Source organism: Cupressus sempervirens, chromosome 2, assembly GCF_028749045.1.
Source record: "Cupressus sempervirens isolate cs-2001-9-10 chromosome 2, ASM2874904v1, whole genome shotgun sequence".
Classification (NCBI taxonomy): Eukaryota; Viridiplantae; Streptophyta; class Pinopsida; order Cupressales; family Cupressaceae; genus Cupressus; species Cupressus sempervirens.
The window spans coordinates 96516675-96660853 of NC_143119.1; the positions used below are offsets into that span (position 1 = coordinate 96516675).

The following is a 144179-nucleotide window of genomic DNA, read 5'->3' on the forward strand; positions in this document are numbered from 1 at the left end:
AATTACTCACTTTATTCCCCCGTAAATGTACTAATATATTTTTAATATTCTCCAAAATGCCTAAGCTATCCAAGGGGGGATGACCATCCCATGAATCTTCCCAAAATAGGGCTTCTTCTCCCCTTCTTGTATCCCAAGTATTGTATTTACTTATCAATGCTCTACATTTAGTAATGAAATTCTAGTGCACAGATCCTTTGGGTAAATGTTGCATCCTAAAGAGGGAATTAGGATCAAGTACATTTAAATATTTATTATATAGGATCTTAGCCCATTTTTGTTCTTTTTCATTATAAATTCTCTAAACCAATTTGGCACCTAAGGCTTCATTCTAGCAATACAAATTTTTGATTCCTAAGCCTCCTAGTTCCTTAGGTTTGCTTATGTTTTCCCATTTTATTAACGTCGTCTTCTTGTGTTCCTCTATATCATTCTAGAAGAAGTTTCTAAGTTTTGCTTCTTCTTTTTTGTTAGTTGTTTGGTTTAGGGGTAGGCAAGACAATTGATATGTAGGAAGAGCTGAAAGTATAGCTTTAATCTTTGTTAATTTTCCCACTTTTGTTAACCACTTCCCTTTCCAACTTCCTATTTTCTTATCCATTCTTTCTAAAATGTTGTTTCAGCCTTTATTATTACCCAAGCCTTTCTTTAGTTCTTGTTGGAAATATAGATGGAGTAATTAAGAGGGGGGGTGAATCAGTTACCACAAAAACAAATCCACAGATCCCTTAGATGTCTTATAAAACTAGTTACTATTGTCACTCGGTAGCCACACAAAAAAATGTTGTAACTCGGTAGATGTACTGTGTATTAACTTATTACTAATCTTTAAGCATTCACAAAGATTTAACATGCATGCATAAAAGAAATAACATTAACACAAGAGACACCAGATTTAACGTGGAAACCTAATATGAGAAAAACCACCAAGTAACTAGCTACTGATTTTCACTCTTCTAAAGTGAGCACTGTTAGGAGCCAACCTTGTTAAAGGTTACAAAACACACTATTAGGTGTGACCTTGTTAGAGGAATTGATCACCCTGCTACGAGTGGCCTTGCTAGAGGACTTATAGAACAATTCAATAGAACTATCCACCTTATTAGAGGATTTAAAAAATGGTTGTTAAACCAACTTTGTTAATAGATTTAGGAATTACTGCTACAATGGTGAGAAAGTAACAATAAAGTGACCTGAATGAGATGCAACTGAACTTTGTTGTTACAAATCTATGTTCTGCTTCACTAGATCCTCTCTGATCAAATACAACTTTGTTGCTCCTCAAGGATATCTTATCCTTCTTCAAAATTCACTCACACTTTCCTCTTCACACAATCAACTCACTTGCATGCTTGTTGATTCATTACTTAGAATTCACAACTTGACCTTTTATTTATACCTTGCAAATTGTCAAGTCAGCTCATTTACAAGTTACATTTACCAATAATCATTACATCAGTTAGCTACAATCATTACATGAAATAATTAAACTTAATTTTCCAAAACAATGAAGTCCATTGGCCGACCCAACTCGGTAAACACTGCTCCAAAAATGATTTCCAGTGTTGACCAACTAAAGCTCGATAAACACTACGAACTCTACAAAATCCTTTGGAGACCGAGTGAACTTGGTAGACACTAACTTTCCTTTGCTAACCTTGTGAAGTTGGTAGACTATGTCTGATAACTAATATGACATTTGTGTAACATCAAAGACAACACACAATTGATCAATTGTATCCAAAAATCTCCCTCTTTGGCATTGATGGCAACACAACATGTCATAGCAGATGAAATTTGAGAACAAGTCTTTTTCTAACAGAACATTTCTCCCTCTTAGATTTTATGCCAAAAACTTCTCTAATACAATAGTCTCTCTCTGTGAAGGAATTACATAGCTTCTTATCAAACAATTTCAAATTTCAAAAAGATATGACTTTATACTCTCCCTCTTTGACAACACATGGAAAAGACAACACATACCAAATGAGTAACAATGTACCTTAAGTACTAATTCATATGAAATGTTCTCTTGACTATGCTGCATCAACTGAAAAATCTTCAACTTAGTTCCTGTTGATGCATCAGTAAAACTTCATTTCAGTGAGCTTCAGATAGGGGAATGACCCCTAACTTACCTCTTAGATAAAAGAATTCATCCTTAGGTAATGACTTGGTGAATATGTTAACAATTTGTTCTTTTGTATGGACATATTCCAATCTAATCTCCTTATCCTACACTAATTCTCTGACAAAGTGATACTTTATTGCAATGTGCTTGGTTTTTGAATACATCACATAATTTTTAGATATGTTGATTCCACTTGTATTGTCACAAAACATGACAACTGGTTCTTTGATCTCAACCTTCATGCCTTCCAACAACTGTTTAAACCAAACAATATTAAAATAGTTCACTGCTGCTGCAACATACTCTGCTTCTGTTGTAGATTGGGATGTGTAATTTTTCTTTTTACTTGTCCAAGAAACTAACCTCTTTCCAAGAAAGAATGCTCCACCACTTGTAATCTTTCTATCATCCATGTTTCTTCCCCAATCAGCATCAGTGAACACTTTCAAGTCCAGATTACCTCCAAATTTGTACCACAATCCATAATATTTAGTGCCTTTCAAGTATCTCAAGATCCTTTTGATTGCCATCATATGATTTTCTCTTGGCTTTGTTGAAAATCTTGCAAGTATACCAACTGCAAGAGCAATATCAGGCCTTGTATAAACTACATACTATAGTTTTTCAATCATTGATCTATATAATGTCTGATCTACCTCCTTTGATTCATCATCTTTGATAAGTTCTAGTCCAGTACATATGGGAGTCCCAACTGGTTTACAATCTTCCATGCCAAACTTTTTGAGTATCTCCTTGATGTATTTAGATTGAGTGATGTAGATACCATTCTTACTTTACTGAATTTGAAGACCAACAAAGAATTTGATCTCACCAAACATAGACATCTCAAATTCCTTGTTCATTTGCTCTATAAAAAATTTGCACAGATCATCATTCCCTGTAAATAAAGTATCATCCATAAATATTTATGCCAAAAAAATCTTGTTATCTGGTCCTTCCTTGATCTACAAGCTATTGTTATCATTAGTTCTCTAAAAACCAATCTGAATAAGATAGTTATGTAATCTTTCATACCATGCTCTAGGGGCTTGTTTCAAACCATACAATGCTTTGTGTAATTTGCAGACCATGTCCTTCTTTTCTGGATCAACAAAACTTTCAGGCTACTCAATGTAGACTTCTTCATCTAGAATACCATTGAGAAATGCTTATTTGACATCCATCTGATAAACCTTAAATCCTTTGTGTGCAGCATATGCAAGTAAGGCCCTGACACCTTCCAGTCTTGCAACAGGAGCAAAAGTCTCTCCATAGTCTATTCCTTCTTCTTGAGAGTACCTTTTACATACCAATCTAGCATTGTTTCTTGATATCTTACCATCTTCATTCAACTTATTTATGAATACCCACTTAGTTCCAATCACATTTTTATCTTTAGGCCTAGGTACAAGAGTCCATGTTTTGTTCTTCTCTATTTACTCTATCTCTTCATTCATAGCCTCAATCCAACTTTCATTTTCTAATGCATCTTTAACATTTCTAGGTTCAAAATTAGCAAGTAAACAAGTACCTTTTAGTTTACTTCTTGTCATAGTACCTTCAGATTTGTCTCCAATAATCTGATCTGGTGCATGATGTCTCCTGACATACTTGGATAATACAGGTTCCTAACCTTTTCAATGAATTACATTGACATCCTCGTCAACTTTGGGTTCTAGTTGTTCTGTTTACTGCTCGGGTCCTTCAGACTCGGTAGCATCTGAATGTGACTCAGGTTCCTACAACTCAATTTGAACTTTTTGCAACTTGGTGACTGAAGACTCGGGAGTGGAAGATCCTTGTTTGACGGATGTATCTGGCACTATATCAGGTTCAATGAAAACAAATCTTTTGTAATCTTCTGGTTCCTTTTTGCTTTCTTCTTCAGTCCTTTTTGCAAACTCATCAACTTTCACATGTGCACTTTCTATGACTTTGTGAGTAGAAAAATTCAAACATCTATATGTCTTACTCTTGCAAGAATATCCCAAAAATATGCCTTCATCACCCTTCGCATCAAATTTACCTTTTCTAGATTTTTTCAAAATATAACATTTACTTCCAAATACTTTTAGGTAACTTACATTAGGTTTATAGCCATACCATAAATCATAAGGGGTTTTGAATGAGTCCTTCTTTAGCTATATTCGATTCAAGGTATGAACTATAGTGTTGATAGCTTCCTTCCAGTATTTGATAGCAATGTTCTTTTCAATCATTAAAGTTCTTGCACAGTCCATGATAGATCTGTTCCTCCCTTCAGCTACTCTATTATGCTCGGGAGTTCCAGGTGCTGATACTTGTCTTTTGATTCCTCTTTTAATGCAAAAGTTATTGAACTCATGGGAGATGAATTCACCACCTAAATTTGACCTTAAGCATTTCAGTCTTTTCCTTGTTTCCTTCTCTACTCTGGCCAAATACCATTTGAACTTCTCAAATGCTTCTGATTTCTCTCTCAAATACATGATAGCCATCATTCTTGAGTAATCATCAACAAAAAGAATGAAGAACTTTTCTCCAGTATAGCTCTCAATTCTAATAGGTCCACACAAATCAATATGCATGATTTCCAAAATTTCTTCAAACTAATAGTTCTTACTTTTAAAGCTAGTCTTTCCCATCTTACCAATCTAGCAATTCTTGCATAGACCAACATCAAGTTCCTTTATACTAGGAATGCCTCTTACTTTTCTGAATTTGCTTATTTTCACCAGGTTATCAAAATTCGCATGACATAACCTTATATGCAATAACCAACTTTCTTCAATTTGAGCAATAAAACATGAACATTCACCAAGTTCAAGATAGAACAAGTTACCTTTTATTTGTATGCCAGATCCAATCAACTTTCCTTTGTCATCCAATAGTCTTGCTTTTCCATGCATGAATTCCACCTTGAATCCAATATTGATTAGCTGTGCCACACTCAACAGATTGTGTTTTAGTCCTTCAACCCAATAGGCATTATCACATACAATCTCTTTGGTTAGCGAGATTCTTCCTCTTCCTTTTATGCAACAAGGCTCATTATTACCAAACCTCACACTACCACCATCATAGTCTTCAAAATATTCAAACTTTGTTTTATCACCAATCATATGATGTGAGCAACCATTATCTATGATCCATGTATCATTTTTTCTCACATGAGAGATAAGTTCCATTTTATCTTTCTCGTCATTATCAAATTCATCTTTTACAGCAATGTAAACAATTTCATCTTCATCGTCATCAAAATCATTAGAATCCTTAGCCATGAAACATGTTTTCTTACCTTTGTCCTTGAATGATTTGAAATCTTTCTTGCCATTGCACTTGTGACCTTTCTTCTCATCCTTATTTTGCTTGTTTGGGCACCTAGCAACAATATGACCAATTTCCTCACATGACAAATAGATTAGAGGAACCTTACCTTTGTATTTCCCTTTGCCTCTAGAATATTTCCTTGCAAGTAGAGCTTCAACCACCTCAAGATCACTGTCAGAACTCTATTTTGATTCTTCTTCACTTTCTTACTAAGAATCTTTTATCTTCTTGCCCTTCTCTTTGAGTGAAAGCTTGGCTTCAAATGCTGATTCAATGTTCTTGGAAGCCGGAACATAGTTCTCATAGTTATCTAGCTCAAATGTAGTCAATCTTCCTAGTATGGCCTCTAAATTTATCTTATGATTTGCTTCACATCTTCTTTCTTGAATTGTAGAAAATCTAATTGCATAAATGGGAAGTAATGTTCTAAGAACTTTACTTACAACTATTTCCTCCTCGATATCTCCTCCAGAAGCTTTGATAGTACTAATGACTACTTTGACTCTTTCAACATATTTGGCAATGTTTTCATCCTCTCTCATCCTCATCTGATCAAATTATCCTCTTAAACTTTTTTCTTTGCCTCTTCTCACATTGTCATCACCTCCATATATATCTTTCAGCTTGTTCCACATTTCAAAGGCAGTTTTGCAGTCTTTGACATCATCAAATTCTTCATAGCTTAGGGCTGATCAATGTTTATCATCATGGTGTTATGAGTCTTCTTCTCAGCAATATCATTAGCAAATAGTGTACCGGAAGGAGTTACATATGCTTCATCAAGATATTTCAATCATGTATCTCCAATGGAAGCTAGATGGAGTCTCATGAGACCTTGCCATGCTGAAAAGTTATCCCTGTTAAGCCTTGAAATTTCCCTCTTGTAAGACATCCTGATCTTTAGCTTAGATCCTTGAAATCTTTCTTATAAGCACCAAAAACTCTGATACCAATTGTTGGAAATATAGATGGAGTAATTGAGAGGAGGGGTGAATCAATTACCACAAAAACAAATCCACATATCCCTTAGATGTCTTATAAAACTAATTACTATTGTTGTAGACACCTAAATTTGATTACACCGCTTTAGTAATCCTATTTAGTTATCTCTAAAGGCATCATTAATTAAATTTCTATTTAATTAATCCTTTTGCCATCCCCTAGCTGATTAATTTAATTAATCATCTATAGTCCTAATTGATAAATCAAATAACCTATTATTTATCAATTAAATCTTTTTCTCCTATCTAATTCCAAAAATCCCCATTTATTAAATAAATCTATTTAATAAATAAAATCCTCAAATCTAAAAACCCCTAACTTATCCCTAATCCTCCATTTAGCCTAATCCACCCCATCCACCCATACTAACCTAGCTTAGCCACTAACTCACCCACCCTCATTAATGCCATCCACTTGCACATCTCTAACATCCCTAATCTAATCCTAAACCCAAGCCTAATCCACCTCCTAATGTTGTCACATTCCCTAAGCAAATTTAAGACTTTCCTAAACCAAATCAAAGTCTCCCCTCAAAAAACCCAACCACCAAGTCATGAGTGCTCTTACAAAACATAAAAGACTCTTACAAGCCCACTCATGACTCTTACATCCATCTTCCACACTCTTCCCTCTTCCACACTCATTCCTCTTACATCTCTCTTACATACTCAACCCCACTCATCATGCCTTTAACCAACCCTTTACCCTACCCTCTCACACTCATCCTCCTTGTGACAAGTGTCACCTTCCCATTGGTGCTAAAAAAGCACAATCCATGTGCTCTCCTTTGAGTGCATCCTAGCCCTCCTTAAGCCTTCATCTCTCCTTGCATCTTAGCCCTCCATCCCTCAAGCTCTTAGCCTATAAATTGGATCCCCTCCCAAGCCATTTCAACAACAATCTTTGAGCTAAAGTTACCATGCCCTTTTGAGAGCCAAAATCCATACTCATACCCTTATAATGCCAAATTGAGAGCTCACAAGGCTACCAATTTGCCATTACCCATCTCCACCATTGAAGCAATTGAGCATACATCCACATCAAAGGACACATCTACAAAATCAAGGAAGCATGGAGTGTTTTCTATTTTGAGGTTTTCATTTTTTGTTTGCTTTCTTTGTCTAAACATATATGTGAATATAGTTTTAGTTTGTGAATGTTTCTCTTATTGTTAATGTTCTTTGCACACTAAATCTTGTTCTACAGCTGTCACTTGCTAGCCACACAAATAAATTTTGTAACTTGGTAGATGTACTGTGTATTAACTTATTACTGATCTTTAAGCATTCACAAAGATTTAACATGCATGCATAAAAGAAATAACATGAACACAAGAGACACCAGATTTAACATGGAAACCCAATATGGGAAAAACCACCAAGTAACTAGCTACTGATTTTCACTTTTCTAAAGTGAGCCCTGTTAAGAGCCAACCCTGTTAAAGGTTACAAAACAAACTATTAGGTGTGATCTTGTTAGAGGATTTGATCACCCTTCTAGGAGTGGTCTTGCTAGAGGACTTTTATAACAATTCAATAGAGCTGTCCACCTTGTTAGAGGATTTACAAAATGGCTATTAAACTAGCTCTATTAAGAGATTTAGGAATTACTACTACAATCGTGAGAAAGTAACAATAAAGTGACCTGAATGAGATGCAACTAAGATTTGCTATTACAGATCTCTGTTTTGATTCACTAGATCCTCTTTGATCAAATACAACTTTGCTGCTCCTCAAGGATATATGATCCTTCTTCAAAATTTGCTCACACTTTCCTCTTCACACAATCAACTCACTTGCATGCTCACTCATTCATTACTTGGAATTCACAACTTGACCTTTTATTTATACCTTACAAATTGTGAAGTCAACTCATTTACAAGTTACATTTACCAATAATCATTACATCAGTCGGCTATAACCATTACATGAAATAATTAAACTTAATTTCTCAAAATAATGAAATCCTTCATTGACTGATCCAACTTGGTAAACATTGCTCCAGAAATGATTTCCAGCGTTGACCAACTAAAGCTCGATAAACACTGTGAACTCTACAAAACCCTTTGGAGACCAAGTGAACTCGGTAGACACTAACTTTCCTTTGCTGACCTTGTGAGCTTGGTAGACTCTGTCTGATAACTAATATGACATTTGTATAACATCTTTGAGTTCACTTTCTGACCTGATGCTTCTGTGTATAACTGAATTACACTTTTAAAGTTTTGAGCTTCTTCCATTGTGTCCCCTAGCAAATGGGGTTGCAAGCTTTGGGTTTAACTATGGAGGAAACTTTGTAGTTAAGTGCGCTCAGGCTAGAGTAATACTGGGATGGGTGACCTCTCGAGAAGTCCCGGTGCTTCACCCCTATGAGCATCACCTAGATCCAATGAGTGCTAAGTGTTTCATTTATTCTCATGAGAGATGGATTCATGTTGAATCACTACTCATGAAACATGGGTCATCGAGTTTGACTCAAAATCACACAGTTAAATCCTGATATTCACATCACAATTTGACTAGCTGTGGAAATCATGTCCTACTTATCAATATAGTGTTATCTGCAAATTGTTGATGGTTGATGTTTGGGATATTGCCAGTAATTATTATTCCTTTAATATTGCCTTTAGTTTGAGCTTTTTTAATATACCTCCCAAAAGCTTCTGCCATAATTATGAACAAAAAAGGAGATAACGGATCTCCTTGCCTCATACCCCTAGAAATGTTGAAGAAACCTTCAAGGGACTCGTTGATAAGAAGTGAGATTTTGGGAAAAGAGATGCATTTGAAAATAAAATTAATCCATTGGTGGGAAAAACCAAAGGCTTCTAATGTTTTACATAGGAATCTCCAATCCACCATTTCATATGCTTTTTGTATATCCAATTTCATAAACATACTAGCCTCTTTGTTTTTGCTAGTTAAGTGCATTATTTCTTGTATAATTATGATTCTATCTAGAATAGATCTACTAGGGACAAATCCTATTTGTTCCTCCGAGATTAATTTGGGAAGAATCAATTTAAGCCTCCTGGCTAGTATTTTTGACATAATTTTGTAAATAGTGTTACAAAGAGCTATAGGTTTAAAGTCCCCAGGGTTTACAACTTCCAATTTTTTTATGAGTGTTGAGAAAGTATGGTTGATTTTTGTAAATAAGGATCTTCCATTCCTATATGCTTTTATAGCTCTCCATAAGTCTATCCCAATGATATCCCAACATTTTTTATAAAAGAAAGCTTGGAATTCATTTGGCCTTGAAGACTTATCTAAGTTCATACTAAATAGTGTTGATTTAACTTCTTCTAAGGTCAAGGGTTTGTTTAGCAATTTGTTATCTTCTATAGGCACTAGTTTTGGGATGGACTCTAACATTTAATTTGTGCTAATATGTTTGAACTATCATTATTATTAAGAAATTTTTTATAATAATCTATGAATATTTTTGCTATATCTGAGGGATTTTCATATTCAATCCCTATGGAGTCTTTGACTCTAGAAATCTTATTCCTAGATCTATTGAACATAGTACTGTTATGAAAGAATTTTGTATTTCAGTCTCTTTCTATTAGCCACTTTTCTCTCAATTTTTGTCTCCAAAGTGTTTCTTCTTTTTCCAATATGTCTTCTTGTTTTGCTGGCAACTCTTTTTCTTTTAGGCAATCTTCATTGTTCATTCCGTTTTTTATAATTTCTTCATTTAGTTTCTTTAGATTTTCTTTGTTATCTATTTTTTTCTTTAAATATATTGTCAAAGTGTGTTTTATTTCATTTAAGAATATTCTCTTTTAACATTTTCATTTTCACCACAAAATAAAACATTTTGGATCCTTCAAAGTTGCCTTGCGTCCACCATAATTTTCTCTAATCCATAAAGTTATTATTAAGGAACCACATTTTTTCACATTTAAATGGATTCCTATGAGGTTTTATAGGTTCAATTAGTTTGATTCTTATCAAATAATGGTTTGATCCAACTATAGGCAAGATGGTTGATTGAAGATTCCTATCTATGTTCCTTAATTCTCCTTTAAGGAAGAATCTATCTAGTTTTTCTATGATATAGGTGAAGTTTTTCCTTCTATTATTCCAAGTGTATGTTCCATTATTAGTTGGGATATCTAATAATTCATTAGTATCTATCCAGTTTTTGAAATTAGTGGAGGCTTGTGAGGCATGTTGCATGCCTCCAAATTTTTCTTTTAGGTTTAAGATTACATTAAAGTCTCCTCCTAATATTATAGATTCATTACTATAATCTCCCATAAAAAGACTTATTTCTTCCCATGTTTTTTTTTTTTGTCTGTTGTTGGAGTTGGGCCATATATGTTAATAAGAATTATTTCTAAATCATTTCTTAGACTTTTAACTTTACAGCTCGTCCAGTTTTGATTCAAATTAATTAAATATATATTTATTTTCCTTGCGTTCCATATTATTCCTAACCCTCCAGATGCACCTCTAGATTCTTGTAGGATTATGTTCCAGCTTTCTAGCTTCTTTTCTAATTTAAGACCTTCTTCTTTGTTTAGTTTGGTTTCTTTTAATAATATAATTTATTATTCAACTTGAGTTAAGTTTCTTTTATTAATATTTTTTTGTTTGGAGCACTAAGACCCCTCCCATTCCAAGTTGTCATTCTCATATTGACATGAGAAGGTTCTTCCTCTTCCCTACCTTAAGAATCTGACTGATCTTTTTTTGTTCTTTTGACTGGCCATCTACCTATCTTAGTTCTTTAAGGAATTTCCTTTCTCACTTCATCTTCTATTTACCACATCTGGGAGTCTTCATACCTTCTTGTTTGATAGAAATGCCTAGGTGCTCTAGATTTGCTTGAACATTGCTAATATTGTATATTTGCTTTCCTTCTTCCTCCTCATCTTTTTCACTTTCCAGTTCTTTTACAATTGTTTTTGCTAAATCCAATTGCTCTTTATTTTAGATCCTTTATTCTTCATTTTTCCCATTTTCCTCATTATTTGATTCCTCTATTTCTCTCTATTATGCTTCTATAAGTATACCTTGTTTTTCCCATTCCTACCATAGAATTTCCTCCTTTTCTTCATCTATGCTCTAATCTTTTCTTTGTACTATGAACTCTATATCATTCATTTTAATACTCTGGTCTTTTGATTTATCTACTATTGTTTCTTCCTTGTCTAAGCTTGTATTATTTTGTACTTTAAAAGGATCTATTCCATTCTTTGGAGTTTTCCAGAATTTATGGCTTCTTTTCTTGGCTCTTTTTCTGATGGTAACATTGCACCATTGATTTGAGGTTAATGGAGGAATAGTTTCTTGCCTATTCCATTCTCCAAAAGATTCTCTAGTTGCTTTAATTACTTCTTCCATTGCTATTTTTGCTATAAGTTATGTAGATCCACTTCTGTCTAGTTTCATGGGTGTCCCGAAAAGCCAAAAATTCTCCATATCATCTATACTCTAATTGTGTTGTTGTCCCTGCTTGTCATCAGATTCCAGATGCCTTATCAGAGTTGAGTTTCTTTTTCTTTATTTTGTAGGTTCCTATTCCTTTTTTCTTCTCTATAATTTGATGAAGTGTTGTCTTCTTTTTTTTCCTATTGATGTCCTCATAATTTCCATTTGATCTATGACATCATTAATCTTTAATGTTATTTCTTCATTCATTTTTTTTATTTCTTTGATATTCTCCTCCATATCAAATATTTATGACTCTGAATGCTCTGGATCTTCTTTTAAACTTTCAACTTTTTCCTTTAATGTATTTAGTAATTGGATTCCTTTTTTTTATTGGTAATATTGTTTATATTGATATTAAAAAAGAGAGTACATTATATCAGTATGGCATGAATCCTTGCATTTAAAGCTACTCATCCCTCTACATATACCATTGGGTTAAGATAACCTAAAAATGAGTATTAACACTCCATTAAAACACAAACACTCACCCATGCATTAACAAGACATTAACCAAAAAAGTAGTGCCACCACCTCCATCATCAGCTACACCTTAAACTAGTTGGTCGCTTCCTCCCAAGTAAAAGTTGGGGTGGTACGATCATCCATGATCATCCTCTACCGAGAGTCCCTACCCCAACCTATGACACTTTCCCTTGCCTTCTCCCTTCTCTAGCAGCAAGGAAGCATCAACCCACATCCCCTCTGCAATTGAAACCCCATCTTTCAGCTGAGGTTTCTTCACAATCTGGTGGCAATTTTTTTGTCCAAGTGCCAAGTTACTTTTCTTGTTGTCGCCTTTATAAAACCATGCCCCTCCTCCTTCGGCTCCTAGATGTTCTCAACCATATATTCCAGTATCAATTTCCATCCCTTGACAACTTTTTGGATATGCACTCCCTATGGGTTTGAAGATGGCCAAACGACCAATGGTTGGATAGAGCAATCCCCTCTGCCAATCAAATGCCAGGGTTCAATGCCCATTTTGGTTTCCACCCCCAAAATTGCTCATTCAATGATTTCATCCAAAACCAACAGCCATTGCCTATCAACACTGGCAGTAACCACCCTTTGAACTTCATCTTTTGATTCCCCCACTAGTAGAGCAAGTGTGACAAATAGAGAGGCCACGTCTAGATTGGACTGCCTCTTCCAAAAAATTTCCAAATACTTTGGCCCAAATAGCAGTTGAACACCTTTCATATAGCTTGGATCCTCAATGACGAAAATGTGTTTTAGTTGTGGTGCAGTGTAAGGCAGGAGTATCCCCAAAGGAGATGTCCTAGCCCCCAAAAATATAACCACACAGGGGAAACACAATAACAATGCAAGATCTGATACCAAATTATAGTAATATATTCATAAAATATAACGGATTACATACAATGTGTCTGGCTGTAAGGCCTTCCTAGTTACAGCCAAATACAAAGCAATTACAATAATAGTTCTACAAAATCCCTCAAGATCCAACCTATACACTAGCTATTCTAGATCCACACTCTGGTAGAAACCCCCAAGGAAGATCTCAACTTGTGCTTGCAAGCCCACCAAGCAATCTCCTTGTTTTCCAAGCCCTAACTACTAGCTCTTCTCCAAATTCACTCCTCTACCACCTCCTCTTCTCCACAATTGGTGAATAATGACTGAAGACTTTCCCACAACCCCTACTTATACCAATCTAAGCCACAAGTTAGCCTAGAACACAAATTAAATACAAATACATAAATTAAATGCCGCAAGTCAGTCTACAACAACAATTAAATGCCCAAAATTGATATCAAGGTAAAATTGTGATATCTCCTAGCTCTGATAGAATTAGAACTCGCACTTCAAACCATAGTTAGTACTCAGGTCCTCTTCAACCCCTAAAATTTGCATCCTCTAACTCATTGTGGAAAATTAGTTACATGGCCTACAATAGGCACCAAAAAACATACCTCCAAAAGCAAGGTAACTAGACCACGCCGAGCAACCAAAGACCATGATGAGTTCCCAAAGCATGCCAAGCAACCAATCCTTCTTCAAATGAGTATCAATCCAAGCACCCTCCAAAGCAACTATCGAGCCTCCTCCCATGAATTCCAAAGTAGTCACTAGCAAACCCAAGATGCTCCTGCATCAAACTCCCCAAGTAAATAGAAAAGTGTGTCCCACACTTTGATGCCCAAAGAAATGTCAACAACCAACATAACTTCATCTTTACCAAAGGCTTCCACTCCAATAGGGACAAGAAAACCAATTTGCACATCATCCACACCTATATCATTATGTCAAACACCAAAATCTCAACCATCCCATCAGCATGCTCACACCCAAGAACAAACTAAACATAATGCTTCAATAGCAAACCTTCATCCACATTAGCAACTAGTGAATCCATACTAGCAGCAACAAACTCCACATCAGTAGCAACATGTAGATCTCCATCAACACATGCCAAAATCACAACACCAACAATATCATTACTTACAACAAGATGCTCTACAATACATAACTCACCACCAATAGCAACCGATCATCCATGACCTAGTGCTCTGTAATTTCTATGTCAGATCTAACTAACTAATCATGAAAACCAATGTCTATCCCCGCATCAACAAGATCATTAATTTCTCTGGGGTCCAATCTTCTTGGAAGCATCTTCCAAATTTTAGCAAACCCTAAGCAACAAATCCACCAATCTAGAAGATCAATCACCCACAAGATGAACCTTCTTTGCAAATCTTGGTGTAAACTATCTCAGCTTCGGTGATCTAGTCAACACATTCAAGAACAACCTTGGCTCTAATACCACCTGGTGCAGTGCAAGGCAGGAGTATCCCCAAAGGAGATGTCTTAGCCCCCAGCAATATAACCACACAATGGAAACACAATAACAATGCAATATTTGATACCAAATTACAATAATATATTCATAAAATATAACTAATTACATGCAATGTGTCGAGTTGTAAGGCCTTCTTAGTTACGACCAAATGCAAACCAGTTACAATAACAGTTCTACAAGATCTCTCAATATCCAACCTATACACTAGCTAGTTCAGATCCACACCCTAGTAGAAATCTCCAAGGAAGATCTCAACTTGTGCTTACAAGCCCACCAAGTAATCTCCTTGTTTTGCAAGCCACAGCTACTAGCTCTTCTCCAAATTCACTCCTCTGCCACCTCCTCTTCTCCACGATGGATGAATAATTACTAAAGACTTCCTGACAACCCCTACTTATACCAATCCAAGCCACAAGTCATCCCAAAACACAATTTAAAAAAAAAAAAAACATAAATTAAATGTTACAAGTCGGCCTGCAACAACAATTAAATGCCCAAAATTGATATTAGAGTAAAATCACAATATCTCCTAACTTTGATTGAATTATAACTTGTTCTTCGAACCGTAGCTAGTAATCTAGATCCTCTTCAATCCCTAAAATTTTTATCCTCTAACTCATTGTGGAAAATTAGTTGCATGGCCTGCAACAGGCACCAAAAAACATATCTCCAAAATCAAGGTAACTAGACCATGTCGAGCAACCAAAGACCATGCCAAGTTCCTAAAGCATGTTGAGCAACCAATCCTTCTTTGACCGAGTACCAATCCAAGCACCTTCTAAAGAAACTACCAAGCCTCCTCCCATGAACTCCAAAGTAGTCACCAAGAAAACCCAAGATGCTCTTGCATCAAGTTGCCACAGAGAAATTTGTCCTTCATAAGTCTGAATTTGTGAATCCAAGCCAAGAGAAAAATTTGCCTCCATTCTTGTCTCTGTGAAAAACAATGTTCTTACCTTATCTTCTACCTAGATATATTACCCTAAAAACTCTCTAAAAATCTCTCAAAATTGTAAAAAATGTACTAAAGCCAACCACACACATTTTTGCCACACGTAAGGGATGCTTTGATATCATGATCGATTTTTCTTTCCTTGGATTGATTAATGTCCTTGTAAGTCTAAAACATAATGTTTCAAACATCCAAAATGCAATACCATGAGTGGTATATTTGCTCTAATGGTCATCTATTTTTGTTTCTTAATTTACTCTCCAAGGTGGCAGAAGTCCTCACAAATTATTTATTGAGGACCTAATGTTGAATTGGCACCTAAGTTGGCTAGTCAATCCACCACGTTATTTGCTTCCCTATGACGGTGAGAAAATTTAAAGTCCTCAAAGTCTAGTAGCAACTTCTTTATTTGTTGAATGCTTTGATCCAAATGTCATGCTTCCATCTTTTCTTTGATGATGATTTCTGAATCACCTTCCAAATGTATTCATTGACCTCCAATTTTTACTCCTAATTAGAAAGCTTCATTGGTAGCTAAACATTCTACAATATTATTTGTTCTATCTGGAAATCTTTTGGCTGTAAATGCAATGATATTGCCTTTATGATCTCTTGCCACACATCCACATCCTGATACACCTGGGTTGCCCCTTGCAGCCCCATCAAAATTAATTTTGATCCATCCTTCCTCTAGAGGTATCCATAACGCCTTTTCCCTTTTTGAGGTTGGATTAACCCCAACACACCCATGAATGGGTCAGTACTTAATAAGTGGGAAACCAAATTGTAAATAAGCATCATGTCTAGTGTAAACTAAGAGTTTGGCATTGTGTGTTGCTGTTGTAGAGGATATTACCTCTGCAATCATCCTTTCTAACCTTTCTCCAAACCTTGGCCATGCTTCTTCCTTCTCCGAAAAGATCCTCCTGTTCCTCTCTTTCCACAGTTTTGATAAGGTTGTGGAAGGAATAACTATCCATGCAGACCTAAATACTTGTCTATTCTTCTTTTTTGGCCATGCTTCCAGTCATCCTAGTAAGGTGGATGATACTAGACTTGCCCACCCCAATTTGGATTTTACCATAACCCAAGCCTTCCGTGCAAAGCTGTAATGGACAAGAAGATGGTCTATAATTTCTTCCTCACTTTTACACACATGACATCAAGATGGACCATGGAAGCCCATTTTTAGCAATCTCTCCCTTGAGAGGATCTTTCCATTTCCTACTAGCCATTTGAAAGCTCCTACCTTGGGAAGACATGCACTATCCCAACATAAATTTTGTTCCCAAGGTATGTGGTTCTGATTCCCTTCAAGAATCTGATATCCTAATTTGACTATGTATTTGCCACTTTTCAAGATACTCCAAATTAATTGATCCCTACTTCTAGACAGATCTGACATTCTTTCCATGAAAATCTATTGCAAGCTAAGTTTGTCTATTGGATTCAAATTTAATGTGGACACCTCTTTCCATTTTCCTTGTGACTCTTTACCATTTACCAGAATCTCAACAAAATTTTCAACTTTAAGTCCCCACTGCTACCTAGTAGTATCTAACGACTATTCTAAGACTCTTGAATTCTCTAGTTGAGGACCCCCATCCCATGAATCCTTCCAAAAATTCGCCTATCTCCCATCCCCGATTTTCCATGTTAAGTGGTTTGTAATTAAAAATCTACACTCCAACAGAAAATTCCACATAGTCGAGCCTCTTGGGGGATCTTCCATTGTCAAAATGTGATTTTCTTCCATGCTATCAAGGTATTTAAATCTAAGAAGCTTTACCCATCTTTGATTTCCTTCATTATAAATCTACCATACTAATTTAGTTCCGAGAGCCACATTAAGGAGGGATTAGTCCCTGAGCCCTGCACCTCTCTACCCTTTGGTCTACAAACTTTTGACCATGCCATAATGGGAACCCTCTCACCTTCCTTGGCCCCATTCCAAAGGAATTTTCTCATACTTTACACAGTTGATGAAAAAAAATTGCTTAGGGATCTTAAAGCAAACCATTGAGTATATCAGTACTACTGAAATTATTGTTTTTAACATTATGATTCTTCCTAGCAGAGTTAACCATTGTCCCTTCTAGCTTTCCATCTTCTTTCTACAATCTTTAGTCAGTTTGTCCCAAATGTGCCCTATACCTACCCTACCAAATAGAGGTGTACCTAAGAATATACCTGGTAATGTGCCAATTCTGACTCCAAGAAGTTCTATAATTGCCCTTTGTGATCCCACTTTTGTGTTGAAAAAGTATATTTTTGATTTCTCCCAATTTACTAATTGCCCTAAACCCATGTTGTATTTAGTTAAAACTTGTTGCATACACTTAGCCGCTACCATGGATGCAACCCCAAAAAAGTATCATTAGTGAACTAGGAATGGGTGGTTGCCTTTATTCCCTGGGTAATCAAAATGCCTGTCCACGATCCTTGAACTCTTTTCCTTGTGATAGATTTTCCCAAGGCTTCTGCAAGGCTGATAAAAAGGAAAGGTGATAATGAATTTCCCTGTCGAATACCTATACTAGTCCTGAAAAAACATTGTTGGCTTCCATTCACTAACATTGAAGCTCTAAAATCTGAGATCATACTCTCGATCCATTGCAGCCATTTTTCTTCAAAGCTAAAACTCCTTAACACTTTCAAATGAAAATCCCTATCCACCCTATCATACACTTTCCTAATGTCCAATTCAAGCATCATTTTTCTATCCTTACATTTCTTTGTTGTATGTATTGCCTCATGGGAAACTATGATACTATCCACAATGCTCCTATTCAGGGTGAAACCACTTTGTTTTAGGGAAATAATATAATCTAACACCAACTTTAACCTATTTGGAGCAATTTTGGTAATAATTTTATAAATTGTATTACAAAGCGAAATAGGTCAGAATTCCTCATACTTGGACAGATGTGATTTCTTTGGAATGAGAGCAATTAGCATATTATTGAAATCTTGCAAAATGAAACCTGCACTTCTTGATTCCTCCACCACTTCTAGTAAATCATCCCTCAAATACTCCCAAAAATTTTGATAAAAGAAGGCTTAGAAAGCATCTAGACTTGGAGCCTATTGGAATCTGATTGAAAAGCTCATTGTTGAAGATCAAAAAGGGAGATTGTTGCAAAGAAGGAATATTGTTGTTTTCAATCATTATTTTGTCATTGATGTCAAACTTGTTATTTGTAGGAATGGCATTTTCTTATAAGATCCAAGTACTATCACTTAGTTGATTGATGAAGAGGATTTGATCAACAAGATGTAATAAGAGTACCTAAGGGAAAGGTTGAGTTATGATGTTGTAATGAAGTGCAAGGATCAGTTAAGAGAATGGCTAAATAATTTATTGATAACATACTCAAGGATAAAGAGGTTGGTCATCCTTAGAAACATTGGAGGAAGAAGTTGTAACAAGGTTGACTGCAAAGCTTAAACTAAGATTATTAGTGGGTGCCGAGCAAGTTAGTTGAAGTCAAGAAAATTCTCAGTTGGAGCTAAGTAACAGAAAATTCTAGTGTATGCCGAGTGATCTTCAGGTGTCGAGTGAAGATCCGGTGCCGAGCATCATAAAATCTTTGTTGGTGTTGAGTGATCTTCAGGTGTCGAGCATTAGGAAAAACACAGTTGATGCCAAGTAACACAGTATGTGCTGAGCACTAGTATTTCAATAGTGCAGAGCTGCTACATTATTTTAAATGACGAAGATTCGCCAAATCTGAGCTGACAAAGTGGTTGCCTTGAATTTTGTAAATGAGTTGGAAGATAAGGATGATGAGCTAATGGCACAGAATCCTATGTAAACTATTTTAGGCAAATTCAAGAGGATTATTCAAGAAGTTTTTAGAGGAAACAAAATAAGGGGTAGATGCAATGAATCCTACCTAATCCATACAAATTGAAATTAAAGAATGGAAGAATTGAGTGGGAAAGGAACTCCAAGACTTCTATTTAAGGAGTCATAGACCAAGAAGTAGAGAGCTATTGATACTGTTGTTGCTGAAGAGCCAAATCTACAAATTGGTTGGAAGGGTGTCAAGGAGAAGACATCTAGAGAAGGAATAGCACATAGGCTCTACTTCTATGAGTGGTCATGAAGAGATGATTGCATTGGTACATTGAGAATGGAGACTCAAGGAGACTAAGCTTAAAAGAAGGGCAAGCTATCAGAGTTGTAGAGATTGAAGGCCAGGCAAGGGTATGAGCTGAGAAGTGATCTAAGATCTACAAGATAAGTTGTATGTTGTAGTCAAGTCAAATATTTTCTAATACTCTCTAGCAATTGTATTAGATATGAAAATCCTATGGACTTAGGTTGGCCTAACAACCATTTGTAAATCCTTTAATAGGGTGACATTTGAAGTGAATGTTCTAAAGTCCTCTAACCAGGCCCACTTCTAATAGGGTGGTTAAATCCTCTAACAAGGTCACATTTAACAATCTGTTGTAAGCCTTTAACAGGGCAGGTCTTTCACATGGCATCACTTTGAAAGAGTGAGAATTGAGTAGAATGTTACTGGTGGTTTTTCTCAAATTAGGTTTCCACGTAAATCACTGTGTTATGTGTTGATTTCTTATGTGTTATGCTTGCATGTTGATTTGTACAGTAACTTTCTGATTAGAAATATTGAAGCTTGGATGAATGAATAGTTGAATGGGCTCACTACACTTAGTGAAAAGTTTGAATAGGACATTTGAACCTTGAATAACTGATTCAACCCCCCCCCCTCCCCCAAAGTTATTCTAAAGCATTTCTAGCAATCGGTATCAGAGCCATCTGCTAATTTAGTTTCAAGGTACTAGAAGCAAGAAGATCAAGATGTCCAAGAGAAAAGTTCTGAAGCTCAATAAAGACAACTTTGCTGCATGTTAGAGTCTAATGAAATTGCACCCTGGATCAATAGGTGACTATGCACAAACCTCAATTGGAACAAAACATGTAAATCCAACAAGAGCCCTTACTGTAGACGATTTGAATAAAAAGAAGGAACACAATCAAGCAATACCAGAGATTGCCTCTGCACTTTATTATGTAGAATATGATGACATCAAAGACTATGACACTGCATTCAAGATGTGGAAAGCCCTATCAAATATCTATGGAGGAGATCAGAATGTCTAGAGAGCAAAGAGAGAAAGCCTAAGAGGAAAGTTTGATGACATGAAAATGGAGGAAGGTGGAAATGTTGCTCAATATGCTGCAAGAATGAAAGAAGTGGTAAGTGCAATAAGAAGTCTAGGTGGTCAATTGGAAGAAGAAACTGTCATTAGCAAATACTTAAGACCTCTACTCCCTATCTATGTTATTAGAGTTTCAACCATCTAAGAGCTAAGGTGTGTACAAGGAAACACACTAACCTTTGAAGGAATAGTGGGAAGACTTACTACATTTGAATTGTCCAATTTTGACAACTACAGACTTGAGAACCTTGAATCTGCTTTCAAGGTCAAGATGACAATAAAAGACACTAAGGAGGAAATATCAAGCAAGAAGAGAAGAAAAGGAAAACATGAATCTAGTGATAGCAGTGTAGATGAGGAAGATGTGGAACAGTTGGAAGCACTACTAGCTAGAAGATTCCATAGAGGCAAAGGTAAATTCAAAGGTAAGCTCCCTATCATATGTTTCAATTGCAATGAACTAGGTCATATTGCTGCAAGATGTACACAGAAGAAGAACTATAAGGAAGGAAATAAGTATAGGAACAAGAGAGAAGATGATAGCAAATATTACAAGGAGAAAGGCAAAAGATGCTACATTGTTGAAGAAGATTCTGATGAAAATGATGATGTAGTCTATGTGGCCATGAAGGATGAATTAGATAAAGATAAAGATGAAGCAACGACATTGGTTATCTGTGTGAAAAAGAATGACAAGTGGATCATAGACAGTGGATGCTCACATCACATCATAGGAGATAAAAGTAAGTTCATTACCTTTACTCAATATGATGGAAATAGTGTTAGATTTGGTAATGATGGATCACAGAGTGTGATCCGAAACATTGATGTAAAAAATTTGTTCACACAATCAAATCTAGAAATCAAATGCACAACACTGATGGATTGTGGAAATCTGATAGCTCTAATGATGCTCCATATCAAATCAAAGGAAAAGTCTCTATTAAACTCACAGAGAAAATTTCATGTGATAATGCATACTATGTTGAAGGATTGAACTACAACTTGTTGAGTTTATCACAGCTAGGTAATGTAGGTTGTAAAGTAGAATTTGGAAACAAAACTATCAAGATCTATGACACTGATGGAAATCTAATAGAAAAAGGTGAACAAAATAGAAGCAATCTATTTTACCTAAATATGGGAGATGCAACATGTCTTGTTGTTAGATTTGATAATGTGTGGTTATGGCATAAAAGGTTGTGTCATGTTAATTTTGATAATTTAATCAACATCAGCAAGAAGAAGAAGGTCAGAGGGTTGTCCAAGTTGAAGAAACCTAAAAACACAATGTGCAAACAATGTCAACTAGGGAAGATGACTAAGTCTAGTTTCAAATGAAAAACATACACTTCTAAAAAAGTACTAGAGTTAGTCCATACAGACTTATGTGGTCTAATAGAAGTGCAAAGCTACCTAGGAGATAGATACATAATGCTATTTGTAGATGATTATTCCAGGATGATGACTGTTGTTTTTTTAAAGAAAAAGTCTAATGCATTTCAAATGATTAAGTGGTATTTGGCTAGAGTTGAGAAGGAAATGAGAAAGAACCTGAAATGCCTAAGGTCAGACAGAGGTGGTGAGTTTATATCAAAAGAGTTTGAAATATTCTGCAATGACAAAGGCATCAAAAGGAAAACATCAGCACCAAGAACTCCACCACAGAATGGTATTGCTGAAAGGAGGAATAGGTCAGTGATTGATTGTGCTAGAACCTTGATGATGGAGAAAAATGTTGCACTCAAATACTAGAGAGAAGTTGTAAGTACTACAATTTACACACTAAATAGAGCTCAAGTCAAGAAAGGTACAAATGCAACATGTTTTGAATTGTGGTATGGTCATTCACCAATGTTAAACATTTCAAATTATTTGGTTGTAAATGCTATATTCTTAAAGATACTAGAAATGGCAAGTTTGATGCTAAAAGTGATGAAGGCATATTCTTTGGATACTCCACCAGAAGCAAAGCATATAAGTGTTTGAACACTAACACTAACAAGATTGTGGAGAGTGCAAATGTAAATTTTGATGGGCATGTAGAAGTTCAAATTGATGAGTCCAAGCAAACAGAGGATTATAAATCCTTTGTACAGTTCTATGAAGGAATGACTGATGAAGACAATGTTGCAAATCAAGTTGGAAATCAACAACAAATTTCAGTATCTATTGAGTCTCAGCCTATGAATGCCAAGCTAAATTCAAAAGCTGAGCTACAAAATGTAGGAAATACACATTCTGATTCTGAAAATAGTACACACAAGAGGAATGATAAAGTGCCAGATAGAGAAGAGCAAAATGACTCTGAAGCTGAAGGATCAAATATGAAAAGAAGGACTGAACCTAGATTAGCCAAGTATGTGAGAATACATCACCCTGGAGATCAAATCATTGGTGACAAGGATGCCAAACCAATGAAAAGGAATAGACTCAAGAATGAATCATGTCTGCTAAGCAAGGTTGAACCTAAAATAGTGAAAGATGCACTCCAAGATGATGACTAGTATAAAGTCATAGAAGAAGAGATAGATCAAATTGAGAAGAACAAAACATGGTCTCTAGTTCTAAGACCAGCTGATAAGAATGTGATTGGTACCAAATGGGTATTTAGAAACAAACTTGATGAAAATGGTGAGATAACAAGAAATAAAGCCAGGTTAGTTTGCAAAGGCTATGCACAGGAAGAAGGACTAGATTATGGGGAAACATTTGCCCCTGTTGCAAGAATGGAAGGAGTAAGAACATTACTTGCATATGCTGCATACAAAGGTTTCAAAGCGTATCAAATGGATGTAAAGTCTACTTTTCTTAATGGTATATTGGAAAAGGAAGTCTACATAGAAAAACCAAAGGGATTTGTAGATGAAAAGAACAAGGACATGGTTTGCAAACTGCACAAAGCACTTTATGGATTGAAGCAAGCACCTAGAGCATGGTATGAGAGACTGCACAAATATCTTGTGAAGATAGAATTTGAGAGAACAAATGACAACAACAACTTGTACACCAAAGTTGAGAAAGGTAAAGACATTTTGATATTAGAAATCTTTGTTGATGATATAATATTTGGAGGAAAAGATGTTCTTTGCAAAGATTTTGCTGATCAAATGAAGCGTGACTTTGAGATGTCAATGTTTGGAGAGATCAAATTCTTTGTTGGATTAGAAGTACATCAATTGAAGCATGGCATATTTGTGACCCAATCCAAATATATCAAGGAGATACTCAAAACATTTGGATTAGAAGGCTCAAAACCAATTAGCACACTAATGGCAATAGGCCATAAACTATCCAAAAATGATGAATCTACTGAAGTGAATCAGACATTGTATAGATCAATGATTGGAAAGCTACAATATGTTGTACATAATAGACCAGATATTGGATTAGTTGTTGGAGTAGTAGCAAGATTTTCTGCAAATCCAAGAGAAAATCACATAATGGCAGTAAGGAGAATATTGAGGTACCTCAAAGGAACTGATGACTTTGGTTTGTACTATAAGAGGAGTGAAAATTTTGAATTGAGAGCCTACACTGATGTAGATTGGAGAGGTAACATTAATAATAGAAAAAGCACCAATGGAGGAGCCTTTTTTTAGGAAAAAGGTCGATTACATGAACCAACAAAAAGCAAAGTTGCAGCTCACAATCCACTGCTAAAGCTGAATATGTTGCAGTTGCTATAAATTGCTCCAATATTGTATGGATCAAACATTTTTTGCAAGGTATGAAGGAAGAAGTAACTGAGCCTATGATACTTTATTGTGATAATACAAGTGCTATCAACATATCAAAAAATCTTGTAATGCATGCTAAAACCAAACATATTGCAATAAAGTATCACTATGTAAGATTATTGGTGGAAGACAAACAAGTGAAGATGGAATATGTTAGCTCAAAGGAACATATTGTTGACATCTTCACAAAAGCACTACATGAAGATGCTTTTGAGTATCTTAGAGGTAAGTTAGGGGTGATACCCCTAGCTAAGGCTACTTGAAGCAAAAGCAAGTATGCCCTGCATCAAATGAGCTGATTGTTGAAGATTTTACACATTGATGTAGAGGATGTTTACTTTAGGATTCATGCCTAAATTAGTAGAAGTGTTGAAGTTCCAAATTAGTCACAAGCAAGGTGAAAAAGGGAGAAATTGACTGGAACTGCAAAAGCTACACTTGCATATTAAGATACTAATATGTCTTTGCCATTGTTGTCAAAGAGGGAGAAGTTAGACGATTGATCAACAACTGTTGAAGATAAAGAATCAGAAAAGATGATCTAGTGATCAAATGAAGATAGAAGGAAATGTTGATTAGAACAAAAGAAGATGAGCAATACAGAGGGAGAAAGACAAAGAACAAAGAGGGAGAAGCTGAAATGAAGCAATCAGAATAGTAGGAGATGTGAAGTTACAATTTACTTTTTGGCATTTGACTTACTATTCTAACCTAGCTAGCATTTGGTTAAATAGTTTAGTCTGATGGTTGATCAGTTTGGTTTTCCATCAATGTCAAAGAGGGAGATTGTTGAAAATCTAATTGAAAAGCTCATTATTGAAGATCAAAGAGGGAGATTGTTACAAAGAAGGAAGATTGTTGTTTTCAAGTTACAATTTACTTTTTAGCATTTGACTTACTATTCTAATCTAGCTAGCATTTGGCTAAATAGTTTAGTTTGATGATTGATTAGTTTGGTTTGCCATCAATGCCAAAAAGGGAGATTGTTGGAAATTTGATTGAAAAGCTCATTGTTGAAGATCAAAGAGGGAGATTTTTGCAAAGAAGGAAGATTGTTGTTTTCAATCATTGTTTTATCATTGATGTGAAACCTCCTATTTGTAGGAATGACTTTTGCTTATAAGATCCAAGTACTATCACTTAGTTGATTGATGAAGAGGATTTGATCAACAAGATGTAACAAGAGTACCTAAGGAAAATGTTGAGGTATGATGTTGTAATGAAGTGCAAGGATCAGTTAAGACAATGGCTAAATGATGTATTGATAACATACTCAAGGATATAGAGGTTGGTCACACTTAGAAACATTGGAGGAAGAAGTTATAACAAGGTTGACTACAAAGCTTAAACTAAGATCATTAGTGGGTGCCGAGAAAGTTTGTTGAAGCCGAGCAAATTCTCAATTGGAGCCGAGTAACATGAAATTCTATTGTGTGTCGAGTGATCTTCAGGTGCCAAGTGAAGATCAAGTGCTGAGCATCATAAAATCTTGTTTGGTGCTGAGTGATCTTCAGGTGCCGAGCATTAGGAAAAACACAGTTGATGCCAAGTAACACAGTATGTGCTGAGTACTGGTATTTCAATAGTGTTGAGCTACTACATTATTTAAAATGGTGAAGATTTTCCAAATCTGAGCTGACAAAGTGGTTGTCTTGAATTTTGTAAATGAGTTGGAAGATAAGGAAGATGAGTTGGTGGCACAGAATCCTATGTAAACCATTTTTAGGCAAATTCAAGAGGATTATTCAAGAAGTTTCTAAAGGAAACAAAATATGGGTTAGATGCAATGAATCCTACCTAATCCATACAAATTGAAATTAAAGAATGGAAGAATTGAGTGGGAAAGGAACTCCAAGACTTCTATTTAAGGAGTCATAGACCAAGAAGTAGAGAGTTATTGATATTGTTGCTGCTGGAGAGCCAAATCTAGAAAGTGGTTGGAAGGGAGTCAAGGAGAAGACATCTAGAGAAGGAAGATCACAGAGGCTCTACTTCTATGAGTGGTCATGAAGAGATGATTGCACTGGTACATTGAGCATGGAGACTCAAGGAGACTAAGCTTGAAAGGAGGGCAAGCTATCAGAGTTGCAGAGATTGAAGGCTAGGCAAGGGTATGAGTTGAGAAGTGATCTGAGATCTGCAAGATAAGTTGTATGTTGTAGTTAGGTCAAAGATTTTCTAATACTCTCTAGCAATTGTATTAGATATGAAAATCCTATGGACTTAGGTTGGCCTAACAACCATTTGTAAATTCTTTAACAGGGTGGCATTCCAAGTGAATGTTCTAGTGTCCTCTAACCAGGCCCACTTCTAATAGGGTGGTTAAATCCTCTAACAAGGTCACATTTAATAGTGTATTGTAAGCCTTTAACAGGCCATCAATTCAGAAGAGTGAAAATTGAGTAGCATGTTACTAGTGGTTTTTCCCAAATCGGGTTTTCATGTAAATCACTATGTTACATATTGATTTCTTATGTGTTATGCTTGCATGTTGATTTACAATAACTTGTTGATTATAAACATTGAAGCTTGGATGAATGAATAGTTGAATGGGCTCACTACACTTAGTGAAAAGTTTGAATAGGACATTTGGACCTTGAATAACTAATTCACCACCACCCCCCCACCCCCCCCCCCCCCCCTCTCAGTTATTCTAAAACATTTCTAACAGAGTCTTCTCTCCTCCTAATCCAAAAACCATAGCTTTCAATTCATTCATTTTAATTGGTTCCATCAACATTCTATTGTCTTCTACAAAAATTGAATGAGGGATAACTCTCAGAATTTTCTCTTGTGCCCTAGCCCTATCCATCTGATCCTCTCTCCATAGATCTTCAAAAAAGTTCACAGCCTCCTTGTTAATGTTGTTCATATCCTCTAAGAGAACTCTCTACTGATTCTCAATGGATAGAATTCTATTTACACTTTGTCTGGTCTTCATCGAACTATGAAAAAATTTAGAGTTTCTGTCTCCAACTTTTAGCTAACCCTCCCTTGATTTTTGCTTAAAGAAGATTTCCTCTCTTTTTAAGAATTCCTAATACTCACCTACTAGATCCTGCTCCATGCTATAATCAACATCATCCATCCCTACACTCAAAACTTTATTATTTAAGGCTGCCAGATCAGCTTCAATACTTGCCCTTTTTTCGAAGATGTTACCGAAATCATTCTTGTTCCACTCCATAAGCATAGCCTTAAGATGTTTGAGTTTTGAGGAAAAAAAAATGTCGCATTACCTTCCACAAGTAGGGAATTGGCCCATGAATATCTCATTTTATCCATGAAACCTTCCTCTCTAGACCACATTAATTCAAATTTAAAAGGGTGTCTAATCAGTACATTGTCATTCTATACCACCATTGAGACCAGATAGTGGTCAGAGCCTAATAATTCCAAAATTCTTCCTTTAAAGACAACTAGTACCTTCTGCCATTCTTCTGAGAGGAAGATTCTATCTAATCTTTTAGCAATGTGAGAGAAGTCCTTTCTTCTATTTGTCCATGTGCAATGCCTACCTTTAGCAGGTACTTCCCAAAGTATGTTTTTCTGTACAAAGAGACAAAAGTCTTCCTGTATAGAACCCAAAGAGTGAGCCCTACCCCTTTTGTCTGCCACTATTAGTGTGGCATTAAAATCTCCTACAATTACTTTGAACTCGTTGCCTAGAGAAGCACAAAAAGTAGAAATCTCCCCCCAAATAGCCTTTTTGTCTTCCATCTTAGTAGGCCCATGCACATTCACCAAAACTCCAGATAAGTTTATAATTTGAGAAGAGAACCTAAAAGTTTGCCAAAATCTAGCCTTCACCAAGGGATCTCCCTTTAGAAGCCTTGGATTCTAGAGTATCTACTTTTGCTTGATTAAGGGATCGCTTGATCAAACATCTTTTGTCAAGAGCATTGTAGTCCCTAACATTCCATGTAAGGAATTTCATAGTCTCCCAAGAGAGGCAATGTCCCTCTCGAATCTCAAGTGAGTTTTACCAGACATATTACCTACATCTACTAATAATTCCAAATTATTTTTCCTCAATTTTTTCTTTCGTGACCCTTCTGACTATTTATTGTCCTTACATGCTTTAGTCTATGAAATTGTTTGTGGTTCTACATTACCCAATCCCTCCTCTTCCATCAAGTTTCCATCACCTAACCACTCTTCAATTTATGGGATTCCTCCAAGAAATGCAACTCCCTTTTATGTGGGTGAGCAGAGTGCGATGATCCCATCCTCCACCTTTGATGACTTCAAATCCTCCGCCAATTTGTGTAAAGCATTCATAATATTCCCTTCCTCTCTATCCCTATTAACTATTTATTCAATTTCTATCATCCTAGGCTCCACAAGATTTGAAGAGTCCTCTTGAACTACCTTCAGAAGATGCTACCTATCAACATCCTGCCCTACCAAAGAAAATTTTACCATACTTGTTAAACTTGGATCCAACATCTCCTTGTTCACTGTACTTTCCATTGCCAAGAGGCAAGCCATTTGAGTATCTAATCTATGATCAGACAAGATCTTAATTTCCACTTCAACTTAGTCAAGTGCCTCCCCAATTATTCTTGAGGGACCTAGGTCCATTCTCAACTCCATGGCCCTATCCTCCATCGATTCCTTATCTTTTTTGTTGACGTTACACTCTTCCTCTATGTGTCCCCATATCTTACAGAGTTTACATTGGCTAATAGAATCCTCAATCTCAATCTCTTGCCACTAATAACCCTCAACAGTTCTAATCTCAATAGCGTGAGAAAGTAAAGGATGCGGTTTCTACATAATACAAATCCTTGCATACTAGCTAAAATCTTTCTATTCAATGGCTTCATCCACTTTAATGAACAAACCCAGTCTATCCCCGATCATTTTGAAAATATCCTTATTCCAATACTCACGTGAAGGTTGTATAGCTAGATCCAATTCAACACTTCCTCCACCTTAGCTTGCTCAAGGTTGAAGTTGGGTAATGAGTCTTTAATAAAGAAACCCACTCCATCCATTAGAAAGGGACCATTGAACATAACCCTAGTTTTCTCCACTTTGGATGCCATTGTGATTAAAAAGAAGCCATTAGTTAGGGTTTTGAAAGTTGTTTACATTCCCCATGTGTCTAAGATCCATTGCTTTATCTTGGCTAGAGCTAGCCAACCTCCCCCACATTTCATGAAGAAAGCCCTTTCTCTTAAAAGACATACTGTGGATTTCCATTCCTCTAAATCTATTTGAATATTACTCGCTTTATTATTTACCATCTCTGAGGAGTCCTTTGTTATTGCATTCGGCCTCTTATTTACCTCCTTTTTTATCTATCTCCCCATGTCTCCTGATTTTCTGAACTTAGAGGGTGTGAAACCCTTACGGTGATGTGGACCATCCTCTGTGTGCTAGTGCTCCTCTCTCTAAAACTCACTACACCCTTCGTGCTTATCCTAATGTGCTCTAGGTGGTTGCCATGGAAACCTAAACCCTACAAGTCTCTCTCTTCTCTGTTGCAAACAATGTTGTCCCCCAAACTCTCAAAACCCTGGTTTCCTTCTCCTCTCTGCCATTTCTCTGCTTACCTTGATATTAAATTAAATATCACCTGTAATTGGATTCCTTCTTTATATCTCCTTTGAGTCATTAGATTAATGTTCTCTTTCTTTGTTTTATTTCTTTTCAATGCTTCTCAGCACACTCTGTATGATTTTAGGTTATGTTATCTCCCCTTCTTCAGTCTCCTTATTCTTTGTGATCACTATGTTATCTATTTTATTCTGTATTCTACCTTCCTTGTAATCCCTTTCCTTTAATAATTCTATTGTGGTTGTCCCTTTTTTTAGTTTCCTTTCATTTTGGTCTTCCATTTTTACTTCCTCAAAATCTTGGCTACTTGTTGCCCTCCTAATTCCTTCTTTAAGATAATTCGCAAATTTGATTTTCCTAGTATAGATTGCATACTTGATTGTGTATATAGATATATTTGTAATTATTTTGACCTGATCTTGATCTATGCTTTCTAGTTTTAGATTTATCAGTAATTTTATAGAGGTTGTTTTCGAGTGATGAGGTTTATATCCCTTTAAATCTCCTAGCTTTTCTTTGATTTTAACGAATATTTCTAAATCACAGTTCTGTTGGGATGTTTTTTAATTCTACCCATTTTGGTATATTGAGATTTCTAATTTCTATATCATTGAAATTAGGCTTCCATTTCACAAAGTTTAAACTAAAACATTTATGAATTTTAATTTACTTATAAGTAAATCTTCTCTAAATTTTAAATCTTTACAATTTATATAGATTAAGAAATCTAAAAGGAAGGATATACTTACCTAGTTCACATCCATCAATTTGAACCAATTCATCATTTTTTATCTTTCTAATCATGGGCCAGTCCAGATAGCATATAGTCCTCTCCTTTCACATTCAAACCATTCTTCTTATGTACTTTTGTTACTAATTATAATTGCACTTTCCATCTTCATTTCTGTTTTGTGGTTTTTTTGCTACCGGTTTACTATATTGCTATTCTGAAAATCCCTAAATTGAAATTTAGGGTAAAAGGGTTTTGTGGTTTTCTCCACCAAGATATTATTTCCTAGTTTTTCCACCCTGATTTTAGGATCAAATTTTACTAGAACACTGTTGACTTCATAAATTATGGAGGGTTTTGGGCATAAATGATCCATATTTGGGGGATAATCCTAGGGCTATTCTTCCTATTTTTTTCTCTCAAATATTGACTTTCTTTTGTATACTTGGTTTTTCTGAAGAAGGGAGCTTGTTTGTTCCACTTTTCTTCTTTGTTTACTTCATGATTCTTGGTTGTCCCCTCTTGAGAATTTTTTTCCCATGCAATATTCTATTTGCAGGGTTGAACCAGCTTCCATTCTTCCTCTTCATTCAATGTTTTCTTTTGGGTGCTTTGAATATTTGCTTTGAGGATATGGTTCTGAGACATTCTGGAATAATTTTTGCTTTGCTTCACCACTATCTCTTTGATATGCACTTCATTGTTGAAGTTGATGAAAGATCAACCTCACAGCTCCCAAGAATCACCTACATGCAAACACCTATCCCAGAAAGAGAAGCAAAAAGCTATGGAGGTTGAAATTGCCAGATTCATAGATGAGACATTCTTGATGAGCAAAAAAGGAAATTGTTGTTATCAAAAGTGAATGAATCTCAATTATTAATTAATTTCTACAATGAGAGATCATCCTTATAAAGGAGATCGAAAATCTAAAAAGGTCTAATCTAGGTTGCATAATAATAATAAATTATTATATGCCCAAAGTTTAGCTTAAGTGAACTAGAGTTAATTGGGAAATATCTAATTACTCTAACAGCCCGTCTTAAGACAAACTTAGGGAGTAGCTAAAAACCTAGAAACTACTACTAAAAGTAGATTTTGGTCCCAACAAAAAAGCCTAATGAGTACCCAAGCACAACCAAATCTCTAAAAAGAGGAGAAATAGAGAAAACCACCTGGGAAAAACCCTACTCCAAAAATAGATGGAAAATATGCTGAAATAAATTAGTGAAGGACTGAAGAAGCCTCCAAAATAGGGAATGGCCCAAAAGATAGCAACAAAAAAAATGATCATGAAGAACACCACTAAAGCATGTAGAAGTTGCAAAACTTTGTCAAAAGAAATTACTAATCTAAAGAGCCTCTAATGAAATAGAACCTGACCAAGTAGAGAAGACTGTGTTCTACATTGAACCAAGAGGTACACAAAGGAAAACAACTAAACTCAAAGATATAGATGACATGAAACACCAAAGCCTGAAGAGTTGATCAATTGAAGCAAGGAAGCATGAGAAACAATAGAAGAACCCCCCTAATGCAGATAAGGGTGAGGTGATAGGCAACTAGAAAAGTGGGCTAAAAGAACTACATGGCAAGGAACCACAATCAAGATGCACAAAAGAATACATATGTGTGTACTGAGCTGATCAATCTCAGACATGTCACAAGGCTAATGTCATAGAAAGGACACTCACTAGACAAAGGAAGATGGCAAACAAAGGCAAAACATCAAACCCCCCGTGACACTTTATTGTAATAGTGCATGTAAAATAAGGCACAAGATATGGTGAACCTTAAGAATACAATAATATGCATGAGTGTCCTCAAATGACACTACTCAAATCAGAAGGCAAAACAAGGCAAATAACTGAAACAAAAATACAGATGTAATATGGCACTTTATCTCAGTGTGTTTGCAAGGATGCATACAAATGGTGTCTAGATAAACTAGAAGAGACATGAGACTAATTCAAAAGATAGTACAAGTCATGACAAATCATCTAAAGCAATGAAATCAATCCTTAGACCTGAAACAACCAAGTTATCAACTAGAATCCAAAAATGCAAAAGACTGAATAGAATGTGTCTAGAGTATAATCTAGAAAAACAACCAATATCACTAGGAAGAGCTCAGAAAGACCTTTCCAATGATATAAAGATTTCCCAAATTAGAGATCGGATGCTCAAGATGTCTCCCGAAGTGCAAAAAGGAATTTTAGACTTTGATAGTAAAAAAGCCATCAAAACAACATCAAAACTAAAAACTAACTATACAACTATGACAATCTTGGAACTAGCTTTTCAATAATATCTCATTTTCAGAAAATAGAGTCTGTATGCCCAATATATGAACAAAAATGTGAAGGTAGGTCCAAACAGAGGTTGAGGAGGTGATAGGAAATGTCGATGCACAAATCATGTGGCGCTGACATCAACAAGTGACAAGCCCAAATTTGATGGTCAAATGGCTGTCGAGGCCAAAAAATGCCTAAATATGACCCCTATCAGAAAAAATCCAACCCCCAAAAATAAGACAGTTCAAAAATTTGTCGTTGGTAAAAGAGCAAGTGTTAAAGAAATATATCTAGTGGCCAAAATATATCTTATAAAATTGCCCAGAGAAAAAGAAAAAACATATACATTCAAAAAATATACATGGTCAAGGCATTAAAGGTGGCCACTGATGGTAGATAGGCCTAGTATGAGCAAGAGTTAGGCATGTGAAAATATTGTGTACGGTACCCAAAAACAACCTTGTTGTAGTCAAAGAGGATGGATATAGGTGAGAAAACACATAATAGGACAGGAGGTCTCAAAGTCCATGCTAATTGGTGCATTTCCAAACGTACAAATTACCTCGTAAATCACTAAATAAAGTGTAGCAGTCAGGGCCAAATTGTGTGGGATATGGACCAATAAAAAAAAAAGTAGGCTATGAGGAAGGAGGCCAGAAAACACTATGAGTCAAACTTCAAACTCAATGCCTATGTTCATCATATTCAAAAAATCTAAAGTCACTAGCGGTTGCCCGAAAAACTAGCAACAAACTGTCGAATATGTCTGAAATTGCAAAAAACTCCATAAGCCCGTGTCCTCAACCAAACATGCACACATAATTCATGCAGATAATGCAAGAAGGGACATGTGCAAAAGATCCCAACCAAAAGAGAAGGTAGAGGCAAATGTGTTGTAATCACCTAGTTTGAGCCACTGATGGGGGAGCCGTTGGAAACCATAAACTCCATGAAGGGGCCCATGAACCAAGGACGGGCATCATGCAAGCCCAAGAAAGGTGATTGAGAGGAGTTGTGTGTTGAACCCATACATCACAAAGAGTCTAGTCACCAACCAAAAAGCCACCACTAAGCAAGGATATAACCCACCAAAAAAATGGAAAAGTGAATTGCCTAAGGAAGATACCAAGGAGTCCAAACAAAAATACTACCAAAATTTACTGAAGCTATGACTTCTCTTCTTAGAGTGACTTGAACCTGAACCCTCTTTAGCACTAGTTTTTCCTATGTAATCTGTACTTCTCCCAGCAATCATTTATCTCCCTCATCTTTCCACTTTGTTTCTACTCTTTGAGGGTTTCAAACTGTGGCTAATGAAAGGTATGAGTCACTTGAAACACGTATGGCAAGGAAGACCACCAAATTTCCATGTGCTTTGAATTCTGAAATAAGCTTGCTCCATAACAACACAGTCTCCAAACAAATTATTTGCAAGGAGGGAAAACAAAAAATAACAACTCAGGAAAGATTTTTGGATTCCAGGCCACTTCTAATAGAATGGTATCAGTTGCAGTGGAAGGACAGTCATGTGAGTGTCAAAGCCACACCTTCTATCTTTGACCCTTTGGCCCAATTAAAATTTGCTTCCTTTTTGAGATAAAAAAAACTCTCCACACATTTTTTTACATACAAAAAATATTGTGATAACATTTTTTGGATGAAAAAACAAATAATAAATAAATCACTGCCTCATTTTGCATGCCTAGGTCAAAATGACCTAGGTGCAAAATTTGTTTTGCCTCTGATTTCAACAACATCCAAAGTGGATGTATTTTATATGGAAATGGGGGTTTTTTAGCACTCTGAGCTCAACGGTGATGTCCTTTTGGGCTCATTGTGATCCAAAAAGTAGGTCCCCATCAAATCCAATACAAAGCACTTTTGAAAATTGAAACCCTCTGAAAGAGAAAACTCGGATTTGAAAACCAATGCCAAATCTCTCACGAACAGAACATGGGCATAAAGTTCTAAAGCTCTGATACCGTGTTGAAGTTGATGAAAGATCAACCCCACAGCTCCCAAGAATCACCTGCATGCAAACACCTGTCACAGAAAGAGAAGTAAAAAGTAATGGAGGCTAAAATTGCCAGATCCATAGATGAGACATTCTTGATGAGCAAAAAAGGGAATTGCTATTATAAAAAGTGAATGAATCTCAATTCTCAATTAATTTTAACAATGAGAGATCATCCTCATAAAGGAGATCAAAAACCTAAAAAGGTATAATCTAGGTTGCATAATAATAATTAATAAAAGAATTAGTTATTATATGCCTAAAGTTTAGCTTAATTGAACTAGAGTTGATTAGGAAATATCTAATTCCTCTTACATTCATGCCTCTCAACTAGTATGTCAAAATTGATTTTTTAAGGTGATCTGCTTTGTTTTAGGGTTTTCTTTTGTCTTCGATGTTACATTCATGTCATGCTTTCCGTAAGTTTGATTTGCATGTTGATAATTGCATCTGTTTGATTTGTTTTTAAACTTATCTTCCTTGCTCTGCAATATCTTCGTTGTTTTTAGTACTGCAATTGATCTGAATTTACAAATTGGTTTTGCATGGTATTAGGTGAGTGGTAACTGCTTTGACCGTCTTTCTCAAGTTGGTCTAGTGAGCCATATTTGAAAATGGTTACAGACACACCTGCCTGCTTGGCGGTGATTGATTGGCTTTATCAATTTTCTTTTAATTTGTATTCATAGAGCATTTTTTGTGTCCTTTTGTGGAGCAGAATTTTCATAAGGCTTTCTGTAAAGAAATATTTCTTGGTTGGTGAGAATTATGATCAGTAATGAGAAACCAACATCCACATAGAAAATTTCATTAGAAACCAATTCACATCAAAAATTTATGCCAACTGGACAGGCTACTCTCTACACACTTTGTTGCTCACAATCTAATTAAAAAGACTCTTAGTTATTTCATAATAGAAAATAAAAAAATTAGACCAATCAATACAACACCAAAAAATTACTTCTTTTCCTCCACTTTATTAATCAGTGCAAACACTATTTAAAACATAGTTTATTATTTGAATTAATAATAATAACTAAATCTCATTATTTAAATGCAACTCTAATTTAATTATTAATAATTAAATAACTATGATAAAACAATATTAAGTCTTTAATATTTTAATATTCTAATTCTTTTTTAATATAACTTCTTAAATTAGACTTTTAAATTATATCTTTTAAACTAAAGCACATATTTAATTAATTAAATATAATTATATTTTAATTTTTTTTTAACCAATTTTCTAAATTAGACTTCCAAATTAAGTCTTAAAGCACATATATAATTAGTTTTTAATTAATTAAATATTATCATATTTTAATATTTTCTTTTTAATCAAATAATATTTAATAAGTCTCAATATTATTTGATTAACCCAAATATTATAATTAAATCATTTACCAAATAAATTACATACCCAAATCCACATAAAAACAAAATTACCAAAATTGGCCAAAACTCAAAATTTATACAACATAGACAAAGATAAACTCATGGGTCTAAAAAGGGCGGAAAGTCAAATACATGTCCTCCTTCTCAGGACAAGTAATTAGGCTATGACTGAGATTGGATCTGAACATTATCTCCCCATCTTACCATTGAGTTATTGTGATAGGGAATGTTCATCTTAGCAATTCAGGGAAGTTGATGGCCGGTACCTATGAATCTATATAAAAGATGAGCATGTATGTATGTATATATGTGTGTGTGTGTGTGTGTGTGTGTGTGTGTGTGTGTGTGCGCTAAAAAAAATGGTGGGAGTGGTACATCATGTAGATCTCGACTAGCAGGTGACTATGACTCCCTCCCTTAGCTATATCAGGCATGTCAAACATAAATGTAAAATAGACACACACACCATACACGTACAATTATGAGATAAGTATAATTGTAAATCCAAAATACAAATAACATCATATTCTAACATGAATATATCATCATCATGAGGACATAATAAACATATTTCAAGACACACCATATGACATCATCATAAAAGTAATGTCATTAACTAACTAAGAGCAATTAAAACATCATCACCACAAGTAGGAAATTTGTACAACCTAACATAATCAATCACTCAACATATCAAAGTATTGCATTTCAAGTATCAAATAAGGGCTAACACATCTATAGAAGAGTCATATAAAACTTTACCAACTAAGTCTACGATGATAGTAAAAGAGGGGTATTACACCATACACATCTATAGCATTGAACTTAATTGCTTAAAGCTTACCTTTAACCATTGCCAATTTTGTGCCTATTGCATCATCACCATCGAAGTAGACTCAACCTTCCACAAAGTCCCTAAACCACTAGAAGTCCTATGATCCCATGACCAAACACATTTCCATCTACTTAAATGTTTATTCATGACATCAAAATCCTCCTCTTTAATCTTGGTTTCCTGTAAAATAACAACATTCAACCTCACTTGTTCAAGCAAATCTTGTCAGGTTCATTTCAACCCTTGGCATTCCACAAAAGAAGCTTCATCTCCTCCAGGAAGAGGCATCCCCTCTTCCTAATTTTAGTTTACTTTATGTTAGAATGATTAGAATAACTTGGGGGGGGGGGGGGGGGTGTGGGGGTGAATCAGTCATCTTCATGTCTAGATGTACCAATTCAACTTTTATCAACTTAATCAAACTCATCAATCCACTAAAACAAAATAGAAAATCACCAGTAATCCAACTTATTCATATCAATACTTAGTTCTTTGTTTAGTGTTAGCTGAATTGCATAATCATATAACAGTAAATAACATGAAACATGAAAATAACATTTGCATAAGTACGTCACCACAACTTAACATGGAAACCCAATTTGGAAAAAACCACCAAGTAGCATGCTACCACTTTTCATTCTTCTGAAGTGAGTTTGGTTAAGAGCCAACTTTGTCAAAGGTTTTAAAAAACACTGTTTGGTGTGACCTTGTTAAAGGATTTAATCACCCTGTTAGGAGTGGCCTTGTTAGAGCTCTTTAAAAAATTCCATTAGAATGCCACCTTGATTAAAGGATTTACATTATGACTATTAGGTCAACCTTGATTAAAGGATTTTACTGCCACAATGGTTAGAGAGTAATGGCTAGGTTGGACTGCTAAATAAAACTCACTTCAAGCATGTTCAGATCTCCATTTAACTCATTCCTAGTTCATTAACTGGACTTCGTCACATTCTCTATATCTAAGCTCTAATATGCTTGGCAATGCTTCAAGCAATCACCCTTTCACCAACTTCTCACTTTTCCTCTACAACTTTGTTCTTCACCAATTTTCTAGCCAACAATGTTGTAAATCATCTCTCATATCTCCTTAAATAGATAGGTTTAATCTTTATTTGTCGCTTAAACATAACCACAAACCTTAAGGTTTGATTAGATTCATTGAATTTGTCCATGATTTTGTTTCTCTTCTTCTTCTCTTTAAACTTTTGGAAACTTCTTTTTGAATCCTTGTCTTAGATCTCTTAACAAACTCAATTCATTCATTAAATATGCCAACTCATTAATCCTTATCTTTTATGTGTTTTGACTCATCTATAAATTCAATTGTGTCAACCTCAAAATTTGATTCTTTCACAAACTATTAAAATATTGACACCTGGTCATCACTAGGTAGCTTGGTCACAACATATCTATTTCACTTAGCTTACACTGGCTTGCTCAACCATCACTATCCTTGGTCATTACTTCAATTTATCTTCATCCAATTTGATCAATACCATCACTCAACCAATACTATTTTGCTAGACTAATACTTAAGTTCCTTAATCTTTTGCTCGGTAATGCTAAACTTCTTCATTGACCTAGTAACTTGTCACTTGGTCAAACTCATGTTTTACTCAACTTCTTGAATTTTATCAATAATCTCTTCTACACTTTAACTCGTCTTTCTTCTTCATTTAATACAATAATAAAACAACACATTATCTTGCCAAATACGAACTAATCAAGTGCCCTTTATAGTTCAATCATACTTACTCCTATTTACTCGACACTTTACCAGTTCATCTTACTATCTCTCTTTTAAAATCGTCTTCATCAATCAAACAATATGACACTCTACACTAGCAAAAAATGTCTTACCAATAAGGTTTGACATCAATGACAACATAATAATTATTCCAATTGCAGTTTCCAACACTTTACCTTTTAGCACTTCCAACAATCTAGATCAAAGCATTAATTGTTCTTCAACCTCTTTTATGTTTTGCCCCAACCTTTATCTTTTGATTTTTCCCTTCAATGTGGGATAAAGTTCTCTTCTCACTTGGAACAAAATTCTTTGAGAAGCCCAAAACATCATCCTCTAGGCTCTCCACCTCCTCCTCGGAGTCACTTTCTTCAAACTCGTCACTAGAGACCCCTTCCATGTTGAAAGAATATTCCAAATCTTGTATTGGTGAGTTTCTAATATCTTTCACACAAGCTTCCTCCATCCCCTCATCATTGTTCTCTTACACCAAGTTATTTGCATCAAGATCTTCTAAACAATACAAGAAATCTTTGTTTGGCTTCTCTGTTTTGCCTGAAAGCCTAGCCTTCCCACATCATGCTTTTTCCTAAACTTTATTATTTTGTGGGGTGCTCAAACTAATCCCTGTATAACCATCCCCTAAAAGAGTTTTCCCCACACCATCCATGCTACTATTCCTTCCTCCATCTCCTAATACATCATCTATCTCAATAAAACTAATTCCTTGCATACCAAAACTTCCTTTAACTACATTCTCTTTTTCTCCATCTAAAGTTGACCTCCAAACTAACTCCCTCAACCCATCCATTTCCTCGTCATTCCATCCCAATTTCCAACCCTCCCTTGATAGGTTTTCCTAACCTTTCAATACAATTTCACATTCCCAAGCTACAACCTTTGCTAATCTTTCTTGACAAACTACTTCTTTTTGGAGAGATAAGGATTCATAAATGACTATTGCTCTATTGAGAAGCTTATTGGCTTCTAGCTCCTTTTGCTTTCCCCTATGATCGCAACACTCATATTCATGCTCTTCATTCAAGCATTCAACACACACCCTAAGTTCCTCTTCTATGGATATAGCTTGCCTCCATACCCCTTCTGATGAGTGTAGCTCCACCATTTTTGGTAATGGGTAACATGCATTTCATATTATGCATAGACGTGGAAACATTTGAAAAAATACTTTGTCCACCATCTCAATAGCCTTTACAAATGTTACTAGTGTATTCCCTATCAATTGATAACATTCCTCATTGTAGTATTCTTGAGGGAGATTTCTCAAGCCTATCCATATACGAAAATTTTGAATGGCTTCTTTTGTTGGATCAAAAATTGGCTCCCATGATTTCATATAAAAGTTGTCTCCCTCCATGAAATAGGGACCACTATTTAGGACCTAGTCTTTGTCATGAGCACTATCCACGGTGATCCTGCAGAAGCCATTTTATAGGGTTTTAACATCTTTCACTTGATCCCATTGCCTATTATACCATTCTTTAAGCTTCCTAATAACAGACCATTATCCTCCCCACCCCCTCCCCCCCCCCCCCCCCCCCCCAACAACCATTTTACGAAAAACAAAACATTTCTTTTTTAAAAAACTCACTGATTCTTGCCAAGATTGAAGCTTGACTTTCAAGCTATTTATTGTGCATCTAACCTCCATAGGATCTACCACCATCTTCACCTGTTGTTTCTCTATCATCTTTGATCTCCAAAACTTCTGGGCTATTGTGGTAAAATCCACTCCTCCCCTTAGGTTTGTTGAGGTGAATCTTTGTGTTGGGTGGGATCTTTGCAACTAATTTATGACCCTTTCATCCCCATTTTGGGAACCACCTCTTCTTGTCGGATAAGACTCCTATCATCTTTCCCCACCTTCATGCCATTGTTCATAAGTTTGTCTATTTCCTCTAGAGAAAGGCCACTTGTTTCTCCACTAAGATGTATGAGATAAGCCCTGATGTTTTAAAAAAAGTCCTCCCTTCAACTACTAAATATCCTTCTTGAAAATACCCTGTGCATAGCCACCATGGCTTTGCCTAAGCCCTAAACCCCTGTGCTTCATTATTCTATTGCTCTCTCAAAGCTCTTATTTTCATTCAAGGATATCTCCTCATTTTTGGAAATAAAGTAAATTTATAGGTATAAACATTTTATATTTTTTTGATATTGTAAAATAATGTAAATATATAATAAAATTCATAAACATGTACATACAATTTGTTGGAGGTCCTATTGGGAAGTAAGATATTGAGAGGGCGGGGGGGGATTGAATTGAGATCTATAAAACTTTTAACTCCTTGAAACAAAATAACAGATTAATTGTGTTCATTCTTAATCCATTTCATATCTTAGATCACATACCATGTAAGCATAAAGTGTAAAATTGGAATACATCTAACCATGCATCACACCATCAACATGAAATATAAATGTAAACACATAACACAAAGATTTGGTCACCCAAAAACCCTCTGAGGTAAAGATAAAATTGGGGTGGGGATGACACCCACAAATCTTCACTATTGCAACAATAAAGTGTGCATGTTAAGGCTATGATGTTTGATCACTTATGGTGATCTACCCTATGAGGGGTCTGCCCTGTTTGGAGCTTACAAGACTATTAGGTCAACCTTGATTGAAGGATTTAAACTTATAATGAAGTAAGTGTAGACACCTAAAAATCCTTTAAAAAATAAAGTATTTTTATTTTTTGAAAAAAGTCCTGATGACATCATCATTAATTAATTAATTAATTAATTAATTTTTATGCCATTAAATCCCTTTATCTTAATTAAAACTATTTAATTAAGGAATCCCTCCCAAAAATGTTTAAATCTTATTTAAACATTATTTCCTTATTTATTAATTATTTAATTAATAAATTGACCAAAAATCCTTTAGAAAATAAAGTATTTTTATTTTCTGAAAAAGTCCTGATGACATCATCATTTATTAATTAATTAATTATTTAATTAATTTATTTATTTTTATGCCATTAAATCCCTTTATCTTAATTAAAAATATTTAATTAAGGAATCCCTCCCAAAAATGTTTAAATCTTATTTAAACATTATTTCCTTATTTATTAATTATTTAATTAATAAATTGACCAAAAATTCCAAAATAAATAATTAATTAATTTTTTTCCCAAAAGTTGGCCAATTTCCTTAAGATCAATAACCTCTTCCAAAATCTTCTAATCCTTCTTTAATTTCGATTAAAGGCTAATCTCATCATTTCCTACCCCTAATCCCAACTCAAAATATTTAATCAGGATTAAATATTAATCCTCATGTTTATTAAAAATATTTTAATAAATATCTCCTCAACCCAAACCCTTGAAATAAATAAAACTTTATTTATTTCATAAAATCTTATCCTAGGAAGTTCTAGACTCTTATAGAAAGTCTTCATCCTCATCCAAAGCCTAGACTCTTCTAGAAGATGTCTTTAACCCTAATCCTAATCCCCTCCTAACCTTGTCACATTCCCTAAAAATGGGTTAAGACTTACTAACCCAAGCCAAAGTTAACAAATATCTCCTCCTTCACCCACCCTCATTAATTGCAATCCACTTGCCATCCACTTGCCTAGTCCTAAGCCATCTCTAACCCTTCCTCTAATCATTTTTACAACCCTAAGCAAGCTTACAACCTCCCTAAACCCTCAAATTCGAATTTCATGGTATCTCTCACAAATATCTTCAACCACAAAACTTTATAAAGCCCACAAAGTCATAAATGTTCTTACAAAGCACTTATGAAGGGTCTTTATGAAGATTTTATCCCTTGAGCCTCCTTTGTTGACTCATCCTTCCCCTTTCCTCCATCCTCTCACCATGTGACATGTGTCACTCCTTGATTGGTTGTAAGGAAGCACAATCCATGTGCTCTCCTCTCATGCAATCTAAGCCCTCCATGAGCTTTTTCCCATCCTTGCATCTTAGCCCTCAATCCCTCAAGCCTCTTGCCTATAAATTGGATCCTTCCCCTTTGCAAAATAACACAATCCACGAAGTAAAGTTATAATGCTATTTTGAGAGCCAAATCCATACTAAAGCCATCTATCCACACTAAAAATCCACAATCATCCATTGAAGCCTTTGGAAGCATATTGAGCATACATCTTATCTATTTAGATAAAGCTACTCAACAAGAGAGCTTCTTATTGAGAGAGTCCATTAATGGCTTATATTCTCAATTGAGAGTTCATCTTAGTCTATCTTGAAGTTTATGAATTTTGTTTAGTTTGTAGAAGCTTTATTTAAATTTGGTTTCTATTAGCATACTAACATTGCTCATATACAGTAAGTACTCTATCAAGAGGTTTAGCTAGGTTTGTTAAAACCAATCTGTTAGGAGATTTACCCTAATCCACTTGTTAGAATTTATCAGTACCTGATCCATTAGTTAGCACTTTACACCATATTATGTATCTCCTCTTTCCTTGTCTAAGTTGATATCCTTATCTAATATACTTTGTTTTTCCCTTTACTACTAGGTTGCTTTGTTTGATCTCTATCTTTGACTATCAAACATAGTCTTCCTCATTCTATCCTTAACCTTTACACACACACATGATCACCCTTATGATTTGGGGCTTGGTCCCTTCTTAAAGAGACAATTGTAGAAGATTGGTTAGTCCTAATTTTTTGATTGGTTACTCTGCCTTCCCAAGAATTGATGTCCTTTAAAAAAAAGCATAATTATATCCTTAGTTGTCTCTACAATCCATAAATCTTGCATATAAGTTTAGCAAAATAATTTATATAAGTGTTTGTGTCATCACAGACTTGTATGTCAAAACTGCTTAACTCGACAATAACTAATATTCATGATGTCCCTCAGCTTCTATATGCTCAACAATAACTGACTCACTCAATATATACTATCTCTCCTTTGCTTGACTTTGTTATCCTTTACTCAACATATATTGTAACTTGGTCGATACTGAAGTTATCAACAACCTTAGACTTGCTCAACGTGTAATAAAAAATATAAACAAGTCCATGAAATCCAACCTGCTTTAGGTAACTTGGTCGCAATGATGAATGACCAACTCTACCTAGAAAATGACTAACTCTTGGACACTAATAGGAAACAAGGTTTAGAGATTAATAATCTCCCCCTTTGATATCAGTGGCAAAAATACTTTCTCATGACTCAACAATACATTCAAAATTACAAAATATGGTACTCCCCCTTAGATTGTGATTTGGTCTCCAAAAAAACTTCACTATATACAATATATGTACATGTCTCTCCAAAATTATTATTCATACATGTGATCTTTTCATATCTAATATTCCCTTTATTTATATTATATGTTTCTCTTGTAGTAGTTGTGTCATGGTTACTATTCCCCCTTGTTTTTGACACTTATGGCGTGGGATTTGTGGGGTCAACTGGTAATTATGCAAAAATGTTTTGTGATTTTGTAAAATCACCTTGAATCCATGATTCCATCTTGATCTAACTGATTCCATAACCCAAATCTGGATCTCTAAATGTGGTGCTAGATCTACTGCACTATTTGCAATGGAGAGATGTGATTCTCTCTTGACTAAGTCCTTTGCAACTAATAGTTTCTTTTGCATTACCTCCATATGATGTAGCAACATGGTTTGAATATAAATCAATTTTGTTCTTATATTGCTATATTTAGCCATCAACTCATCTAACCTTTCTTCACCAAATGTCAATTTATTTAATAGATGAGAGCTTGATCTTGCATTCTTGCTCAAATAATGTGCACTTGCTTTCAACTCTACTTGCAACTGATCAATTGAGTGTTGATTTTCCATGGTGAAGAACTCAACATCACAAAGCTTTATATACAAAGAATGGATATTCTTTAAAATTCCTTCTACCATATTCATAGGTTTTGAAAGCTCAACCCATTTTATTAAATTTTTTGTTGAGACTTTATCCAAAACTTTGTGCTCAAACTTTTTCTCAGACCATCTTAATATTTCTCATTGGTCTCTATATCCTCATTATTAACCTTTTCAAATATATGAAATAATTGTTCCAAAATTGGTGCATGCTCATTTACATATTGGATCTCAAATGCATCTACAAAAATGCCTTTTATATCATGCAACACCTATTTTGTTTAAATTCCCTTATGAGTTGTTCTTGCTTTGTCTTTCTGCTTAGTAATGCTTGTAAGATTTGCATCTGTTCAAGCGCCATTGTGTTAGGGCCATACTTAGGTAGTGCAATGACCTCATCTAAGCTCACTAGAGTCTCGGGTGACTCAATCTTCTTCTCAACTAATTGGGGCACTAACACTCGATAGTGTGATTTGCAATTATTTCCCTTTGGTACTTAGTCTAGGTGTTTGTTGCCCTATAGAAGTACTCTCCTGCTGAGTAGGTGTAACCTATTGAACATGTGTAACATTTGATGCATCCTTATGAACATGAACAACACTTGGCAAGTGAATGAGGGCTTGGATAGCCTCTTTCTCCTTTGGCTTATGGGCCTCCTCAGCCTTAGGTTAATCATCCTCCTTTATTCCTACATTATGAGGTCTTGAGGCATCTTGAGTAGATTGATCTGCTTCACCTTGCTTATCTCTTTCATCATTGTAAATAACGAGATTAGCCACAAGAGGGGGATATTTGATCACTATTAAAGATTTGCCTTACTCCTCGACACTTACATCTTATTGTCTCTTATTATCAACGAGGACTGATGTAATTTAAAAGTTATCAGTGGGGGTGTTCACTATCAATATATGGATATTATATATGCATTAGTATAGGATTGGTGCATGGAAGAAGAGTGTTTGAGGTTTGGAGTACAACACTTTTCAATTCTTCCTCAATCAAAACATTCTGATTTTGTTGTTTCTCTTTAGGGATATCTTCTACAGTGACAACATCTTGTTGTTCACTTTCTTCTTCCTTAATACTTATTTGTTGTTCACGCTCTTCCAACTTCTTAGCAAAATCTCTTATGGAAATAGACATATGTGTCTTCCCTTAATCACACATTTTTTGGGCTAATATAGCCTCTCTTATTTGCTTTTACGTGGATAATGCCCACTTCCATTTAGCATCCGATTTATTGTATAAGTCTTCTAGAATGTCTTTGCCTAGTTCTGTAGGCGTATATTTAAATTGTGTCATCATATCTATCATGCATTTTTAACTTTTCTCCTAGTCTTCCTTATTCAAAGAATCATACCTAATATGCTTAACGTCTACTAGTTCACTTGAATTTCTTATGTTCTCACATACTTGTTAATGTCCATGGGAGGTCACTCAGGAATAATCTAAAGTTTTCTTAGAACACCAAACTCAGTTCAATCTCCCTCATCTCTCTCATCATTAGGCATGATAAATAACTTTCTTCTTGGCCTCTTATGCAGACTCTGCTCGATCCCTTTTGTGGCTTGCTTTCTCTTTGGTGAACTTTTCTTTGGCTTAGCAGCTCGAGGAAGTGCTTCTTTGGATTCTTTCCTTATGACTATTCTTCTTTTAGGCTCAGGGGTAAGAGGGGTAACAATTTTCTTCACATTCTTATTCAATGCCCTCTTCACCTTGGGATTCACTATAACAGTCTTCTTTTTCTTTGTTTCCTTGGGCTCGACAACCACTAGTTCTTTTCCCTTAGATTCTTCCTCTTCCTCTTCTTCATTTTCCTCATCTTCTCCCATGCCTTTTGTTATCTGCAAGGGTCCTTCACCAAGTTTTCCCTCAAGATCAACTATCATCATTTTCCTCTTTCTATTCATCTTGGGCACTTTAGTCTACATTGTCATTTTAATATTGGTCGATTCATAATTGCTAAAGGGCACAACATTCTTGTCAATTTCCTTAGATAATTGGACAATAACTATTGTAGTGACTTCGTCCACGTTCACTTCATATTCCATTGGTCTAAACCATGCAACCCTTGGTAATGTTGCTTGTGCATATGTGAGAGGAGCATCCACCATGAATCAAATATCTTCATAATAGTGTTCTACAACTGATTGTAGAGTTCTCATTCTATTTTCCATCTTTTCTTTAAATTATTTTAAGTAACCATACATTATGGTTTCAAAATTTTCATTCAATTATTCAATAAAACCATTTATTTGCTCGGTTACAGGTCTGGTTCTATCCCATACAATAGTTCCAACAGTTGGGAATAAATTTTGTATACAGAAAAAATATACAAACTAACAACGATCCAAACTTACATGATGTATTATTTACCTTCCTTATTGCTCCAAGATTTTCTGCAAATTGTGTCAACTGCAACTCAGCCAGATCATTACTATGATCTTTCTTCATGATCTTATAACCTAGGTCTACTGCAATACATGGAATGCTATTTAGTTGACTCGATTGATAGATCTTGTGTGCTATCACATGCACATCAAATTCAACAATAGGATCCTTGATTCCATCAATTGACATTCCTCGGTCATTCCACTTGGCCTTCGTCTGATCTTCAATGATGTTCTTTGTTGCACATCTCATTGTCTTCACTAGATCTAGGGTTGGATATCCTGTATCTCAGTGAATTATCACCTTGATAATCTTAGTTGGTCCACCTTCTAACCAAAATTTCATGTCGTGTACTTTGTTTAGTAGAATCTTTATCCATCCCACTTTAAAAACCTTTGGAAATTCTAGGGCATGAGTAAGCCCTTTCTGGGCAACAATCTTGTTCCCATCTTTCAAAATTCCTTTTTCACACAATTTGTCATAAGCATTTCAAATTTCACAATCTCCAAATCACTCAACTTTACACATGTAACATGATCAAAAATCATGTACCATTAATACTTTGGGAGGAATCGATGACAAAGCACCTTATTCATCTCCAGTCATCGCAATGTCAAGGTATGCCTTAAACTTTGGTGGAGGACATTGATCACTCCTCATAATCTATGCGTTCCTTTCCTTCACATTTCCTTTTCATATGCAAATGCAAAAGATTCCATTTTGACTTAGGGTTTTAAAAGTAACTTCAACAATTTCATGTAATGAATGAACCTAGTACGTCAAGTTTTACTTACTTTACTCAGTTGTTTGTTGATGACACGTAGTATATCTACTCAAACTTTCACTCAAATTGCTCTTTGATCACCTTTAATCACTCTAGATGCTCTAAATTTCTTTGTGAATGAAAATAATCTTTAAAAAATTTATATAAACCTTCAATCTGTCAAATTAGGTCTATAATAAATGCTCTGTGCTATGTTTGGTGCATTACAATTGTCTCAACATTCACATAATTTTTTTCGCTCTACTTTCCTTCCATCACTGGGTCTTCATTGTCATTGCATGCTTAACTTGGTCAACATATCAACTTGGTCCTATATGAAAGCTTGACTCATATAGAAATACTTGGTTTCTATAGACAATAACATTGATACTTGACATATGTTATGCATATGGATTCTTTTGCTCAATTCTTCCCTTAGATCAGTTTCAGTGCATCTTAATTCATACTGATATGGACCTTTAATCATTTATGTTGTTAGGAGCTAATATATAATTTATCATTCAAGTGTACAATTCCTTACATGCCTTCTTTGCTTAGTTATAGGTGGTGTGGTCACCTGATCCATTGTACTGGGTGATCTCAACTTCACTTGATCCACTATTTCCATCTTCTACCTTCTTTCTCCATGTTCAAATCAACTCATTTCTTATTTTCTCCACATTGCCTTTTCTTTTTTCCCTTGATGTGTTCATTGTTTAGTGCTCGTGATTAGGTCCTGTAGTTTTTATTGACATTTTCAACCTCGTGACAACTAAAGTAAATTAAGCTTCCATTCAACCATTTCTTGTAATTGCCTTTGAAATGTGTCCTAATGCAATTTTTTAGGATGTGACCATATTATCCACAATAATACAACTATACCATGTGTTATAATCCCAGTTATAAGACTTGGCTTGCTTAGGTGTATGCTCTTACTTCTTGAATGTCCAGTTGGATTTGCATTCTTGAGCTCTGTGTCCATGTTTTTGATGGTTGTAGCAATGTCCTTCAAATCTAGGTGCAATAGGTGTATCACTTGCCTTTGACCTGCATTCATGTACTTGGTGTCCTTATTTTTTACAATTAAAACAATTACCAGTAAACTTAAGTTTATGATTTTGCTTACCAATCTTGCTTCTGCAAATGTTTGCCATATGTCCCAATTTATCACAATGATAGCATGTAGGTTTTCCTTTTGGTTGCATTTCTTTATTCTCCACTCTTGGATGATTCTCCTTCTTCAGTAGATGAAGAGTGCTTGATATGTCCTAATCCAGAGGTGTGATTGGATGACCTCGGTGATCTCATCACTTCTTCAAAGTATTTTATAGCTTCACTAGGTTTGTTCATCCTTTCCAATCATTCCTTCTTAGATCTTAACTCATTCCTTAGTCACTCTGTGATCTCAGATTTGCAATCTCTATGTCCTTTATGTTCATCTCCTGATTTGCAAGTAGCAATTGATTCACCATGTCCAATTGATTATTTGTAAGCTTTTACACATCATATGACCTTTCATCAAGTCTGGTAGCGATTTGTCTTTTGTCTTCTTCTACCATGACTTTGTCTTCTTTAGCTTTCTTTTTCTGTTTACTCACTTCACATAGCCTTACCGATTGGATTTCATGTACTCTCTTCAATCCTCTAATTCATTAATTTAGAATTTTTTTTTTTTCTTCCAATAGGTCTACTATTGTTGCATCACTTTCATTGAAATTTCCATCTTCACACATTTCCTTTGGTATACACCTCTTGATAGAGTTTATCATCCTGTTGAACAGCCATATCTTTCCTTTTCTTTAAGGATTTCCTTAACTCCTCTCTTGTTGCTTCAAGCTACTGCAATGTGATATGGATATCAAGCATCTAGTTTTCAATGATCTTTCCCAATTTGTAAGCCTCCATCTCTAAGATCTTAGCTCTCAAGTTGTTAGACTTCTTGTAAGAGAACAAAACTTTGATACCAATTGTTTGAAGTCTTATTGGGAAGTACGACACTGAGTGGGGGTAGGGAGGTAAATTAGGATCTATATTATTTTTAACTCCTTGAAACAAAATAATAGATGAACTGCATTACTCCTAATCTATTTCATTTCTTAGATCATATACCACATAAGCATAAATTGTAAAACTCAAATACATCTAACTATGCATCACATCCATCAACATGAAATGTAAATGTAAACATATAACACACATATTTGGTTACCCAGAAACCTTCTAAGCCGAAGGTAAAATTGGGTAGGGATGACACCCACAAATCTTCACTATTGCATCAGTAAAGCATGCTTGTTAAGGCTACAATGTTTGATCAATTTTGGTGATCTACCTTGTGAGGGATTTATCTTATTAGGAGCTTACAAGACTGTTAGGTCTACCTTGATTAAAGGATTTAAACTTACAATGAAGTAAGTACTTTGGTAGGAGATTTAACTAGGTTTGTTAAAACCACTTTGTTAGGAGATTTACCCTGATCCACTTGCTAGAATGTCTTAGTACCTGATCCTTCGATTAGCACTATATGCTAGATTATAGATCTTCTCTTTCCTTGTCTAAATTGATATCCTTATCTGATATGCTCTGTTTTGCTCTTCACTGCTAGGTTGCTTTGTATGATCTCTATCTCTAACTATCAAACTTGGCCTTCCTTGCTCTGTCCTTAACCTTCTTGCACACACATGATCATCCTTATGATATTGGTCTTGGTCCCTTCTTAAATAGACAACATTGTAGAAGATTCTAGATCATGATCAATGATCTAGAGTTCTACCTTGTGACTCTTAGTCCTTCTATTTTTTTGATTGGTTACTTTGCCTTCCTAGGGATTGATGTCCTTTAACAACACACGTAATTATCTCCTTAGCTGTCTCTACAATCCATAAATCTTGCATAAAAGTCGGCAAGAATGATTTACATAAGTGTTTGTACCATTACAAATTTATATGTCAAAATTGGTTTACTCGACAATTGAATATCCCAACGCTCGATCATAACTAATATTCATGCCATCCCTCAACTTCCATATGCTTTGTAGTAACTGACTCACTCGGTATATACTGTCTCTCCTTTTCTCGACTTTGCTATCCTTTACTTAGCATATATTGTAGCTTGGTTGACACTGGAGTGCTCGACAACCTTAAACTTGCTCGGTGTGTAATAAAAATACAAACAAGTCCATGAAACTCGACCTAATTTAGGTGACTTGATCATAGTGATGACCTACCAACTTTGCCTAAAAAATGACCAAATGTTGGACACTAATAGACAACAAGACTTAGAGATCAACACAGTTGTTTTTATACTTTGACCCAACATGTTTCTAAATTAATATTCAAATATTTATAAATTTTTAATAAAAAATAATTTTTTTAATAAATAATAATTTTTTTATTAATAAAAGAATTTACATATATTCAATAAAAAATATTTATAAATTTAACAACATTTATATTTTAGTATTTTAAAATATTATAAATAAATTTAATTTTATAATAAAACGTTCACAATTGAAATATCATATATACGATTTTATAAAAATATTTACCATCAATCTATAAAGTCCAATAAATCCTCACCAGCCAAAATAGGAAAACAACCATCAAATTCCAAGCTACTTATAAGTTTTCTTTTCATTAATAAGAAAATTGCCTTTTTACAATTTTTAAGCCGATAGGCTTATTGTGGGAGCTTTGCTCCCAAAATTTAGTTTTTCGCCGAAAATTTTGTAAGACCATATCGGTTTTTAAATTTTTCGATTGATTTTTTGATGTGCACTTAAAAACTTATTTTTAAAAATATTTAAAAGTAAAACATTCTTTTCGGATACTTTCCTTTTTAACATTATAATTTCCTCTATAAACAATAGTTTTGATTAACTTTCTATTTTCCTGTTAAGTTTTTATATAAACTTTCTATTTTTCTCTAAAGTTTTCCAACTTTATTTCAACTTGCTTAATCTCATGTCCTTTGTCAATTTCTATAAATGTTCATCCACGACATTAAACTTTGTTTTTCAATGTGACTCAATCTTAACGCTGAAGAGAAATACATGGTAAGAGCTTTTAGAAATCGTCTTTTTTCATTTGCAATGATAGTTTTTACATTTTACAAGACTCCATATGATCATATTTTTCATTGTGTCTGATTTTTTACCATCTTTAGCTGAAGTTGATTATCGTTACATTCCAGTTGAATATGTTTGAATCGTCCACAAGTCTCGCTGAGAACCCACTTACTGGATTCCTGTTTACTTCTTTTAGTTGCCTCCCCAGTAAAAGTTTGGCTTGGTTTTCTGACATGCTACTGCTTCTTATTTCTAATTATATAAATAAATAACGACGGGAAGATGATGCAGAAATGTGAATAGCTTTGTTCAGATTATAATCTAATGAGTTTCTTCCTTACATAGATATGATCTCTTAGGTAGAGACGCTTAGATTTTTATAGGGAGATAGACCAATAGTTGTCTTTGTAGAGCCGCGTCTGTTCAATAATAATTGCATGATTGACAAGTAGTTAAATTTTCATTCATAAATTTTCATTAATAATTTAATCTATAATTGATTTATAGATTTGGTGGCTGGGTAGTCATTCATACGTCAGTTTGGCAATGTATGAATGGTCAGTCAGATCACCTAAATCAAATGTGGCCATCTCTACACTGTGGAAATCATGTCTGTATTATCACGGAGAAGATTTATGCCTTACACACACGTATACCATGTAAACAATTTTACTATAGATTTGTAATTCTTTTCTCTTTAAAATACATATCTTCTTCTTTATTTGTGAAGTTTCTTTTTGGCTTAAATAAAATCTGTCTAATATCTTCACTGCCAAGAGCATTTTAGATTTTGCATGGCATTGCTTTTAAATCATTTAATGGTAAGAATGGTGTCTGCAAAATTTCCATGTGTATTGTTTTTTTGGAGCTTTATGTATATCTCCATTCTATTTGTTCCTTAGTTTCAGAGTTTTTCCAAATAGAAAGTGCCTCTCCTTGGATTTTCTTTGGTAACCATGCCATTTTGTTTGGCATGTACTTGTTGTTTTATAGCAGCTATAAAAATAAGCAAACTACTACTTCTTATTCATGGTAGTTTTTCCCAAATCTAAATGTAAGATCCTGGTTGTTTTGTGTAGATTTTGTGGCTTATATTTATGCCACTTCTTTGTCATTTTCACATAGCATTTGCTTTTAATTTTACTATAGGAATTAGAAATAATTGTGTGGTATATCTTTTAGGAAAATCTATAAGATATGCTTTATGCCCAATAATATGAATTTTTTTAATAATGGATTTATTGATGATTGATAAGATTAAAAAATTTAAAAATAAAATATTTTCTAATATACATAAAATCTAAAGAAAATCATTTTGTTTCTTACAATTTATTAATTATTTTCTTTATAAAATTTGTGGATATATTTTAAAATATTTTGTTTAGATTATTTCTTTCATGGTCTATCATAATTTAATATAATTTCATATCAAAATATTATTTATATAATATTCTAGATAATCTAACTGAAATAATATTTTTCCCTTTCTATTTTAAACATCAACATAATGATCTTCACATACTATATTAATTATCTATAAAAAATAATTTATATATAGATATCTGGATGACATACACTCTATCTATTTAAAAATATCAATTCAAATTCATCATAAGATAATTTATATAATTATATAATGTTTGTTTGCAGATCAAAGTATACTACAAAATATTTAAAATTAGAATTACAATAAAAAATATAAATAAATTATAATAAAATATATAATCTTTGTTTGCAGATAAAATTTAAAATGAGAGTACAAAATTTTTCAAGATGTTTATCTAATTTTTATTTCTATTTAGATTAGTTTTTATATATTTGTTATTAATCTTGTTCCTTGCCACAAAATTGTTTTAAACAATGAAATTAGAATCAAATGTTTATTAACATTAATATGTTTCTTTAATACATATAATCTAAAGAAGAAATTTTTATTATTATTTCTTTCATGGTCAATCATAATTTATTATTATTTCATCTTAAAATATTATTTTATATAATATTCTAAATAATCCAACTGAAATAATATTTCTCCCTTTCTATTTTAAACATCAACACAATGATCCTCACATACCGTTTTAGTTATCCAATAAAAATATATTTATATATAGATATTTGCGTGACTTAAAGTGTATCTATTTGAAAATATCAATTCAAATTCATCATCATATAATTTATAGGTCAAATTATACTACAAAATATTTAAAATTAAAATTACAATACAAAATGTTTCAAGTTGTTTATCTAATTTTTATTTTTATTTACATTAGTTTTTATATATTTGTTATTAATCGCGTTCCTTGGCACAAAAGCATTTTAATAAATGAAATCAAAATAAAATCTTTATTAACATTAATATGTATGCTTTAATATATATATAATCTAGAGAAAAAATAAATTAAATAAATTATATTTTAATATACATAAAATCTAAAGAAAATCATTTTCTTTCTTACAGTTTATTAATTGTTTTGTTAATAGAATTTGTTGATATATTTTAATAAAAAAATGATTGGGCTGACAACTTTTCCTTAATATTATCTTATATGCTTGAAACTTTCTTTGTGTTGTACATACTCAGAAAAAGATGTAAGAAGAGAAATCACCTATCTTACATGGAAGCTGAGCTACTTAAAAGTGTTAGTCTTATAAATGATTATTGGTGTAGGTACGAGTGCCAACAACAAGCTTCCACTCATATGCATGGTTTTCTATGGCTTCCAAATGCACCAATGGACATGATCAATAGGAACAACCAATACAAATTAGATCAGGGAAAGAAAATCATATTTCCATGATCAATGATTACACTTCCATTATTGGGTTGACCTTTTATTTCTTGATTTTATGTGCTAACTCTATTTGGACCACTCAATTGTATCATTTGAGAGATTAAAAGAGCTCAATTAGAAAAATTAATGTTTTTTTTCCCTATCGGCTCAGCGTTGCATGCACAAAAGCTTGCAACTGCTAGTAATTAAAAAAAACAAATGAAAGACAAATTAGGCCCATCAATTTAAACACGAACAAATGCAATCTGAAGAAAGGCAGATCGTCTGTAGATATATATATATATATATACATATCCGTCTAGATTGTTTCCCTTGCCTAAAACTTCGTTTTTGAGGTTAACGGAGGAGTTTTACTTTCCCAAAGCAACCTGAAAAGATGCAGGTGGTAGATCTTTCTTACGGATTTTCTCTTATTCGACTATATGAATTCTCAATTGATGCCGGTATTTTAATTATTTTGCAGGCAAGCGACAGGTTCAATATCAATTCACAACTTGAGCATCTCCAAGCAAAATATGTGGGCACCGGGCATGCTGATCTTAACAGATTGTGAGTTGCTCATTTCCTTCATCTCTTAATTTTATGTTTTCTTTTTATATTTTGAGTTATTATACTGTTATCATTTTGTAAACCCTAGCCCCTTTCAGGACAAATTTGCCCTATTAGTTTTTTAAATATGTTTTTGTAATACACCGTGTATCCTTGGAATTTTTCTGTTATCTATTGGACTCCCTTTTTTTGGTTGAGAGATTTCCGTTGTTCAATTCTTTTGTTAATTTATTTTTACCATTTCTCATGTTTATGGCCCGTTTGAGAGATTTGGGGCTTTTTTGTGTTTGTAGTGAGTGGGCGGTAAATATACAACGGGACAGCTATGCATCATATGTGGGTCACTATCCCATCCTCGCCTACTTTGCTATTGCAGAGAATGAGTCTATTGGAAGGGAGCGATATAACTTTATGCAGGTCAGTTACGTTCACGGTTTAGTGTGTAGCAATTGTATTTGGTGGAACCTTTTGGTCTGTACAAGGATTTCTATTGATGCAGGGGCTCTCCTACCTTTTAACAAAGTCAAAACTCTAAGTCACTAAAACGTTACTTTAACAAAAGCAGAGACTCTCTGCTTTAAACTCAACCCCATTTTGTAGCTCAGATTGATAACTTTATTTTAAAACATTTTTTTTTTTTCAAATATATGGTTATATGCCTGCATTTATTTACAAAAAAGACCTTTCCTTAGCTCCTCTCTACTTGCACAGTATCCTTCTATGCATTTGAAACTGCATTTCCCCTCTTACGAGCCTCCACTGGTTCTCTTCTTCCTTCAGTGGCTTCTACTAATGATGCCCCACCCTTTTTTTGCCGTTTTTTCTGTTATTTAACAACCAGCCGTTTGTTTTAGACTGTTTCACTTTCTCTTCATCTGCTGGATAGTGGCTTGATGTCCTTTCAGCTTCTCATCTTCTCAATTTGCACTTCAATGAATGTGGAACTGATGCCCCACAGCCTGTTGTCAACTCTTTGATGTCTTCCCTTATTCCAAAGTCCGCTCAATGTTTGAGTTTTTGGGAGCCAACTGTTTCTTTCCTCCTTCGTTGAACATAACTTCTCTTCCTTTGATGTACCTATTTTTCTTTTCCATCGCTGTGGTTGCTGTTGGTTTTTGTCCCATTTTCTCCCTTCTTGAGCACTACTTCTTTTTTCAATTTCCCACAACCTCTCCCATCTCTTCAATTTCACTCCTGACCCTCCGACTCTCTCCCATTCTTTTGGTTTTAGCCCTGTTGATCCCCTGCTAAACAGTTAAAAATATGTTTGAAAGAAAACCTGTCCAGTGCATTTATTTGCCGGCACACTAAACCACAGTTCTTGGGGCTTTGCACCAAATAGCTCATGGCCTTGTCTATGCTTAAGCAGTTTGCATACATACTTACCAATGGTGCTTGCAATTCTACACCTTGCATAATGCTTGAATCCATCATCTTGTCTACACAGAGAAGAACGAGATCCAAGCTCTCTAGAGCTTTCCCCTTTTTAACATTGTTTCTAAGTAACATAGAAACTACTTCAGAATAACCTTGCAGAATTGTTGCCAAATTGAGCTTGTTCTCACTTTCACCCCAGTGACAAAGGAGTGCACATCTGATATGAACTTGTTTACAACAATGTAGACATCAACCATTCCTATTTTCTGATTTGCTACTTGTTTGCCTTTTGAATTGAAAAGCAAAATGTTTTTAATTGCTAGGCAGACCTACAAAAATAAAGAAGGAAAAAACAACAACCTGGAAACATTTTTTGTTGGCAGTAATATCCAGTTCACCCAGGTGCTTGTGTACCATGTAAACAGATGATGAATATTTTTCTGGGGGTTGGGTATGTAGTAATGTAAAGGGTCTATGTTGTCTGGAATCAACTGCCTTTGACATTTTGGGTCTTTTATTAACCCCTGTGACAAATCTTGCAGAATGCAGGACATGTGATTCTTTGTAACCCATACACAACTAAATGAGATCTAGTCTTTTCATGGATGCATAGGTTTTTAAGAAAATCTAGTTGTGTTGTCATGTCTTTTGTCTGAAACCCTAATTATGATGTCCCCTTTCAGTAGTGATATTTAATAATAAATAATAATATTATGAATAAAATTAAAATATATAAATCATAGTTGAAAAACTCGATTTCGACAATATCTCGGCCTCCCAAATTTTAAAAAATATCGGGATTTGTAAGAACTCAGCAAAAATTCCGGCAACAAATTGGCACTTTTATTGAACATCTGAGAATATACAATTTGTTAAAATATTAAAAAAAAATACATGCATACACACCACATTTGTAGAACATATAATGATTTGAGATATCCACCATATATTAATCAAAGTTATGAGTGAAACAAATTCCCTCATCGATTTCACAACAAGACAATTTGGTTCCAATGGCCCCATTTACTCTTTTTGAGATACCTGTTGTGGTTTTTTCTCATGATAAGGCACCGGGCCCTAATGGGTTCACTACATTATTTTTTCAGAAATGTTGGGATGTTATTCGTTTTGAGTTGCTTGAAGAATCCAAGAAAAATGTTTCCATTTTGAAGAACTTTAATACCACAAATATTACTCTCATCCCAAAGGTCAATGATCCCTATTATTTTGCTGATTTTTGTCCTATTTCTTTGTGTAATACTATCTATAAGATTATCACAAAAGCTATTTATTTGCGACTTAAGCCTCCTATTATTCTAAAAGTTATATTGACAAAACAAGGGGGTTTTGAACCTGGTTGAGAAACAACTGAGGGAGCCATAATAGCCCATGAGACCCTTCATACCATTAAAGAACATAATATTGCGGCCTTTGTTGCCAAACTAGATATGATAAAGGCATACGATAAAATGAATTGGTCTTTTCTTCTTGTAGTCCTTCATCAGTTTGGTTTCTCTTGTAGATGGTGTAAATGGATTAAAGTTTGCATTTTGGGTGCACATTTTTCTATTCTTGTTTATCGTTATGGAGGAGACCTTCAACAGACTTATTAACTCTTTTAATGAAAAGGAATTGTGGAAAGGTATCAACATTGTGGGTACATCCTTGTCCATAACTCATTCTTTTTTTGTTGACTGTACTTTACTCTTTGGATCATCTCCATATCAAGAAACACAAAGTATGAAGAAAGCCATTGATCTATATACGCAAGTTTCGGGACAATGTATCAATGCAACTAAATCTAAAATTTATGTTTTTGATACATTTCAATTGATTACATAAAGATTTATACATCTGCTTGGTTTTCCCCTTGATCATTTGCCTTCTACTTATCTTGGTGTTCCCTTTTTTATGGGATTAATCAAAGCCTCTTATTGGAAATCTGTGGTTGATTGTATCAAAAGTATAGTTAGTGCTTGGAAGGTTTGCTGGTTATCACTCTCGGGTGGAATTTTGCTTATCAAAACTGTTATCTTTGCCATTCCTAATAATAATTTCTTCATTTTACAAGCCCCCAAATGTATCATTTCTCAAATTGAAACTTTAATCTATACCTTTCTTTGGTCAGAAAATATGAATGGATAGAAGAAAATACCTCTTCTTTCTATTTTAGCCATGTCAACCTCTTGAGAACAGGAGGGTTCAGACTTCCCAACATTGCTAATAGGAATAGGGCTTTTGTTGCTAAGCTAGTTTGGCAAATGTATGACAAATCCTCTGCCAAATGGTGTCACCTTTTACAAGAGAAATATTCAGATAACTTGGAACCTTCCAGGGTTTGTACTGTCTTGGACCCGCCAAAGGGCTCTATCATTTGGGATTTCATGATTGCTTATCAAGAAGTTATTACTTCATTCATATCTTGGGAAGTGAACAATGGGGATAATGTCAATTTTTGGTTGGATTCATGGAATGGGTCACCCCCCCCCCCCCCCGCCACTATTGATTCCTTAAAGGATTTTTTAAACATAGTGATTCAAGCTTGGGGGACACCTTTTTCTAATTATGTTTGAACTATACATGGATTCACAAGGCCAGTCATTTGGAAAGATCCCTCAATTCTTCCTATATCCCACAATTAGATTGCTTATTTCAAACAAGTATTAGTTGAAAGGAATGTTTTTATGTCAAATCAACCAGATTGCCTCTTTTGGGTTCTGGCTAAAGATGGTAAATACTCTATTAAACAAGGATACTTAGCTCTCCAACACCATCATTTTGATTAGACCACATATCATGCTTTTAAATTCTGTTGGAACGGTTCAATTATGCCAAAAGCAAGATGTTTTGCATGGCTTGCATTAAAGAACCGAATTTTAACTAGTGATTGACTTTATAGATTGAACATTTCTGATCCCTTTAATTGTTTGCTCTGTCTGCAAGTTATGGAAACAATAGATCACCTCCTCTTAAACTGCCCTTTTGCCCAAGATTGTTGGCATTTTGTTCTTCACAAGCTTAATTTCCATATGCCAATACCTAAATCTTTGTGGGATTTATTCTAGGCATGGCCAATCTTACATTCTAAATCAATGTTTTCATGTGTTTGGAAGTACATCCTTGCTTCTGTAGTATGGGCAATTTGGTGGGAGAGAAACAAGAGAATTTTTAGGCAGACATCATCTCCAATCCCTCAATTTCTGAAAGGATTAGAGAGATCAATTTTTGAGCTTATTAATGCTATATTAAGTAAGTATAAGGGTAAACATTTTTTTTCTCCTTGGGATGGCTATGTTATTCATTGGTGGAAGGGTTTACTTTTTCCTCATCTTCCTGCTCCATTCTGTCCATCCAAGGTTTCTCTTATTTGAGCACAAACCAAGTGGATTCCCCCAAGTGAGGGTTATTACAAACTCAATCTCGATGGGGCCTCTATATAATGTCCCCACTATTAGGGTTAGATTGGGACATTAATACTTGCAGAATAAATGTTAGGTTTAAACACTAATAATTATAAATATCTTATTCTTGCCATAGTTCTGGCCATTATCTTATTCTCATCTAGCCATTTATACAGGGTAACTCATCACTCGCACTGGTACGATAACCATTTATATGAGGATCTCAGTTCGTGCATTGGCACTATGAGATTCCTTTTACAACTCATCAGCCATTTATATGTGGGTTGAGTGACCTCTTGCACTGGCACTAAAAGCCATTTATACAAGAGAACAAACCTTACATACTAGCACTATAAGATTTCATCAATCCCATTTTAGCCATTTATATAAAGACCACTCTTGATTCTATACTAGCACGGAGCCATTTATATAGATCAGCAATGTCCTTATACTGGCACTATGGGTTCTTAATCATTTTGTAAGAAATATATGTACTAAATAATTAATAAACTTATATTCATAAATATAAATAAATTCATAAACATAATTAAATAATTATAATCTATAAACATACCTTTCTTACCTTCTTCTTTTCTTGGTCTATGTGGCTCTATCCTTAGTCAACCCTTCAATGAATTATTCCTTCTAGATTATCTGAACTCTATATTTACTTTCCAAAACTCTTCATTTTCTAATTATAAGGAAAGGAAAAAATATACTTTTTCATTTCTTCTTTTCCAAGGGTCACAACCTTTCATAATACAAATCCTTTGAAAAGTCACAACACTTCATAGTTATAACCCTTTCGAAAAGTCACAACACTTCATAACTAAAATCCTTTGGAAAAATCCCAGTACTTTCTAATCACAATATTTTTGAATACTCGCAATTATTCATAATTATGAGCCTTTCAAAGGTTCACTTCTTTTCAATATCATTCATACCTTTTCAAAAAGTCACTTCCTTATTTTCTTCATGATATTACTTTCCTCTTCCATTTTTCCTTTTTGAATTCTTCTCTTCTCCTCTTTTTTTTTTTTTTTCTCTCTATAAAATAAACTCTCCTCCCTTTTATATCTTAATTTTAAGGAGTCATGTCTATTTGTTGAACATCTTTTGACTTTTCATTAGATTTAGTTAATTTATATTATTCTATGGTATATTATTTATTTACTTATTTGTGTTTATTTTATTTATTATTAAGTTTTATTTAGAAAGTTAACATACTTTCTACAATATTGTCTCTTGTATTTAATTTTATTTCTTTCTTTACTCATTAAAATTTTATTATTATTTTAATTATTTAAAATATCATACTAAATATTATTTTATTAAAAATATAGAATAAATAATTATTGTTTCCTTGTTTTATATTTTAGTATTAGTTTTAATATAATTTTATTATTTATTTAATAATATTGTATTATCTAATTATTATTAAAATTCTATCTTAAAATGGGGATACGACACTCTAGGGGAAATCTAGGTAACTTTAGCTAATAGTCATTAGAGATTTTAAAGGTCATGTGATAGCAACAAAATCATCTCCTCTCCCTCCGAGTACTACTAACAAAGCTGAGGCCTTGGCCTTGCACTTTGGTTTGGAACTTGCAAAATCACTATCAATATCTAAGTTACATGTTGAAGGGGATTCAACCATTATTATTAATGCGTGTATTAAACATCATGTATATAATTAGTCCATACAATATATATTACATCAAGTATGGTCTCTTCTTGATTCAATCTCTGAATGTTACATTATGCATACTTATAGAGAAGGCAATCTATTGGCTAATTCTTCGGCTAATTTGGGTACTGATGGGGTTTATATTAACTCTTTACTTTCCCCACCTTATCTTCTTGATTTCCCCAACTTGGTTAATATTATGACAAAAGAATATGTTTAGAATCCTGTTGAGCCCTTCTCAAATATTATTTGATAGTAAATCACAACTTCTTTGTGATTTCAATTGTTTTACTTTTATGAATCTCACTTGTTCTTTTGAGTTGTATGCAGTTCAGGGTCCTGGATTGCACTTGCATCGTTATGGCTTTTTTCTAATATCACGGTCTCAATTAGAGTTTTGGGTGAAGATTAATGATAGAAACTTTTATGATAGTGTTTGGTTTGGCTCTTGCTGTTGTCTCCAACACCAAACAATGAATTGTATTTATATGAGTTTTGGGCTCTTTGTAATCACAATTTTCTAGATTTGGGATTCACAATGACAAGATTCATTAGCGTTGATAGATACTCTCTCTAGATGCGGTCTTTCTTCTTCTTCATGTTTTTTGTATCAAGCAATGATCGAAGTTTTTCTTTTCTGGTTTTTTTCTTCGAGAGCCATTTTTGAACCAATTATTATTAATATAAATATCAGTTTCGCCAAAAAAAATAAAAAATTCATAGCAAATAATCTTGATAGATTAACATAGTGATAGAATCATGTGCCAAAAAATAATTACATCTGAATATAAATAAGTTCACTACATATAGAAGTCAAATTCCATGAAACTACAACTTCTGAATACATATTAAGCTCAATTTTCAATATCAATGAAAATTAGGAGTAGGAATCATAAATTGCGTCTACGAGTAAAGCTCAACAAAAGCCCATTCACAATTTGTAGAGCCTACACCTATGGTGATGACACCTGGACATAAAAAATTATACAAAATTAGCGAATTGCAATACATCAAAATTAAATAATAAATCATCAATGAAGACTTGAAAACTTACATTGATGATCTCCTCCATTAACTTGCTAATCTAGCATCAAATAGAACCTTCACCACCTTCACTACTTCGGGCTTCTTGGCATAAGGGCTTGAACCATTTTATTACAATAATAGATAAATCGTCTATTATTAGTTAATGGTAATCTATTGTAAATATCTAATAAGCTTTAGTTTGCTTTCTCTAGAATAGAATGCTTCTATTTTTTATGATTGTTTCCTAAGGAAACATCGTCTCATTCTTTTGTATAAATTGACATTTCGGTCTATGTTAATATCAAGCAAGTATTTTACCAATTACTTCCGTAATATGGTATTAGAGCCAATACTTGAATTTTTTTGAAAAATTTATAATTTCATTCAAAATTATTTGTTAAAATTTTTCGAAATAATTTCTAAGGTTTTTCTTCAACAATGCGTCTAGGGTTTTTTATTTTTTTGAGAAATTCATCTGTGAAGAATTTGAGTTTTGGCTAGGTTTCTTTTCTGAAAATCATGGGAAGATTTTTTGGAGTTTTTCACTTGCAAGGTTTGCAAATCGCAGCAAGAATTTTGTTTGCAACTCTCGATTTTTTTCCCAGAAGAAACGTCTACTACAACACATCTGAAAATCATGTTTGACCCATGACTTCCAATTCGTACTTCTCTGCATGTGTTTTTTGCAAGGTCAAGCAACAAGTTGTGCAGGTGTTTTTGCATGCAACTTGAAAAAATGAAGGCCGTTTTTTACTTGAAAATGGAACCTTTCAGGTCATTTTTTCTTCTGTTCAAGTGACCTCTGAGCGTTAATCTTCCTCCTCCAAACTGCTGTGACTTCCTTCCAACATTGGTCGTCTGTTCAAACGCTAGTTTTTGCTCAAAACAACATTATTTCTGCATTTTTCGACTTCCATGTCCGTTGACTGGTTTTTTTTGCTCGAAACCCTAATTTTTGGGGTCGAATGTTTTTTGATTATAGTTTCTTGTTGGGTTTTTCGAGAGCTTAACTAGGTTGATCGTCCATTTTTCCTAGGTGCCTCATTTTTCGAGCCAGCGGGTCCAAAAAATGACACCATATTCCTTTTGGGTTTTTCGAGCTCTCTTCTGGGTCACTAATTCCTCTGAGTTTTCTGTATTTTTGCCTTGAAGAATGTGCCTTCACAGATTTTCACAAATTTTCATTAAAAAAAATGCCATGGCATCTCTGACAAATATTTTGCTCGAGCATAACTCCAAATTCAATGGTTACAATTATGGCACTTGAAAGCAGCGGATCATCGCTATTTTTGAATATCGAAACACCAATCAACTTGTTTTGGGTGTTACGAAGCGTCTAACTTCTTCGGGTCCTGATCAAGATACATGGGATCTAAATAATCAAGAGGTAGTGATGCTTCTCAAATTATCTGTGGCTGATGATCAGCTTTCTTAGATTCCATCTGGCAAGACAGTTGCCGAGATTTGGACACATTTAAAAGGCCTTCATGAGACTTCTGACAAAAACAGGGCCTTTTTTTTGAAAAAGACTCTGTTTTCTATTGTCATGGATGAGTGCACCTCGCTCCAGGCACACTTGAATCAGATTCAGGAAATCTGTGATCAGTTGCTATCGGTTGCAAAATGGAGGAAGAGGATATTGTGGTTATCACTCTTCAAAGTTTACCAAAATCCTATGAGCATTTTATCGAGACTCTCAACATCACATCTTCTGGTGATGATTTGAAGTTCATTGATCTCTGCACACTACTGCTTCAGCAAGGTCGGTGGAAACAATAGTGTGGTAGTAGCTCCAGTTCGAGTTCATTGATCTCTGCACTCTGCACACGGCTTCTTCAGCAAGGTCGGTGGAAACAACAATTCGGTAGTAGCTCCAGTTCCACCTCCATAGAGCAAGCCTTTGTTGCGAAATCCTTTCAGAAGGATAAGGGCAAGTTTCAGTAGCCATCTTAGCAGAAGTCTTTTGCTCCAGCACCAAATGGTTCCAAAAAGAACATTTAATGCAACTATTGCCACAAGTTTGGACACATGAAGGTTGAATGTTAGAAACGCTTAGTTGCACAGTCTAAGCAATTAGGTTCGCAACCCAAAGTGAACAGTGCAGAGCACACTGAGCAGGCAGAATTTGCCTTTTACACCTTCATGGCTAAAAGGCCTGTAGATCATGTAAAGCCGTCTGCTTGGTACATTGATTTTGGTGCCTCTCGTCATTTCACTCACTGCAGAGACTGGTTTACTGGCTATAGCCTTATTCGGACTCTATTATTTTTGGTGGCGGAGAAGAGTACACGGTTGTCGATAAAGGCAACATTCAGATTCAGTCTGCTGGGAGGAATCTCATATTTTTTGATGTGTACTATGTTCCAGGGATGGAATTAAATCTACTCTTAGTTAGTCAATTGTTGCGACACTCTCCACACTTGGTAGTCACCTTTAGTTCACATCAGTGCACTATCACTAATTGGGTGACTAAGTCTATTGTTGCAGTGGGTCTTGAGGGTCATGGTCTTTTCAGACTTACTAAGTTTGGTGATTCTTAGGACTTAGCTATGGCTGCTCAGCGATCTTTTGTCAACACACTTTGGCATTAGTGATATGGGCACTTAAATGTGCATTATCTCTCACGGCTTGCTCGGGATGAGCTTGTTCTTGGATTACTAGAGATTTAGACTCAATAGCTTGGAGTTTGTGACGCATGCCAGGCTGGGAAGCAACATCGCACATCTTTCACTAGTGGCGATTCATGGCGAGTTTCTTAGGTACTTTAGTTTGTTCATGCCGATATCTGCGGCCCTATGGCCACTCCTTCTGTTCTTGATTCCAGGTATTTTCTATTGTTTGTTGATGATTTCAGTAGAAAAATGTGGGTGTATTTCCTTAAAAAATAGATCAGATGCATTTCTTGTATTTCAGAAGTTTAAATCCTTAGTTGAAAAAGAGTCTGGGAAATCTATTATTACTCTTAGATCAAACAATGGGGGAATTTTGTTCTAATACTTTCTCTAACTTCTTGGATACACATGGCATCAAACGCCAATTAACCACACCCCACGCACCACAATAGAATAGTGTAGTTGAACGTCGGAATAGGACAATCACCGAGATGGCTCGTTCAATGCTCGAACACAAACATGTTTTGAAGCAGTTGTGGGCAGAAGCAGTTAACACTATAGTTTATCTGTTGAATTGGTCACCCACAGTGGCAGTCAAAGGTAAAACTCCGGAAGAGGCTTGGTCAGGTTGCAAGCCTAGAATCAGTCACCTGAAGGTTTTTGGCTCCCTTGCTTTTGTTTGGATCCCTGATGCGTCACGCACCAACTTGGATGCCAAGAGTCAGAAACTGATGCTTGCTAGATATAGCAGTTTTCACAAAGCTTACCGCCTGATTGATGTTGAAACATTTCGTCTCATCTACAGTTGTGATGTAGTCTTTGATGAGCAGCGAGAACCATTCATGCCTGTTTCTCCTATTCCTGATCCAACAGAGCAGCCTACGATGGCTCATGATTTGGGAGTTCGGCTTCCATTAGATCCACCTGATGGGATGGCTCCAGTAGCTCCTGCAGCTCCAGTTATTCCATTGATACCTATACAGACACCTCCGGCTTCTCCTGCATGATCACCTCAATTTTTAGATGCTTCACCTAAATTTGATCTTGATTCTTCTGATGAAGATCCTACTGATCAAGCATCTCCTATTACTAATGTTAGTAAGCCTAAGCGGTGGGCTAAGACACTTGTTGATCTTCGTGATAATGAGCTCATTGATGGGAGAACTGCTCGGAAAAAGAGCAAAACTACAGATTCTATTAACTTTTCTCTTATGGCCAACATTCATAGTGTGTTTGAACCTCAAACATATTCCAAGGCTAAAGGAATTCGAGAGTGGGAACAAGCCATGACGTTTGAATACCAGAGCCTGCTGGAGAACAACACTTGGGTCCTTTCTGATCTTCCACCAGGGAAGAAAGCCATTCAAAGCTCGTTTAGTGGCCAAGGGCTTTTCTCAGCGTTAGGGCATTGATTATGAGGAGACCTTTGCTCCTACTGCAAAGATGAGCACCATCAGATTAGTCTTAGTCATGGTAGCATAGTTTGGCTAGAAGGTCCATCAGATGGACGTCAAGAGTGCTTTCGTGAATGGTGATTTCCATGAATTGGTCTACATGACGCAACCTCCTGGTTTCAAGGTTGTTGGTAAAGACCACTAGGTTCTTAGATTGGTAAAAGCTCTCTATGGCTTGAAGCAGGCCCCTCGGGCATGGTACATAAAGATTGATAAGTACCTCAGTGATCAAGGCTTCAAGAGGAGTTCTTCAGACTTAAATCTATACATCAAGACTACTGACAGTGACATCATCCTTCTGGTTGTTTATGTGGATGATCTGATCATCATTGGCAGTTCGACATCTTTGATTTAGGGAATCAAACATAATCTATGCCAGTCTTTTGATATGACTGACCTTGGGTTCATGAATTATATGCCTAGGTGTTGAAGTTTGGCAACAGTCTTCTGGTATATTCATCTCTTAGTCCAAGTATGCCAGGGCCCTATTAGACAAATTCCGAATGCAGGATTGCAAACTTGCATCTATACCTATGGAGAAAGGTCTCAAGTTATCAACAAAGTCTGATTCTCCTTCCGTTGATGATACTACATATAGGCAACTAGCAGGCAACCTCATCTACCTCTCTGCTACTAGGCCTGATATCAGCTTCGCAGTTAGCTATATTTCACGCTTTATGACAGCTCCTAAGGCTGATCATTGGATGGCAGCAAAGCGTGTGCTTCATTATGTGAAGGGCACTTCAGATTATGAACTTTTGTACTCTTGAAGTTCTAATCCTAAACTCAGTGGGTTTACAAATTCAAATTGGGCAGGCTCTATTGATGATAAAAAATCAACATTTGGATATGTGCTTAGGTTGGGATCCGGTGCAGTTACATGGACCAGTAAGAAGCAGTAGGCTGTTTCTCTCTCTTCTATAGAGGCTGAATATAGAAGGGACTGTTAAGGTAGGATGTGAAGCTGTTTGGCTTCGTCGGATGCTTGGGGATATGCAGATGTTACTAGTAGGACCGTCTACTCTGTTTGTTGATAACAAAGGTGTCATCAAGTTAGCACACAATCCAGTCTTCCATGAACGAACCAAGCATGTGGATGTTCATTGTTATTACATACGACAACTGGTTGAAGACGAGACTCTAGATATGCAGTATGTTCCTATCGCAGATCAAACTGCAGACACTCTCACCAAGCCTCTTGGTCCTGATTAGAGGACAGCTTGGTGTTCTAGATAGATTAACCATTAAGGGAGGGTATTACAATAATAGATAAGTCGTCTATTATTAGTTAATGGTTATCTATTGTATATATCTAATAAGCTTTAGTTTGCTTTCGTTTTTTGCTTTCTCTAGAATAGAACGTTTCTATTCTTTACAATCGTTTCCTAACGAAACATCGTCTCATTCTTTTGTATAAATTGACCTTTCGGTCTTTATTAATATCAAGCAAGTATTTTACCAATTACTTCGTAATACATTTCACACTCAGAAACATATGCCTTAAGTCGTTCAATGTTTTGAATATGCTTTGCAAATTTAGAAAACTAGTAGCAAAGCGTGTGACCCCGCTTGTACAAGATCCTTACCACTAGTGTGCTCTCATAAGACTCAGGGCCTATGTATGATTGGAGATGTACTTTGCAATATTCCTTCCATCTTTGACCACCTTCAACATCCCACCTTCAACACCTAGCTCAGATTCCTGATGTCCCTAAGGAGCAAGTCAAGACAATGGGCAACACAAGGGCTCTGAAATAATGTGGGATGCCTCTCCATTAGATGTCTAATGGCTGGCACATATGCAACTTCATTATCAGTTACAATCGGGATGACATTAGCCAATCCCACTTACATTACTACCTCATCCAACCTGTTTTGCTAATTTTCTACATTTTTTACTTGGTCAGAAGCAACAGCTGATTTTAGAAATGTTCTCCCTATGAAGCAACTACAAAGTTGATGAATGTCTTATTTTTTCCATCTATCCACCCATCGAATATAATAGTGCAACCTCTCTATTCCCAAACTTTTCTTTGCTCTTCCACAAAATGATGAATGTTTATTACCTCATTGTCTAACAATGACCCTCTCATCTCATAATGAATTGGGGGCTTGAACCCCTTACCAGACAAAGAAATCGAAGTGACCAATTGATACCAATATGGACCGCATAAAGCATTGAAGGGAACTGTCACTCTTGTCTTCTCATGCATCTCTTTGTTCCATGCAATGCCTAGCAAGTCGGGCTGAGCACCAAGAGTGTTACATGGAACCCAAGAGTCTGATAAAGACCTGCCTCCACTTCCTGATCCTCGTATCTGTTGGCCAATAGAAGAAGAAGCCTTTGCACCTGTTTTTGATCCGGTAGAACTAAAACTCCCTATTGAGGCTGCCATGGCCTCGAATGTCATCTTTTTTGCTGCCTTCTTTTGTGCATATGTTTGAAGGTTTGTCAAAGCCTCTTTCGGACATTTATCACACGGTGTGATATCATTGTATGGAATCTTTGCGAGATGGTACTTCAATTGGCTTACGCTTGAAGTTATATACTCAAGGCAGTGGATACATTGAAAATCTCCTTGTTTTGCTCCTAGGATCCTATGTTTTCAGAAAGGGTCTCTCGCTCTGCCACCAGACATTTTCTACAGTCACTAGAAGTCTGCATTATGCAAGGAAAACTATCAGAAATGTGAAATGCAATCTTCAATGTATTTTAATTTTTATGAACATACAATAAACATGTATAAAATTCATTCGTATTTACTTATATACAATGGACACCTTATATATGCTTACTGTGATAATAAAAAAAAAACTGGTTACTGTATGTTAATTTCAATTTTATTCCAGAATCCATACTGTTTATTTAATATCTACATACAATAATCTGTTTAGTCAATATCATTGCATGGATTCTTCAGTCTGAAATAAAATTAACTGGTTTTTGTATGTCAATTTCAAAGTTATGAATATTTACTCATACTGTATGTTTATTCCAGAATCCATTCAAATGATATTCCAGAATGAAGAATCCATGCAATGATATCTTAATAGATTCAGAATGATATTTAAGATATTCTATCTATATTTACTGTATGATTAATAATAAATAACATTGCATGGATTCTTGATTTTAGAATATCATTGAAAATTTGAATCGTTTTAACTTTTAAATACCTGAAACTGAAGATTCCGTACAGTCACAAACCCAGATTGTGGATTTTGCAAAAGGCATAGACCCCTGATTTAGCACAGACCCACAACTTCTAAAATGGCTGTGAAACACCTTCTTGTTGTTTTTCTCAGACCCCCGCCCATCTTATGTCAGACACCTGTTCATTGTTTTTTCCAGACCCCTGCAATGTTTTTTGCTTGAAACCTTTTTTCAGGCTCCCCAATGACAATTTTTTATGTAATGAGAAACTTAAAAATGACAAAGGAACACATAATGTTTTTGTCGTTTGTGTTGATGGGTCACAACGTTTACAGCTCACGGTATTAACATGTCTAAAGCGCAATATACCTGTGATAAAATGACAAAAACATGTTGTGATTTTCTGAAAAAAAATTGCCAATGCTATAAATGGTATTTAAATTGTCTGGGATAGTGACTCGTGATATATTGCCATTTTGGCGATATATCGCAGTTTTCTATCAACCATGATAGAAATAAATAATAAATTACAATATAATATAATTCTAGTTGATGGAAAGTCAAGATATATTATATTTCAATTTTGTGAAGTCTCTTGTAGAGTCAAAATTGTACCGAAAAAGGGTCAATTATTACAGATGATTCAAGTATGGGGAAATTTGATATTAAGTAAATAAATAAATATGTGAGTTTGTATATGGTATCAATTCATAGGGATTTGGAGTATTTCTATGCCACCATTATCATATAGGATGAGTAGCCTAATGTACAACATATCCAGAGAAGAGTATTAAAATAATATGCTGGATTTTTTTCTTGGTAATAATTTTTTATTTTATTAATAGAAAAAAGAGTATTACATTATTCAGAAAGGTAAAAAGCCTCACTAGCTTTGATTATACAATGACTGTTCTTCAACCAAAAAACCACCCATCTCCAAAGTACCTTCCCTAGTCTTTACAGCAGAGACCTATCCCACAAACCAAACCCTTCATTCATCATTGCAGAATGATTTTGCAATTTGAAACAGTACAATAACACTAACTTACCACATTTGTATGTTGAACCTGACATTTGGTAGTCGGTTCGTTCAACATTTGAATTTGATTCTGATTCATTGCGAATTCGATATTTCTCCCTGTCATTTGCTGTCAAATCGATCAGCGGGGCCCTGTGTGACTTTGCAATGAATGCCGTTGAATTTATAAATCCCTGCAGTGATTTCCTTGTGAATTTTCCCAGTCATTGGGTTGTTTTGACTTTTTAATAATTTTTATAAAGCTTTAACGGTGATTTTTATAGTTTTTTAATAACCACGCAAGCATTCTTATCCCGCCACGCAAGAATACAAAGCAAATTTTTTTTCAAGCCACAAAGGAATGAAGATGCCACACTTTTTGCAGAATACAACGTTTTGTTAAAGGGCAGGTCGAATACAACTTTTTTGCAGGTCGTTGGCAGAATAGAAGGCAGCTGGTTTTTCCGTGACATGATATCTCTTGAAAGCATGTATTGTCTTGACTCCCAATATTTCATGTACTTAGTAATCTGGAAGGTTAAGTAATCACAGAAACCTTGACATATTCTCTGTATGGCAAGTTGCTATTTGGCATAAAATGTTATAAAATAAAATAATAACTGAAAAGCTACATCAACTTATGCAAGTCCTTGTATAGAGGAGAACTACCACAGTTGCAATACATATAATTAATGCTTTCAAAATTCATACACCATAATTAATGATTCCTATTAATTGGATACTTACCCCAACCTCAAGATAGACCACTCAATTCTAGTTTTCTTCCTTATCTCTGTAATTGCAACTCTTAGTATCATAAATCGAGTCATGTTATGGCAGTAGTTTGGTGTTTGTAGTTTGCATTCTATAGATCACTAAAGCAGAGAGAAATAAATAGAATATGCGAGTTATGCTCAAAATGCGGTTAGCTTGCATAGTATAATATTTTTAATTTTAATTTAAAAAAAAATTCTTGTACTAGTGAACCCAAAATGAACCCGAACCCAGTCCAAATTTTGTTTGAGTGAATGTCGAACCCAAATCTTGAACCCACATCCGAACTGGCAACTTAATATCAAATTTGGGCTTCAAACCTGCTTTAGCCAATCCCCAAACTAGACTGTGAACCTTTGTGTGATTGTATAGAAAATTTGCATTTGCAGTTATCCTGTTGAGGAAGATTGTGTCTTCAAAAAACCAGTCCCTTTCTTACCAACAATATAAATAATCAGCTAGACCAGATTTTTTACTATGTTTTTACAAAAACTACAAGAAATATTGATGCCACTAACATCTGTGCTCAGAGAACAAAAAACGGAACAACAAATGGAAGTAAAGGATCACCCAGAATTCAATGAAGGGCTAGTGGGAAAAAACCCTGAATCCTTCTCTTAGCATTGTATTAATGTGAGCCTCGGGGAAATCTGCCTCCTCTTTGTTTGCTTGCGCTCATGCACGCATCAGTTTCAACAACTTTTTTTTCTTTGTTTGCTTGCGTTCATGCACACATCAGTTTCAACAACTTTTTTTCATCCTTGCTTTCCAACCTGCTTGAGCCTTCATTTTTTCTCTGTCTTCATCTATAATATGTTTCATTACCAATCATTTGAGGGCGTACCAACCCATCCTAGCTTCCCTGAATCTTTGTTCCTAAACTTTTCTTCAAATTTCCAAACAAATGGCATGTACTTTGTCCCTGGAATCTTTTCCAGTCCACTGTGCTTGTTACCCAAATTTATCCCATTACCTGGGATGGATGATTCCAGAATTTCATCCATGCCTAACAAGGTCTCTGGTGGAACCAACTTTACCATCACGAATCTAACATGTCTTTGCCTTCTCCAATCTGTAAAGCCCACACCATGATCTTCGAGTAGATGTTTGTGTTTGTGCGATGGCGGTTTTCTACTTTGTAAAACATCTCACCCAATAACATGTCAAAAACCATGGTGAGTCTGTGATGAACAAAATTGAACATTTTGTGATTGTCTATGTGCACTTCTTGCTGTCTCCATAAAATGTTTTTTTTTTTGCTTCAGATATGTGAATCTGAATGTTGTTTCCATCTTACTCAAACCAGAATGATCACACACCATTGTAAATGCTTTTGGATTTTGAGGGCACACTCAACGTTTGAACATAATTATTGACGGGGAGGTTATAAAAGCCTGTCACTACTTCACATGAAAGCCATCACATCAAAACCATCAGCTGCATGCTAAATTTATGGGAGGGAGAATGGTGGTAGTCACAATGTGTTTGAGAGTGAATGTTGGATTGAATGGGATTTCATTCCTCAAACTTGACAACTTGGAAATCCTCAATATCAACTTCAAACATAAGTCTTAATGCCTAGTTGGACATGATGTCAACCTCTTTGTTCTCTTGGCTTCTAACGTGTGATAGCTTGAAATCTTCAAAAGATGACAACTCATCATTGCTTTTGACAATGAAGTTCTATAGGTGACAAGCCTCCACGTCAACTTTGATGATGACATTAATAATAATCTGGGAGTCACCTTCCACAAGTAACTTCCTAGCTCCTAACTTCTTGGATGCTCTGGTTGCTAAGAGAGCTCCTTCAAGTTTTGCCACATTGTTTATTCCATCCATTAGACGTTTTCTTGTGCAGGCAATGAGATCCCTATTTGAATCTCTGATTATAAATCTTGCACTGGAAGGGCCAGGGTTCACTTTCAAGGCACCATCAAATTACATTTTCACCAACCTTCTTTAGGTCTTTCTCACTGAATCGCATCAAGCTGGGTGGGGAGGGATTGGCCCCAAAAATGTTTTTGAAACTACAGGTAATGAACCCTAATATTTCACCAAGGGTCAAAGTTTACAACTCTCCATTGGGAAGCACAATACAAAACAACCTTGTGGGGACTTGAACCTTGGTTGTAGGCTCTACAGGCAAGAAGCGAACCTTTTCATTGAAGGGCCAAGCTGTCAAAATGTTTTGAACCTTGGTTGTAAGCACTACAGTCAATAAGCTTCACTATTTCACCAAGGGTCAGGGGTAACAACTCTCCATTGAGAATCATTGTAGAAAATGACCCCGTGGGGACTTGAACCTTTGTTGTAGGCATTACAGCCAAGTCACATTAAAGCAACCTTTTAGGATTTGAATAACATAACATTTTCATGGTGTCATGCTTTCTTTTATAACCTTGAAGTGAGGGGAGATGCGTACAACTTAGGAATGTGGGATAAAAGCCTATTTTGTCTTTTAGTCACTTAAGTCATTTTGTCATAAAGTGACTTTAAATAATAATGTACTTTTTAAATCAACTTAATAAAGCAATGTGACTTTAACCTTAGAATTTCCCACTTAAATAACTCCTCTACTGAAACCAAAAGACTTCTATGATTGGTTGGCATCCTGAAACAAATGCCGTTAGCCTATCCAGATGGAAAGATAGACCAACTAGGTGCCAATAGGTCTAGCGCGGAGAAGGGGACATTACACACACCCCCTCTTAGTATAATTGTGTGCTCTTTAGTAAGGCCTTACAAATTAACCAATGACAATCATTTGCTTATTGCTTGTGTTTACCCACCAATTGTTGCACAACAATGTTCGACTATCATGTGCGCGGGCTTTTAATTTTATGTTAACTTTTTTTGATAGGTAATGTGCCAAAGCCTAGATTAAGTATTATTTGTTGCGATTAATTATTATTATGTGTTAAGCTTGAGTAGACTTGAACCCAAGAACTCCCAAAGGAGAGGCTCACAAGTTATCGTTGTGCTCTAGGCTCTTGCCTTTATGTTAATTGTTGTTACTAACAAGTTTTGAGAGGATTTTGTTTGTAATGTGTTTTTATTATTTATGTTGGAGGCTTTTCTATTTTAGTGACATGTAATTGAGATTTTATTAAAACTTAAATTGTCATATATTTATGCTTTTGAGTAAAGTCAATTTTGGGTTCTTAGAAGTGAAATTTTATTCACTTCTTATTAACTTCATATTAGAATGAAATTTCATGTTTTTCACAAAAAAAAAGAATCGAATTTGCTTGAGAGGGCGAGAACTTGGAAGAAAATTTTGTGGGCACTTATTCATTGGATTGCTTGGGTCAAATTATATCTCCCATCCAATTTTGGTTGGATTTGGTGGAGGATTCTTCCACTTGCAATTATTTTTGGGGTTTTTGGTCATTTCAAGGTATGCATGAATTTCTTCCTCAAATCTTGCTTGAATACCATTTCTATTGTTTGCGAAACACATTGAAGTTTCATAGCAGAAATGAAGATAAGCAAAAAGCAAGAACACAAAAAACTCATAGCAAATTATCCTAGGAAAACCCCTCCAACTTGATGGAAAGAAATCCAGCCCCAAATATATCACATATATTTAATGAAATAGCACAAGTATGCTTTGCAATTTGCCCAAACACTAGGCTACACTGAAATGACGGTCATATCATCTAACAATATGCAAATCATAATAATTCCTTAGTCTCAATCTCTCAGAAAAGAAAAGATAACTTTCTTGAAGTATATAACCTTGTCTTGACTCTTCAAAGTGAGGACCGTTCGTTGTCTTTAATAAAAAATAGATTATTTATATATTTCAAATTTCATGTTTTTCACAAATTAAAACTTATTGGAGAACATAAATTTTCTCGAGAGGGTGAGGATTTGGAAGAACTTTGTGCGAACTTGTTCATTGGAATGCTTGGGTCAAATCCTTTCTTCCCTCAAAATTTTGTTGAATTTGTTGGAGGATTCTTCTATTTGCAATTGTTTTGGGGTCTTTGGTCATTTGAAGGTATGTTTTGATTTCTTCTTCAAATTTCGCTTGAATACCATATCTATTGTTTGTGAAACATCTCGGTGGATCCCAAAACCATAGATTAGAAATCCAAGAGCTTTACCAATTCTCCAGTAGGATACCCAATCGGTTCTGGCCAACAAATGAGAATGACTTCAATGCCTCTGCACTTTAGGCTTCGCTAAACCTAGGTTTTGATGTCAGTTTTGTACCACTACATAACATATAGCAATTGAATACTTCATATAGAATATCAAACACTCAACCCTCTCTTGAAAAGTAAATACTCATGAAGAACATGAGAAAAATTCCCAAGGTTCCTTACACCTGTGGATGCTAAGTCACTTATATTAATGTGATTTGCTGGTTAATCACGTAGGTGGGCTTACGTTATTCATTCAAAGATAACTGGGTGGTACTTTGCTTTTCTTGACTTGTTCTTTTCTCCATGATCACTTTCACTTTCAACTACTCCTACCACTAATTGCTTACTGCTCTACTACTACTCCTATGAATGAAGAAATTAGCATATGGACGGGGATCTAACCAAATGAAAGCTTGCCAGCGACACTACTCCATTGGTGCAATGATTCTAAGAGGTACTCCTAGGATTTTCACACTAACACCTATCTTCCAACCCAACTTGAAGTACAAGCGGAAAGATGAAATACAAGTAGAACTTGGGAGCAATCGAACTAGATTACCACACAACGCTTCCTAACAAGCCGCTAGGATGCTAGTGGCCTAGTATATAGATCCCTATCAAACATTCACTAACATCATCATACAACTAGCCATCTACTTCTACTCTAACACCATGAAATGAAATCGTACTTTAATTTGAGATATGAGAAGAAACATGCAAATACACCAAAATGGTCATGTATATCCGCCATGCAAGCCACAACAATGAATAAAGAACAATTTTGATAGTATTTTGGCAACAATTCTCCAACATAACTCTTCTTTACAAATGAGAACAAAATAGCCTTATATAGAGGTTCAAGATTACGAGTGGCCAAGATTAAGAGGCAAAATCAAGGGCCAAGATTAAACCTTACAAATCCTAATTAGGGTTACCATCATTCAACCAATTACATGAGGGCACCAACTTTGTGGGCCAATGAGAAAATTACATTAATTTGTCGGCCAATGAGAATGTAGGACACTTGGCATGATTTGATTGCATGCATAGGAAATTGCCTGAAATGTCCCATTACTGATTTTGTATGATATTTCAAGCCTCAAATCAGATCTTTAAAATCAAACAACCAATATTACAAAGATCCACCAATTTCTCAATAAAACCCAAATCGGGTATGTCCAAAATAGTGCCAAAAACTTCACAACTTCACAAATTATTAATAAATCTGAAAATGGACATTTTTACAGAAATTTCAGCAGCATAACAGCCTACAAAATGACATTTCCAGATCTGTATAGCCTTTACACAACAGTTCACAAATGTAGGACAAAAACTATGCTCATCGGGCTCCCGAAATTAACACAAATGCTCGAAAACACCACAAAAACACTAATAATCTATCTCAGAAGTTTAATCACGTCCCAATATATATATTTAGCTCTATTTTAATATTTAAAAGTCTGATATACAACAACAACCCAAACTGATATGAAATACTCAACTGAAACACCAAACTCATACAAAAAATACACCCGTAAACCTACAAATCTGCACTGTTCAGCACAAAGGCAAACTCTGTATGAGCATGCACATGGAATGGCTTCAAACTCCCGTCTTTAGCCTTCCTGGAAACCTACAAACTCCCGTTCTTGGGTCTCCTTGGAAACCTACAAACTCCCGTTCTTGGGTCTCCTTCTCCACAGGTTTGGCAGCCTTTGAAGAACAACAAAGAAATGAGCAAAAATCAAGTTCTGGAATCAGCCCAAAATGCCTCCAAACCCCTTAAAAGATGGCATAACCCTAACTCACGTCCAAAAGGGGTTAATAAAACATATTTTAATAATAATCTTCATTTATTAGTCCATTAGCTTCCAAAGATTATCCCCTTTTTCCAAAACTTCACCTTTTTGGGCCTGCCTGCCTTAGCAAAGATTATTATTTTTAATTATTTGAAAAGGGGACATGACAAGTCCTCCCCTTCCAAATATTGCTTGTCCTCAAGCAATGGCTGAACAATAAACCAATCAATCCACCTGGATCCCAAATGTAGTCATGAACTATACTATTGTCAATTAACACAGGCTCCTGCAATATCCTCTGCAATATAACCAAGAGGAATCCATAATCAAATTGACAATTACTGCTCAACCAAACTCCAAAGTCACAACTTCCACAGTCAGAAACCCACGAGACACAAACTCTTAGAACATCAAAACCCAAGTAAAGTGGACAAACCAAACTACCAATACAGTAAATACCATCAACGCATTCCACTGGCCTATACAGAATGTACAATCCAATTCTGCAACAATGGTGAATGCTTCCGAATGAAACTATACCAAGTATGGAGAAACCACACATTGTATAACTCCTGCAGTCAACACAACTCTGTAGATCACCGACCACTATCTCATAACCATAACTCCCATGCACCCCTGATGGTGAAAAGCCATCACAAGATAAACAGCAAGAATTGGAACCCAAACCAAATTTGCCTGCCATCAACTCCTCAACACAAGGATCAAATGCTAACTGATGTACATACCTTGCAATATAATGTTGATAAAAAAAACCAACCTCAGTCAACAGCTCACCATGAACAAGTGATACAACCCACTGTGACTGATCACTAGCTAAGTGAGGAGATGTCATAGCCAAAGGAGTAGAATCAATAACAACACCCGCTGAAGCATCACTCCGAAACTCCTGCTCTAAGTCACGTATTATCAAGCTGTCAACTGCAGAACCTATCGCCATGTCGTGCCCATCACAACTCTCGTCCCGAGGCATCAAACTATCCCATAACTGATGATAAGCACTAGGAACCAAAGTGCATCTCTGTATCATCATCTCATCAACATGGTCATCAAAGGTAAATTGATGAGCATACCTCACAATGTAATGCTAATAGAATGCACCAATCTCAGTCAGTGGCTCAAACTGCAATCTAGATGTAACTAACTGCAATCAATCACTAACCAAGTTGGAACTGACTACTACCTCTAAAGACATCGCCAAGGGAGTAGTATTACTAGCAGGAACCATGCCAACTATCGGCTCACCAACATCACACATGTTCTTTGATACATCATCTCTAGTCTTCGTGCCATTAGTGCCAGAGGTCACCACCATGTTAGGCATACCACAACAATCTGCTGCAACACCAAACTCAACTGAACCTGACTCTAGTGGGGATGAACCCGATATGCCAATGTTAGTATCAAGGATGGATGCATCCCCGTCTCCACTATCTTTGACAATCTCGACCATGGACATCCTCGGATCATCAGACACCACAGCTTGTGACTGTATAGAATCTAGTAAAGACTGTAGTTGCTCTAACTCCATGGTCACCTTAGCCAAATGAAACTGTGACTCCTTGAAAGCCAACTGTGTACTCTCAAGAATCTCAGAAGTCACCTCAAGCTGCTCAGTAAGCTCACTCACCTCATCTTCCTTGGCCAACAATGCATCATATGCTGTACTACCCCACTCCATAAGATAATCTCTGTCGGCTACCAATTGCATAGAATCCTGTCTCAGAATCTGGATAGCCTCCCATAAAGAGTGGAACTTTGTCATGCCTCCCTGCTCATCACTAGTAGGAGAACCCCATCCATAAACTGCTAACAATTGATGAGCAGCATCGAAATGTTGGCAAGCGATAGCAATGTCTCGCTCACTAACTCTCAATTGATTAGACACATGATGGCACTGGCTTGACTGTCTCCTACAAACCTCCTCTGATGCACTGTCTAAAGGAGTATCCTCAAAGTTACTAGTCTCTATATTATTACCATCCATATCTTGTGAATCAACTCTAAAGCTCATATCAACAAACTGAGTATCAAAAACTATAGCACTGCTGTCCAACTCCTTTGTACCCAAGGAAACTAAGTCTTCAAAACTGCCCACTGCATCCTCCTGGATGTCATCAATGCCAATATGATCCCGGGACTCATCTGTACACACTGCCAAATATGAAAGATCATCAACACATTCCAACAAGTATGGTCGACTGGATATATGAACAAAGCCCAACACCGGTTTATAAAAACTAATACCAACATCGGACAAGCTGCTAGCACAAGAAAAGACAACACCATGCAATCTGCTAATCAAATCCATGATAGCACCCAAACAAACACTGCTACCAAAATGTGTTAAAGATCTCCAGTCAACTGAATCCCAAATGCCAATATAACAATCTCGAGAAGCAAAATCCTCACTTGAGTAATATGACCAATACCAACTAACTCCACATACCTGTCATGATGAGATAATAAAGTCACAATACTATCTTTGTTCACTTTTAGCTGGCTGGACAAATCATGTGAAGTACTACCAGCCTCAACCTCATGTGTCGAAGCATCTAACTGTGCCTGGTACTCTTTCTCAGCAAAGTCATGAATGCTCAATGTCTGCTCATCTCTACCAGGTATCTCACCATCATGCACAAAAACATCCTCATAATCATCATTTGAACCTACTACGCTGTAGTCACTACCTGTTGTAACTATACCATCCTGAATACCTGTGACATCACCCTTTGACGACTTGTATACAATTGTTTCAATTTGAGTATCAAGTTGACCATTACTATCACTCTGTGTAATATCCTTTCTCACTACCTCCTGTGGTGGAGTAGAATCTGAGACCTCAGCCTGGCTATAAGCTAGTTTCTCAAACTCCTCATGCAAGTTCTTGGTAATTGTGTCATCTGTCCTGTGAGAAAATCTGCCAAATAGAAATCCAGTCAACTTATCCACCTTAGCTGGGTCAGACAACATGTCATTCATTATACGGTGGTGCTCAACCAACTGTTCAGACATGTCATGGCTTATTTTCCTAAGTTTATCTCGAATGTCTAAATAACCATCCTTTCTACTGTTCTGACTTTGGATATCAATTGTCCAAGATCGTGTCCTCTGGGACTCTGTACTATACCTGCCCATTCTGAATAAAGTAGAGTGTAACCCCAATAGCTTATAACTTCTTCAAACACCAAGAACTAACATGCAAATGATTAGAAGTAGCATGCAACCATAAATTTTGACATGCAGCTGATTAGAAGCAACATGCAACCATAAATTATGACATGCAAGATCTGGGTAGTTGTCGAAACTGACATGCAAGATCTGGGTAGTTGTCAAAACTGACATGCAAGATCTGGGTAGTTGTCAAAATTGACATTCAAGCTTCTACAAACCCTCAGGCTGGCAAGATCATGGCTCTGATACCACTGAAATGTCCCATTAGTGCCAAAAACTTCACAACCTCACAAATTATTAATAAATCTGAAAATGGACATTTTTATAGAAATTTCAGCAGCATAACAGCCTACAAAGTGACATTTCCAGATCTGTATAGCCTTTACACAACAGTTCACAAATGTAGGACAAAAACTATGCTCATCGGGCTCCCGAAATTAACACAAAAATGCCCGGAAACACCACAAAAACACTAATAATCTATCTCAAAAGTTTAATCACGTCCCAATACATATATTCAGCTCTATTTTAATATTTAAAAGTCTGATATACAACAGCAACCCAAACTGATATGAAATACTCAATTGAAACACCAAACTCATACAAAAAACACACCCGTAAACCCACAAATCTGCACTGTTCAGCACAAAGGCAAACTCTGTATGAGCATGCACATGGAATGGCTTCAAACTCCCGTCCTTAGCCTTCCTGGAAACCTACAAACTCCCGTTCTTGGGTCTCCCTGGAAACCTGCAAACTCCCGTTCTTGGGTCTCCTTCTCCACAGGTTTGACAACCTCTAAAGAACAACAAAGAAATGAGCAAAAATCAAGTTCTGGAATCAGCCCAAAATGCCTCCAAACCCATTAAAAGAGAGCATAACCCTAACTCACATCCAAGAGGGGTTAATAAAACATATTTTAATAATAATCTTCATTTATTAGTCCATTAGCTTCCAAAGATTATCTCCTTTTTCCAAAACTTCACCTTTTTGGGCCTGCCTGCCTTAGCAAAGATTATTATTTTTAATTATTTGAAAAGGGGACATGACATTGCCACCTCATCAACCTTATCTTATAAATTTATTTAATCTTTGAGATGAGGTGAAGCCTTGGATGCTTGAGCTCATCCTTAGAAACTTTCTTATCACCACTTGAACTTGCTTGTACCTGATGTCCTGACCTTGAAAGGGTGAGGTCTCCAAGCACTTGGGGTAATCTTGCCTTGGCCTTGGTGGCTTCCCTAGACGTGAACCTCCTTACAATTTGAGAGTCTTGCTCTTGGCCACCACCTTGAAATCGAACTTGACCTCTTTCAACCTTTTGTCTCGCTTTCCTCCTTCATTATCCTTGCCTTCGTTAACCTTCCTGGGCTTTTCTAACCTTCCTCTTCGAATTTGGTTTGCATGAATAGCCAAGCCTTGTCTAGACTCAAATATTTTCAAATCACTTCCTCCAAATTTGCTCATCCTTGAAATTCACTCTTCAATTTTTACTGCCTCTAAATCAAATAAAAGAGGTAGGACCCCATATAGAATTGCTTTTGATTTTGTATTGTCCTAAGTTGCAACTCTAATTATTCACTTTTAATTCTAGCCCAATCAAATTTTCTCTTTCCATTTTCAATTTCATCAATAAAATAGTACATCCAGTTCTTGAATTGCATACCTTGAGCCATGCTCGTGATCTAGTTGAGAATCACAATAAGGTCGCCATACTCCAACTTGAAATCTGTCTGGGTGAGCTTTGTTGGCCTGGTAACTCCTTTCTTGCTTTCGTGTAACCAATTCTGCCTTAGATGAATGAAGTAAGTATCTTGATTATCCTGAAAGAACTTGATTGCCTGATCCATCATTACAACTGTCATGCCTTTCAACTGTACCATGTTCACTGTGCTGATTGTTGGTGTCACTTACTCGCCTCACTTTCAAGAAGAAGGTGGTCGTTGGCATCATGTCTTCCTTGTCTTTTTTGGTATTTGTTCCCTTTGGGTTCTTGTTTGCACTAACATCCACCATCGTAAACACTTATTTCAATCTCCAAACTTGGTTCTATCGATGGAGTCTAGCTTATTTTTGCCTCTTCAAATCCTATCTCTACACTTGTCAATCTTCAAACTTCAATCTTAGGAGTAGGACTACCACTTATTTCTGCCTTTTCATTACCTTAGGATGGACTACACTTATATCTCCCAACTTCAATCTTAGGGTGGTCTAGCTTATTTCTGCCTATTCAAGTGTCCTATCATGAAATCTACACTTATATCTCCCAACTTCAGCCTATTGATGGAAATGATGAAGTGGTGGATGAATAGTGCAAGAAGAAGATAAGGGAAACGAATCAAACAAAAACAAGGAGTAAAATCCACCTTTAAAACCAATCTTCACCTCTAAAAATGAACAAAAATCTTACTTTAAATCTGCCTTCTACCAACAATCGGGCCTCTTCAAATTCAGATCTGATCTTAGAAAATTCAGTCCTCCTTGCAAATAATGAATCCCTAGCGAAAATTAGAATTTCACCAACCTTGTCTCTCTTGAGAATTCTCCAATATGCAAAATCAGATCTCATACAAATTCTGCCCCCTTGTGAAATTTGCCCAGCTCTTCAAAAGTCAGACCTTCCAAGACAACTTTGCTGCCCTTTAAACAATTTCAGACCTTCAAAATCGCTCAGCTAGGGCAGAAAATCATCGCTCTAGGAAGAAATTGCAATCACTCCAAGCAAAAATCTCAAATCTCCAAAATTCTGCCCTCAAAAGTGCACCTCTACTGCGAATTCGGGTCTGCACTTCAAAACTCTGCCATACTGCAAGTTTCGGCCAACTAGGGCAGAAAATTGCCCCTAAAAATCAGAATGCTGCCTCCAAAATTCACCAAACTAGGGCAGAAAATTGCTCATCTAAATCAGAGCTTCTCCTGCAAATTTGGGCCTCCAAACAAATTCGCCTAGGGCAGAAAAGAAATTTGCTCCTCATAAAAAAATGCCCCTCAAATGAAGAAAGTCACTGCCCACAAGGAGGAAAATTGCTACCAAAAATCGGAAAATTGGACCTCACGATCAACCATGCTCCCCCTCCAAACAAATTCGCTGCTCCATAGAATGGAAGAAGTTGGAATGAGGAATGAAGAGGAGGAGCCTCTTCTTACACCAAACTTTTGTCTCCTTGAATAGGGCCTACCTTGCATTGGAGGGAAATAATATTAAATAAGGGGTTTAAATTAGCCAAATCCGAAATTACCATAAGCCCTAAAATTTAAATTTAATAAAAAATTCATGTAGGCCTCTAATATAGCTTTAAACCTTCCCCATTGTGGACCCAATAATTTACTTTGAATTTCACACCTCGTAGGCCTTAAAATACATTGAATTTTACACACAAAGGGGCCCAAATTAAATTTCCAAATTACAAACACTACACCCAAAAAATATGATTTTAATTTCAATTTCATTTCTTTTGAAAATTTCGAAATCCCCTTCTAGGCAATTTAATATCAACTTAATCAAATTTTGCACTTTCAATCCAATTTCATTTTTTTGCTATACAATTTCAATTTGCAATTATAATAAATCCTTATTTGGCAATTCAATTTCAGCATCAAATTTTTTTTTTTTTCACCATCAAAGTTTTTTAGATTTCCAAAACAACCAAGTCCACAAATTCATTTTGAAAATGCTCAAGCTTATACAATTATATCAGATTTTCAAAAATCCACCTAAGTCCAAAATTTGCAATTTTATCCCTCCAAATATCATTTTAGCCATCAAAAAATGTTGTTGTTGAACTATGTTTGGCTTAGGGACAAAATTACATGTTCCGGAAAATCAAGTTTAGCACTAGGTGAAAATAAACTGAATCCCTCCTAGAGGACAAGATGTCCAAGGTGTAAAATTACCAATTCAAAACCTTTGGACAACTTCGAAAATTCACTAAGGCAAACAAAGACTTACAACACCTGCGAAAATTGCCAAGGCCTGCCAGAAAAAGGGGGAGTCCCCAAAGTTTTGGGGCAATGGTGTGAAAACCTCACAACACTATGCGGGTGAACCTTTACCTCAAACCTTGATTACTTGGTTCAAGGCTTTTCTATAGCGGATTTAAGCTTTTTAGGTTATAAGTTGGCAAAATCTTTGAAATTGTTCAAAATAAAGTTATATGGATGTTTAACTATTTGTTTGTGAAATAAATGTTATTTAAATAAAAGGAATAGTGTTTATGAGTTATGGATATGATGAAATATTGAACTTCAAAGCCTCAGACATCAACCACTTTCACAAAATAAAATGCAGACTAGTCCCTTGTCCAACCTTGGTTAAATACAGTCAAGGTCAGGAGCAATTTGAAGCAACGTGAGAAATAATATTCTCACAATACACATGGTGGTGCCTGAGGGAGGAGCAACATCCACCACTACAGCTTTGGTGGAATCGTTAGTATTAGAAATGCCAAAGGCCAAAGGCTTTGGAGCCTTATGTGACAGAAATTTAATCTCCACAACAATAGGAGTAGTAGGAACTGGTTCAATAGGTATAGACTGAGGAATCGCTATTGAAGGAGACTTGGGGTGCAAGGCCACTATACATATGGTGAAGTCTTTGGGTTGAACATACCACCACCAAGGTGCCAACCAAGATTTGGGCTTAGAGTGCCTCAATGTTTATCCAAATGGCCAATGCCAAAATAATGACAACAAAAGAGGGATGCCCTCGTCTAGAAGCTGGGACCAATGATGACCATCAAGTCAGAATGTTCAACACAATCTTAGTAGGATGTGCCTTAGATAAATCTAGGTTTTAAGATCATCGGAGTGATGTGCAAAGTTATAGGATTGACCATAGTGTTCTAGTGAAGAATTGTGAGATTTGTGCCATAATTTGAGAGGGAGGTTTGGGAGAGATGACCTAGGTGGGTGAGAAATGCAACAATTTAAATGCCAAATTGAATAGGGGAAACCAATATATGAACACATCCGTATAGGACCCTCAAAATTAGCATTGTGATCCTCAATGTCTTTAAAAGTAACAATTAGAAAACCCTTTGCATTAGGGAACAATTCAAGTCTCCCATCAGAAATAGGACCTTTAGAATTACAGATCCACAAATTTCTTTGTTACATAAGGACGTGTCTTGTACGTTTGGTCCTCTAATAAATGTCTTGGACCGGGTTCGCTGCTGTCCCCTTGTACTCCATCCGGGAGACGCGATGTAACATTTTTAAAACCAACACTAGTCAATGTTTTCTTGAGACAACATAGTTACAAATTTAAGTGAACTTTGACATTAATTGATAGTTCTAAGCTGTCACTAAGTTCAATCTATGTTTCATGCATGCATAAAAATGTTGGAGTTGTAGGCTTATTTTGTGTCTTGAACAAGACATTTTCTGATTTCACCATATATGTTTTCATCAAAAGTTATATAAAAATATAAAAGAAATCTAATATATTAAATATATTTTGAAAAACACAGATGCACACATTGTTGTGTCATATTTTTGGTCCTCTACGAAATGTCTACAAACCACGTCCCCTTTTGACCCCCCATCTCCATACCTGAAATGAAATGGAACACATACAACTTTAGATCAAAGTGGTGTGGCTATAACCAAATGATCTTGCAAATCAATGCATTGGAGATTAAAACTCTCACTTCCAAGCACTTCAGCATTAAATGAGATAATTAGACCAACGAGCATTTTTGAGGGTTTTCCTAAGAAATAACAAAAAACAAAATTTTCATGCATCCTAAAAACAAGACTATTGTTGTAACCAATTTATCACCTAATTACACTTAAGCATTACGTAGGATAACGTATACATAGTAGTTTGTGTAGGAGGATAGTGCATATAAGTAGTTTGCACCTTTACTTGCACCTGGTATAGGAGAAATTCCACTCTAGGTGGTGATAGTAGTTATTACATTCCACTTTATGTGTTGTCTCCACCTTATAGTGCACTTATCACGTTCTCATCCTCCACATGTTGCACATACTTCATTGTATAATGGAGGATGATCTACCTTTGGTGAACATTTGATTCCACCTTGTGTGGGTGATAAGTTATCTCCTACTTATCGTGGTCCCTTATTGCCTTGCCTATATAAGTAGGCACATCTTTATTATTCTTGTTTGATCCATTATCTTTGAAGTTTTGCAGTCAAGCATTTTGCACATTGATGAAATAAAATTTGTTCTTGTTAACTCTCTCTCTCTCTCACTCTCTCTCTTGCGCGTGCGCGCAAGCTTTTCATTGGCGTCCAAGTCATGGGTTGTTGCTTTTAATCATTTCACAACCCACGATTCAATAGGTGCTTTGTAGCCGATGATTGGAAGCAAGTGATTTACTTGGTTCTAGTGTAGACGAACATCAACATCTAGTGATTCAACAAACTCAGCAAAAAAAAGACAACAAAATTATTATTATTATTTTTTTAAAATTAGTTAATCTTTTGCATTTGATTATAAATATGAATTTTAAAAAAATGAACTTTAATATTTTTTCTTTGAATTTATGAATATTTAGTTTTACTATTTATAAAATATATTTATTATTTAAATTTTACATTGTAATTAAAAATTAAAAATAAATTGAATTTATAAAATAAAAAATATATTTACATTGTATCTAAAATTAAAAAAGATTTACAAATATAAAATTAAAAAATATATTGCTTTTCAAATGTGTGTGTGTAGATATATATATAAACATATTTATTTTTATATATGTTAATAATTATATATAATATTTTGTGGCTTAGCTATGTAAACATAAACCTATTATTTATATATATTAGATATACGATTCTATGTTAATCTGCTAAGTTCTAATTGCTATGCATTTAACTCAAAATTTCGATTAATATACAATGGATATATCAAATTAGTATATTTTTTTACAAATTTGGTGTAGATGTGAGTGTTTTGAAGAATATTTAAGAAATTATATATTTTCAAATGCTTGATTAACTGCCAATTTATTGCCCTTTTTTTTTTCATTGAGTTTTTGATAATTCCAAAATTTTCAATTTTTTTGGGCTGATCGAGTTATTGTTGAGTCCGAGTTTTTCAACTATGGTTAGATCAAATTTCAATAAACATGTCGTATATGTTAATGTTGTAGCTTCAGTCAGATTGAATTGAGCTAGAGTTAATTCCTAATGGTTATTGGTTAAAAGTTATTGCATTTGATTAATCATCAATAATATATATATATATATATATATATATATATATATAATGAAAATCCACTTACCATAACCAATATTGATTAATATAGAGACATGTCTCTTCTACTACTATACATATGCATTTGGATCTGCACTTGGTACGCACAGTAATATTCAAGAGTGTTATTACATTTGCAGTGATCTTGTCCCTCAACATGGTATGAGAGCAGGACTGCATATGTAATAAAAGAAATATTAAAGGGGCGACATCCTGAAAATTGTTATAAGTACCCTCCATAATTATCCTGCGATTTACGGGTAAGCAGATCCCATCGCACATGAAGAAATGATGAAAACGATTCTGTGCAAACATGATTGACTTCTATGTACAATTTAATATTATTGAGTACTGGAGTTTGTCTTACCTCTGTCAGTCTTCAATACATACTATGAGTAATGCATAAAAAATAATATCTAGGGATTCTACTATTTGATGTCACTCCTTCAATATTGTGAATACTTGCATACACTGGCAACGCATACTCTGCACCAAATGTTGACTCAGGATAGCTGGGCATTTCGAGATTATAAAATTGTAACAGTTAAGAGGCCCTGAAATCACCAGGTTAGCAATTTCTGAAAGTCAATGAGAAAGAAGTCTATGCTGAATCAGTTGATATTGGATTTAATATTTGTTGTGAATACATTTGAATGGTAAAGTTGCCACGGCAAATTTAATATTAATTTTAGTGTTGATTCAAATGTTCAAGTGTGTTGTAAAGTATGGGACTTTATTAGTTATTGGGAAATAATTTGTGGGATGAAATTGAGGTAAGGAGAACTCCCAGCCTACCAAATATTTATTGGCTGGAGAACTTTCTCCTCAAAGGAAGAAGGCAGGCATTTCAGCAGCACGTGGAGATGTTAAGTTCAAATAAATGGGTGAAAGATCAATGGTGCCAAAGATATTTTTTGCCCAGGATAATATAGTACCAAGTTTATTATTGCAGTGAGTCTAAGTTTGCCAACATTACATTCATGTATTTTAAGTTTTACGGAAACAGGTTAATTTCGGATGGGTCCTCATATTGCAATGGAACCGTTTGGGGGGCTATGTATCTCTTGCAGCGGTGGATGTCTGTGCTCAGTGTCTTAGTAATAAAAATTTGATATTGCATATATATTTTCTTCTTTGCTGGTTGTGTGGGTAAATCTAGAGGTGTATGAATCTCTACTCATAGTTGAAGGAGCGGATATCAAATACCAAATGAAGCATCAAGTTGATATGCCCACCAATGTTGAATGCTTCTGCAAAAAGACTGATCATGTGAAGAGCATCATAGATCATAACAACAGTCAGCACAAGTGGGCAAGGCTGGCAGCTTTTGGAAGTAGTAAGGCATTGGCTTAACAAACAAGAGCAAATCATAAAATCTGCTTTGCTAGTATGGAGGAGGAAAACACCATCACTTGTGTTGGTGCTGCCCTGAATGTTGCTTTATCTAAAGCTCCATTCAAAATACTGTAGATTCTCTTACAGCTGTAAATGATCTTCTCAAGATAAGGAATTAGATAATTTATTGAATGGAGATCTTCCAAGGACAGGGTGCAGCTCTTAGAGGATCTGGTCAGCACATTTTTTCACAAGAAGCTATCAGAGTTGAAGATGTGGCTGCTAGAAGATGACTTTGTTCATAGCATTGGTGCCTATGGAATGCTTAACGAGAGAAAGACAACCCTGCTCAGAGACATCAACAAATAATTGTGTCATGCCCAAACTACGAGGGCAAGAACACAAATTTTTTTTGAATTAATAATTAAAATGCTCAAGTTTGATAAGGTTGAATCACATGATAAACAATTATACTCAAACACCAATTTTATTGGCAAACCTGATTCAAAGGCTCAGTTGGGAAAGAACCAGGAAGAAAACTTGGCTTCGTTGCCATTACAACAAAGTTTAAAATACAAATTACATAGGATATCAATCCCAAATTACAACAATTTAATTGAATTTTCTTCATGACCCTCATCAAGGGATTCATAGCAATTTCTGCAACACATTTCTAAAAACCATGTAGGGAACAAAATCTGATCAGGTGACCACAAGCATGACCAAGAACAAATCAAACATGCATATTCATACAAGGCTTTCACAATAGGATTCACAATGAATCAAAACTAGGGAAAGGTGGATTCTTCCAATAGGAGAAGTCAGGCACAACAACAAAATAGATGCCCAATCGAGGCTATAAACTAAGAACTTTTGTTCTTCTATTTTAACATGCCATACTCATACGAGGTTTGTGCTGACAGGTAGGGGCCCATAAAACCCTACCCTCTCTCCCTCTTCTCATCCTGAGAAGAGACTCTACACTGGTTGGAGTCCAACTAAACAGACCTTTCCCAAAATTGGTCACTTCTGCCCTATCCAAGGGTGAGTAATACCAAAACACCCATGCAAGAAAATCTCAAAATTGCAAACATAAACATGAAAGGAATTTATCCAAAATAACATGGTTTACAAAACATCCCAACATACCCACAATCGTACAAGCATTTAATTAACAACAAGGTAGCATAAGCATGAAACAAACATGAAAATCTGTACAAGGGAGATGAGAATTCCTACCTTCACAAAGAGGTAATGGCAATGAACAAGTTTGAGTAGAGCTTTTCCCTTCCTTGCTCCAATCTTCCAAGACTCCTCTCTAAATGTAGAGATTGGGTAACAACCTCTACTACTCCAAGAAGGGCCTCTAAATAAGCCTCAAACTCAACCACCCAAAAGGATCAATAACTTCTCCCACCCACTTACACTTCTAGAACTCCTAACTCAACCCACACTATGGTTAATCACTAAGTGGAGGTGAGGTGATGCAACTCATGGTAGCTATAGTCAATTTTCGCACAAAGGCAAAAAGAGACTTTTTGAGTGACCTCAAAAGTCAATAAAAGGGGGCTTAGGGGTTGGAAAAGACCCCCAACTCATACCCATACCCCTTGGGTAGAATTATTTCATGTTTTGAAGCCTTAGGAAAGGGTTAGAACCAAACAAAAACTAGGAAAATAATTTAGAACCATCTAACAACTCTAACAATGCAGATTAAGCACTAATCTGGATTAAGGGTGACTAAACTCGATTAAGAACCAAATTAGCAAAAGATACTAACTTAATACGACTTAGGTCCAAAGGTTACACAGCTAACCCTAATCAGCACACTGAAGAACATAAACAATTCACGAGTGTCAAGCAACACTAAAAGAACATAGTTACGAACATTAACATTCACTGAACACAGAAAGATACATACATACATTTCACAATACAATACTTGAATTACGAACAAGAGGGTTTCCAAAATTAGCACATAGAGATCAGTTCTGTTCCTCCGTCGGTTTTCTCGGCTAAAATATCTGCACACTCATTGTACACATCAGTAGTCCCGTAAAATCACATGTACATATATATATATATATATACACGTATCAGAAATTCACATAAATTGAAACATACATCAATCAGGGTTTCTTTCTTCCTACTTATATCTTTAATCATAAAGATTCCGAAATCAATGTGTTAATCCTACATTTTACTTAATTCATCAACATACTTATACCTAAAACCTTAAATGACGAACATCAAATATTGGGAAGTAACATCACACAGCATGAAATAATATAATATGTTCTAAGCATCAGATAATGTCTCGACATCTCGAGTCGTGAGTATCAAAATAATAGTGTAACAACTAAGGCTACGAAGGGTCGGGGCGAGGCCTCACATCCTCCCCCCCTAGGCATGAACTTCCTCCTGGAGTTCATCAAAAGATAAGAGTATTGAGATCGCATCTGTGCTACATCCTCCCATGAAATTGTGACCTCATCGTAACAATCCCACTGGACCCTAACTTGGTCCAGCTCTCGACCTCGAGGAGCTAGGGTCTGTTGGGCAATAATATGGATAGTCTCTAGTGCTAACCGGTTGACTAACTCCACCTGTAGCTTGATGCTCAGTCTAGCGGTTGTCAACTGTTGTAAAAACTCAGTGGGACTTGCCCATGTCTCCAACTGTCGGCTCTGAAAAAGCCCCAATCTGACCACTGGATGACTGCCTCTGTGGACATTCTCTAGCTATGTGACCCATGCAGCCACAAGTGTAGCATAGTCCTCAAGTATAAGATCGTGCATCCTGTGATCCAGACTGTTGTGGGCCTCCTGACCTGCTAGACCCACTGTATCCACCCCTAGAAGACTGCTGAGTTTGCACTGACTGTGACTGTGGGGCCTGTACTTTCTGATCCTGCTGTAACTGCCACTGCTTGGGCTCGGAGCCTTGGTAACCCTGTGAGAGTTCTTGCTGCTGCTGAGACTGTTGGCCCTTAGAGGACCTTGGTGTATAGTTCTGATTCCCTTTCCAAGGGGGTTTCTGTCAGGTAGAGTTTCGGTTCTGAGACCGATCCCGTGATTCCTGTCTACTCCGAGTATCCTTTGCCACTAGTGCTATCTCCACTACTTGTCTGAAGGTGGTAGGGAAGGCCATCCGAACTAGGCCCTGAAGTGAGAAGTTCAAACTCATAATAAAGCGATGCACTCGCAGTTTCTCGTCCTTCATGTATTCCACATAAGAAAGGAGCTCGAGAAACCTGCTCTCGTACCGAGCCACTGTAAGACCTCTCTGATAAAGAGAATGAAACTCCTCTATCTGTTTCTGTCGGAAATGCTCTGACAAGTACCTCTTTCGAAATCTCTCTAGGAATGATTTCCATGTGAGGGTATCCATCTTTACTCCTCCTATAGTCTCCTCCTGATGCCACCAATTGGAGGCATCTCCTCTCAACTGATGAACTGCTAGGCGTGCCTTTAGATTACTCCCATAGGGTTGTAATCCAAAGCACCGCTGTAGGCTCTGCAACCATGCCTCTACTACTGTTCCCTCAGTGGAACCGGTAAATAATGGTGGCCCAAGTCGAATCAATTCTCTGATATCATCTCCTACATGTCTAGGAGGTCTGTCAAGTGGGGGTCTTCTCTGGTGTATTGACTCACCTTCATGCTCATCCTACCCCTCTAACTGTCTCGGTGGGGGACTCCTAGTTCGCTCTCTCTGCCTCTGGGCCCACCTCCTCCGAGCCCCTCTGCTTCCACTACAGGAATCTGCTGTCCTGGCTGAACCACAGGTACTACTCTCTGCTGAACTACATCGATCAATGTCTGAAGTGCATCCAAAATGTCCTGGTTCGAGTTAGGTGGTGGTGGAGGTGGAGGTGGTGGTGGTGGTGGAGGTGGTCCATCCCCCTGTCCTGCTCTACCACCTCTCGCCCTACGACCTCTGCCTCAACGGTTGCTTCGAGTAATAGGAGGCATCCTACACAATTTAATGTTTAGTTTTAATTTTCAAAAGCATAATGGTTTAAGGTTCCTAGTGTTGAAACGCTGGCTCTGATACCAAAATGTCATGCCCAAACTACGAGGGCAAGAACACAATTTTTTTTTGAATTAATAATTAAAATGCTCAAGTTTGATAAGGTTGAATCACATGATAAACAATTATACTCAAACACCAATTTAATTGGCAAACCTGATTCAAAGGCTCAGCTGGGAAAGAACCAGGAAGAAAACCTAGCTTCGTTGCCATTACAACAAAGTTTAAAATACAAATTACATAGGATATCAATCCCAAATTACAACAATTTAATTGAATTTTCTTCATGACCCTCATCAAGGGATTCATAGCAATTTCTGCGACACATTTCTAAAAACCATGGAGGGAACAAAATTTGATCAGGTGACCACAAGCATGACCAAGAACAAATCAAACATGCATATTCATACAAGGCTTTCACAATAGGATTCATAATGAATCAAAACTAGGGAAAGGTGGATTCTTCCAACAGGAGAAGTCAGGCACAACACCAAAATAGATGCCCAATCGGGACTATAAACTAAGAACTTCCGTTCTTCCATTTTAACATGCCACACTCATACAAGGTTTGTGCTGATAGGCAGGGGCCCATTACACTCTACCCTCTCTCCCTCTTCTCATCATGAGAGGAGACTCTACACTGGTTGGAGTCCAACTAAACAGACCTTACCCAAAATTGGTCACTTCTGCCCTATCCAAGGGTGAGTAATACCAAAACACCCATGCAAGAAAATCTCAAAATTGCAAACATAAACATGAAAGGAATTTATCCAAAATAACATGGTTTACAAAACATCCCAACATACCCACAATCATACAAGCATTCAATTAACAACAAGGTAGCATAAGCATGAAACAAACATGAAAATCTGTACAAGGGAGATGAGAATTCCTACCTTCACAAAGAGGTAATGGCAATGAACAAGTTTGAGTAGAGCTTTTCCCTTCTTTGCTCCAATCTTCCAAGACTCCTCTCTAAATGTAGAGATTGGGTAACAACCTCTACTACTCCAAGAAGGGCCTCTAAATAAGCTTCAAACTCAACGACCCAAAAGGATCAATAACTTCTCCCACCCACTTACACTTCTAGAACTCCTAACTCAACCCACACCATGGTTAATCACTAAGTGGAGGTGAGGTGATGCAACTCATGGTAGCCATAGTCAATTTTCGCACAAAGGCAAAAAGAGGCTTTTTGAGTGACCTCAAAAGTCAATAAAAGGGGCTTAGGGGTTGGAAAAGACCCTCAACCCATACCCATACCCCTTGGGTATAATTATTTCATGTTTTGAAGCCTTAGGAAAGGGTTAGAACCAAACAAAAACTAGAAAAATAATTTAGGACCATCTAACAACTCTAACAATGTATATTAAGCACTAATCTGTATTAAGGGTGACTAAACTCGATTAAGAACCAAATTAGCAAAAGATACTAACTTAATCCGACTTAGGTCCAAAGGTTACACAGCTAACCCTAATTAGCACACTGAAGAACATAAACAATTCATGAGTGTCAAGCAACACTAAAAGAAAATAGTTACGAACATTAACATTCACTAAACACAGAAGGATACATACATATATCTCACAATACAATACTTGAATTACGAACAAGAAGGTTTCCAAAATTAGCACATAGAGATCAATTCTGTTCCTCTATCGGTTTTATTGGCTAAAATATCTGCACACTCATTGTACACATCAGTAGTCCCGTAAAATCACACACACACACACACACACACACACACATATATATATATATATATATATACATATTAGAAATTCACATAAATTGAAACATACATCAATCAAGGTTTCTTTCATCCTACTTATATCCTTAATCATAAAGATTCCGAAATCAATGTGTTAATCCTACATTTTACTTAATTCATCAACATACTTATACCTAAAACCTTAAATGACGAACATCAAATATTGGGAAGTAACATCACACAGCATGAAATAATATAATATGTTCTAAGCATCAGATAATGTCTCGACATCTCGAGTCGTGAGTATCAAAATAATAGTGTAACAACTAAGGCTACGAAGGGTCGGGGCGAGGCCTCACAAATCGAAAGAGACATTGAATTCTATCAATAAACACAAGATTACCAGCATTTAGTATTAAATTATTTTCAGTTGTTGGTAATCAGTCCTCATACCAATTGAGGGATTTTGGTTCTGTTGTGAGACTTCAAACTATCAATATGGTTGAATATGAAGCAAATAATATTGTGATTAGAAATGGGGCAGCTCCACATCAAGACTGTTTATTGGTTCTTAATATGCAAATCCCATGCATTCATTCAAGGCAGTTTAAATTCTCTTTATTGAAAGGCATTGAGGCATTTGAGTTGTGCTTGGCAACAAAACCAATTGAGATTAGATGTTCTAGAATCATCTCCATAGTCAATAGTAGATTGAGAGTAAGAAAATACAAATACACATTTAATAATTGCACATATATGATGCTCATTAGGGGTTGGCATTAATACAAAGCTCACCGTGAAAGCTTAAGAGTTGTGGTTATTCTATGTACATCAAATGGACAGAACATAGGCCATGGGATTTGTTGTGATGTTTTCACACCGTTGCCCCAAAATTTTTTGAGGACCCCCTTTTTTCGGGCAAGCCTTGGCAATTTTCACGGGTGTTGGGGAATTTTTTGGTTGCCTTGGCAAAAGTCGGAATTGTCCAAAGGTTTTTGAATTGGTAATTTTACACCTTGGACGCCTTTTGGCGAGGAGGGGATTTAGTTTGTTTTCACCTAGTGCGAAGCTTGATTTTTCGAAACATGTAATTTTGCCCTTAGGCCTAACAGGCTTCAACAACATTTTTTTTGATGATTAAAATGACATTTGGCAGGACAAATTTGCAACTTTTGGACTTAGATGGATTTTTGAAAATTTGATTTAATTGTATAAACTTGGGCATTTTCAAAATGAATTTTATATTTAGTTGTTTTGGAAAATCTTGAAAATTTTTGGTGAAATGACATTTTGATAGTGAAATTGAATTTAGAGTTTGAATTTCGATTGCCAAGAAAAGGATTTATTTTGTTAAAAAATCAAAATTGTATTGCAAAATTGAAACTGGATTAAATTGCAAAATCTCATTAATTTGGTTGAAATTTTGCCTAGAGGATTTTAGAAATGTTAAAGGAAATTGGTAATTTGGAATTGAAAATTGATTTTGGCTTGCTAGATTCAATTTTAATGATATTTTTAATTGCCAAAATGTTGGCAAATGAAAATTTTGACATCTCCTAGGTGTACCTTATTTCTGTTTTGCAATTCTGGGTCAAACTGGCAATTAAAAGGGCCAATTTCGCTATAGGGCTTAGTTATTTTCATGTTTTATTTTAAAACCAGGCCTTTTTTGGGGGTTTAACTTCAATTTTGTTTCACTCCAGGCAGGTTGACCCACTTTGGTGCGAACAAGAGGATATAAGAAGGGGCTTCCCCTCTTTTATTTCTCATTCATTCCCACCTCCTCTTGCTTGGGTGAGCGATTTTCTTCTAAGAAGGCAAATTTTTTCTTGGCAGCGATTTTTGAGGGTCTGATTTTCCATTTTTGAGCAGCGATTTCTTCCTTGGAGATGGGCGATTTCTGCCCTAAGGCGAATTTGGAGGAGGTCTGATTTTTGCAAGGTTGGCGGCGATTTTGGGGTCTGATTTTTTTCCTAGGGCAGCGATTTTTTCCTCTAGCTATGGCGTTTTTTTTAGTGGAGAGGCAAGGCGATTTGAGATTTGATTTTTTTGCAATTGTGGGCGAATTCAGATGGAGCAAATTCTGATTTGGAGCAGACCTTTTTGCCCTAGGGCAGTGATTTTCCTTGAAGTTGGACGATTTTGGCAAGGAGGTTGAAATTTGAAGAGGGGGCAGTAGCCAGCAACAAAGAGTAGTTAAGGGCAAGAAAAGAAATTTGGAGGTTGAGAAAAGAACATTAGGAGCCTCTAGCGCAGAGACAAAATGCAACACCGTCAAGGGAGAGTATGATTGAGGTTAGGAGCTAAGAGGATAATACAAGTGGACAAAGGGTCGCGATAGAGGTGAACTCTTATTCAGAATCAAGTGGTTATAGTGACAATACTGAATACTCTCCTCTCTTGGAGAACCAACATGAAGATGATACGACAAATACTAGTGAAGAAGATGATAGGCCAATTGATATTGAGGAAGTAAGCCAAACGCTTGAGGCCGTTGTTGATGCTTTGCTAGTTGAACTGAATCTAGATTTGGAGAGATGCACTGCACCACTATGGTTAAGACAAATGCTTATGCCAAGAGCCAAGGTGGTGACTGGCCGAACAGTTGAAGATATTCAAGGGTTAGTGGAAAAGGAAGATAGTGAGAAACAAAAACAAATTGCAAAAACAGTGGCGAAGGTAATCAGGAGCGATGACGAGGGTCACCGAAAAGTTCAGATTGCTATACCAAAGGTTAGCAAGGTAGTGGATGAGATTGTAGCCCAGGAGTATGAGATAGTAGAGCATAACTTGGGAAGAATTGCGGATGACATGGAATGTGAGGAGATCTAGGAAGGCATGGTTTCAATTAGAGAAAGGTTGAGGAAGGCAAACGAGAGGATTGTAAAGTTGGAGGCCGAAAACAAGTATTGGAGAGATTACGAGCCTATCCAACAGTTGCATCAGGCAACCCTTCCTGCAAGACAACGGGAACAACATATAAGAGATATCGGCTCAGCTGCACGAAATCAAAGATTGGATCGGTGATATAATTCAAGATGGGCAAAATTTCTTGCCTTCCTTTATCTCAACATTCAGGTCATTGTGGCTATTAGAGACATTCATAACATTTGAAGGGGATTGGAAGGATTTCCTTCCAGTCAAGGACTTAGCCATTCCCAGGTTACGGGGTTATCAGGCTACCAAAGAGATATTTGGAAAGAACCAAGTTGGCGGACAAAGGAGGAATGAGTACGGTGGAGTCATGATATGTTGCCTCGATCACTAGATTAAGGATACTTGAAGAGATATGGAATGAGATTGCATAGCATGGCCCAGGTGTTGACACTTAAATATCAACCACGTTGAGCGATGTTGGGGTTGCACTTGATTTTGAAGATATCAAAGAGGAGAACATCAATGAGACAGAGTTTGGGTCGAGATTGGATGAGTTGGGGAAGGTTGCTATCAAGAACAAACATTTGGGCAACCTTGTCTCCCTCATTGCCTTTATTGGATATGCAAGAGAATATGAGAAGGATCATGAGAAGACACTGCAAACAATGAGAAACATGATGAATTCAGTTGAGTTCAAGATGAAGCACACGCTTTGCCCTCCCATGAAGGAAGTCAATGAGAGGCTAGCCAAGTTCATTGCCTTGGCTAAGAAGATGAAAGAAAAGGGTAGAATTATATAAGAGGATCATTTTATGTAAAGTCCAAGTGGCAAATTCTCCGTTCTTTTGGGTAGGATAGGTGTCTGATTCTGATTGACTATCGTTTTCGTGCCTTCTCATTGGTTGCCACTTTTCCTTTTTTTTTCATTGGTGCATTGATGAGGTGACATCTTCTCATTGGCCTATGGGATGGCAACCCTAATTAGGGTTTTTGGGATTTGATCTGGATCATTGATTTTGCCTCTTAATCTCTACCCTTGGTTGTTATTTTCGCCCCTATAAAAGGCCATTTGCTCTCATTTGTAAAGGGTTGAAGAAAATTGTTGCTTAAGATAATACCAAAATTGCTTCTCTTATCATTGTTGTTACTTGCATGGTGATTAGGGACACTTGGTGTTATTGCATGGTTTCTACTTCCAATGGTTGAAGAAAATTGTTGCTTAAGATAATACCAAAATTGCTTCTTTATCATTGTTGTGTCTTGCATGGTGATTAAGAACACTTGGTGTTATTGCATGGTTTCTACTTCAAATAGTTAAAGTTAAATTTCATTGAAGTTGTTAAAATAGATTTTATTTCAAGAAAGTTGTTAAGCAAGAATAAGAATAGATGGATAGTTGTATGGTGATATTAGTGGATGTTTGATAGGGATTCATAAACTAGGCCACTAGCATCCTAGCAGCTTGTTAGGAAGTCTTGTGTGGTAATCTAGTCCAATCGCTCCCAAGTTCTATTTGCATTTCATCTTTCCGCTTGTACTTCAAGTTGGGTTGTAAGATAGATGTTAGTGTGAAAATCCTAAGAGTATCCCTTAGAATCATTGCACCAATAGAGGTAGCGCTGCTGGCAAGCTTTCATTTGGTTGGATCTCCATCCATTTGCTAATTTCTTCATTCATAGGAGTAGTCGTAGAGTAGTAAGCAATTAGTGGTAGGAGTAGTTGAAAGTGAAAGTGATCAAGGAGAAAAGAACAAGTCAAGCAAAGCGAAGTACCACCAAGTTATCTTCGAATGAATAACATAAACTTGCCTACGTGATTAACCAGCAAATCACATTAATATAACTGATTTAGTATGGACAAGTGTAAGGAACTTTGGATTTTTCTCATGTTTTTCATGAGTATTTACTTTTCAAGAGAGGGTTGAGTGTTTGATTTTCCATATCAAGTATTCAATTGCTATATGTTATGTAGTGGCACAAAACTGACATCAATAGGATTAAGTAGAACAATTGGGTGTTTGCAAGATCGTCACTGCCATTTTCTTCAAGAACATTTGCATGACTAGAGGACATGCACACCATTGTAGTTAGACTTTCCTCTTCCCTAATGATGATCATTGGGATGCAGTGGGGGCTGTTAGTCCAAATCAATCGATACCTTTAGTGCATACACACCCTTGGTAAGTAGTATGCACTACAAGAGATGAAATTTCAGAACTTATTTTCTTCTTATGAAATCACCGTTGGTGCTCTTATTGAGGCTCATGAAATAAGTACGGTTCTTTCCATGCTGAGAGAATTGCAGGAGATAGGATACAAGATTGTTCTGTGAAGATGGGCGAATTGGAGATGGCTTGGCAACTCTTTCATAAAATTAACAAAGCACTACACTAGATGATGCAACATGTACCGTTATGATTGGTGCTCTTTACAAGGCAAATAAATTGTGTGAAGCTGTAGAGTTGTTTGAGAAGATGGAACTCATGAGAAAGATTCCACGTGTTTTAGCATTCAACACATTGATAATGGGATGTGGAATTGCTGGTAAACTGCTTGAAGCCTATGCTTTACTAGAAAGAATGAGAGATAAAAGATGCAGAACCCAATTTATCTACTTACATTCTTGCAAGATGAAGTAGAGGTCAAGAAAGAGCAATTGGAAGGTAGTTGAGAAATATTAGCAAAGAGAATCAAATTGGGGATTGTCAACAAGCTAAATCTTCAACATTAAGACAATGAAGAACTTGGGCGGCATCTTAATGGATCCATATGACGATCATATTCTCAGATTATGTTACAATGGGCATTTGAATTAACAATGACCAATGTCATCATTCCCAATAATGAACTTGTTGCTTCAACTGTGAAGCTATTCAAGGTGTTGTCGGATACATTGATAGATACATATAGAGATAAGGTTGATTAAATCATGATTGGTGGGAACTCCGAACATAGAGCAACTAATTAGGAATTTTTACATTGTGGGGAGAAATTATAACCAATGTTGCATTCCCATTGTTTGACAAATTCTTATATCATGGATGAATTTTTCGATTTGATGCATATGGGCCTTCATTTAAGCAATTTGTATCAAGGATGCACAAATAAGTTCATTAGCTTTAGTCTACTCACTGTATCCTCTCTCTTAATTGTATTTTCATCTATACTATAAGAGTTGTCTACCTTGATCTTTTCCGTTATGTCTGGGAATGTTCTTGTAGGAAAAGAAGGTTAGCACTTTATACATGCTACCAAATATTAGCAGAGTCAATCTTATTGCAGTAGCTCCAAAGAAGTTGTGATTTGAAATTCATTAGTCATTTAATGATAAGGTTGGATAAAGCAAGGCTCTTGAAGTGAATATCTTTGATGGTTGAGATTATGAGTATCCTATTTTATAAAGAGGGAGTTTGTCACTTCATCAGCGGGCAACCTTGTACGAGGAGATCAGAAGGTTGATATCAGATTCAGGGGGACTCTTTTTTTTTTTTTTAACCTCAGAAGCCACCTTGGACCGAAAAAGTGTATTGATTGAGAGGGAGAAGTAGAAGGTGAAATTTCTTGTAATATGTTCTTCTTTGTGAAAGAGAAGTTTGAGGTGAAAACCCTTGTTCCACCCTTTGGGAGCAGCTATGGTAGATCCACCCTTTGACTTGGTTCAGGGTGGATATCATGTGAATTACTACACGACTTTTTGGAAAACATCATGAGAGGTGACGATCTTTCATTGATATTTGTATTTGTGAGGTTGCTATTGTAAGGTGATGATCTTAACAATGGCTTGACCTGTTATCATGATGGACTACTTTGAGTTGTTGTCTTGGAATGTGCTAGAGATCATGATAATGAATGTATCATGATATACTACATTATGTTGTTGTCCCAAAGATCATGATACGTTGTTCTTGAGTTCTTGATCTATTATCATGATAGACTTAATTAACTTGTTGTCTCAGAATGTGCTGGAGATCATGATAACTAATGTATCACGATAATTTACATTAAGTTGATGTCATGGAGTGTGCCAGAGATTGTGATACTTGTCATAGTGGAGACTACTTTGTTGTCCCTGAGATCAAGGTTGTTATCTGATAGACTACATGCAGTGTTGTCCCAACGTGTGCTAGAAATTAGAGAACTAGGATATGATATTCTTGTTAATAGGCATCTTGGTGTTGATGCTAGTGCTCATATCACAAGATTGTGAGATCGATAAGATTATTCAGAATCAGATCACCATTTTGTGAGATGGTTGTGTTTTTTATATCTTTCCTCAATGAGTTAGTGTTGATGAAATAGCATCAGTCGGATTATATCCAAATTGATGGATATATGTTGATATGCTTAAATATGTCATTCCAAGAATATCATAATGAGATGATATTTCTCTATATGCTTGAGAGCACAATGTGTTCTATAACAATCATCCCTAGCTAATAGGGAGTGTTATTGTTATAGCTTCAATCGGATTGAATTGATCTAGAGTTAATCCTTAATGGTCATTGGTTAAACATTATTGCATTTGATTAAGCATTATATATATATATATAAAATAAATAATGTCTAAATGGAAATTAACTTACATAACCAATATTGATTAACATAGAGACATGTCTCTTCTACTACTATATATATGCATTTGGATTTGGACTTGGAACACAAAAATAATCAATTGTTATTACATTTGCAATGATCTTGTCCCTCAACAAAATAGTGATGCCAATATGATGCACTAGTGCTACATCAATTTGTACAATATGAATTGACATGTGGCATCATAGTCGGTTTAGTCAAGCAAATAAGGTGTCGTTAAGGTGTCATTGGTTCGGTCAAGCAAATAAATTATTAAGACATTGGTTAATATGTTTGAAGGTGTGTGGAGGTGATTATTAAATCAATCGCGAAGACAACGATTTGATAAATACAACAGTTTTGCTAACTAAAGAGATAATAATGGAATCTTACACTTATTATATAGCCATATATAAAAGAACTATGAATAAACATTAATATATAAGATTGGAAATTAGATGAATAATAAGTGCGAGTAAATATATGAAGAGTCATTGGGTATAAAGGAAGGGCATGGCCATTAGATGAAAAGATTTATGGACAATATAAGAGTTTAAAAGTTATTGATAGAAAAGATGAAATTGAAGAATGATGTATATGTGCATGGAGTGAAAAGTACAAAGTATGTGTGTGTGTGTGTGTATGTGTATACCATAGTAACAAAAATCACCATAGTAACGAAAATCAGTTTGACGATTCAATTCATGGCTGCCAATATTTTTGGAGTTGGTGATTTAGATCGCCGATTTTTTTGGCATGAATCGCTGATTCATGCAAAAAATCACATTAACCGCCTCCAAGAATTGGCATCCCGGGTAGTCAAAAAGTGAACAATTTTTTATAAAAGCACGTTTTAAAATTTTTTTTTTTCCGCCTTTGCTATTTGTTCTATCCCTAAAAGGCCTTATAATTGTTTAGCATGAGTAGAAGAGAGGAAAAGTGAGAGAGAAAAAGAAAAAAGAAAAACCATAAGTTTGCAACTAGCAAGAAGGAAGAACATATTTTGAATGATCTTGTCTTTGTTCATTACAACCTCTGTCTTAGGATGAGACAGATTTTGGATACTGACTCCTCTCCGATCATTCTAGAGGAGATTGATCCAAAATCAGAGTGGCTCACCGAGGTTGTGGATCAAGTCTTCATTGAGGAAGACAATGAGTGAGTTGACTCGGTAGATAGAGAGGCTGAAGCTCTGGCCATGGCAGAGGAGGCAGCTAGAGCACGTTCAAGCATTGGTAAACGCACACACGCATGCACAGACACAAACCCTAGTGATGTTGTTTGTGAGCCCATCTTACATGTGGGGGCTATGGCTTAGTAGTCCTCTAAGACCTACCTTAGATGCCTTTCTAGAAGGCAAATGATGAGGCTTGAACTAGAGCCTTGCTTTTTCATTTTATTTATAGATACTGATAGACATATGTTTCATGGATGTTCATCTTAGATTCTTGCATACATTTATGATTTGATGTCTATGGATCTTCATCTTACATACATTCTATGATTTGAATCATTATGATCCTATGATTTTCATTTACTTGAGCTACAACTTACAATTTACATTTTACGTGTAATGTAGTTATGTATGTGATGGATTTATTATTTATGTTCCATGTTTATGTATGTTAACTTCTATTTGATGATGTTATAGCATGTTTAAGTTATATTCAATAAAGGGTGCATGAAAAAAGTTTTAAATTGTTAAAATCTTTAAATTTCAAAGGTTTTTTAAATTTGTCGATTCATGGCCGATTCACAATTCGATTCAGCCTTGCCAATTCCGATTCTCGTTACTTTGATACACACACACACACACACACACACACACAAAGTTAATGGTTCAGATGTGGATTTACAAGCGGATACGAGAATGATTTTTTGGGAGATGCAAACGCATATGGATGCATTTGTGTGTGTGTGTGTGTATGTTAGTTTGGAGGACGTATCAAGAAAGAAATAGGAAATGCGCTAAAATCTTATATCAAAAACATTTAACAGCTTCAGATCTAACATCTCTCTTTCGTACTTTGAACCCGCTAGGGCTCCAAAACATGGTTTTTTTTGATGCAATGTAGACCCCTTATTAGCAAATATATCACTTTGGACATTGGAGAAGGTAAATAAACTCTTTTTTTGGAAGATTCACGGGATGGATTCCAAGCCTCGAATAAGGCTGACTTATCTCCTAACATCAAATATTCTCACTCTCTGGGGTAAACAAGTTTTAGAGTATTAAGATATTATCATCTCTGAACATGCAATTAGATATGAATGGAAATCAATGGATCTAACAAACTTAACAGACCGATTTAAAAAAAGGGATTTGTAGAACCTTCTAGATGTGTGCTGCGCAAAAATGATTCAGATACTGCTGATCATATTTTGTTTAACTGTCCCTTTGCTATGACATGTTGGTTATGGCTTTGTAACAAACTGAACTGGCAATTAACTCTCCATTGTAATCTTTTGAATCACCTCAAAAGTTGGTCTAAGGTAGGATCCTCCAAAATATACAATAACTTATTGAAGGTTTCCTTGTCCTTCCTACTATGGGAAATTTGGAAGGAAATGAATTGCAAAATCTTTATGAATCAAGAACTATTAGTACCTTCTCTTCAGAATAAAATAGAAGCAAGCATCATAGATGTCATTAACAATGATCTCAAAATCTCTTGTAAGGAGGAAGGAACATTTGCTACTTGGGATGCAGAAATGAAGAAAAATTGGCATACTAATCAACCCTGTAGTGATGTACACTAAAACAAACAAAGCAACTAGAGCTAATTGTAAATGGAGTCCTCCACCTAAAGGTTGGTCAAAACTGAATTTTGCCGATGCATCGAGAGGGAACCCTAGGAATGTAGGTATTGGATGCATCATCCACAATGACAATAATGAATGGATAGTAATATTACGGAAGTAATTGGTAAAATACTTGTTTGTTATTAACAGAGACCGAAAGGTCATTATATATAAAAGAATAAAACGATGTTTCCTTGGGAGACGATTGTAAATAATAGAAACATTCTATTCTAATAGAGAAAGTAAAAAAAGCGAAAGCTAACTTAAAGCTAACTAGATATTTACAATAGATTACCATCCACTAATAATAGACAATTATCTATTATCGTAATACACTCCCTTAATGATTAATCTATCTAGAACACCAAGTTGTCCTTTGAATTTGACAAACTTATCAGGATCGAGAGGTTTGATCAGAATGTCTGCAATCTAATCTGTGGTAGGAACATACTACAAATCTATAGTCCCGTCCTCAACCAGCTATTGTATGTAGTGATAGTGAACATCCACATGCTTGGTTCGTTCATGGAAGACTGGATTTCATGCTAACTTGATAACGCTTTCGTTATCAACAAACAGAGTAGTTGGTCCTACTAGTGACATTTGCATATCCACAAGCATCCGATGAAGCCAAACAACTTCACATCCTGCTTTAATAGTCCCTCTGTATTTGGCCTCTATAGAGGAGAGAGAAGTTGCCTGTTGCTTCTTACTGGTCCATGTGATTGCATCGGATCGGTCCTACTAGTGACATTTGCATATCCCCAAGCATCCGACGAAGCCAAACAGCTTCACATCCTGCCTTAACAGTACCTTTGTATTTGGCCTCTATAGAGGAGAGAGAAACTGCTTGCTACTTACTGGTCCATGTGACTGCAATAGATACCAAACTGAACACATATCCAGAAGTTGACTTTTTATCATCAACAAAGCCTGCCCAATCTGAATTTGTGAACCCGCTGAGTTTAGGATTAGAACTTTAAGAGTACAAAAGTCCATAATTTGAAGTGCCCTTCGCATAACGAAGCACATTCTTTTCTGTCATCCAATAATCAGCCGTAGGAGCTGTCATAAAGCATGAAATATAGATGATTGCGAAGTTGATATCAAGCCTAGTAGTAGAGGGAGATGAGGCTGCCTACTAGTTGCTTGTATGTAGTATCATCAACGGAAGGAGAATTAGACTTTACGGATAACTTGAGACCATTCTCCATAGGTGTAGATGCAGGCTTGCAATCTTGCATATAGAATTTGTCTAACACGGCCCTAGCAAATTTGGATTGAGAGATGAATATACTAGAACACTGTTGCCAAACTAGGCAATAATTCATGAGCCCAAGGTCAGTCATATCAAAAGACTGGCATTAATTATGTTTGATCCCTTGAATCAAAGATGCTGAACTGCTAGTGATGATCAAATCATCCACATAAATAACCAGAAGGATGATGTCACTGTCAGTAGTCTTCATGTACAGATTTGAGTCTAAAGAACTCCTCTTGAAGCCTTGATCATTGGGGTACTTATCAATTTTGATGTACCATGCCCAAGGGGCTTGCTTCAAGCCATAGAGAGCTTTTACCAATTGGAGAACTTGATGGTCTTAACAACAACCTTGAAACTAGGAGGCTGCGTTTTGCTTCAAGCCATAGAGAGCTTTTACCAATCGGAGAACTTGATGGTCTTTACTAGCAACCTTGAAACTAGGAGGCTGCGTCATGTAGATCTCTTCATGGAGATTACCATAAAGGAAAGCACTCTTGATGTCCATCTGATGGACTTTCTAGCCAAACTGTGTTGCCATGGCTAGGGCTAATGTGATGGTGCTCATCTTTGTAGTAGGAGAAAATGTCTCCTCATAATCAATGCCCAGACGCTGAGAAAAACCCTTCGCTACTAAACGAGCTTTGTACTTATCCAACGTACCATCCGATTTGTATTTGATTTTATCAACCCATTTGCAGCCAATGGGTTTCTTCCCTGGTGGAAGATCAGAAAGGACCCAGGTGTTGTTCTTTAGTAGACTCTGGTGTTCAAATTGCATCGCTTGTTACCACTCTAGAATTCCTTTAGCCTCGGAATATGTTTGAGGTTCAAACACACTACTATGAATGTTGGCCATGAGAGCAAAGTTAACAGAATCTGTAGCTTTGCTTTTTTTCCGAGTAGTTCTCCCATCAATGAGCTCATCATTACGAAGATCAGTAAGTGTCTTAGCCCACCACTTAGGCCGAATAGGAGAATGAACAACATTAGTATTAGGAGATGCTTGATGGTCAGGTTCCTCATCAAAATAATCTGGATCAAACTCAGGTGAAGCATATACAAAGTGAGGAGCTCTTGTAGGAGAAGTTGGAAGTGTTTGTACATGAATCACTGGTATAACTGGAGTTGCAGGAGCCACTGGAGCCCTCCCATTAGGTGGACCTAATGGAAGTCGAACTCCCAAATCATGAGCCTTCATAGGCTGGTCTGCTGGATCAGGAACATGAGAAATAGGGATGAAAGATCCTCGTTGCTCATCAAAGACTACATCATGACTGTAGATGAGACGAAATGTCTCAACATCGATCAGGTGGTAGGCTTTGTGAAGACTGTTGTATCCAACAAGCATGAGCTTTTGACTCTTGGCATCCAACTTGGTGCGTGATGCATTAGGGATCCAAGCAAAAGCAAGGGAGCCAAAAACCTTTAGGTGACTAATTGTGGGCTTGCGACTTGACCGGGCCTCTTCTGGAGTTTTACCTTTGATCGCCACTTAGGGTGACTAGTTCAACAGATAAACTGCAATGTTAACTGCTTCTGCCCAAAACTTCTTTGGAACATGTTTGTGTTTGAGCATGGATTAAGCTATCTCGATGATTGCCCGATTCCAACGTTCAACTACACTGTTTTGTTGTGGCGTGTGGGGTGTGGTTAATTGGCATTTGATGCCATGTGTATCCAAGAAGCTGGAGAAAACATTAGAACAAAATTCCCCCACATTGTTTGATCTAAGAGTAATAATAGATTTCCAGACTCTTTCAACTAAAAGTTTAAACTTCTGAAATACATGAAATGCATCTGGTTTCTTTTTAAGGAAATACACCCACATTTTTCTACTAAAATCATCAACAAATAACAGAAAATACTTGGACCCAAGAACAGGAGGAGTGGCCATAAGGCCGCAGAAATAATAGAGTGGCCATAGGTACTCTTCTCTTGCACCTTAAATAACAATCTGAATAAGGCTGGTAGTCAGTAAACTAGTCTCTGCGGTGAGTGAAATGACGAGAGGCACCTGAACCAATGTACCAAGCAGACGACTTCACATGATCTGTAGGTCTTTTAGCCATGAAGGCATAAAATGTAGATTCCGCTTGCTCAGTGTGCTTTGCATTGTTCGCGTTGGGCTGCGAACCTGATTGCTTAGATTGTGCAGTTAAGCATTTCTGACATTCAACCTTCATGTGTCCAAACTTGTGGTAGTAGTTGCATTGAATGTTCTTTTTTCAGGAACCATTTGATGTTGGAGCAGAAGACTTCTTCTGAGATGGTTGCTAAAACTTGCCTTTATCCTCCTGAAAGGATTTTGCAGTAAAGGCTTGCTTTGTGGAGTTGGAACTGGAGCTGCTACCAAACTATTGCTTCCACCGATCTTGCTAAAGCAACAGTGTGCATAGATTGGTGAACTTCAAATTAACACTAGAAGACGTGATGTTGAGAGTCTCGATAAAATGTTCATAGGACTTTGGTAAACTCCGAAGAGTGATAACCACAATATCCTCTTCCTGCATCTTGTGACTGATGGCAGGTATTTCTTGAATCCGATTTAGGTGTGCTTGGAGTGAGGTGTGCTCATCCATTACAATAGAAAATAGAGTGTTCTTTAGAAAGAAAGCTCTGCTTTTGTCAGAAGTCTCATGAAGACCTTTGAGATCTGTCTAGATCTTGACAGCTGTTTTGTTGGATGGAATCTAAGAAAGCTGATCATCAGCCACAAATAATTTGAGAAGCATTATTGCCTCTCGATTATTTAGATCCTATATATCCTGATTAGAACCAGGAGCAGTCGGACGCTTCATAACACCCAGTACAAGTTGATTAGTGTTTCGATATTCAAAAATGGTGATGATCTGCTATTTCCAAGTGCCATAATTCCAACCATTGAATATGGAATTGTGCTTGAGCATAATGTTTGTCAGAGATGCCATGGCACGTTTTTCAATGAAAAACCATGAAAATCTTTGGAGGCACGTTCTTCGAGGCAAACAATGAAAGAGTCAAAAAATTCAAAGAGTGACCTAGAAGAGAGCTCAAAAAATGAGGCACCTAGAAAAAATGGATGATCAACTTAGTTGAGCGCTCGAAAAACCCAGCAAGAAACTGTAATCAATTTTTTTTGAAGGTAAAAAGTTAGGGTTTCGAAAAATGCAGTCGGCAGCCACGAAAGCTCAAGTTTGTAGAAAAATGGCAGAATGCTGTAAAAAAAAGCCCGAAAATGGACAACGCTAGTGCTGGAAGAGGCATTTTTTGCAAGGACAGCTCAAAATGAACAAAGTCTTCACCCTAAAATCGCAGAAATGCAGAATTGTGAGCTGCGTTATATCAACAAAAAACGGCTCCAAAGTTTGGCACACACAGGAAGAGACACCAGTTCGGCACACACGAACAATCACGTTTTGGAGATTTTCAAACTAATTCGATGATTTATTTTGCTGAAAAACCCTAGCTGAATCTTTTACTGGTGTGATTTTCACACAAATTTGATGATTCTCCAAAATTCGAACAAAAACCCTAGCTGGGTTTTTGTGAAACAAGAAAACTCAGAAATAATCACAATTTTTTTAACAAATAATTTCAAAAGAAATTATATATTTTTTTGAAAAAATTTGAAGTATTGGCTTTGATACCATATTACAGAAGTAATTGGTAAAATACTTGCTTGTTATTAACAGAGACCGAAAGGTCATATACAAAAGAATAAAACGATGTTTCCTTAGGAAACACGATCGTAAAAAATAGAAACCCTCTATTCTAACAGAGAAAGCTAAAAAAGCGAAAGCTAACTAGATATTTACAATAGATTACCATTAACTAATAATAGACAATTATCTATTATCGTAATAAGTAAAACGTGCTAAATACTTGGGGAAGACTACTAACAATACAGCTGAAATGGAGGCACTTATAGAAGGGCTGAATTTGAGTTTGGAACTAGGAATCAAATAGCTAATTATTGAAGGCGATTCCCAAAACATTCTAAATGTATTAAGCAAAAAAGCTACCCCAAATTGGCAACTCAATTCAAGATTAGAAAAGGTGTTAAAATTATCAGACATATTAGAGTTGATTCAAATGCAACACATATATAGGGAAGGTAACAAACAAGCTGACATTTTAGCAAATGCTGGGGCTGATAGTATATATATATATCAAAAGAGTATTAGGATGACAAATTAAACAATATATCTGATAGCCAATCTAACTACCTAACTAGAATGCAGTAACAAATTTTGAATGGTGCGTCTTGGGCATGTTTCGGTTCATCCATTGTTTGCAAACTCTTTGAGTACTCTTAGAGTTGCCGAGTACTCCCAAGTTCTTTTGCTGGGCGAGTACTCTCAAGTTTAACTCTCGCGTATTTATAGATGTAAAAAAATGTAGGTAAAAATGTTGATGTAGAGAAAACATTGGATTAGATGCATTTTTCACATAATTCATAATTTTAGTGCTATTACATTACACATTTTCTCTATTGAAATGTCAATTACTAATTTAATACATTTTGTAATTGTATTCTACAAAAAAAAAAGGTTTCTTTAAGAGATTTTAAATTTTTGAACTTTCCGAGTTGCCAAGTTTTCCTGGAGTTTTTGTCGAGTATATGCCGAGTTTTTTCTGAGTTGAAAATTTTGGGCTTGCCGAGTACTCTCTGAGTCCGAGTTTGCAAACTATGGCTGTTCACCTTCCAAACAACACAAACAATCCTATTAAATGACCTTACGTTTATGAACGATATCGTAGCTAGGTAGATACAATGTCTACTCCTATGAAGAGCTAGGGTCTGCTGATTCAAATCGCCTATGATTGTCCATTGATGACCGAGGACTGAAAAGCATAATGCTAGCTCAACATTTTCTAGTTGTACAAACTGTCCGTAGAGTTTTGGGCTAAGAATTTATCAATAATGAGGATAGATACATGGTTAACTTGGATATCCCTGCAATGTTTATTGGTTTGGCTTTACAAGTAGACCCTGATAAAGTGGCCACAGCACTACTATGCAAAAGACTTTTCAAGGCTCCCTACATTCAAAATCTTGATACCATTTTAGCAAATACTTGAGATGATTTAAGTATCCCATAACCTGGTTTGTATCATCAAAACTTTAATATTTGTTAATAGAAAATAATAAATATTTACAAAATTTAGACATCTTTGAAAATTATGAAAACCAAAAAGCTACCAAAGGAGATAGGCTGTTTATGAAATTAATTTTAAAAATCTAGTCATCATACTTCAAATCTTTGGAATGATAAAATACCAAATTTAATGATATTAAGAGAATATACAAACTTGAAAATAAAGATTGTAACGTTAAATTCCTACTACAGTTAAACACAAATCTATAATCTAGTTACTAAAAGAACTAAAAAAGTATTTTCCTTTTCTTTCTAAATACATATTCTGAGATATGGTGTCTACTAACTTTGATCTTGGCCAAGAAGTCTATTTGCAGTGCAAGGATGGAGATATCTTAAACATGAAGTATGGTCGGATGAATTCCAGAAAATTTCTGAAGCGGCAAACTTCCTCAAATCGAATTATGACTCAATTCCATCAATTCTAAGGCAACTGCTTATAAATTTAAGGAATTATATTAATCAAATACCATCTCTGGAAGAATTCAGAGAGAGATCACTCATTTGATAGGTATTGGACTTTGTCTTGGGCAAGATTGGAGGTTTTCTTTTTCCGTTCTTTCCTAGCAGTGTCCACTTGAATGGAGACTTTGCACTCTTACTTTATTTTATTAATATAATATATAGGGCTTCGGCTAATATTGCTAAATATTAGTATATACATAATATTACTAAACATTATATATAATACTACTATATATTACATATATATAAATATTATCTATATAATATAATATTCTTAATAGTTTTAAATTTTATAAGTAAAATTTTATTTAAAAAACTTAAACAATAAAAAAAATGGAAGTGATGATTATAAAAGTTGCAGTTTGCTGTATTTCTCCTCACTTTCCATTCAAATCGCTATTTCTACTAGACTCTCCGTCTTAGCCCATGCTCAAAAAAAAGTTTCGTGGGGTAGAAAATGAGATTACAGGGAGCATCTGCATGTAGAGGTTGGTTACTTGGTTGGGGAGTAGAGCCGATCTTATTGTCTTGGAGGATATAGTGGCGGGAGTTGACGATCAATTCACAGCCAAGCTTTCTAACTTTGGCTTATCAAAGCTCATCGACAGATCTCAACAAAGACGGAGCAGATTAAATGGAGTAGGATTTCAATTGAAGCTTTGAGAAAACAGAGAAGGTAAATGGTCCTTCCACCCTGCATCCATCCTGCTGGCATCCACTGGGCTTTCAGACACACTAGACATCCGCACGCACCAGCTTCCGCATCCACCCTGGGCCAGGACGAATTGATATCTTAGTGTGTGTGTGTGTGTATATTTTATTATTATATATATATAAAATTCAAGTATGAAATAGAAGGGTAATAAGAATATAGAGAACATCTGAAGAGGTAAAAATATGCAGATAAATTATAAATGTTGAAGATTATATAGATATAAAATGAGAAGAGAAAAGATTATATTCAGATTTGTGAAGAAAAATAAGAAGGGTGTTAGTGCTGAAGATAAAGAGCCATACAAATATAAATAGAAAGTGTTGTGTGCTAAAGATCTCCATCGTCAGTAGAGTAAGCAACATTGTCAAGGTGGAAAAGAAGTTTGTGTGCAGTGAATTGGTGCTCACGGAGACAATAGTGGGGATTGATGCTTCCAGTAGGTTGGTGTTGGAGCTTCCGGCGAGTTGGTGCTCATAAACATAGGGGTTGGAGCCTCTAGTAGGTTGGAGCCTACGGCATTGCAAGTCATGGCCATACACCCCTGGATGGACCGAGATCAATTACTACCACTGCTAGGTCCAAACAGTGCTGCATGTCCAACTCTCCACCTTGCCTTTATCGGCCTACATGTAATCTAATTCATACATTTGCACAGTATGGTTAAACTGTAAGAAATAATTTTAGCAGAAGAGGAGACTTCAAGCTATGTAGTTTGTTTAGCCTGTTGTTTCTAATTGCTCTTCCAAAATTAATAAGCATCCTTCCATAACTATAGAGACCAGCTTATCTTATGTAGCAACCTATGTCAAAGCACTGGTATCTTTTTGCCCAGTTTAAATCTTTCTCTTCTTTGGTGAATGGGAGATGTGATCCATAAATTCTGATGGTCATACTAATTGGGGGCCATCAACTTATGGATTAGACAACCCTGCAAAGATCTTGAACCACTGTTTTTCTTCATCACAGATGGTGATTTATTAACATAAATTGTTTATTAGGCCCCTGACATCATACAGTGACCATTTTAGACACATAATGCAAAAAAGGTACACAGAAACTGGAAATATAGAGATCATTCCTGGGGAAGTCCTTAAATAGGAAGAATACTTCAGTGAGCATGAACTTCTCATGTGACTATTATACAGTCTTTTACAATTGTAATGATGTCTCGATAATGAAACATTGTATATACTATAGACAAAGATGGCGTGTAATATTTAATTTAAGGCAAGGCCCTTTTGGGGAGGATTTGGTAGCTGCACTAAATTATAATGGGCATACATTTTATTCTATTGTTTTTCTATCTGGATATTGTGAATTATGATGCTGAGATTTTTATGTTACCAATTTAATAAAATATTTGTTTTCTGCAGAAAATGTTGCTGCCATGTGGTTTACCCCCTGAACGAGAGGAAGATTGAGGCTTTGTCTGAATCTAAGCTTGCTTTGATTTCACCACTTTTAGACTACTGTTGTTCATCTGTACCAATGTGTGTACTGATGAGGATAAAATAATGATGTCCTTGCAGGATAATTAAATGTAGACTGCAGCATTTGTTTTTATTCTGTTATAAGCATTTTAGTGCACTGTTCAACTAGATAAGTGAAGAGCGGGTCAAAGTAAATTTTTAATTTTTAATAGTTAAATTTGTTTAGCATTTCCATATGATATTTGGTGGTTTCAATCAATATCTTTGACTGATTTGATTTCTTGTTTGCTGCTTATAAAATCATCAATCATGTCTTGAAAAAGTTAAAACAATGCATGTTGGGCAGAGATGGATGTGGGAAAAATATAATAATTGTTTGGAAATCTACTTTTAACTTGGTTAGAAGAGAGATGTCTTTTGGTACACCCTTAATTAATATTGTGTAAAAATATTTTAATTGAATGGTAAAATTTAATTTGAGAAACTCTTACCATGAAAATATATTTGGGGAATTTGACTACTATAATTCTTAGGTTTTGACTACATAATTAATTGTATTGGTAGGCATAATCTTTCCACTGTCCATTAAGATGTGTGCACGAGTTTCTGGAAACAATTGTGTTTATTATTTGATTTAAAAAATATAGAGTTTTCCAGAAACCTAAGCACAATGCATGGTAGTTTTTGTCAGTCTGTAGGTTTGTTAAAACATCAAAGATCGATATGGCAGTCTTATAGTACACGGTATGATGAAGGCAGACGTGGTTGTTTTGAGTGGATTTTTTAAATACATCCAAGAGTTGCTCTTTTCTTATGAACAGTGACCATTTTCTTTCCTCTCCGGGCAACAGCCAAAATTTAAGAGAGTTTAGAGAGGTGATTGGTTGTGAACTGTGAAGGTTTATTCCTTAAATGTCAATTCCTGTAAAGTGATTGTATACTTTTTTCTTTATTCATAGCATCATCAAACAAAAGCGATCATAGGCAAAACTGAGAAGAGACTGTTTTACTCGCACCCTTCCAGTGCATGCTATGCATGAAACACATACAGTTTTAGAATTTTGTGTTTCAGTTCTTATTTGTCCCAAGTGCACCTGCATTTTATTTTGCATTTGTGAATAGTTGTTAAACTTTATGACCACATATAAACCATCTGAACTTTCATGATTAAGAGAATGTTCTCCACTGGATTTTTCTTGTAAATCTTGATCAGATGCTGAAGACGGAGTTTACCCCCCTGGCAAGAAGAATCAATTTACTTGGATTGGTAAATGCATTGTTTATAGGATTGTTTTGCACCTTGGAGTTCTACAAGGAATTTCAAGGAGAATCTCAAAATGTTCATAGGAACTCATGATTGGAAGACACATTTTTAACAGAGTGAAGCCTAGATTCCAAATATGAGAATTTTTGATGAAGATTGAACCAATAAATATAAATAATAGAGAAGAAACAGATGTGTGAACTTAGAAATTTACCCTGAGAAAACTGTCTTGAGAAAAACCAAGCAAGAAATTTATTGTCATTCACTATATCAACTTAAGTTGAAATTACAAATACGAGATTTCAAATTACTTCACCAAAGTGCTATACCAAGATTGTAAAGAAGTTCCAACAATCCAACATATCTTTACATAAACTCTCTGATCTTTTCAGCATTGCCAACGTTCAATATATAGACATAGCGAGCTCCGGAGTGGCAGGTCATGGTTTGTCAATTTCAATCCACTATGTCAATCCTTTTAGTCAATAGATTTTCTCAACTCCATGTTTTTATGTAACGTATTATAGGTCTTGTCTAACAAGCTGTGTCTTTATAGAAATCTCATGCGGGTTTTTAAGAGCAACGGCCTATTTAATTATGAGCAAGATTTTCCATACATTACGGTGCTGCATATTTATGTAGTTTACAAGAATGCAATACAACTACAATCAACTAAATATTCTACCATTCTCCTAGTTGTAAACACTACAAAAAAAGGGAAACCGAAAAAAATGCTAGTTTTGTTAGCTTTGGACAGCTGTTCGTCCATTTGCTATTATTTAGCAAGTAATTGTTTTGCTAACTAATTGGTTAGATTAGAAACAAATATTTGTTAATTAATTGACCACTTTTGGAAATAGCTAGAAATCGACTTGGTTAGGGTTGTTAAGTTGTTTTAATCTCAATTGTCGATTGTAAATCAATCTCGGCGGTTGGTTTACCAACAAGAGTAGTATAAAAGGAGGTCAGGGGGGTATTTGGAGAACATGAATTTTGGAGAAACATTTACAGTGCTAGCAAATGAGTTTGTAAGTTTGCAGTGTTAGCAAATAGTCTTGTAGTGTTAGCAAGGGCGTAGTGTTAGCGTGGGAATAGTAGTGGGGAATATCAGCGGGATAAATTAGGAGGTTGTCGGAATTCTACCAGTAAGAGGCAAAGAATTTTGTATCTCTTGATTTGCTTAAGTTTAATATAATTTTTCATCTGTAGAATTGGTTTTTCTTTAGGGGTTTTTTCAGAGACAATTTGTTTGAAAATATTGTGTTCATTGTGTTGCGCATTTCTTTTCGTATTTTATAAGTGAAGTTGCAGTTGTGTTATTTTTCGATATTAGCTGAGAATTTATTTTCAGCAGTTTAATAATCGTTTATGATAGGAAATTAATAATCAGTGATTGCAATAGTTAAATTTTTCACATGGTATTAGAGCATTGTTAAGGGTAGAAGAGTTTTGCCTTAGGAAATAAATTTTGATTTTTTTAGATTTATTATTGCTTTAAACCCTTGAGATGGCTTCAGCTGGTTTGTTGAGATCAGGATAGATTTGATGGTGCTTCAAATTTTGGTGTCTGGAATGCCATAATTTCTTTATTGTTGGAAGAGAATGGTATCAAAGATTATGCTACCAGTGTTGTATCTGTACCAATGGATGCAACACAGCCTGCATCATATAGGAAGGACGATGCCAAAGCGAGGAGAATTATCTTTGATGGTGTCAAGGATCATATTGTTCCACATATCGCAGAGCTAGATACAGCGAAGAAGATGTGGGATGCCATTCTGAATCTATACCAGAATGCTACCACCAATAGGAAGTTGATTCTTAGAGAGAAGCTAAAGAATACCCGAATGAATTAGGGAGAAGATGTCACAAGTTACCTCACCAGGTTCAAACTTGTCAAAGACGAGTTAGTACCTGTTGGAGATAGCCCTAGTGATGAGGAGCTAGTGAGAATAGACGTAAATGGGTTTACTAAACAATGGAGTGTCTTTGTTCAAGTTGTTAGTGGACGAGATACTTTACCGAGTTGGGATCGACTATGGACTGATTTCACTCAGGAGGAGTTTAGACTAAGTCTTGTCAATGGAGCCAACAAGTGTCAAAAAAATGAGGTGGAACAAGAGAACGTTGCCCTAGCGGGTAAAGGGAAAGCAAAGAAGGGATCTAGCGAAGGATCAAATTCACCAAACGAAAAGAAGAGGGACCTTTCTAAGGTCAAGTGCTTTGGATGTCACAAGTTTGGCCACTATGTCAGTGATTGCCCAGAGAGGAAGAAGGGTAAGAAGCAAGTGGCAGCTTCAGCAAGTGTGGAAGAACTCTCCAGTAGAATGGAAAATGAGTTTGCACTCATAGCTTGTATGGTTAGCTCAACCTCACAGTGTGTTTGGTATATAGATAGTGAGGTGTCATTTCATATGACAGGAGTTAGAGAGTACTTCTCCAGTTACAAGGAGGACACCAACATCCAAATTTCTATGGGAAACTTGTCCAAACTCAACCCTGTTGGGAAAGGGACTGTTCAGTTTCAAAGGGAGAATGGAAAAATAATTCCGCTTCATGATGTGTTATATGTGCCAGGCTTGGGTATGAATTTGATTTCTGTATCTGTTCTTCAGGATAGGGGGTATAATGTACTCTTTAGAGGGACAAATGTGTTGATTAAGCACAAGGATTGGAAATCACCCATAACTATTGGAGTTAGGAGTGGTCGCCTTTATAGATTGCAGTTTGATACTCCTAAGGCACTCATAAGCAATAGTAATCTTAGAGATCTTGGAGAGCTATGGCATAGGAGGACGGGCCATATTCATCATGGAGCACTTAGATTGCTTTGTGAGACGGTGATAGGTGTTCCAGAGGTGAGCACAGAGCATGGCGATGTATGTAAGGGATGTGTGTTGGGGAAGTTTGCGAAAGCATCTTTTCCAAGGAGTGACACTAGATCTAAGGGTGTTCTTGATCTAGTACATTCAGATGTTTGTGGACCGATGTCGATGAAATCTCTCAGAGGATATGAGTACTATGTTACTTTTATTAATGATTTCTCTAGAAAGACCCGGATATACTTCTTGAAGACTAAGGATGAGGTTTTCAGTTGATTCCAAGAATTCAAGGCTCTTGTGGAGAATTCGACAGGAAAGAAGATAAAGGTTCTTCGGTCAGAAAATGGAGGCGAGTACAAAGGAAATGTCTTCCAGGAGTTCTGTACTAGAGAAGGAATCAAGAGAGAATGGACTGTTCCTTACAATCCACAACAGAATGGAGTTGCTGAGAGGAAGAACCGTTCTATATTGAAGGCAGCAAGAGCTATGCTACATGACCAGGACATGCCTCGTTACTTATGGGCAGAGGCGTGTAATACACCAGTCTACATCCATAATAGAGTTCCACACAAGGTGTTAGGGAAGATGACACCAGAGGAGGCTTTCATAGGGAAGAAGCCAAATGTTAGTCACTTCAGGATATTCGAGAGTTTGGCATATTGTCATATTCTTGGAGATACACGTACAAAGTTAGATCAGACTGCAAAGAGGGGGTACTTTGTTGGGTACAGTGAGACCTCAAAGGCATATAGGATTTTTATTCCAGGGACTAAAAGAATATTTTTCAGACGTGATGTCAAGTTCATGGAGGACAAGGCATTTAGGAGATCGAGAGACTTTCCAGTAGATGATTAGAGTGAGCAGTCAACAGAAGCTCCAAGACCAAGTCAAGGGCAACAAAGCTCAAGTACAGTTAGCAGTACGAGTGTAGACTGAGTTAGTGAAGATTCACAGAGTATGGAGCAACAGGTGCAACAGGAAATACATCTAGAAGACTTAGAGGTTGACATTTCATCCTCTACAGTTGGCAACGGGAACCATGAGGTTCTAGATACACAAAGGGATACTCAGGATTTTGTGGGAGCTCCTAGGAAGAGTACTAGACAACAAAGGCAACCAACCAAGTTCAATGACTATGTGACATTAGTTAGTCAATTGGTAGATAGTGAGCCTTCTAGCTATCAGGAAGCTGCAGAACATCAGGTATGGCGAGATGCTATGGTTGAGGAATATTCTTCAATAATGCAGAATGATGTGTGGGAGGTAGTACCTAGACCAACAGATAGGGCTGTAGTTGGATCACGTTGGATCTATAAGATAAAGCACGGTGCAGACGGTAGCATTGAGAAATACAAGGCAACGTTCGTGGCAAAGGGGTACTCTCAGAAGGAGGGAATAGACTATGAGGAGACATTTGCTCCAGTTGCCAGGTATACTTCTATATGAGCTATAATCTCACTTGCAGCATAGATGGGATGGCAAATCCATCAAATGGATGTCAAGACAATATTCCTTAATGGTGAGTTGAAGGAAGAGGTATACATAGAACAACCAGAAGGCTTTGTAGCACACAACAAAGAGACCCACGTGTGCAGATTGAAGAAAGCATTGTACGGACTCAAGCAGGCTCCTAGAGCGTGGTATGAGCGCATTGATACATACTTGCAGAAAATGGGCTTTGTGAAGAGTGAAGCAAATGCTAACCTCTACTACTTGGTGGTTGGAGGTGAGATTCTCATTATTGTTCTTTATGTGGATGACCTGTTTCTTACAAGTTCACTAGGGCTCATAGTGGATTGCAAGAGGAACCTTGCAGAAGAGTTCGAGATGAAGGATTTAGGACTTATGCACTACTTTCTAGGCATAGAAGTGTGGCAGACAAATGGGGAGATTTTCCTTGGTCAAAGGAAATATTACATTGAAATCTTGAAGAAATTCGAGATGGAGGATTGCAAAGCCATGTCTATACCTATGATTACGAATTGGAGGAAGGTAGATACATCTAAGGAGAAGGATGTAGATCCCACTTTATATAGACAGTTGATTGGTTCGCTTATGTATTTGGTCAACGCTAGGCCAGATATAGAATTTGTAGTTAACTTTCTTAGTCAGTTCATGGTTGAACCAAAGAGAATGCATTGGATAGCGGCTAAGCATGTGCTATGTTACTTGCGTGGTACAGTCGAGTATGGAATCATATATGTTTGAGGTGAAGATATCAGGTTGATAGGCTATAATGACACAGATTGGGCAGGAAGTACAACAGACAAAAGAAGCACTTCGGGGTGTTGTTTCAGCTTGGGATGAGGAGTTGTTTCTTGGTTCAACAGGAAGCAGAAGCCTGTGGCTCTGAGTTCAGCAGAAGCAGAATACATAGCAGCTAGCATGGCGACATGTGAAGCTATATGGCTTCAGAAGTTGTTAGTAGCTTTGTTTGGTCAGAAGGTTGAGACTACTATAATATATTGTGATAATCAGAGTTGCATCAAGTAGTCTGAGAATCCAGTGTTTCATGATAGGTCTAAACATATAGATATTAGATATCACTTCATCAGAGATTGTGTACAAAGGGGAGTTGTTCAGCTACAGTACATACCTACAGAGGAGCAAGTAGTAGACATTCTGACTAAGGCATTGGGGAAGGCAAAATTTATCTTCTTCAAAGATAAGTTAGGTGTCCTACAGAACAACTTCCTCGCTAAGAGGGAGTGTTAGTTTTGTTAGCTTTGGATAGCTGTTCGTCCATTTGCTATTATTTAGCAAGTAATTGTTTTGCTAACTAATTGGTTAGATTAGAAACAAATATTTGTTAATTAATTGACCACTTTTGAAAACAACTAGAAACTGACTTGGTTAGGGTTGTTAAGTTGTTTTAATCTCAACCGTCGATTGTAAATCAATCTCGGCCGTTGGTTTACCAACAGGAGTAGTATAAAAGGAGGTCAAGGGGGGCATTTGGAGAACATGAAGTTTGGAGAAACATTTGCAGTGCTAGCAAATGAGTTTGTAAGTTTGCAGTGTTAGCAAACAGTCTTGCAGTGTTAGCAAGGGCACAGTGTAAGCGTGGAAATAGCAGTGGGGAATATCAGCGGGATAAATTAGGAGGTTGTCGGAATTCTACCAGTAAGAGGCAAGGAATTTTGTATCTCTTGATTTGCTGAAGTTTAATATAATTTCTCATCGTAGAACTAGTTTTCCCTTAGGGGTTTTTCCAGGGACAATTTGTCCGAAAATATTGTGTTCATTGTGTTGCGCATTTCTTTCTGTATTTTATAAGTGAAGTTGCAGTTGTGTTATTTTTCAATATTAGTTGGGAATTTATTTTCAGCAGTTTAATAATCGTTTATGATAGGAGATTAATAATCAGTGATTGCAATAGTTAAATTTTTCACAAAAAATCCAAATAATACTCAGTTGATCTCCACTATCTATGAAACCAAAAAAAATCCAAATAATACTCAGTTGATCTCCATTATCTATTCTTCTCTGTGCGTACGAACTTTGGTCATATGTTTGTAAGGGCAATTAAAGGAGCTATGCAGTCATTTGGCAAAGTGAAGAGCATAGCATAGATAAGAGCAAATGTGCATCACATTGAAAGAAACCATAAATTCAAAATTTGAAAAATATTAGTACAAATTGCGAAGGATCATCCGGTGTGGAAGGGTGCAAAGGAGAGTTTTGAAACAAATAGTCCAATGGATAGCTCACTGTAAAATCGTTTATGTATGTGTAAATATCAAAATTTACAAAACAATGCATAGGAGCAAACATTTAGGGAAGGGGGACGAGTGGATAATTGAAGGCATGTCTTCATTCAGAGGGATGTGCCACAGTATGCACTTCCAAACATTCAGACTGAAAACATTTAAAAGGTATCGCTAATGTCAAGGAAGGGATATTTGTGTTAGCCACTGTAAAAACACACGTCCTAGTGAAAGACTAACTCCATGTATCCATGAAGGAGGTTGAGTGTTTTTTTTCTTTTCTCTACTCTGAATGAATGAATAAATATTATTAATGATGTCTATAAGGTCAAATAGACTATGGGATCTACAGATAGCTAGCAAATATATAAACTAAAGTACATAATATTACAAACATACACAATTGTTAGAGAAAGTTGAGAAAACTCGACAAAATCTAGCTATTGAAGAACCCTATGGCCATGGCCTTAAGGTCCTGTTTGGTTGTTGGAATAGGAATAGGAAATTAGGAATATGTTTTATATTTTCCATTTGGTGTGTCAATTGAAATAGGGAATAGGAATACATATTCCCATTTTGCCTCTAAAATGAGCTTAGGGCCTGTTTGGTTGCTAGAATAGGAATAGGAAATTAGGAATATGTTTTCTATTTTCTATTTGGTGCATCAATCGAAATAGGGAATAGGAATATGTATTCCCATTTTTTTTTCCTAAAATGAGATTATGTCCATTCCAAAAAATAGTTGTTATTAAAATAGCCATTTCTATTCTTAATTCCTATGCCTGCAAACAAACGGGCTCTTATTTCCATTCCAAAAAATAGCTGTTATTGGAATAGCCACTCCTATTCCCAATATGCATTCCAATTCTCAATACCTATGCCTGTAACCAAACGAGCCCTACGGGGAGACAAAATGAGGATGGTAGAGTTAATATTCACTTGAAGTCAAATTTGCTCTTGGATCTTTTTAGTAGGGGTTCAAAGAATTAGTGTATATCCTTTATCACCATGAAGAGATTGAGTGCAGAGTCACTCTTACCAAAGGTACAAGTTGATGACAACTTGCTAATTGTGCAAGGGGCATTACTACAATGATCAAGAAGAACCTAAGTGTGACCCTTAAAGTGCAACTTTGTTTTGCCTTTAAATTTGTATAAGCACATTAAAGCATATCATAGCCTTAATATGAAACAAAAAATGAGTATCAATATAACTGAATGTTAATATAGTAATGAGTATCAATATAGCTGTTGATTCAATTGTCACCCCTCTTGTAGCTCTGTCTCAGGACGGTGATGTTGTCCCTTATATTGTTGTGGTATCGTCACCGAGTAATGGTGGTGTTTCTTCTCCTGGTGCGGGGTGTTGGAGGTAGGTTGCGGTCTTGTCGACCTTGCATGGCAAAAGGCAGTTGGGAAGGTGGAGGATGGATGGACAACAATAAAAGGTAAAAAGGGTCAAGTCCTCCACTTCGTTTGATATGTGTTTACATTCTCAAAATATAGGACCGAAATATAAATCTTTAGGCTTGGTTTTCTTTACCTGCTGCTCGCTTGTTCTTTTTGAGCTGTCCCTTTTAGTTTGGTTATCCTAGCCTTTTTGGCCTGTTGTTCTTTGTAGTTTGACACAGTTTAGGAGTAATTGTCTATTTCTTTTGTTACCATGGGGTTTCAGACACTCGTTCAAAACCTATTTTGGTGGTAGAAGTGTATTGTGTTATTTATGAGGCTACCTTGGTCACCTTGTTTTGGTTGGTGACTTGTTTCACCCTTGGGCTGTTGTATTTTTTATGCGAACTTCATTGAATTTTTAAAGATTTGTAAAGGGTTTCAGGCACCCTTCAAAACCTGTTTTCCTTAATAAAAAACAATATGTTAATATTTCAATATTTCTATCTTTTCATTCTCTATATATAGAATTGCACCTTGAACGCATGCCAAATATGGATAAACTTGGTGGAATCTTGACCTAATCCTCCAAGATAGCTATATGCAAGGTGAATGTTTAGGCCTAAAAGGATGAAAAATATTGTGAATTTAATTTTATGCAACTTGAGATTTTTGACAAAACACAAAAAGGTATTTCACAGTCTCTTGTTAATTACCTCGTCTCTTGTTAATCACAAAAGGGTAAGAACAATCCCAAACCTCGAAGGGAGATGATTCAACACTATGAGGAGGCTTTGGTAAAGAATACAAGAACCAAAATAGGCCAATTTTGGCTCCAGTGGGCAAAATATTTTGAAACCTATGTTGCTAAAATCTTGGTGGAGACTAAAGAAACAATCTTTGGTTCAATTTGGATGCCATGTGAAGGTGGGGACAAAATTTAGGTGCACCCCTTATGAGGCTTGTATGAGTGACATGGTGTAGTACCTTCTATGAAGCTTGTAAGAATGAAATGGTGTATTGGAATATCATTTACGATCTCCACCAAGGTTTAGAGCGTGTCTAACACAAACTTTATGAATTGTATTGAAGGCATTGAGCCAATGTTTCTTTTTAATAATAATTGGCCCTTATATAACCACAATGAAAGGGAATTGAAACCATATTAACCACATGACAAGTATTCCACATCAAGTGTGGGTAGACAACAACATCCACAACATTGGGTGGAGAAGAAGTTGCAAAATGTTCCTTCACTGATAAACAATTGTCTAGGCAATACAATTAGAGGGTTCTCCACCAACTAGAGTAGTCCACAACTTCATCAACATGAGGTGGATCCAATGGAATGATAGATGCTAGTACAAGAGCAACATCCTAGGGGAAAATATCCTTAGAAGAGTGTTCAAATGAAGAGTTGAAGACTAGAATAGTTTAATGATCATCATTTGCATCCTTCCACCAAGTGGCAAAACCCTTATGACAAGACAAAGAACAAATAGTGGCCAAGTGACTAGTAGAGAAGCGCCACCTGCAAACAAAAGGAGGCCCTCAAAACCTTGTGATTGGGTCTAAGGCATGTCCCTAACCATGATAATCTCATAGCCAAGGAAGAGAGTAGAGATATCAATTCAAGTAGAAGTAGAATGACTCGTCCAATAGTAGCCTTACCCACAGTTAGGAAACAACTAAAAGAGTTGCCTATGGCCTCAAAGAAATAGTTTTGTAGTGGAAGATATGGGAGCCAAACTTACATTGGATGCACATTAAGCGTTTTAGTAAGGAGATTAAAGGAAGTTGTCCAGGGTTTATTTGAGAGAGAGTGATTGGACCACATCCATAGTTTTCTCAATATCAAATCACATTCCTAATCAAAAGTTAAGAAATCAATAAGAAAACCTTGCACAAGGGAAGAGCTCAATGCAAGTAACTAACAACCTCTGAGAATCTAACACCTAGTGATGTAGATCAAGAAGAGAGGACCAATAACCAATCAATCCACTATATTGACATTTGCCCTCACCTCTAATCCACACACCACAACAAGAGTGGTTTTCACACATGCACTAAAACAAGATTTCACCTTTGGACTAGCATAACTAGCAACACGAGCATAGATCCTTCCATCAATAGTAGAACCATTAGAGGCCAAACCCCAACTCTCACAATCCCATTATTAGAAAACCCATTACCAACTAAACTAGGAAGGCCCCCTCCCAAATCCAAGAGGGGCGAGATTGAGACAAGCACAGAGGCCCCCACAAAAACCCCCAACCCAATGGTTGCAATGGAAGAAGGTTTGCGAGAAATTGTCCATGTAGCGACAACGTCGACAACCTCCGCAAGCAAAGCACTGCTAGACAACGTAGATCTAGGCCAAGGCAATGCCAAAACTAGCCCAGGCGTAACGACTAACTTTAATTCAAAATACAAAGCAATTCAACGGTCAATAGGGGAGAGGACCCAATACTTGAGCATGTTCCAATGGTAGTGAAAGGAGTTGTTAACACCCACACTTGTTGATTTAATATCAAACATTTTTGACAAGATTGTATCAATAGTTGTGACTTTAAAGTTGTTCTTGCTAATGATGATTACCCCTAAGTGAATGAAAAGTGCCCATTTTCTCAAAAAATAACCAATAGTGTGATGCCACATCAACTACACAAGTATGGGGGTCTCCAATGCATTATGATTGGTTTCACCATTTTTTTAGGTTGTTTTGGACACTTCGGAAAAAAACATGCTAATGTGGCATCATATTTTATGATGTGGCTCTGAAACCTTAGTTATAAGCATGAAACTTGCTAAGTAAGCTACTATAAAAAAATGGGAGTGATTTGAAATTTCCACATAGGATTTTGAGAAGCATGAAGTTAGGGTGCTCAATACTAGGTCCTCTCCCCTAGTTGGGTAGAGAAAAAGTCAATATTTTAATGCATGTGTGATAGGTTTTATAGTCATGATTGGTTGACATCTATTTAATCTTAGTGTTTGGACAAGAATGATAATTCTTAGTTGCCTTGGAAATTATATTTGGAAGGGTTGTGGAACCCCTTCAAATGTTAAAGGCATGGACCTAAATTGTCATAGCAAGAGGGTGATCTTATTAAGAGATAAGTGGAGATCGGTAAATAAATCTCATTTGTGGAAGTAATCATCATCCTATAAAAGCTAAGGTTTAATGGGTTTCGATGAGCTTCTAAATGCTTTTATCGACAAAGAACTTTAAATTGTTAGAGTCCATAATAAGAGTAAGAAGACTAAGAGACTTGAAAACTTGTGACCCATACAAAGTTCCAAAAGACATACAACGAAATAATAATATTTTTAGGTTTTATAACCATCCAAGTTTTAATAATCTATTTTGCACATAAGGTGAAGCCTTAGTAGAAAGCAACCATAGTCCTCTAGAATCATGTAGAGGTAATAAAACTCTTGATTAACATGAAAAAAGGTTTGACTATGATCAATGGAAGCATAAAGAAAGTTTATAAGAAGCTTTTCAATCTTCAAATAAGAAGCCTAAGACTTGAACTGGGAAGAAGAAGATTAAAGACTTGGACTATGAGAGTGTCTAGGGTCATTAAAAATAGAGGAAGGGGATCAAACAATTGGTCATGAAGAGAGCCTCAACATTGGAAGCGTGTCCTATTCTACCTATATGTAGAAAAAAAGTTTCAAGTATTGAAAAATGTCATGTCAATCTTTTCATATTTCATAAGAGCATCGAGGATTTTATGATATATTTTCGATCACAAAAAATGATCAATAATAATTCGTAGAATCTAGCAAGGTGACAAAGGTTTGTGCCATAGCAATGCCTTTCTTTGTTGTACTTTACAAAATTTTCCTTAGATATTAACAATGTTTAAAAATAGATTTCATCCATTAAAAGGTTAAAACAATATCCCAAAATTGTAGATTTGAGTTGGCATTTCTCCACATCTATTGTTGATTTCCTAAATATAATAAAGGTTTGTATGCTAGGTGTTATACATCATTTCAAGAATGTTTAATAATAGATATCGACTATTAAAGATAAAAACAACTAGAATTGCTTACTTGAGTAGGCATGATATATGTGACAAGAGTTAGTTTATTGTCTTTATAATAGCTATTGGGCTATATCATATACAAAGTAATAACTTTTATATCTCGTATGATTTACAAACCTTTGCATATGCTATAAAAAACAACCATAATTTGAAGGTTAAAAATAGTATTGTTTTTTCTTAACACACTGAAATCACTAATAATTGAACTAAATTCTTGGTTTCTATGATGTATAACACTCTTAGATTATGGATGTTTCTTCACCATTAATAGTTTGATATTCCCCCAAATCAAAGATGCTAAGTTAGACATTTTAATGTATGAGAGTTTGACTTGGACACACACATTAAAAAAAAAGGTTCAAAATGACAACTTTATTGAATCATTTTCAATTGCAATCTTATCTCAAAGTAAAGAAATCATCCTTCCATACATTTAAGCATTATGATCTTGAAAAGAGGAAAATATTCCTACTAAGTGATCAAGTACTTCGCAAGCTTGATGTTGACTCAATGGAGGATGTTGTCATTTTCCCTCTTAAATATCAAAGACATTAGTTGAAGGAAATCAAGTCATATTCCCTAAAACTATTGAGAACAAATAGATTAAAATATGGGTTTTCCATCACAATCACTTTGGTCATTAAATCATAGGGGAAATCGAGGAAAATAATATTTAGGTTATAAGTTTTTCATCACGAGTTTCATATTAATAGGTGGAATTTATTCTGATTGGGATATTTTGATCAATACATTTATACAAGTGACTATTTAAGTTTGAACCAACCCATGAGTTTCACATGAAATCCTAATTGGTCTACAACATGATCAAGGTACGAGTTTGAAGACTTTGTAGACTGCATTTTTTTTTTCTGCAACACCTAACTTGATTGGAATATGGTAAATCTTTGAAGTGGTATTATAGACCGAATAATACATTTTTAATGTCCTTTGTGATGAGGATGGGTGACATATGTATATCTACATTCTAAATAATGCTAGAGTTGTGATGTTAGAGTAAGTTGCTTGGTAATTTTTGGTTTATTACATATTAAATTGTTTTTCTATTTCCTTATTTTCTCTTTAGATTCTTCTTAAATTTATTATGGAATAGGAAACCATGACAGAATTCAGGCGCTTCCTAAATTTCTTATGGATCAAGAAGCCATGATTAATTTTTGATGCTTTCTATATTTCTTAGGGATTAGGTAATAATTATGGAATATTTTAGTCATACTTCAAGTTCCATTTTCTTATGAGAATCTTTAATAATTTGGGAATCAGGTTTCTATTTCAAATTGGTATGTACAAGTACAATGTTGTAGCAAATTCAAATTTCATTAGTGCTCAAAAGGTCTTTGGCCTGTTGGTGAAGTTGAAAGGTTCTTAGTGAGCCCACCAAGGATTAAGTCTTGTTGAGTACAAGGCTTCAACATTGATAAAAATGATGAGGTCAAAGATCATACAACCTAGATTTGTGCTCCCCTATCGGGTAGCTAATACAAACTTTTGGATGTAAAACCTCCATAAAAAAAAGATTGATGATAACATATCAAAGTTCAAATTCGAACATTTTTACAAAAAGTATATATATGATACAAAAGGCAATTTTTTTTGGGTATATGGATATTGGTAGATGCCAAAGATAATGGATCTGTGGGTGATTGTATGGAGGAATATGAAGCTTTGGTAAGGGATATAATTGCATGACTACAAGCAACTTGCACATATAGTTATATAATAAGCGCTTTATGATCTTTCAAACTTAGATTTTTTTTTTTTTTTTTGTCTCATCATTGCATAGCAGTAAAAATAAAACAACAAAGTTTGCCTTCAATTAATTGTGCCAACGATTAGAAAAAACGAATCAACCTTCTTCATACTGATAAAATTACCAATACTATGATTTTTGTGTTATAAAATAGAAAAAATAATAATTTCTATGTAGAGTTGGCTTTTAGCTAAATTAAACAATTTGAATCACTAGTTGTGTAGACCTCTTTGATCTTTAATTAAAAAAGGGTCTAGTTGGCCTCTAAAATAAAATATACAGTCTCCAAAAATCTACAAAAGAAATACAAATACATGTCGAACACATAAAATAGCTAAAGGGGGGTTATACTTGTTGACCAACTTAAAGTGAATGGTCTGATATCTCACATGGCACATTTGATTAGAGATAATAAAATACAAATGGAACACCCAGTTTAGTTGTGGACCATAACATGGTCACTATATGCAGAAGAAATATGCTATTCCTAACTTGTGGACCAATCTTAAGATTTGGAAATTGGGTGCTACTTTATTGGAGGGTTTTAGTTCATAATTTTTTTATTATTACAATTTGATGATTTCATGCACTGTATCTCCTATATATATTAGTTTTTTTAGATGTTTTTTTTACCATTGTTAAGATTTTAGAATTTCTCCATATTTATGGTTGATGATACTCTTGAGAATGCTTGTTCTACAAATGTATTGTAACTATGTTGTTTATTATCCGCACCATTATGATTTTGAGAGGTAAATCCGTGCACATTTAGGTGTTCTAGTCATCATTTAGGTATCTAGATCTTTCCAGATTACATCTATTTATACCTGCTCAGGTAATATTTCCTCATCTCAATTTTTAATTAGTGGTTTGCTATTCCAGCTCCATGGTCACCAACATATGTCTCTCTCATGCTTTTCAAAATCGAACTATGGCTTTCTGCGGCCCTATAAAGCAAGAAAGGTGGAACCGGTTGTTTAGGCCTATTGATGACATTAATTGAGTTGCAGTCAATCAAGCATTGGGATAAGGGCCATTTAACTATGACTACTCATGGAGGACCAATAGCGACATCATAGGGCTTTGGGTAGGATGTTTAGCAAGGGAAGGGGTGGAAAAATGGGATATTGTTAGGCTAACCCATAATGTCTTTGATCCTTGTTGGCTAACAGGGTTAGAAATTGTGGTAGCCAATATAGATGCTAGGCTTTGAATTTTTCTTCCAGAGGCTTACATGGAGCTTGAGCTGGATAGTCCAGAACTTGCAAGAAGCCCAAGGTGACCATGTTTGGTGATAAGGGATAACATATAGTTTTCCAATGAGTTCCCTAAAATGGAAACAAGTATTAACTTCCTACTTAGGTGGAGAGGAATTATTGAAGACCTAGGTACAGATTGGCTCTTAAATTACCTAAGGGCCTTTAACACATATATCCACCCGGAAGCAGATCTCACTAATTTGGAAAATGTGGAATTCTGATTACCTAATTACGACCGATCGAGCAGAGGAAGGACAACCTATGAATTTCTGCCAGACTCAAATGCTACTAATCTACAGGAGGCTTCAGAGATAATTATGGTCTTTACGAAAAATATTTGACAAATGTAGTACGTGGGTTATTTTGATAGTAAAAATGAATCATATATAATAGGAAATAGTATCAATAATAGGTATGGGAACCATATTTTGGTTATCAGTCAGATGTATAGGTTTATAACTCGAATAGTTGATAGCAAAGGCACATTTTGAAAGCTGTCCTTATCTCAAATTGATAGTAGCTTGTAAATTTTGAAATGTATATACTTAAATCAGCATATATGAAGATAATATAGATCTACATTTTAGTTTCTCTATTTGGTTTTAAGTCTCTATATTTGGATGTGAAATTCATTCTGACATTTATCTTGGGTTTTCGTTGTTTGCATGAATGGTCTCTCTGTTCTTTCCCTATCACATGAAATTGACATAAAATTTTGTTCAATCATATTAAAATGTGGGGAATTTATGAAATCTATTAATTTATGCCCGCGTACCCTTTAATGACTTCTCAATTTTCACCATCATTTACAAGTGCCCCGAAATATTACATGTATCTTCCTTTTGCTGGAATTTGCTCCCTCTAAATTTTTAAAAGATAATGATTATACACTTTTTTTGCTAACCCCTAACACATCTTGCTATTTTATTATGTGGTATTTCATAAACAGGTTCTTAGTCGTCACAAACCCAACTGATTATAGAGATGTTTGAAGTTCTATTGATGTAACAATTGGGAGATGATGTAAGATTTATTGAAACTAGGGTATACCCCTTTTATAAATGTATAATATAGGACTACGTTCCCGAGCAAGGCTGGAGGTTTTCTTTCTCCATTCTTTCCTACCAATGCTCGTCAGAACGGAGGAACTCTTATACTACATTTTGTTCATTAATAAAATATAACAAGGCTTAGGCCGTTTATCAATAAAAAAAAAAGAAAAAAGAAAAAGAAAACTATATTGTTTACTAAATAATTTATTGACTATTTATGAGAGTCACATTTTTCTTATGAAAAAGGCCTCCCTCATGTACAATTGTTCTTATGCTATATTGTTAATTACAAGTTTATTATATATGTTTCTTTCTTTTGTAATTGTAAAAATATTTAAACTTTTTTGTTAGAATTATAATGTGGGAGATATTTTCAAATTCCTTTCTTCCTTTCATTGGGTATCATATTTTGATTAACATGCATCATCAAAAAATGGAGTAAAGGATCTCATGAGACCCAATTTCGACAATTCAATGTTGTTGAATGTGCATGGAGAATGTTGCAGCATTTTATCAAGCTAAATCCCCAATGAATAAAATTTTCTTATGAAAAATAAAATGTGCATCCATAATATTGAAGATGATGGGTACACTGTTGAACATCTAAATGCCTGTAGTATAATACTTGCCTAGTTGCACTCTATATAAGTGAGATTGGAGGAGAAGGATCAATGGATGACTTTGTTATGTTATCTTCTAGATTGAGGAGGATAACTAATGATATGACCATTGAAAGATCTAACACTAAGCTCAGGATGAATGAATTCATTGTTTATTTTCTTTTAAATCAAATGAGAAGCAAGATATATGAACCATAAAAAGATATCCTATTAGTATGTAGAAGATTTAAATTAAAAAAAAAAAAAGAGGGTAATGAGCAAGATAGGTCTAGATCAAGTCCCATTGAAGATCCAAATCTCCTTATTACTATGAAATATAACAGTGGAAAACTTATACATCTAAGACTAGAGTATAAGGAGGACAAGAAGGCATATTCTAATGACGAGTTTAAGAGATCCTCTTGTTGTAAAACAAGGTGAAGAAATCTTGCAATATGAACTCAAACAAAATATAATCGTAAGTCTAAAATGAAAACTAATAAAAAATGTATGTAATTAGAGAATTAAGAATTAACAAAGAAAACCATGACACATATATCAACAAAATTATGAGGACAAAACTATTTTCATGGAAAAAAACTACCATAGAAAGAGAAGCCAATATATATGTATATGTGTGTGTGTCTATATATATATATATATATATTGTGATCGATAAACGATTGAAGCCTACATTAATTATTATTATTTTGTTGGACTTAATTATTATTATATATTAGGTGAGGGTAGATTCAAACCCAAGACCTCCCACATGAGAGGCTCACAAGTTACCATTGCATTGTAGGCTTTTGCCTAAGAGAGGAAAGTATATTAATAATCTAATGAAATATTATAAAAATAATACAATTCTTAGCAAACTTTTGTAAAATCTGGTAGCACCCAATTACCCGTAGATCTAAATAAAACTTGATGGAAAATACTAGGTCAAGATCTTAATTTATAGAAACTTTTAGGAGTGAATATCATTGTAGTATCGCTAAGAAAAATGGAACAAAAACACTCAAAAAAATACCATGTCTACCTCCTAAAATACCCTCTTATAGACATTTCTTACAACTTTCATATAAAAGCTAGCCAATTTGGGCACATTTAGATCAATATATTAGTATTCTATCATAAGTATTGTCATATAAATTGTAGAAGACCATCAGAACCATCAAACATGTAATTATAACTAAAAATTGTCAAAGTACATTAGAATAAGAGATTCCATAGGGGGCTTAGCTATTTTTTCATTTTCCTTGAAGAAAACAAATAAATTAACTTTGCATTTATAAGAGTTATTTCATCACTTTCATTAAATAAATTTTCCTCTTTTAAGAAAAAAACATTAGGAGAAAAATGATTAAAGAGTTTACAAGGTTGATGGCACTAGATTCCTAACATTCTTCCTCTTGACATCATACATTGTAAATCACCCAATAAAGAGCATAAACACACAACTAAGTATTGTGATCTAGGGACATGGCCATCCTACACCAACAAAACTTATATGTGGTAGTTAGATTTGTGAGAGAATCTTAAACATTATCCAAAGAGTGAAAATTTTGAATCAAGTCTAGTCTATTCTCAACCCTTTGTCACACAAAGATACACTTGAAATCAACATGATTAGTAAGAGAATGGTGTATACAATCTTTGCCACAAGGAAAATAGACATATCTCTAATATCATCATCCACATAAAGAAACATGTCTAAAATCAACCTAGTATGGATTAAAGATATTATAATTCTTGGTTTATAGTCCTACGATTTTAATATCTACTAAATAGTATGAGCATACTTATTTTGACTTAACCAAGGTTTTTCATGAACTCAAACCCTACTAATATCCATTCCAATAAAATATCTATCTGTCCTCAAGTCCTTCATATCCACTATGGCCTCTGAGACCTCTAATCACCACTTACCTATTTTCAATAGAAAATATCCTTGGTATTTAAGTGGTATGTATATTGTATAAGCACTTACCTATATCCCAAGGGATTAATCTCACCTCAGATTGCCTAAAATTGGGTGCTAGGTCGACTCATAAGGATACCTCAATGACTAAAAAGATGTCATAAATATATATGACAATAATTAATAACCATATATAAATGTAGTGATCCTCTTCACTTCTAACATAAATAAATGTGATGTAAAAACATACAACTTATGGTACCACATCCTAGTTAACTATTTCAAACCATAAGATAATGATTTGTACTTGTAAACCAAGTGGTCTTTTCCTTTCTAAAAAAAAAATGGAGCTATCATACATAAATCCCTTCTTCAAAATAACCATGTAGGAAATTAGTTTCAATATCCATTTTCTTTATCTCAAAATTAGAATGTGTAGCAATAGATAACACAAATATAATAGAAGTCAACTTAGAAACATGAAATCATATTTAATCTAAATTAATTTCCATTCTCTACAAGTTTTTATTGGTCAATAATTTGGCTTTGTACTGGTCTCACTAACCATCTACATTAAATTTCTTAAATACTTAATACATCCAATGGGATTTCTTCATCTACAAAAATTGATAAGGTACAAGGTGCCATGACTATCCTATGCCATCATTGGCATAAGTGATAAAAATTGTGTTGAGAAGTGTTGTGGTGTAGGCTTGATTGCAAGGAGATCAATTATTGTGTTGTCATTGATGTCAACTTAGTGTTGTGCTGGTTGACTATGTATCATATGAGTTGATGATTTTATGAGTAGTTGAATTCAATGTTGTGGTAGGAATTGGAGAGTTTCCCTTGAATGAGAAGCTCAAAGATGTCTCGAGATGCTATTTTTTGGATCACATAGGCTAGAAACATATATGGAAATAGTTATAATCATTTGAAGGTTAATAAAGTAACCAAAATAACAGACAATGACAAATGATGAATGATTTGATTATCTTATTAAATATGTGTGGATTTAGGTGTTATGGGTAGTCCTAATTATGTTGAATGAGCTATGAGATTTTTGTTGCAATTGTAAGGTGATTGGAGTACTGGAAGACATGTTTTCAAAGGATAGAAGATAGTTTTGAGAAATTTAGCAAAGTATTTGGAATAGTTGATGTTAGAATCTTAATTGGTGATGTTTTGATTAACTACAATGAATCTTTTTGTCTTCCAAGTGTCATGGTGGTGTGGTAGATGTAGTGTGTAATAATGTCATGGCCTCACATTGATCATGATGATCAAATTTATCAAAGTTATGTAAGCTTGTTGGAATGATTTCATGAGTCCATTTTATGGCTCATTACGTTTCATGTTTTTAGTTGTCAGTCTAAGGGTTTTTGTTGTTATGCTTTCTTTAAAAACTCTTTTAAGATATTACTTGTATAAAGACCTCCTATTAAGTCTATACAAGTCATGTTTTGGTATGATCTTATGTTAGGAATAGGAAAGACTAAAACAATAGTACAAATGGAAATATTGGTTATCTCTATAATCTATGCTCTTATAGATAGAATGTTCAAAATGTCTTGCAAGCAAATGGATCTGTGATTGCAAGAATGGATTAGTTCATAATTTAAAAAAATAAAAAATGATGGTATAACTATATGTTGTGAATATGGCATGTTTTGCTAACCACTTTTGCAAGACTAAGACAACAAGCTCTGGGAAGATGCAAGCAAAGAGGGCTCTTGACTAACTCAAGAATCAACAACTATTAAAGGTAGTGGAGATCCAACCACCATGAATGCATTTACTCACCGATGAACTACTCAAACTAGAAGCCAATTATTTGAGCATAAATCTAAATGAGATGGAGCCTATATATGATTGGGAAATTAATGAGAAGATCTATATTGTCAAGATGAGAAAATATCTCATCCTGCTTATAATCAAGTAGAATTCTACTATATCTTGTGTGGATGAGATGACCACCAATCCAAGTTTCAGTTAGGATATTTTTATTATAAATTAGTTTCCATCAATATTTTGACTTAGTGTTTGTAAGAAGTCTCAATGTAATCTTAATGCATCTAATGGGATTCCTTCCTTTAGCAAAATTGATACGGTACAATGTGTCACAAATATCCTATGCCATCATTGTTGGAATAAATGATACGGATTGTGTTGAGAGGTGTTTTTGGAGGTTTGATTGCAAGGAGACCAATTATTTGTGTTGTCATCGATGTCCACTTAATGTTATGTTGGTTGAAAATGTATTAGATTAGTTGATGTGTGTATGAGTAGTTGAATTTAGTGTTGTGCTAGAAATTGGAGAGTGTGGTTTGAATGAGAGGCTTAGAGATGTCTTGAGATTCTATTTGTTGGATCACATAGAATAACAATATGTATGGAAATAGTTATAATCATTTGAAAGTTGATAGATAAACCAAAAGAAAATATAGTTAAAAAAGATGAATAATTTGATTGTCTTATCAAATATGTGTGGATTTAGGGGTTATGGGTAGTCCTAATTATCTTGAAAGAGCTATGATATTTCTGTTGCAATCACAAGGTTATTGGAGTACTGGAAGGCATGTTTTGAAAGGATAGAAGATAGTTTTGAGAAAGTTAGCAAAGTATTTGCAAGAGTTAATGTTAGACTCACTCTTAGTGATGTTTTGATAGACTACAATGAATCTTTTTGTGTTCCAAGTCTCATGGTGGCATGATAGATGTAATGTGTAATGATGTGGTCGCTTCACATTGATCACGGTGATCAAATTTCTCAAAGTTATGGAAGCTTGTTAGAAGGAGTTGACAAGTCCATTTTATGGCTCATTATGTTTCATGTTTTTAGTTGTTAGATTAAGGGTTTTTGCTATTATATTTTATTTGATAAGTCTTTTAAGACATTATTTGTATAAAGAGATCCTATTTGTTGATGTTGTAGCTTCACATAGATTGAATTGATCTAAAGATAATCTTTCTATGGTTATTAGTTAAATATTATCTTAATCATTAATTAGACAAACTCTCTCTCTCACTCACTCACTCACTCTCTCTCTCTCTCTCTCTCTCTCTCTCTCTCTCTCTCTCTCTCTCACACACACACACACACACACACACACACACACATTTATATATATTATATATATATCGATATGATTATAGATATTGTTGTTAATATATTATCTAATGGTACAAACTTGAAATTTACCATAGATGCATATCTCCTCTCCTCATATTTATATATCATTCAAATCCACACTTGGAACACACTGGAATAAGGCATTGCTATTACATTTATAGTGTTCCTTTTATAAGAGAAAGGTTCCTTCTACAAAGCTTAAACAACTTAAAGGCAGATTTGATGTAGGAGCATCTTACATCATAAAATAAAAGGGGGCATAATAATTTTTAAAAAGAAAAATCAAGAAGAAGAAGAAGAAGAAAAGAGGGAAAAAGACATTTAATGTTTTTTGTAAAGCCAACTTGTGGCTTGGTTTGGTATAAGTAGAGGGTATTTATGGAGCATGCAATCCAACATGGAGGAAGTCAGCTAGAGAGGAGTAGCTGAGAAGAGCGAAGCTGAGCAGAGCTAGTAGTTGCAGCTTAGGAAACAAGAAGGTTGCTTGGTGGCTTGCAAGCACAAGTTTAGATTGATCTTGGGGTTTTCTACCAGATTGTGGATATGGGTTAGCTGGCTTTGGATCTTGCAAGATCTTGTAGAGCTTGTTGCTATATTTGCTTATGTATTTGTCTGTAACCCGAAAGGCCTTATAACCAGACATGTTGGATTTAAATCTTATGATTATATTATGAGAATTGACATTATTTTGGATCTAAATCTCAGTGTTATTGTTATTCTTCCACTGTGTGGTTATTTGCTAAGGCTATGATATTTTCTTTGGAGATTCTCCTACCTTGCACTACATCAAGTGGTATCAGAATAGAGCTTGATCTTGTAGTGGATTGTTCCTTTTGGAGTCCTATAAATATTTTTTGTAAGGTGGAAGATCGTGGTTCTAACTTATAATTGAAGAGGTCTCATAGATGGATCATGATACGAAGAGACGGTTGTGAAGATGGAAGATTGACCTTGTTGATCTAAGGTTTGATCTCATTGGTAATTTCTAAGAGTATAGATTTGTCGCAGAGGGTTTGTGAAGATCTTGGAAGATGCTTTCGAGAAGATTGGACCTTGGGATGATTACAAATCTCTATGATGTGGTGGAGACAAATATATTAGATACATTTTCTCAGATGGAAGCTAGATTGACTGATTGAGTTAAGGAAGGGATATTTGGGTTTCATAGATATTTCTAGAGTTGGAGTCTACCAATCTGAAAGAGAGTGGTCTGGCTAGTTAAGAAGATTGTGCATAGGAAAAGACACTTTTCTATTGAGGAAGAGGTAAAGTATGACTTCACTGAAGTTGAAGAGGTATAAATTTATGGTCATTGTTGAGATACCTGAGATTATCAAAGAGATTCCTAACCTTGTTGAGATTGGAAATGATATTTTTTTCATGATCAGTTGGTTATATTTGATATGGAAATTACATAGCATCTCGTTGTGAGCAATAAGATTACTGAGGATTTACATATGCATGTGGATTTGCAAATGGTTTTTGATATGGATATGCAATCATATGTTGTTGTTGAGATGCTTGAGGATGTACTAGTTACTATTGATATGATTGACATGGATTTCCATATTACTACTAATGTGGATATGGTTTTGGATTCACATGTTTTTGGACATTCCTTTGTTGAGGACATGAATGTTGGTATTGAGTTAGTTTTGGATGTTGTTGACATGAATTTCATATTTGAGGATATTTTTGTTGCTGGTTGTGTTCATTTATATGGATGATTAGTGGAGCATTATTTTCAGTGTGTTCATGGAAGTGAGTATGTTTATTGGGTTGCTAAGATTCATATGATTCTGATGTTTGTATAGATGAAGGCAAGATGGTTGATGTGCATATTTTTTCTTCTATTTGGGATGGATTGGAAACCTTTGGTGAAGATGAAGTTGGTTGGAGAAATTTCTTTTGACATCAAAATATGAGACATACTTTTATATCTACACGGGGAGCCTAATGCAGGAGCATCTTACATCATAAAATAAAAGGGGGCATAATAATAATAATAAAAATAAAATAAAATAAACTATTGGAGAAGAGAGAAAGTTATGAAAATTGGAGAAATAAATAAAATTAATAAAATGAAAATAAAAATTAAAAAATGGAGAAAAGATCGAAAAATGCACTTAATGTTTGTTGTTAAGTCGACTTGTGGCTTGAGGGTTATTTTAATGTAAGGGTTTGTTTAATGTAACTTGCTAGGCTAAGTTGTGGCTTGGTTTGGTATAAGTAAAGGGTTTTTTCTTGTCATCATTCATGGAGCATGGGATCTAGCATGGAGAAAGTTAGCTAGAGAGGAGTAGCTAAGAAGAACAAAGTTGAGCAGAGCTAGTAGTTGTGACTTGGGAAACAAGAAGGTTTCTTGTTGGCTTGTGAGCACAAGTTTAGATTCTTCTTGGGATTTTCTACCAAATTGTGGATCTAGGAAAGTTGGGTTTTAATCTTGTGTGATCTTGCAGAGCTTGTTGCTATATTTGGTTATGTATTTGGCTATAACTTGGAAGGTCTTATAATTGGGCATGTTGGATGTAAATCTTATGGTTATATTATGAGAATTGGTATTATTTTGGATCTAAATCTTAGTGTTATTTTTATTCTTCTATTGTGTGGTTAGTTGCTGGGGGCTAGGACATCTCCTTTGGGGATTCTCATGCCTTGCACTACATCAAGATCCTTGACAAATATCACAAATGAGTTATTATAAAAATCTATAGCAAAGAAAATGTAGAAAAATAAATTATTAATCAGGAAGAGTCTTGGTTAGCTTGACCTAGAGAGAATAGATATACAAGAAGAGAGTAGGGCATACAAAACTAAAGATGGAAAAATGTGTTGAAAAAATGCCATTTCCAATAGCAAAAATCTAATGGAAGGGAGTGGATATAAGAAATATAATAATGTTCTCATATTAGTGTAAATGAAAGACCACACTTTTGTAGAAATACAGACACATAAAAATTTTCCACCTCTTATCGAGTTGTAGAGAATATCAACAGACTCATGATTGTATAGGTCTATCTTTAAAGCATCAATATCAATTATAAGGAAAACAAGCATGGCATAGAGCATGATAAGGAGGAAAAGAACATGATGTCTAAATGCCAATTGCAAAGACAATTAAATGAAACATTAAACTATCGCATTTTGAAAGATATAGTAGTATGCATAATAAATGACACAAAGGTCATAAAAGAATGCATTTATAAAAGGGTGTATATTGAAAGTTTCAAACCATTAGTATGATTGCGACATATACTACTATCATGGTTAGTGTGGAATGAACAACTCAAACATCACACACTAAGGCTTCATTCTTAGGGTACAAGTGTTAAATAGTCAAAACTGACTTATTTTTCCAAACTTAATTTCTTCCTTGGTGTGTGATGTTTAAGGGTGGCCAGTGTGGAAGGGAACATGACCCACGTGGAAAGGCCCACAACAAATAAAACAATAAGATACTTAATTTTTCTTATCTTTTGATGTTTTAGTACTTGATGGGTAGTATCCATGATAGACAGGTGATATGACTAAGGTGCAATCTATCGAAGTGAAAACTAGTGCTAATGATGCAATACTAATAGCTATTAGTTAGAAGGGTGGTTCCACTTGTGAGTCTTGTTGAAATGAAAAGGATCATTGCTAATGTATTTGCATTGCTAAAGATAAGGAATGTTTCAATCACAAAATTGTTATTTTTCTCTAGATCTTGCTTCGTATTTATTGATTTTGATACTTTCAAGAATGAACTCACTAGATATAAATAATGTATGATAGGGTATGTGGGTGAATGGTAATGACCATTCACCCTTATATATTAACATAGATTAGTTAATAATAACAATTACTAATGCAGATTGGTTAACATTATAGCAATTCATTATAGTGTATAACTCACACATAATACTTGCTTAAACGATAATGCCAAATAGTAATACTTGATAATTGACATTTACAACCAAACTGATAATCATATGAACATATAAACTTTTATCAATGAAATAGATATACGAGTGGATAAGTTGTATTCAGAAAATAGTATCAGAATAGCATCGAACTTATGTATATATACATATCACTATGTAAGTCATATTGATATGTATATATGCATACAGTTCATATTTGTTATTCACAATGTTTGTTTGATTGAAGCTACATACTTTAACAATCCCTTTGAGCTAGGGGAGACAAAATATATATTTTAATAAGTTCACCTTATTTGGAAGTTTGATATCACCCATCTTGTGACATCAAAAATATAATATGCTTAAGAACATCAAGTCACATGATATTCTTCTTATATGTATATCTAATTTATTGTATGTGTATTGACATCAAGTCTCATGATGTCTACTATAACACATCATGGTGTCTCACCATGATTATCTCATAAAGAACATAATGATCTACAATATGTATTATGTCTCATAATATCCATAAAAATTGTTCAAGAGATATTAAGTATGACATATTCAGATATCACCTCACTCATGATATTAAGGAGTATATTGAACATCAAGTCAACATGATATTCATATATCCTGGTAATGGTATGTGCACTAACATCATGTTGCATGATATCTACCATAACTCATCATGACATATCCATAGATATTATGCCACATAATATCCACCATGATTATCTCATAAAGAAGATATTGATACACAAACTATATCACGTCAACATGATATCTATCAATAAGTCCATGGGATATTAACTATCAAGACATTTCCATGAACATCAAGTCAACATGATATTCACCGTGATAGTAGACATTGTAAAGTCACCACCTTACAATGTTGAATACAAGTGTACACTATTAGAGAGATTTTCATCTTTCAGTAATGTACATAGGGGGCCCATAAAGTCATGGAGTCACACACATGACAATAAATATTTTACATAGAGTTAGCACAAATTCTCTCATGTGGTGTTGTCATGTCATCACACACATGACATCTAAAGTTTACATGAAATCACCATGGATTCTCTCACATGGTGTTGTCATGACATTAGAAAATATTAAATGGTAGATTTAACATATCTACTTCCAAAGAATGGAAAAAAAGTTTCACTTTAAGATTCTCTCTTGTAGAGAAGAATCCAATAAAGTATATTTCAAGAAATCACTGATGCTAAGACTCCTTAGCAAGGGCTCCATTCTTCATTGATCTAGCTCTAAGATAGTTTCCAAATGCATAAACTTCACTTGGTATGAGACTTGGTGAGAATATCATCCATTTATAATGTTGTGATAATATACTTTGCCTAGAAACTAGCTCCATAATCTACTCCCTTAGCAAATCTCTTAGTTTTGAACATGATATTATAGCAGCAGTTTATTGTACACAAATACACTTGTTTGATTTCATAGTAACATGAGTGGATGCAATAAGCTTTGGAGTTATCCTCAGGCTTGTTGGTACCAAGCATTCATAATAACTTGGATTCTATCTGAAGTTTCATGCATCATTCACTTGACCTTCCCATCCAACATTTTCTATGATGGATTTCTAGACTCTCTTTGATTGTTGATTTGTCCTCTTAGAAGAAGTATGACAACAAAATTCCATCGTAGTCTGCTCCCTCTAAAGTGATATAACCTAACTCATTGGATGTAAACTGATCACAAATATTCTAGTTGCTCCCTCTTGGACTACTAGCATAAGGTCATTTAAATGACCAATCCTAATATTTGAACAAAATTTCATCGCATTCTTCTCCCTCTTCAAGGGAACAACCCCTTGACTTGTCTTTATTTTAGAATCTAGATCAAAAGGATCTACTACCAAGTTCATCATATTTTGTTTTCAATGATATCCTTCGAGCCTATTTAGAAGAATCTTATAGATACCTACTAATGGGAGCTTTAGTCTCTCAAGAAGGATTGTGGTTTTTGGGTCAGTGACAACAATAATGCTAATGTGATCACATCACTCCTTGAGAATATGAATGTTCAAATATTTATTTTTTACAAATAACTTACCCCTTATTTATATCCTATATTTAAAAGAGGTGACTTTTCAAAATGAAACAATGATTTTCTTAACATCCCTTAATCACATTAAGACTTCCTCCAAAAGATTTATTGCAGAGCCGTGGGCTACCAAAAGTTGATTGATGAATCATTCCACTACCCCATGGAATTTGTCATACCTCACTATGAGAACATATCTCCAATCATAACATATTGTCATCATGGTCTATGCCCACCACTTATCAAAGGATACCAATTTCAATCTCAAGATGTTGTAACCCTTCAAGTCTGCTAATCTTGGGAAGTTAAAACATTGGATTCACATTGCTTATCTAAACCCACACAAATTGCACCAATTTTTCCATGCCTTTAGAGATCCTCAGATGCTTTGTTAATAAATGAGATCTCCTCATTACAATTTCATTAGAATCTATTTGTGG

General features: G+C 35.5%; 1 protein-coding gene across 2 annotated transcripts; it reads left to right on the forward strand.

Annotated features, from left to right (window-relative positions):
• Nucleotides 1–55033: 55033 nt before the first annotated feature.
• On the forward strand, nucleotides 55034–115031 carry LOC149571204 (uncharacterized protein At4g14342). Of its 2 annotated transcripts, XM_089812781.1 has the most exons (4): nucleotides 55034–55414; nucleotides 55496–55581; nucleotides 55875–55998; nucleotides 114734–115031. In XM_089812781.1, exons 1-4 carry the CDS (start codon nucleotides 55409–55411, stop codon nucleotides 114779–114781), a joined length of 264 nt encoding a protein of 87 aa, XP_089668907.1. In that variant the 5' UTR covers nucleotides 55034–55408; the 3' UTR covers nucleotides 114782–115031. The 2 variants fall into 2 exon arrangements, with proteins under 2 accessions (XP_089668907.1, XP_089668908.1); XM_089812782.1 differs by lacking the exon at nucleotides 55875–55998 and having other exon boundaries at nucleotides 55254–55414.
• The last annotated feature ends 29148 nt before the right edge of the window (nucleotides 115032–144179 follow it).

Coding starts and splice junctions, on each gene's coding strand:
- LOC149571204 (XM_089812781.1), top strand. Junction 55,582..55,874: donor CATGCTGATCTTAACAGATT/GTGAGTTGCTCA, acceptor TTGTGTTTGTAG/TGAGTGGGCGGTAAATATAC. Junction 55,999..114,733: donor AGCGATATAACTTTATGCAG/GTCAGTTACGTT, acceptor TGTTTTCTGCAG/AAAATGTTGCTGCCATGTGG.